This window comes from Perissodus microlepis, chromosome 6, assembly GCF_051167445.1.
Source record: "Perissodus microlepis isolate ML-2025 ecotype Zambia chromosome 6, ASM5116744v1, whole genome shotgun sequence".
In the NCBI taxonomy this organism is placed as follows: domain Eukaryota; kingdom Metazoa; phylum Chordata; class Actinopteri; order Cichliformes; family Cichlidae; genus Perissodus; species Perissodus microlepis.
In genome coordinates this window covers 37,311,503-37,454,002 of record NC_140466.1, presented here as the reverse complement: position 1 = coordinate 37,454,002, position 142,500 = coordinate 37,311,503, and the positions used below count along the sequence as shown (strand labels likewise).

The 142,500-nt window shown below is 42.3% G+C and overlaps 7 protein-coding genes across 10 annotated transcripts in view; 6 read left to right on the top strand and 1 right to left on the bottom strand.

Annotated features, from left to right (window-relative positions):
* The window catches only part of gpr179 (G protein-coupled receptor 179), a 28,953-nt gene extending 1,632 nt beyond the window's left edge, over window positions 1-27,321 (bottom strand). The window contains exons 1-11 of the mRNA XM_084932216.1: window positions 25,739-27,321; window positions 24,442-24,550; window positions 16,266-16,362; window positions 15,307-15,527; window positions 14,947-15,015; window positions 8,062-8,171; window positions 6,240-6,478; window positions 5,317-5,455; window positions 5,062-5,164; window positions 3,866-4,012; window positions 1-3,485 (exon numbers count right to left, since the gene is read on the bottom strand). The exon at window positions 1-3,485 is cut by the window's left edge and continues 1,632 nt beyond it. Of these exons, the coding sequence (XP_084788342.1) occupies window positions 66-3,485; window positions 3,866-4,012; window positions 5,062-5,164; window positions 5,317-5,455; window positions 6,240-6,478; window positions 8,062-8,171; window positions 14,947-15,015; window positions 15,307-15,527; window positions 16,266-16,362; window positions 24,442-24,550; window positions 25,739-26,655 (5,571 nt within the window). The 5' untranslated portion in view covers window positions 26,656-27,321 and the 3' untranslated portion in view covers window positions 1-65. The remainder of the gene's footprint in view (window positions 3,486-3,865; window positions 4,013-5,061; window positions 5,165-5,316; window positions 5,456-6,239; window positions 6,479-8,061; window positions 8,172-14,946; window positions 15,016-15,306; window positions 15,528-16,265; window positions 16,363-24,441; window positions 24,551-25,738) is intronic.
* Window positions 27,322-33,461: 6,140 nt separating this feature from the next.
* On the top strand, window positions 33,462-54,658 carry socs7 (suppressor of cytokine signaling 7). The gene is made up of 10 exons (XM_084932215.1): window positions 33,462-35,535; window positions 36,090-36,169; window positions 39,315-39,425; window positions 41,880-42,014; window positions 42,166-42,311; window positions 42,590-42,758; window positions 48,190-48,318; window positions 49,882-50,017; window positions 50,433-50,576; window positions 50,727-54,658. The coding sequence occupies exons 1-9, from the start codon at window positions 33,998-34,000 to the stop codon at window positions 50,551-50,553; spliced, it is 2,565 nt and encodes an 854-aa protein (XP_084788341.1). The 5' UTR covers window positions 33,462-33,997; the 3' UTR covers window positions 50,554-50,576; window positions 50,727-54,658.
* Window positions 54,659-58,454: 3,796 nt separating this feature from the next.
* On the top strand, window positions 58,455-71,639 carry sp2 (sp2 transcription factor). 3 transcript variants are annotated; one of them, XM_084932214.1, is made up of 9 exons: window positions 58,455-58,557; window positions 62,186-62,262; window positions 63,259-63,306; window positions 63,520-64,275; window positions 65,267-65,485; window positions 65,803-66,124; window positions 67,908-68,085; window positions 68,212-68,405; window positions 68,630-71,639. In XM_084932214.1, the coding sequence occupies exons 1-9, from the start codon at window positions 58,551-58,553 to the stop codon at window positions 68,728-68,730; spliced, it is 1,902 nt and encodes a 633-aa protein (XP_084788340.1). In that variant the 5' UTR covers window positions 58,455-58,550; the 3' UTR covers window positions 68,731-71,639. The 3 variants fall into 3 exon arrangements, with proteins under 3 accessions (XP_084788340.1, XP_084788339.1, XP_084788337.1); XM_084932213.1 differs by lacking the exon at window positions 63,259-63,306 and having other exon boundaries at window positions 58,459-58,557; window positions 65,803-66,100; XM_084932211.1 differs by lacking the exons at window positions 58,455-58,557; window positions 63,259-63,306 and adding an exon at window positions 58,571-60,097 and having other exon boundaries at window positions 65,803-66,100.
* Window positions 71,640-72,133: 494 nt separating this feature from the next.
* abcc10 (ATP-binding cassette, sub-family C (CFTR/MRP), member 10) lies at window positions 72,134-89,514 on the top strand. Its single transcript, XM_084932210.1, has 23 exons — window positions 72,134-72,425; window positions 73,280-73,379; window positions 73,560-73,773; window positions 74,104-75,475; window positions 75,586-75,813; window positions 77,910-78,066; window positions 78,397-78,542; window positions 78,757-78,836; window positions 79,134-79,305; window positions 79,443-79,541; window positions 79,857-80,046; window positions 81,141-81,218; window positions 81,427-81,615; window positions 81,932-82,070; window positions 82,458-82,650; window positions 83,404-83,747; window positions 83,956-84,125; window positions 84,217-84,377; window positions 84,860-85,113; window positions 85,274-85,419; window positions 85,936-86,033; window positions 86,498-86,610; window positions 86,744-89,514. Exons 3-23 carry the CDS (start codon window positions 73,598-73,600, stop codon window positions 86,877-86,879), a joined length of 4,641 nt encoding a protein of 1,546 aa, XP_084788336.1. The 5' UTR covers window positions 72,134-72,425; window positions 73,280-73,379; window positions 73,560-73,597; the 3' UTR covers window positions 86,880-89,514.
* A 368-nt stretch (window positions 89,515-89,882) lies between these two features.
* On the top strand, window positions 89,883-102,537 carry LOC146386152 (uncharacterized). Its single transcript, XM_084932209.1, has 6 exons — window positions 89,883-89,997; window positions 90,151-90,231; window positions 91,599-91,652; window positions 91,923-92,040; window positions 93,540-93,709; window positions 93,995-102,537. The coding sequence occupies exons 3-6, from the start codon at window positions 91,650-91,652 to the stop codon at window positions 102,080-102,082; spliced, it is 8,379 nt and encodes a 2,792-aa protein (XP_084788335.1). The 5' UTR covers window positions 89,883-89,997; window positions 90,151-90,231; window positions 91,599-91,649; the 3' UTR covers window positions 102,083-102,537.
* A 7,499-nt stretch (window positions 102,538-110,036) lies between these two features.
* Window positions 110,037-113,317, top strand: mrpl4 (mitochondrial ribosomal protein L4). The gene is made up of 9 exons (XM_084932206.1): window positions 110,037-110,232; window positions 110,481-110,562; window positions 110,742-110,913; window positions 111,010-111,061; window positions 111,476-111,593; window positions 111,826-111,932; window positions 112,500-112,609; window positions 112,724-112,797; window positions 113,050-113,317. Exons 1-9 carry the CDS (start codon window positions 110,185-110,187, stop codon window positions 113,193-113,195), a joined length of 909 nt encoding a protein of 302 aa, XP_084788332.1. The 5' UTR covers window positions 110,037-110,184; the 3' UTR covers window positions 113,196-113,317.
* Window positions 113,318-113,430: 113 nt separating this feature from the next.
* Window positions 113,431-116,955, top strand: LOC146386150 (uncharacterized). 2 transcript variants are annotated; one of them, XM_084932208.1, is made up of 4 exons: window positions 113,431-114,622; window positions 114,720-114,780; window positions 114,931-115,118; window positions 115,250-116,955. In XM_084932208.1, exons 2-4 carry the CDS (start codon window positions 114,730-114,732, stop codon window positions 115,437-115,439), a joined length of 429 nt encoding a protein of 142 aa, XP_084788334.1. In that variant the 5' UTR covers window positions 113,431-114,622; window positions 114,720-114,729; the 3' UTR covers window positions 115,440-116,955. The 2 variants fall into 2 exon arrangements, with proteins under 2 accessions (XP_084788334.1, XP_084788333.1); XM_084932207.1 differs by having other exon boundaries at window positions 113,431-114,780.
* Window positions 116,956-142,500: the final 25,545 nt, after the last annotated feature.

The following is a 142,500-nucleotide window of genomic DNA, read 5'->3' as shown; positions in this document are numbered from 1 at the left end:
TGCCTTTGCCAGCTGCAGGGAAGCTCTTCTATAGCTGAGCCTACAGTAGCTACAAAAGTATAAAGCTATAGGTCAGGTGGGAATACAAGAGCTTCAGCAGCACACTCGGCATCGTCCTCTTCGTCTTCCTCTGGAATATTCTCTGGCTCCCATGTAAAGATATCTGACGCATTGTCAGTGAATGAGCCAGATGTGCTCCTTAACATCTCCCAAGGGCACAGAGCATCTCGCCTGCCCAGGGCTAAGTTTGCTTTAGACTCATCTGTTTGCTCAGGGCTTGTGTCTGCTGGAGTTTCTTCGACACTAAGGCAGCTCTGACTTTCTATGACATCCTTGTCACTGTTGGGAATATCATTTTTGTCTTCACCTGCTCCAGTGATACTTGTCTTTTGGACGGTTTCATCAGTTTCCCACGGACAAACATTTGCCAGAGCACTATCTTGTTTTTGGAGAATTTTTGGTTCTTCTGTTTCCCATGGACAAACATTTTCTTTAGTGCTATCGTTCTTTTTGGCAGCCTTTGGTTCTTCTGTCTCCCATGGACAAACATCTGTCCGAGTGCTATCTTGTTTTTGGAGAATGTTTGGTTCTTCTGTCTCCCACGGACAAACATCTGTCCGAGTGCTATCTTGTTTTTGGAGAATGTTTGGTTCTTCTGTCTCCCACGGACAAACATCTGTCCGAGTGCTATCTTGTTTTTTAAGAACTTTTGGTTCTTCAGTCTCCCATGGACAAACATTTTCTTTAATGCTATCGTTCTTTTTGGCAACCATAGTGTCTTCAGTCTCCCACGGACAAACATTTGCCAGAGCACTACCTTGTATTTTCAGAACTTTTGATTCTTCAGTCTCCCATGGACAAACATTTTCTTTAATGCTATCGTTCTTTTTGGCAACCATAGTGTCTTCAGTCTCCCATGGACAAACATTTGCCAGAGCACTACCTTGTATTTTCAGAACTTTTGATTCTTCAGTCTCCCATGGACAAACATCTGCTTTTGTGCTGTCTTGCTTTTTCAGAACTTTGGGGGTGTCTGTTTTCAGTGGACAAACATTTTCCTGGGAAATGCCCTTCCTTTGTAGTTTATCAGATGCGTTTGATACTTCAGTTTTAACTGTCCCTGCTTCACCTGTTTCCCATGGACAAACATTTGCTCGAGCGGTGCTCTCTGATATTTTGGGGATCTCTGGCTTTCCTGATTCTGGTTCCTCTATTTCCCATGGACAAACCTCTGCTGGCTTTTTAAGTTCTTGAGACATTGTTTTGGTTGCTGCAGTTTTTTCAGGTAGTGCTGTTTCCCAGGGGCATACATTAACTATTGTGCTGTCTTTTCCATCAGTGTGTTCTGAAGTAGCTTTCAAAAGTGAGGTATCTATTTCTAAATCTTCTGGATTGTCTTGTTCACTTTCCCAGGGACAAATATGTACCTTTATTGTCATTTGTGGAGTTGATTCTGTATTTGTCTGCTCCGTGTTACTGCCTTCCCATGGGCAAATATTTTCCTTGATTGTCGGGGGATCAGGGAAATCCCATGGAGAACTTGCTGCTGCTGTGTTTATGTGTTTACCCCAGTTTGAGGCAGGTGATATTGCATGGTAATGTTGCTCATTACTTGATGCACCAGGATAGATTGCAGCTTTCATGACCTCTCGCTGAAGGGGCACTGTCAGTGTTCCCCTGTTTTCTAAAGGATTTAAATTTTCGTATACACCTTCAACCTTGTCCTGCATATCCCACGGACAAACATTAGCGTATTCATTAGTTTGTATTACTGAAGGCTGGGGAGACTCTGAAGTCTCCCAGGGACATATGTTTAATATGCCTTTTAAAGGCTGCTGTGCCTGTAAATCTTTAGAAAGGATAGTGTGAGAAACAACTGGAATATCCTGAGATTCCAAAGGACCCACTTCTCCATGACCACTTCCTCGTCTTCTCATGTTCGCTTGCTCTTGAGATTCCCAAGGACATAAGTTAGATCGTTCAGATACCTGTGATTCCCAAGGGCAGACATCTGCTTTGATGCTCTGCTGCTTCTTTGGTCCCTCTCCACTAGCGATATCCCATGAACATACATCTGTATGAGGAACATTACGGGTTGGAGTAATTCGATAACTACCTCTTCTGTGAGTTGAAGGGGTTCTGGAGCTGCTTATAGAACTTATACTACTACGTTTACTACTCTGCCTCGACAAAAGCACGTGTTCATATGTCCCATCTTTTTGCATATCTTCTGAATCACATGGATGGATAGAAGATTTTACAATTACAAGCCTTCGTGGGCTTCTGTCAGAGGAATCCCCAGAAGAGAGTCTGACTGCATTCTGCTTAACAAGACATGGTTTTCCATCTGCTGTTGTCATGCTTCTTTTCTGGAGTGACCTCTTTTCAATGCTAGGATGTCTTGATGTTCCTGACCTTGGTGTTGTTGAAGCACTTTCCTGACTTTTTTGCGAAATAGAATCTTCTCTATTTAAGCTTCCATCCTTGCTGGACCTGCTAGCTGCATCAATTGATCCCATCAATGTTTTCACAGTCAGCCACTTAGCGGCTGTAGTGGTGCGGAAAGAGAAAACACGCTGATCCTTTGCAACCTTTGGTCTTGGAGAACCAGGTGCACTTGTAGACACGGTAGACTTGGGGGACTCGGTTTCACCTTGTAGGCCTTTGTCCACAGAAGACTTCTTTTCTACAGGTGGCAAATGGTCCCAAGGACAGATAAGTGCAAGTGGAGATGCTGGACTTTTTTCCTCATCATCCCCAGAGTTTGCATATGTGACATGCTTCTGGTTCTTGTCATTTGACTGTTCTGGCTCCACCTCCCAAGGGCAGATTTCAGCCTTGTCAAATGACTCAGATTTGAGAGCACTCCTGGTCTGGTCACTTATAGAAAGGCTTGGCCTTGACCTCACTGTGTTGGCTCTGTTAACCTTGGGTATATTCTCCATAGAATGGCTGGTAGTTGAGGTTAGGCTCCAAGATTTATGAAGTCTGTTGTGATCAGGATGCAAGAGATTGGTATCAATCGTCAGATTCTGGGCACTGGCTGACTTACAGACCCCTGGTGGTATATCCAAGGAGTCTGTCTCAGATCGCTGTGAGGATCTCTTCACAGTATTGGCCCTTAATGTGGAGGTGTGCAAAGAGTCTCGTTCCCTGACATAGTGATGATCACTTTGCGACTTACGCATGGATGGTGATGGTGATAGAGATGCTGACTTCATTGAACTTCTGTAACTGATACTGACCGTCTCTGTAGACCTTCTAAAAGAGTCAGAATGATTCCCACTTCTACTGCGGAAGGATCCATCTTTCTCCTCACGGCTGCACTGGCGGCTCATCGTTTCTGGGATTTCAGCTATGCGTTTTATAAGGGATCTCCCCAGTGCACATCGAGAGCTTCGTTTTTTAGGTAGATGAGGGTTGTTTGCAGCCATCTTCTTTGTCTTGTGGACTTCTAACTGGGCATATAATTTCTTCAGTTCATCCTGATGCATATGAAGAAAGGAGGGAATTGATGAGATAGAGGGTGAAATGATTGACAAGAGGAAAAGACAAGGAGAGTCAGGACAGGTAAAGAGTTTTCAAGTATGAAGAACACAGTTTAGGTTAAAGCAAAGGATTGAAGGGTGGAGAAAGTTCATAGAAATATGTTCAGTCTACAGTTAACTGTATTTACTGTTACTTTATGATTTCATTTATAACATATTTACCATTTGTTTATTGAATCTACATGTAAACATAATTAAAATTAAAGGATAATTATTTTTTCTGTTTTAAATGTAGCCTTTGGAATTTCTTCCATATTATGTACATTATGCCCTACTGCAAAGTGATAACATCGTTCTGTGGGGACAACAGTGTTTACCCGAAAGTCATCAGGGTCCACACTGTGCTCACTCCATGCAGAGTGAAAACTGCTGTTGAGGTAGGAGCCAGAGCGCCGCAGGTCAACTTCATCTTCATACACCTCTGCTGCAATCTCCTGTCTCCCAGGTTTGGATACATAAAGGAACTGTGGAACACAAAGGAGAGAAGCACATGTGAGATAACTGGTTTTGACTCAACACAGTCCATAAGTAATAATTACACATACAGAAAGAAGTCTTGAACATTGTTTAACTAGAAGGACTGATTGGAAGGCTTTCCATTTCAGTTGAATTCTACTTCATTTATATAGCACCATATCATAACAACAGTCACCTCTGTGTGTTTTATATTGTAAGGTAAAGAACCTACAATGATAAAGAGGAAACCCCAACAATCAGACGAACTCCTATGAGTAAGCACTTGGCAACAGCGGTGAGTTCCACCAACATTTTATGATATCTAAGTAAACGTAGCATGTTAGCTTAATACATATTAGCATTTAGCATACATTAGCGTACTGGCTGGCTTTCAAGCAGAACTAGACCATGCTGAGTTAGCGGTTATCATTAGCATTATATAACGAGGTCTTATATTTAACATAAAGTGGAGTTACATGCTTAAAGTAGTTAAAGATAAAGCTAACAAGTTTGAGAATACTGTGAGATATCGTTTAGATTTTTACAGCAGGATGTCATCCAATCAGAAAATAAGTGGTTTGAGTCCCAGGTACTCTAAATGTTGAAATATCCATGGGCAAGATACTGAACACAGGGTTATCCCTGATGCATCCATGTGAGTGTGTATGTGACTGTTAGACAATATATTAATGTGTGTGATTGGGTGAATGAGGCTTGTAGTAAATTTTTTTTTTTTGCCAAGGGCAGTAGAAAAGCGCTAATCCATTTTCCATGACTTTTTTTTCTATTCTTACTAGTGCTGTCAGCGTAAATCTCGTTAAAATGACGTTAACGCGGCAAATCTCCGTTAGCGAGTTAACGCGGATCATGCACGGCGCTAACGTGTTAACCAGCTAACCGCGCTAACGCATTGACACAGTGCAGCCCCGCGCACAGGGCGGTCTGCGTTAACGAGGTTATAGTGTAACGTCATTTCAATGAGATTAACGCTGACAGCACTAATTCTTACTGTATAATTAGTCTACTCTGGCACTATGGACATAAAAATGTGGAATACCTTGGGAACAAAGAGCAGGGCGAGTGTCACAGTGATGGTGACATGGGTGTGTGTGAAGGAGAGCAGAAGCATCCAATCAGGATGAAGAGATGGAAAGGTAAATCTGTGGGAAGCAGAAAATATAGAATCATCCCATGTCAACGTGTGTTGGCTTTCTATTTCGTATGGTACACAGACATATTGTTAAGCATGTGATGGGCTTTACTGCCTTTCTTTTCAGACACATTGACCTTAGTGGTCTTGGTTACTGTTTACCGGAACAGGTGGAACAGAGAGGAGAGAAGCAGCTCATTGTGGATGGCGATGCCCATGTAACGAGGTTCATGGAAAGCTGAGGGTACTGGCCTTACAGCAGTCCACAGTGAACTCCCCCAGCACAGGAACAGAAGCTCAGCTGTAGCAGAAGACTTTATAATCACTTGGATGTTCAGGAATACACAGTACAAATGTTGAAACTGGTTTTACTTCACTCTAACAGTAGTTTTGTGGTGCTTTATGTTGTACGCTAAAGCTCTTAATACTGGTGACAACTTAAACACCTTTCTTGAATGCAATTCAAAGAAGTCTCATTTAAGCGTTTTCAACAGTGAATTTATTTTTTAAGATATATTCTGGTTTCTTATAATTTAATGGCCAGCTATTTACTGATGTATACTTTTTTATTTTTACCTAGAACTTAAGTTGTCAAGATAATCCCAGTGAATTGCTGACAAAGTGATCCTGTGTGCCCCACTGGATTTTATTGTACCAACGCTGCCTTCTACTTTGTTGTCTAATTTATTGCTTTAAGAAATAAGTATAAAAATGGACTTGTAATGAACTATAATAATAAAGGTGTAAACTTGCCCATAGGTGTGAATGTGAGTTTGAATGCTTGTCTGTCACTATGTGTTAGCCCTGTGATAGACTGGGTTAGGCTCTAGCCTGATTATGATGATGACACATCTAAAGTAGTATTTACTGAATTCTTAGACCTAAAATTAATCAGGTTATCTTTATTATGTCCTTATGCATAAGGACTTAGAGGTGAAAGAAATTTTACTTTCTTTTTACCATAACTGTTCGTAGATATAGACATAGGTACACTTTGAGATTTAATAGAATCACTGTAACAGCTACTGTATGTTTAATGATGCTGTTGATACTCTTAACAGGTTCTTTACATGTAGTTTACTTACCTACAGCCATCATGTAGTCCCAACGGTCAAGGTAACACATGTTGAAGCCCTGTCCATCAGGTGTGTTGGTTGTGATGAAGACTGGAATTTTTCTGTCACGATTCTGCATAACACCCACCGTCCATGCACACAGGAACCAGCTGACTGTCATCAGCATCACTCCCAGAATTCTCAGTAAATGGAGGCTGGACATGTAGGGCATTCTCTGGGCTGTGCGTGACAGGAACACCTTCAGTACTCTGGTCCAAAACAAGAGCAGTATTGGTCCTTAATGTGGAGTATTTGAGTACTAAAGACAAACTGGTGCAACTTGTAGTAAACAGTAAAGTCAGTGACTGAGTGTTGAATTTGATGTCACTTCAATATGAAGTTTCTTGAGAGATGTCTTTGCCTGGAGAGACTTTTGATATCAGTGGAATTAGGCTCAAAATAAGTAATGTAAGTTAGACAAAAATCCACAGAAGAATTTTTGCTCTCCACGATAATTGCAGATTTATACAAGCTGGGGAGATCTCTTGGAGCTATTTCTAAACAACTGCAGATTTCAAGATCATCAGTTCAAACAACTGTAGATAAGTACAAGTCATCCAGATGTGTCACCACTTTGCAAAGGTCTGGCAGAAGACCCGAAGGGTGACAGAAGAGATTGGTTAGGAAGTTTAGGAACAATCCAGGAATCACTGATTATCACAAATTATTCAATGTTACCTTAAATAAACAGGCAGATGGTGAAAACTTGGACATAATTGGGTGTTCCAATTGGTTTTGGAATGGATTAAGAAAGTAAGCTAACACATGAACTTCCCAAAGCTCTTTAAGCGTCAACCCTATTGAAAATTTAGGGACTATGCTTAAAACCCAGGTTTGTGACAGAACACCAACCAATTTAAATGAACTCTATCAATTTTGCCAAGAAGGGTGTTCAAATCTCCAGCCAAAGTTATTCCAGGAACTTGTTGATGGCTATCAAAAGATCCAGGATCGAGGTGCAACTTGAAACCTGCCAAGTGACGTTTAACCAAATATTAGTGTTAGCGTATACATTTAGCTTATACGTAGACTTTTGACCTTTGTGGATTTGAGAAAATCCACAATAAATCACTCAATGTTTATTTGAAAGGACAGAAATCAGAAACAAAGTCTTCCCATTTATGGTACACTCTGGGTGTACAAGTTAGCAAACTTTAGCTGATAAGTATACGCATATAAATTCAAGAGGAACATGCTCTTTTTCCCCCATAAAATTACACAGTCTTAAAGGCAAGTGGTTTAACTTAGTTTTGAAATGAATCATTTTATAGTCTCTTTATAATATAGCTTTGTTTGCTAAAAAGCAAAACAAAACAGACATCTATTGTCCTCCCAGTACTCCAAAAGCTCAATTAACTTTTCAATTTTAAATAATAAATAAAAATACTATGTTATGTGGAAACCATCGTATACAAGTTGCTCTTTGACCACAAATAGTGTCTGTATCAAAACATATAAAATATATGCCAATATGATCAATTTCATATTATTTGATATGAGATTTATATTTGTAGATAATCACTGAACCCAAATGTTATTTAATTATAACTTAATGCAGTTGTGGATTTATAAATAGGCCTAATTTCCTTCCAGCTCACTCAGAAAAAGATCATACAAAATATCTTCCAGTAAAATAAACTAAATATTTTACAGTAAAGTTCATGTATTTTTCAAGAAATTGAGCATTTATTCAAAGCCATTAACCACTGTGCTTTGATGTTTAAGGAGAAGGTATTAAACAGAAGCACTTAATTTTAACTACATTAAATGTTAGTATCGACTGCTAACCTACCTGTACATCTTAAGTGTGACTGTGCCATAGACAATGGAGAAACCAAGCATTCGCACCCAGCGGAGCAGGATGCACCTGAAGGTGCTTGGCCTGAAGTACATGATAAAGACCTGCAGAGACAGAGAAAGAAATGCTTAGTAAAAGAAAAACTGTCACGGACCCGGCTCTGGAGGACTCGGGGGTCCGTGAGCAGTTTTGACTGTTGTTGTTGTTGTTGTTGTTATTAGTATTATTATTATTATTTGGTGATGTGTGTGTTTTTCTGCACAATGCTGTGTTAGTCTGTGTCCCACTCGTATGTATAGGCAGGGTGTGGGTGTGTACGTGTGTATGTCTGCGGGTGTGGCTGGAGGATGGCGCACAGCCACCGGCAGGCCTGACGGGTGTGGCCCTGCGGGAGGACTGGCCACACCTGAAGTTCCTGCCACACCTGTTGGTGATCAGGCTCGTCGGGGGAGCTACTTAGGAGAGTGTTGGAGCTCCCACCGGCGCGGGATCATTGAGTTATCGTACCAAGTTAGTGTGTGTCAGCATATGTCAGTGCTGTTCGTATATACCCGCCGAGGGTTAGTGTTGACGGCTGCTTCTATGGTTTCCCTGCAGGAGGAAGAGTGGTCCAGAAAGGCAGCACGCACGGGGTGTGTGGAAACACAACAGCGGGGAGCACGAGCACGAGCACAGACGTCGGAGGGAAGCACGCACACGGGGTTCAAGGGAGCAACGGGGAGTTATTGTGTTTACAGCTTTTCACTGTAAATAAAGAGCACTGTTTGCATCGCAGAGTCTGCGTTTTGGGTCCTCCTTTCCCCACATCCCCACAGTCTGCCAGCCAGACCGTGACAAAAACTACAGCTATACACGACCAACCAACAGTTTCTATTGGTGTATAGATAGTTGGCCCAACCAGTTATTAGGTTTAGGGGGTGATCACTTTTTCACCATGTAGGTTTTGGATTTCTTTCCCCTTAATAATAAACGCCTTCATTTAGAAACTGCATTTTGTGTTTACTTGTCTTATTTTTGTCTAATATGCAATTTTGTTTGATAATCTAACAGATTTAAGTGTAACAAACTTATCAAAAAATAGAAGGAGGTAAACACACCACTGTATGTACATTACCAGTCAAAAGTTTGGACACACCTTCTCATTTAATGTATTTTCTTTATTTTTTTAATACTTTCTACATTGTAGATACAAACTGAAGACATTGGACATATGAAGCAAGATATATGGAATTATGTAGCAAAGAAAAAATTGATAAATAACTCTAAATATCTCTTATATTTAAGATTTGTGAAAGTAGCCACCCTTTGCTTTGCTGACAGCACTGCAAATCCCTGGCCTTCTCTCAGTGAGCTTCATGATGTCCTCACCTGAATAGGTTTTTACTTCACATGTGTGCCTTGTCAGGGTTCATTTGTGAAATTTCATGCCTTCTTAAAGGAGTTGGGACCATCAGTTGTGTTGTGCAAAAGTCAGGTTGGTACACAGCTGACAGCCCTATTTGACAACTGTTAGAATTCATATTATGGAAAGAACCAGTCAGCTAATTAAAGAGAAACAACAGTCCACGATTACTTTAAGAACTGAAGGTCAGTCAGTCCACAAAACTGCTAAAACTTTGAGTTCCCCAAACATGCTTCCAGACTGTGTAAGGGCTATTTGACCAACACAGAGAGTGATGGAGTGCTGCCCCAGATGGCCTGGCCTCCACAGTCACCTGACCTAAACCCATTCGAGATAGTTTGGGATGAGATGGACTTCAGAGTGAAAGCAAAAGGGCTAGCAAGTGCTCAGCATCTCTAGGAACTCCTTCAAGACTGTTGGGAAACCATTTCAGGTGCCGACCTCATGAAGCTCATTGATGGAATGCTAAGAGTGTGCAAAGCAGTAATCAAAGCAAAGGGTGGCTATTTTGATCTAATCAAATTTAAAACACGTTTTGAGTTGTTTCACACCTCACACTGTTTATTACATAATTCCATATGTGTTCATTCATAGTTTTGAAGTCTTCTATGATGTAAATAATCATGAAAATAAAGAAAAACCCTTCAATGACAATGTGTGTCCAAAGGTTTGACTGGTAGTGTATACACAGAGGTGGAAAGAGTACTAAAATATTTTACTCAAGTAAAAGTACTATTACTTTGCTGAAATTTTACTCAAGTACAAGTAAAATTACCTGTCTAAAAATTTACTCAAGTAAAAGTAAAAAGTAGCTCATTTAAAATTTACTCAGAGTAAAAGTTACATAGTTACTTTTTTGTCAGCAGGAGGACAGCCTCTTCTGAGTAGTGCAAAAAAGACAATGGGATAAATCTCAAAGTAGTTGTTTTTTAATTAAAAGAAAAACTTTACAAATTAAAGCGCAGTGGCAGTTAAACTGCAAGTCTATACATCAAAATGGATAATGGTCACCAAACCAACCAACCAAACTGTCAAAACCATATAATTCTTTTACATGTGAATGTGTTTTAAACTGTCAAATAAGAGAACAAGTACTGAATTGAGCTGTACGGCAGCTGCTATAAAAATGTGTTTTAATTTTTTAAACTTGGCCCTGCTCTGTTAATTTTGAGGAGCAATTCAATTCAATTCAATAAAACTTTATTGATCCTGAAGGTTGACCCCGAAGGAAATTGGGTTAAGGTTGCCGACCTTTGCCAGCGTCATCTTACCCTCCGACCATACATACATTACACAAACATCACATGGGGAAGAAGGTCAGAGAGGTATAACGATGGAAAATGCACCACGTGAGGAAAGATAAGGAGAAAAAAATAAGTCCCCCTAGACTGAGCTCCAACAGGGAGATCAGTTTGAGAACAGAAAAAAAACACCTCTGCACATAGCACATGTTATTCTTTTGCCTGCAGTGTGAACATATGTGGGTTAAGTAAGAAAGTAGCCGCTTCTGTCTTCTGTCTAATTTAACTAATTTTTTTTTTTAAATAAATTATTATTATTAACAAACAGGAAAAGTAAACACATTTTCTTTTGGCAATTTACCAATCAAGTAAAAATATTTTAAGTTGCGTGGACAACAACGTGCCCAATAACAGCTTATGTCTTAACTTAATGTGATTAACTTGAGCACAGCCTTTTTTGCTAAAATAAATGTACAAGTTGTATTTAACTTACCTCTACATGCTTGCGCAGGTTTGATGTGGAATTTTTATAAGCTGCTAACTCGGTCTCTCTGGGCAAACACAGCTTACACTGCATAATAAAGCTGTTGCCTTTCTTGCACTTGAAGCCGAAATGGTCCCTTAAATACGGCCAGGGGTTCACATCGGTTTCTTCGAGTTCAGGGTCAGCAGAATTCGATGGGGTTTCTTTTTTCGCTGGATCCGTAACACCGATGTCAGACCCAACGGTAATTTGTTCTACTACCCATCATTCCCTGCAGTATTTCCGAAGCGCAATGTTTGTTTGTTTTTTTGTTTGTTCTTTTAATTTACTCAGTAACGGGTGTGATTGAAAATGTAGCGAAGTACAATACTTTTTAAAAAAATATACTTAAGTAAAAGTAAAATTACCGACTTGGAAAATGACTTTAAAAAGTACAAATACACAAAAAAACTACTCAATTACAGTAACGCAAGTAAATGTAATTCGTTACTTTCCACCTTTGTGTATGCATACACACACCACAACTGTTTTTACTGATGCCTCTGCTGACCGTATAAGCGCACATCACGCCTGACTGTAATCCTGGAATTAAAACTCACTTTGCTGTGATGGTAGCATGAGCAAAACAGTGTCAGCCACTCAGGATAAGAGCATAATCTATATCTTGTGATAATGTAAATGCAAACATACATCACTGTGTTCAAACTGCTTATACAGAATAAACTGTTTAGAGTGACAACTTATAGAACAAAAGTCATGGCAGGAAGGCACGTTTAATCAGTATAAATGGCCAGCACACAAACACAGATTGGGGTCTCTGTTATAGATGGAGCTGCACAGCAGAAAGAAATAATGTGATTGGTCAACCCAAAGATATAGTGCAGTGAGTAAGCTGAGCAAAATAAAACAATCAATGACAGAATAAATGAATCAATCCAATAATCCAGTAACTCTAGTGATTATTTATTGGGAACCTGTGTTCTCCAGTGCAGATTTGCATCATGGGGCTCTAAACCAAGCTCTCCTCTGATCTGACATTGTCCTTATTAACTATATACTCAAAAAATGACTTTAAAGCTGAGGCTAAAAATGAGAACACAGATATCCTGATGTCTTCTAGATGCCAGTGATATCCAATAATAAAGCTCAAATCCTCCTCAATAAAACCAGTTCAGTTCATTAATATAAAAATAAAGCTGCTGTTCTTATAAAGCTGAACTAATGAGTGCAGAGGGACAACAGTTGTTGTTCTCTAAAAAGTAGTTACTAAGTACCCAAAAGGTACCTACTACTACAGGTGCTACTACACCGAGACACTCATATTGATCTTTTTTTTGTTGACATTAGAAAATCCTGCTACATTAACGGGTCATGGTGGATTTCAAAACCAGCTTGAGTATGTTGGTGGGATGGTCAACAACCTTCCTTCATGCAGGGGATTTATTTGTAGATGAAATGGCAACTTTACTTCAGTGACACCCCAGTGAGATGACAGACCGAACTCTGACCTTTCATCTGGGGCTTTCAGAACTACAGTCAGCTATGTGGGCTGCAGGTCACCTTTGAATTAAAAAAAAAACCCTCACACAACATGATCCCAAATATTTGCTCATTTCCAGTCTTGCTTCCACCTCTTACGTCACCACAGCAGGTTTTAGATCTTTAATTTCATAACTGAAATATATCCTGTATCCATGTTTGTATATTCTTGCCTTCCATGCTTTCATCTGCATCATCATTTTGTATAGTTCTACACAAAATGAACTGACACATGTATCTCTGCATTTACATTTCTTTTTCTTCTTTCAGCTGCTCCCTTTAAGGGTTGCAACCGCAGATCATCTGCCTCTATTACATTAAATCTACATTTACATTTACAAGTACTTATTCACGTAAATTGATATTTATGATATTTGCATTTATTACTGGCATTGTTATTATTATTTAGCTCTTAAATGGATACCAAATATACCTGCAGGCTGCTATCTGAATAAAGGTGAGATGACTTGACTATATTTTAGTTTGCCCATCATCGATAGGTTTGAATCGAGAGGGAGGGGCTTCTGTATTTGCAGAGTTTGCCCTTCTTATTGACATCACACAGAGCCAAGAGTCCTGAATCCTGAGCTTTTTGTTTGCATGGATTACTTGTAAGATGACTCTGTTTCATAGAAGCACCTACCACTGTAACAGCATATATAACATAATAGGTCCACTTAACTGTGTGCGCAAAACACTGCAATCCACTACTACACATCTTACTTTTGGATAGCAGATTCAATAAATCTTAAAAATAAATGTGTCCTATATATTATACTGTAAAAAAAAAATAGCTTTGAAGATCATCACTTAAATATTCTTCAAATGTTAAAGTCAGCATTTTGTTTTGTTTTTTAAGCTGCCCTGCCTACAGCTTTAACAAGCTGAATATGGTCTGCACCCACATTTACTTTGCCAAGAGGAGCTCTATAAACTCTCTATAGGCTCATCTTGATATCCAGTTTCTTTTTATTTTATCCTTTTTATTTTTTTTAAGAGTTTGCATGCTCTTCCTGTGTTTGTGTGGGCTCGCTTCCTCCCACAGTCCAAAGACATGCAGTTAGTGGGGTTAGGATAGCTGGTGAATCTAATTTGCCCATAGGTATGAATGTAAGTGTGAATAGTTGTCTGTCTCTTTGTATTAGCCCTGCGACTTTCCAGAATTGCCATGACCCCAGGAAGCAGCCAGCCAAAAGAAGCCGGTCACTCAGTCCAGAGCCAGCACCCGCAACTGCAAGAACCCTGGACCCCACACTTCAAGAATGCAGGGCAGCAATGCTACCCCACCATCTCACCACTCCTCAGCTAAAGCTTGGCCTCTTCCAAATCAAAGGCCAAGAAAAATCCTGTTTCAGAATTAGGATTGTCTCATGTCTCATGATCATCCATCTATCCATCCGTTGTGGGGACAGCAGCCTAAGCAGAGAAGCCCAGACCTCCCTCTTCCCGGCCTTCTCCTTCACCTTGTCCGGGGGAACCCCAAGGCAATCCCAGGCCAGCCAAGGGATATAATTTCTCCAGGGTGTCATGAGTCATCTCATCCTTGTCAGATGCTCGATCCACCTCAACTGGTTCCTTTCAATGTGGAGGAGCAGCGGCTCTACTCTGAGCCCCTCCCAGATGGCCGAACTATTCCTGTCTCTGTTGGAGAGGCCAGCCACCCTTCAGAGAAAGCTCATTTCCGCCGCTCGTATCCACACGTATTATATGATCATGTTTCTTTTTAAATCTACAATCTAATGCAACCACCAAATACAAAGCACCTTATGAAGTGAATAATTGCTCTATTATACTCTCAAAATTCACGCCCAGAATCCATTAACATGTTCACACACTCGACATTAAACTAAATCATCTGTAATGCGGAGCACAGGACCAGCTCTGCACACACTAAATCACTCTGTAGATCAAATTGACTGACACTTTCAGATAGATTAAAAGAAAAAAAAATCACATCCGGGTTATGTTAACGCCTCTTTAATTGGTAAAATGAATCTAAAGATTGATTGATAATCTATGACCGGAGCTGAGGGAGGTTATGAAATGTGCCGACGATGAACACGCCCTCGCATTTCTCATACACGCCCTCAACCCATTCACCCTCCGTACAAATCGTCCATTGTCACATAATCTAAGATATGGAGCTGTGCAGTGATCCGTGAAGAGCTCTAATCTGTGGGGCTCTCAGTCGGCTGGCTCGGTCAGAAACTCACCGGGAAGTAGAGGAGCAGGGAGCCGAACAAGATTGTCTCCAGCAGCAGCAGGCCAGAAGCCCGGATCCGCTGGGGGGTGGAGGAGGAAAGGAACAGCTATTATGAGAAGCTGTTGCAAACAGCACTACAGAATATAACACACATTAATGTAATGTGGATTATGCTACTACTACTGCTACATCTGCGGTTGATTTTATGATTAGGATTAATTATCAGACTAAAAGTTTCATACAATAAGATGATGAATAAAAACTGGATTGATTTTTTTAACATAGTGTATTTGGCTCAGCAGTCACCGTCAACCTTCCATCTAAACATGATCTATACGGTGGCCTTGCTAAGCCAAAAGATCTCACTCACCCGGTTGCGACGATGCCGGTAGGCCACCAGCATGCTGATGAAAATGAGGAGCATGAAGACCCCCTGGATGGCGAGCACACCAGACCTAAGAAGCCAGTCCTCCTGCACCCAGCATGGGGTACCGTCCTGGCAGCTCTTACAGCCCGGCCAGCAGGGGAGACAGATGGGCATGTTCGGGTAACACATACCATTGCTGTCACTCTCATTCACAGGGGCTCCATCTGCATCGCATACAGACACGCACATCTATTCAACCTACACAAAGCCATGGCAAAACCTCATATACATGCGACCTCCACAAGAAGCTTAAAACAGTATGTTAAAGGTTTGCATAGATTGGGTCTAAATTATTAATCTTAATTTTGAAATAATCTTTTTTAGTTTTGAATTTTGACTTTGAAAGATCTGGTTTAATAATTAGCACAATTCCTGTTGTTGTAGATGGTCCAAAACCAATGGGTGCTGTCATGGTGGCTGCATCTATGATTTAAACGGTCAGACTACTAAGAAAACCAGCCTAAAGAGACCTGGTAGCCTGCTGCCTTTGCAGATGCTTGAAAAGAGTTAATTTGTTAGCAGCAGTGGATAGTTGATTGTCGCCTGGGCACAGTTTTCACTTTACCATCACTTTCTTGTTCTTTGATGCAAAACAAACAAAAGTAATGTCCATATCTTTGCTTCTCAAAAGCAGAAAAAAAAGAAAAAGGACACATTTGACACATTTTTTTTTTTTTTTGTGTAATACAAGTCAGTGACAGTGTGGTCAATTTTTGACAGTGTGGTCAATCAACTATGACCCTCCGAAAAAAGAAAAACATATTTTTAGATTTGATTTTTGTAACCCCCCCCCCAATCTGGACATAAAACAATAGACAGAGCTGCTAGGTCAAAGTTAAGGCAGCAACCTCCAGGGAGTTTCACAGTTAAACCAACAGATTACTTAATATCTGTTGACTTACCTGAGTCCTGAGGCGATACGTCAGGGCTGTAGTATCCTTCTTTACAGCCACAGCAGTACTGACCCAATCGAAAGCCCCGGCCTGGAACGGGAATACACTGCAAGAAACACGGAGTGTTTGTTTTTCCTTTCTTTTGTTTTATATATATATATATATATATATATATATATATATATATATATATATATATAGCACCAGTTCCTCATCCCTCTTTGCTCATCGTTTCCGAGGATGTGGTCCCAGCTAGTGAAATTTGATTTAATTTTCACTCTGACAATGAATTGTGGCACACATTTTATATAGTATTGCTGAGCCATAATATGTGTTTTATAAAGAGAAAATAGACAAGGCGGTGGCATTAACATGCATCTAATAATCTCGGGACATAAACATGAAAGTAGATCATGTTTAGATGGGAAAACAAAAAGAGCTGGGAGCCAAAAAACAAAGCTAGACTAGACTATGTGTCTCAGTTTAAAATCATGTTGACCTGTGAGGATATGAAACAGCAGCACATTAAAAACAGGGTCACATTACTCTCTCTCACTCTATTTCCCTCTGATGCTAGCTTCAATTTAGCTTCAGCTGGGACAGAGAAACAAATGCACACACTCACACAAACACAGACACTCACACAAACACAGACACACACACACACACGGATGCCGCGTGTTAATCTAAGTTAAAAGCTAAATGGATACATAATGCCTCAACTGAGAGCATTATCCTTTTCTAGAGAAATCCTGTTCAACAGCAAATAGTCACACACGCACACACACACACGTACTGTTTATATATAAACTCACAGCTCCCTTATCAGATGCTAATGGCACAGGTTGAACATTAATGTGATGTGGATTATACACAGCACATCTCAAGCAGATATTTGTAGTAAATCAGTAGATTCACTCTGTAACGTTTAAGCTGAAACTTACCAGCTTTACAGCCTCTTGGCTTCCCCAGAGCCCCAGGTTTTCATCAGTGTTTATAGTAATATCCTGACATTTGACCTAACATAATATAAAGTATTACTGCATACAGTGGCTCTGATTAACTGCTGAACTGTCCTAAAAAGTTCTCTGCTGTTCTTAAAGTTTACATCACAAGTTTGCTTCAATAACTGTATTTGTTGTAGCAAAATTCAATGTTTGTGTGAATAGTTAGCATCATCTGTGTTTTAGTGTGGTACCTAATGGCTGATAAAAGGAGGGTTATTCTAGCATAAGAGCAAATCAAGTATAAATGACAAACGGTCAACTTTTGTTGTTTAACCTTTCAATCCTGTACTTAGGTCCTCTCTCCAGTAAAACCTTACATAAGTGCATATGCACAGCCCAAGTCAAATTATACACAGTAAACAATAAGTTGTGTTTTAATGATAACTCTATGCACAAATCAATTTAAAAACATCATACTGGTATTGCAAATGTTTTATTTAAAGTCAAATTTTCACCTACAACTAATTCATGATAGCCTGTGTAGGGGAACCATGTGGAAAAGCAATCCCCCCCCCAAAAAAAAGAGATGACAGAGAAGAAACGGGCTAGAATTTTAAAAAGGAATGACTGCACATTTTCAGGGAATCTCTCAAAGACCAAAATGACACCGTTGTACTGGATCACACACATTAAAAGCACCACAGATTGTAACGAAGGAAAAAGGAGAGACAGAAAGATGAGGACAGCTCGCTCAATGGTTCCATAAAAGAAGTGTCAACACAGACAACCTCTGTCCACTGTAAGCCGTGTTTGGAGGAGAGGGCTTCCCACTCCACCTGACCATTATTTATTATGAGGTTTGATATGGTGATAGATTACAAGCCAATAACAGAGCAGATATTGGACAACCAGGACAGAAGAAATGGATGACCCAGTACGAGCCAGGTAATGCAGGACGAGACAAAGGGTGCCATGTGGATTTGGGGATTTTTTTTAGAGTGCTCTGCTCTTGTGTTTCAGACCTCTGTGAGTGTAGTGCATAAAAGAGAAGTATGTCAGCGGGCTGGATTATTTCAATAATCCATCAGATCATCCTGCAGCCTGCCACCCTGAACAGCCATCTTTAAATAGATGGCTGAGATGAGAGGTAGAGGATGGGTCTGCAAAGACAGCCTGGCAGGGAAAAGAGAAACCAACGTTGGACGGGCGGGGTGCAGCAGGTAGAACAGTTTAAGAGGCCAAAACGAAGTAACGAGCACCACCACTCAGGGCTTAAACCTTTTGGAGATCACAAACGTTTTAGAGTGTGCATGCAAGATGTAACTAAAAAGAATATAAACAGACATGTTTTCCATATTAGCTTTAGAAAACTAGAAAAATAACCCCAGCATCTAAGAAGACAGCAGAGAAGCCCTATCTGCTGATGAAAAGCTACTCAGCAGATAAAAATGATCACTGCATCTAGTCTGCGCTCCAGTTTCAAAATGTTTCTATTCCATCGTAGCTGTATTGACTTCAAGATACTACAGATCTCTCTAATCTGTAGCTGTCTGTTAGCCCATTATATTTTGTCTTTGGTCCCACTTAAAACTACATGGCAAAAACACCTAGACCTTAAATTCAGTAATGAGAAGTGGGGCATTCTTTATCAGAACATCTTTGTTTCATTGTTTTGTTTATGTAAGATGTACCCCAACTCACCTTTAGATGTCTTTGTTATTGAACATGTACTGGAACAATCATCGATACTGGAATAAGAGCTGAGAGCTTAACATCACAACATTATTATGTGGAACTGCAACACTAGATCCTACTGTATATTGGAGAAGATACACAATAGTGTGTATATGTCTTGAGATATCCCTCATTTCTATATATTTTGCAAGGAAAATGGGAAATTGGTACGAGTTACATTAACATGCAAATGTTAATAGAAAGAAGGTGGTATGGCCGCCTTTATTCCATATTTGTACATTAGATGTCAAGGAGATGTAAGTAGAAGTGACTCAAACGCCAACCCCAAGTGAACGCCAGTGCATTTATTTACAATGACTCTTAAATACCAGTTCAGAAAGGTCAAAATAGTAGGAACAGTGCAGGCTCTTGAGGGTTTCCTCAAAATCCACACAGAATCCAATCCGCTGCCAAAGCCCACCTATCATGGTCCGTGGGAGCAGCTGTGGGGAGTTGTCATCAGGATGGTGCACTGGCTACTCTCTTGGGCGGAGCTGCCTGCCTCACACCTGAGCCTTAATTCACTGTTAACCACAAGGGACTATTTAAACCAGCGCAACTGGCTACTCATGTTGTTTAGTCTCCGTACCATCCTGTTCTGGATTCAAGGCTCACTTCCTTCGTTGCCATTTCCCTGGCCCTGCGTACTACCGTGGGTCCAATTGCGGTGTCTTAGAACAGCCTCTCCCATAAGCTGTTCCCACTTCCTCCGGCTACTGCATTACCCCTGTGTTTCCTCGTGTTTTTGCCCGACCCTCTCTGGAAATAAAGTATTGGATATAGTTCACAACCAGTGTATTGAGTCTGTTTCTGGGTCCCGTCTCCATGCGAATTTCAGTTCATGACTCCACCTCGCTTGACGGGAATTTATTTATTTTGCGGTTTGCAGATAGGAAAACTTGTCCAATGCCAACTTTATGGCCAGCAGCTCCCGGTCACTAACACTGAAGACACAACGAGAGAAGAAGGCACATGGATGCATCTTACCCAAATCTTGCTGCGAGAGAACAACTCCAGAATCTGAGATGTCCACTTCCACAATGAACTGTTCACTCAGATTGGGTTGTACAAGAACAACTGCTGTGGGTGAAGAGCTGCTTCATGTGCCTCGGAGAGGTGAGAGTAGTTAGCCTTGATCAGTCTACCACGGCCTTAACATTCACCAGGTCAGCCTTCATTTGCCCTCTCTCAACAGTGAAGCCCAAGAAAGACACAGTCAGCATGAGACACATTTTTCTCCCTTTACACAGACGCATTGGATGACCAGACAGACATGTTTCTCATGCTCCTGCAGGGGCTTTGGGAAAATCAGTATATCATCAAGGTACACAAACACAAAATGATTAATGAAGTCCCTTAGGACATTATTAACCAGGACCTGAAACACAGCTGGAGCATTTGTCAAACCAGATACTCAAAGTGGCCAGGGTGCATACTAAACACTATTTTCCACTCATGTCTTTTTCTCATTCTCACCAGATGAAAAGGGTTGGAAGACTACAGTTTTGTGATGATAGTGCCGCCTTGAAAGAGTCCAAATGCTGAGGTGAGCAAAGGTGCTCCGGGTAGGAGGTCTAAATTTTATCCCACTCTGTAATTAATAAAAGCTTTGAGTGACTAAATTTGGGAATTGATGGTGATTTTACCCAGAACCATGAGCCGGAGTAGGAAGGAGTTATCAGAAAGATGTCAGAATCTACACCATGCCAGACACAGCCTTTCGGCCGCACCAGAGAAGTTGCTGCAAAGGCGCTTTTGTTACCGCAATACAGACAGACACCAGCCACAAAACATTTTCTTCGCGTCTGTGGATACAGCTGGGCCTGACCAAGCTGAATCTGGCTGCTTCCTCTAGGTTGGATCGTTCTGTCAAGGAGACGTAAGTAGAAGAAGGATTCAAACGCAGGGCTCCAAGTGAACGTCAGCTCATTTCTTTACAGTGACTCTTAAACAACAGAAAGGTAGTGAACAGTAGTAACAGTCCAGTCTCCTCAAAGTCCTAACACTATCCAATCTTCTCCCAAATCCACACAAGAACCAGCTCACTACTTCACATCTTGAAAGGTAACCCTGGGCACAAAAACAGGAAGGTAAGAATCTATTTCGCAGGCAGGCAACCGCAACAGCAAGACTAGGAGACATGCTGCACTGTTTCTCTAGCCATGACCCAGTGAAGACTTCTTCTTATTCTTCTTCTTCGTGTTTAACGGCGGTTGGCAACCAACGTAAAGGAGCATTACCACCTCCTACTGTTCCGGAGTATGGGTCAGACAGTGAGTTTGCAAGCTGTATCCAAAAAAAAAAAAAAAAAAAAAAACCCACTACACTCTTTCATAAACACCTATAGCCTTCAGAAACCCCACCAGTTCCCTCACCCGTGCCCTACTACCCTCCAACACACTCTTCAGAGTAAATTCCCCAATTCCCCGCTCCTTCAACCTATTCTGCAGAACTGTCCTCTCCACATCATAACCCTTGCACCGCAGTATTACATGCTCTACCGACTCCACCTCCTCCTGGCACACTCCACAAAGCCCCGTCTCATGTTCTCCTATCATCTGTAGTGTTTTATTTAATGCACAATGTCCCAGTCTAAGCCTGGTAATGACCACCTCATCTCTCCTACTACCCCTATACAACCTACTCACTGCCACCTCCTTCTTAAGACGATACAATTGCCTGCCCGTACTCCCTGAATCCCACCGCTTCTGCCACTCCTGAACAACCTGCCTCCAAACAATACCTTTCGCTTCAGATCCACTGCTTGTAATTTCCAGCTCAGTCCTATCCCAGTGAAGACTGAGTCTCTGTTGCATCTTTATGAAGCAACCAAACAAGGTCATCAGGAGCCAGAAGGCAGGTAACCAGCCATGTCATGACACACACACAAAAGTTTTGACAAGAACACCATTGGCTGAAATACACACCCAAACCATGATAGAGCCTCCACTGTGTTTTACAGATGGCAGTAGACTCATGCTGTTAGACCTTTTCTCAGCCCTGCGTCCTGAGATCCTGTGTCAGGTCTTTGTTGGATTTTTTCCTAGGACACGACTTTCAGACACTGTTTATCTGCTGTAGATAGTTGCCACTTTTTTTTTTTTTCCTCCACTTGTTCAGTTTCCTCAAAGGACACACTGCACACCAAGTCACACCAAGACATGCCAGGTTTTCAGCTAATAATAACTAATTATTTTATGTCTGTTAGTTTTGCTTTCGCTCAGAAGGCGAGTCCCAAAATTAGACAAAACTCTCCAACAGCTGTCTGAAGTCAGAGCTTTAGCCGTGTGGTGTTGGAGAGAGAAAGGACCCAAAATGCAGGCAGTTGATGATAGTGCTAGTGATGTTTATTTACAAAGTGGCGTAGTGGCAAAACAGGCAATGAGGGATGACAAAACTAAAGAAACCTAAACTGGGAAAACTAAATAACAAACCTGAGACGCAGAGAGGGACACCGTGGAACATAGACAAACCAGCAACAGGCAGGAGAACACACAGGGCTTAAATACACACAGCAGTAATCAGGGGATGAGAGACAGGAGGGCAACACACCTGGGAGAAATCAGAGCTGACGGGACAGGGGAAACGTTAACTGAACACACTCACATGAGACAGAGACTTTCAGAATAAAACAGGAAACTCAGACACAGAGAACCAGACAAGACACTGAACTAAACAGACCGATTCACAAACAGACAGTGTGACACCATAGACCAGGGGTAGGCAACTCCAGGCCTCGAGTGCCGGTGTCCTGGAGGTTTTAGATGTGTCCATGATCCATCACAGCTGATTTAAAGGGCTAAATGACTCCTCAGCATTTCTTGAAGTTCTCCAGAGGCCTGGTAATGAACTAATCATTTGATTCAGGTGTGTTAACCCAGGGTGCGATCTAAAACCTGCAGGACACCGGCACTCGAGGCCTGGAGTTGCCTACCCCTGCCATAGACAGACAGAACACAGTGGGAACAGGGCAGGCACAGAACAGAAACCTAACAAATGGCAAATCATAACAGAATACATACTCAGAATAAACAAAAGCATAAAGAAACACAAAACACTGAGTCGGCAGACTCAGGACCATGACAACTTTTACATATGCCAACCTCAGTCTTCTAAACTTTAGTCATGTTTAAAAGCATACAACACAGGAAATAAGAATAAATAAAATGTATTTTTTTTATTTATTTATTTTACAATACAACCTCAGAAAAATTGTTCTTATCAGTCTTTATCGTTTTAAGTAATTGTTTGAGTAATTGTTACTCAAACATGCAGAAACAGCTGTCGGGAAGCGAAATAAAAGCTCTGCTGTAACCAAATCACTGAACAAATGTGAGATGTGGGAGGTGATTCGGAGATCAACACCAGGCTATGTCAGGACATATCTTCCCCTCTTTCAATTTCTAAATTTTCCCTTTCAAACACCAAGCTGTTTGCCTCACATTAAAAAGAAATCTCTAAAAAGAAATCAAGCAGTGGATGCACACGTGATCTTGATATCTTTTTTTTCAAAATTCAACCACATGAGGCAGTATAAAGGCTGAGAGGCTTCTTCTAATGCCCTGTTACTATTGTTGGTACTCTGGTGTAGTGCAGGTACTGTACAGTATGTACAATGTAGCATTACCTAGTTCCCCCTCTCACAGTCCTTTCTTTCTCCTTACTTTGAATGATCTAGTAAATATTTCAGGCTTCATCCTCAAAAGAGAAAGGAGACAATTAGCACGCGAAAGGATGTTTAAACCAATGAATATACGTATAATCTCAAAACTCCAGAAAAAAACCCCCGTCTGATCCCATGTGAGATTTAAAATATTTAAAAGAGTATGATTAATGATGAAACACTGACTACCCTACTATGGCAGTAGAAGTGGCAGACACTTTTAGATTCATGAACAATAAACAACACTTGTTCTTGCCTTGTGGTCCAGATGTTAAGATCATACTGGAATAATATTGCTTACAATGTGTAGTATAATAGGCAATGTGCTAAAATGTTCCTAATAAAAATACTCACATGCTGACTTAGAGATGTTCGAGAAAGTTTAACATTGTCACCATATATATTTATTGGCTAGCATGCTAGCAGTTCCTTTTAAGTCATAATGTACTGTAGGTTTGCAGGTACCATGGTTTTAAAAAGTATGTACAGCAATTACAGTTCTATCGAAAACAATCCAATCTATCCAATGTTCCTAATGTTCCCATATTAATGTCCTTGAAATTTAACCTTGACCAAAAAAATGAAAAAGGAATGACATCACCAAAGCCATGGAGTTTCATCCAGTTTTGCTCAGTTATCTGCCAGTCAGGTCATGTATATTGAGATAGATGCTAATAGTGCCAGATGAAATCTCAGGGATCGTCACAACAAAATCTTTAATACTGGTGCCATTTTTCATGGCAAATTGGTTGTGTGTACTAAAAGCAACAAAAACACAAAATCTTGACTTTCTGTCCCTATCTCAAAGATAGTTTCAGTCCCTGGTCTACACTGTGTTTACCTCCATGGTGGTGCGGTTGCACTGGTGAGTATCAGCAAACCAGCCTTCCCCTGTTGCACACTGGTCCAAGTCAATGTCCTGAATGTTGACATCCACACGGATCACACCTCTAAAGCCGAACACACAGACAGTGGGGGAGTGGGTCACAGATGTGTGACAAAACAAAGAAACAACAGTGGCTCCACATGAGGTCAGACTTAGAATAAGTCTCTTCTTTTTCCACAGACACCTTCATATCCCAAAGACCTCACCGTGCCATATTATTTCAATGGAGCACTTCCCTCGCAGACCGCAGGCTTACTTGTGGTTCCTAGACTTTCTAAAAGTAGAATTTAAGGCAGAGAAGATAACATGGCAAAGCTGTGGAACCAGCTTCCAGTTTCTCTGAGGAGACAGTCACTCTCTCCACTTTGAATATTAGGCTTTAAAGTTACTTCTTTTTTTTTTTTAGTAAAGTTTACAGTTAGGGTTGGTTCAGGTAACCCTGAGCCATGCCTTAATTATGCTGCAATAGCCTACGGCTGCTGGGGGACTTCCCATGATGTACCACTCTTGCATTCCCCTCTTTTTTACTCCCCATGTGTTTATATCCTGCTGTTACAGGTCAATAACTTTTGACTTCTCTCTAGTCTGTGTTTTGTCCTGTTGAACTGAATTAAATTGCTACTGCACATTTTGCCTGACCATGCAAGACATTCTATTTCAAATGTTATATTTAATTAAACTCTTCAAACACATTCAAACACGAGTGTTATTGTAAATTCATTTCAGAGTGCTAGCTTCTGTCATTTTCAGCGGGTAAAATGGACTTGGAGTTTTGTTTAAACTACTCTGCTCACAGTGACCAATCGATACAACAGGTATTTAAATGCAACAAGATCGTTAATGGTCTTATTAGGCATGATTTTACATAAAAAATTATGACTTAAATGTTTTTCTTTAATACCCTCACATTACTAAGAGTATTCAAAGGACTGAAAAAAGTGCTCCCAATGTGGATGCAAATTTCTCTGTTCATAATACAAAACGTATAATAGCATTTTATGACTGGAAGATGTCATTGGCACCACTGATTGACAGCTCATCACACAGATCAATGGATTCACATCATTACTAAGACGGTTACTAGGAAACTGAATGAACATTCCCAAACCAAACATTTTAAAGTGAACCAACCACATTTCTATAATTACTGACATCATCAGAGGTGTCACTTCTATGTGTGTGCCTGTATTTATGTGACTGTTATTGCTTGCTTTGTGCATGTTTGTTTGTTTGTATGTGTGCAGGCCGTAACCTGAATTCTGGTGTCAGGTCAGGCTTGAGACCAAAGAAGGAGGTGGAGAGTGTGAGCATCCAGCCAGGCACAAAGCGTTCATCCATACAGTCCAGAAAAGGAGCACTATCCCAGCGTACCCCACTGCGATTGGTCACATAGCTGTCACCCTGCCCCCACTTAGGTGTGTCCAAGGTATTGAGGTCATTGAGGAGCACTCGTTTGGACAGGGCTGTAATTGGCTGGCTGGACTCTGGGAATTTCAGTTTTCTGAACCAGCTGTCATCAGGAGCAGGGGCAGGTGGGTGCAGGCTCTCCCATGCCTTGGATAAGTCCTGGAGGATGATTGTCTGCACCTTAGCCATTGGGCTGCGAGTTGCATGGAGCACTACCTGCGGCACCTGGGCAGTTGGGTCAGCATCAAACGTAAACAGGGCCCGCCGGATGAGCACATCAGCTTCTAGAAGGGCACGGACCAGGGCATGGTACCACTCCATATCCTCTTGCACCGTGCTCTCATGCAGGTCACTAGCTTGGAAGATCATGTTAAGAAAGTTGGCAGTGTTGGCTAGTGCATCCATAGCTGGCCTGAGGGGGGCGGTGAAGCTGAGGGGCAGGGGTCCCATCTGCCCACGGGTGCTATACGCCCGTGAACAACGGCCCACTACCAGAGTCGAGGGGTCTCCGGTGTACAGAAATGTCTCTGCCGGTGACCAGTCATCCTCTATTTCTGTGGGAGCTTCTGAAGTGGAAAACCCCGACGGCTCTGCAGCAGTGGAGGAAGTGGAGGGGCTGGTGGAGTTTTCTGAAGTTCTTGTATTGTTTGTCAATGAGTCAGTGCTGTTGGTCGTCTCCACTGTGACGCCTGATGGGAAATCTGAAGCCACCTGCGCTCTGAGGACGGATGGCAGCAGGAGGAGAAGCCAGACGGGATCCATCCTGGACGCACGCTGATGAAGAAAAAAAGGGGGGGAAGTAACTGAAGGGGTCACTCAGCTGAAGCACGCTTTGCCCCTTTTGGATTTCCTTTGAAGTGATAACCCGTCACATGTTGTTTTGAACTTTTCATCTTCACATTTGGGAGGCACTGCAGCAGCAGGTATCCGGTAACAACGCTGCCACACGCTCTGCTGAGCTCTCACTCACACTCGGACCGCACAGCTCCATCTGTGCGCCGCACGGAACCAAGCACGCCTGAGCTCGTGTCAACACGAAGATGTAGTTGAACCTGCGAGTCCTCGGTGGTGGTGCAAGGATAAAAGTGACGAGGGGAGCAATCCTCGCATTTCTGTTTCCCGTAAGGTGTCTCTAGCGTGCCGTCGCGCTCAGTCTTCGTTTCTCGTGCTTTACAATCACCAGTGCAAAGAAAACGCAGTGTGCGCAGCAAGAAGGAGGAGAGAGGAAAAACCTCAAACTTGGGGCTCCCTGCGTCAGATGGGAGGAGGAGAGAAGGAGAGATGTTGTAGAGATGGAGGGAGGTTAAGAGAGAGAGCAGACTTCTCCCTTCTTCTTTTGCCTCCCGCTCTGCTATCTGTTGCTCCACAGAGCTTCCAGCCCGTCGGGTGGAAGCTCATGATGCTCGTCCCACCCCTCTCTACCGTCGTTCCCTCTCTCCTTGCCTCCCGCCTTCCGTCCTCCCCTTCCTTTCATTCAGCCCCGAACTCCCCCCTCCGTTTTGACAAACCCTCACCAGTGCTTAAAGGTGATGAGAGTGGTACATCTGTTGTGTGTGTGTGTGTGTGTGTGTGTGTGTGTGTGTGTGCGTGCGTGTTCACAAAGCAGAGGATGATGCATTCAGTCAGAGATGAGGGTTAAGCTCTGCTGCATTTGGACATCCATCAAAAATATCTCTACTGGCTGGATGGTTGGATGGATTAACCCCTCGTACACGAGAGAAAGACGAGCATTCTCTCTCACACACACAGTGGAGGCCACAGGATGTAAAGTGTTAACAACCTCCACACTTATACTTCAGTTTTTTGTTTCTAAGTTTTTGCAGCATGAGGGAGTTTATTCTCTGTTTAGGCGCATGAGTTCATTTGTTAGTTTTTGTGTGTGGTGGGGGAGCTCGCAAATACCATAACACTGGTGTAACAATCGTGTGTGTGCGTGCACACTGGTGAGTGAAAGATGTATGAGAAGCGTGATGAAAGAAAAGGCGACACAGATGTATGATGGGAGGAGTAATGCGGGCAAGAAGACTAGTTTTGGTGACTATGGCAACCAGTTTCTGAGAATCTCCTGCCCCAGCCCCCTCCTCAACTGTGAGCCACACACACACACACACACACACACACACACACACACACACACACACACACACACACACACACACACACACTCCCTCCTTGGGACTTCACTGCAGAACAGCGAAGGTGGTGCAGTCGAGCTTGAGGAACACAATAAGTCAGACTGTTCTCGTGCATCTATATAGAAAAACACGCAAACGACAAGTGCAGTGATGAAATGAAGCTTTAACACACCATGAGTCACATTCATACCTACCGTTTTTCTTCTAGCTTATCTACTTGGTAATGTTATTAATCATTTCATGCACGTTCAAGTGCGCAGCTAATAAGGCACTAGAAGTTGTCACATCTGAACTTTTTCTTCAGTCCAACAAATGTAATCTGTCTGAAAGCCATTAAAGACAATTTAAAACAATACACTGTGCACTGTGAAGAGTAACAAGGGAATCCCTGTTGATGATGGGACACACATGCACTGCATATTTTGATTTCGCAAGTTTTTTTTTTGTTGTTTTTTTTTGAAGAAGAAATTGATAAAACACTGGGGTGAACTCTCAGTCTTACCAGCTCAGATTGTTTTTCTTCTCAGCTGAACATTGCGTGATTATAACTGATATCTGAACACACTCCTACAATAACATAACGGTACAGATCCACTCTGGAATTCATGCAAATTTATGCCAGATTCAGCCTACACAATATTTGCGTTCAGTTATCAAATTATGCAGTCAAAACTTTTTGCTGTGACTTAGCCTAGAACTTGCTTTTAAGTCTATCCATCCCCCTCTTCATATATGAGGGTGTTCTAATATTGCACACAAAATAAAGTGACAGTGTTCACTCCTGAGGTCTTCAAGTTGTTCCAGTTTGATCCCATATCAAACATCAGTGCTGACTGATCTGGCACCACCCGAGGTGCTGCAGATAAGAGTTTGGGGTATTCAGGGGTTGAGTGGGTAATATAATAACTAAGATAACTAAGTAAATAAGTAAAGACAGTTTCATGTAAATATTATTTTAGAGGCTTGTTTATTAAAAGCAAATAAAAGAACTAAAAGAGCCGGAACATCTAGAAGGAACGCAATGCAAAATAGACCATAAATAATGATATAGAAGACTGTACTGAACGAGAGTAAATATAAGATGAAAGGATGTATAAGGAAAAACAATGTATAATGACCCCGGGCTTCATCACATCAATATTCAGCTCTGCAGAGCAGGTTGTTAGTTTGATTACTCCACATAAACATCAAATATGAGCAAACACTGCCTTCATCTCTGTGGCTTACATGTACACACACACACACACACACACACACACACACACACACACACACACACACACTGTAAGGATTAATGGGCCTTCATCCACTCTCCTAGCATTATCTGCACTCAGCAGCAGCGTCATCTATCACTACAGAATGACCTGCAGCGCCATCTGCCTGTCTCACAGCGTTAATACAACACTGCTAGTCAGTGTGGAGGTTTGCGTCTTTGGAGCGCTTTGTTCAGTGTTTTAAAGCTAAGCTACTGCTGTGTTCATACTACGCTTCATTTAAACAAAGATATATATTTCTACATATTTACTTTTGTCGCACCACTTCTCAATACAGTCCGCATCTTATCGTGTATGACATTTAGAACTGGAAAATGTCATTGGCATAGCTCATTGACAGCTCATAACACACAGATATGGGCTGGTACCAGTTACTAGGATGGTTATTAGGGCACTCACAAAATGAACATTTCCACACCAAACATTTTAAATTAAACCAATCAAATGTCTGTCGTTACTGACATAATCATCAGTTCCATGTTTGTACTTGTATTTATTTCTGTTACTGCATCAAGTGTGTTTGTTGTTGTGTGTGCAGGCTCTAACCTTAATTCTAGGGTCAGGTAATGGTTGAGGTGGAGACACAACAGCATGTTAGTTTGGTTTGTTGGCTAGCCTTTCTTAAAACGTCAGTTTGTCTCTGTGTGGGTTCTCTCCAAGTACTATGGCTTCTTAGTGACATTTTGTACAAACATTTGCGGTATCCTGCAGATGATTCATACCTGAGTAAAAAAAACCTAAATATTGTGCTTATAGTCACAATAATGGTGATCTCTCATAGAGCGTAAATAAAAGATGGCCACTAACACCATGACATCATGCTTTTGGTTAGTGAAATCATGTTGCAAATCCTCAGTCTGAGTACTTCAGGGATCTCAGTATTTTATAACCAGATTTGATGAGAAAGTTGCCTTTCTAAATGATTAATCCTACATATGACCAGACTGTATAAAATAAACATCATCATCACGACTTGAAACTATAAACCCAACAGGAACTTGTTTACTGAGATCATAGAGCAAGGGAGCCAAAAGATTGTTTTTACATGGATTTATATTCCATTCAGTTCTTATTTCGACTGCACCCTGCTCCCCATTAGTGAGATTCAGGTTTAAGTCACTTCCACATTGGCATCACAAGTGGAAACTGTGGCTATAGCCATCTTTGATATACAGTCTGTGGTCCAAAGTCTGAGCCCTTATATCATCAGCATGTTAGCACGGCCTTTGTGAGAAGGTTAGCTTGTAAGTATTCAAATCAAAAATGATAAAATGACTGCAGTCTTCAGCATTTACTGCAAAGTTTTCACATACTGAAAGTTAACAGAACAACAGCATAGCTCAGTTTTTTAAATGAAAAAGGAAGACTGACCACCGGATTAGTGAGTGGATCCAGCGGCTCTGTCATGCTGTGTTTGGGCATTTTGATTTGGGTCTATTTGTTCCCTTGAAGGAAACTGTATCTGTAACTGTAACTGTTCTGCTGTTCATCATTATTATAACTATTCTGAATTATTGGATTGTTTTTGTGAGTATTATGAACCATAGTGCAGTGTTTTAATATTAGATTAAAACCTTTGCAAACCTGTCTTCTAGAAATTATATTTATGTATTATTTACAATATCATTATTGTTTCCATGGAAATGCTTCAGCAGTAGCATAATCACTGGCTGGGTAACTTGGGTTTGATGGCAGATATACAAAATACACAACTATGACCAAGGTTCACATCCAGACCTCTGTCAGTGGCAGTACAGACACCAGAATCACACCGGTTAAGGTTAGGGAAGGTTCATGGTTTTGTTTAAACGAGTGTCAGAAGCCAAAACAGTTTCTGTAACAAACCGGACTGAGATATTTCCATGTAAAAGGTAAAGCAACCATGAAGGTAATGCTGTAAACATCGATAATTAGGTCCCCTCCTTTTTAAGATGTGTATCAATTATAATATCAGTTGTCCTTTAACCTGTTATGGACTTATGGCTTTTTGTTCTGTTATCTAACTGCTTCCTTAAATAACATGCCCTTGGTACTTTAACAGTGTTGTTTGGAGCTGGAATGGGACACTCAGCTTAGAAAGAAAGGTGTGTGGGTTTGGCCTGTTTGCTATTCTACTCCTTGTGGATGGCAGCTTAATTTGAAGGGGACATATGTCTCTAATAAATTTAGGAATCTCTGCATGTGTGTCTGTTCTTTACATATTTTCACAGCTGCTTTACACTGGGCAGGTGTTTCTGTTCTGGTTGAATTCCTGTGTTTTATTACTGTCTAATTTGGTTTTCTACTGCCTCACATGTATCAGTGGCACATGCAGGAAAGGCAAAGCCCTGTTTCACAGTGAGGTGTTGGGATGTTGTTTACTGTTCACTTAAAAAGGCAGTTATTATCATCTGTCGTTGTTTTCCATCCGCTTCTTCTTTTTCCGTTTTATTATTTGTATTTAACTTTTATTTTTAGCTCTAGTTTTCTCTTTTTTCCCCCTCGGAGATCATCCATTGCTGTTCTCTCTGTAATTCCCACCTAAACTTCACTAAGCCAAATTAGCACTAGGGTATATTTGGATAGTCTCCATGTACATACTGCTGGCTGTTAGACCTGCCATTATCAGTCAGCTGAGGAGCTGCCATGTGCTACAGCAGCTTACAGTCACCCTATTTCACTTGCTAATCAAATGTAATAGGGTGACCACACTGTCTGAATCTGTGGGATGAAGCCAACAATAAGACACACAACCTTATGTAAAAAGTGGCACTCTGTCAGAAGATTGAATAAACTTGCTCTTAAGTGGGTCTTCATCATCAGATATCTGGCACTGTGCCACATGGAACTCGTTCTCTTTCCAGCATCTCATTAGATAAGAGCTATAATATAGGTACTGGTGACAAGACTCCAGTAAGAATATGAACCTGGTTCTTATTTTATTGTTTCTGTTTAATGAATGCTCTTTTTAAACTCTCCTAGTTTGCCGACAGTAATTTGAAATCTTCTTTTGTATTTTGTTAGCTATATGTGAGTAAGGCTTACAAACCCTTCCTCGAAGCAGATACTGTGAAGTCCCAGTATCTGGATAATTACACTTTGTTTGTAACTCTAAAGTGTAGACTGTGTGCTTTAATAAGTAGTTTAGGAGTTACGTCTGTCATTTTAGAGACCCAAAGGTAATTGGACAAACTAACATAATTTTTTAATAAAATGACTGAATGACAATCTTTTGCAGTCAATAACTGAAAGAACTGGAGAACATGTGGATATCCCTAAACGCTGCGTTTCATCTTTGAGGTGAAATAACAACAACCTATGTTTACATTCTCCTGACAAGGACCTCTTGTGATCACTGCCAGGAGCGAAGACAAACGCGGTAAGACGCTTTGACCAAGTTTGACATGAAAGACTACTTTGTGTTCCAGCATAGGTCCAACACATGCTTAGTTTTACCTCTATTTTGGTCTGAACCAACTGCTGAGATAAATATAGGGAATCATTGTTCTTTGTTCTTTGAACCTGTTGTCCATGCCTGGCACATATCTGTCAGGGGTTCTTCCAGAAGGAGTGCCATGGGGCGGCACTGGTCCCCTAATGTCACCCACCTGGTGTACTGTTCATCTCAGCAAATATTGTTCTTTGTACATACTGTTTATTTTCAGTATATTATTGGTATTAGTTATTAATTTGCAGATTTCAAGATATAAATCATATGATGCTGTATTATTACATATAAAACTAGCATTAATGATTGAAATCATCTGCAGGTGCAACATTAAAATCATATATGCATTAATGAGTCAATAATTATGATCCAGTAATATGATTCTGATAAGGGATATTTTGCATAATGACTACTTTTAATTTTGGTACTTCAAGTCTATTTTGGCGCAAAAACTTTTGCACAGTTTGCTACTTCATAAATAAAAGGGTAATCCATCTTCATGAGAGCATAAGGAGCGTGAAATTGTTTCCTAGTGGTTCTGCATACATTTCCACACTGCTTTTTTTTTTTTTTTTAATTTTTATTAAATATTCTGATAACCTGTGAAAATCTACTAAAAGCAACTTTAATAGATTCGGGCTTACAACAACCTCTTTATGAAAATATTGAGGGCGTTTCTATTTGTCTTTGAATTCCATTTAAGAGCTGTACTAATGTCTAGGGGGGAAGGGGAAAAAAACATGTGTAGCCTGTAGGCTATTTGTATATTTCCCTCGTCCCCTTATGAAGACGGAAAACCAAAAATCAGTTGTTCAGATGTGAGGCTGGATAGGCCAACCCTGTGATATTAAGATGCTGTCGTCGAATTTATGGTTCTCATCATAAAGTGATATTATGGGCTGAGCGGAGGAGGAGCGGGTGGGGCCTGGCTCGGAACAGAGAGGCAGACTGTGGTCACTGACCGGAGACTCTGCTGGCTTTTATTCTACTGAAATCAGACCGCATGTCTGACCCAGGGGTCCGCCTGCTGCCCGGAGCAAACTGCACGCATTTCTTCAACATATTTAACGGACGCTGCGTTGGCGAAGGGGAGGAGGAGGATGAAAACATCGCCTGATATATTTTTTTAACGTTTTCGCTCATAGCCTATTTATGGGAGGCAGCAGCGGCTTGGTCCTTTCTTTATTATAGGAACGAGATCTATGCGGTTAGCTATGTGAAGAGCAGATCGCCTAGCAATTCTCGTTTCGTGATCCTGACGAACAATTATGAGCAACGCTCAAGATATGTCGCCCGATTTTGTGTTGATGCGCCTGGTTTCCGTGGCCGAGGATGACCGCTTGGACGCAGAAAACGGGAATCTGCCGCCGGGAGGAGTGGTGGCAGGGCTGGGGAAGGAGGTCCTGGCTCACAGCGGCGTCAAAGCGGGTTTGGATATAAGCCGAGATCCAACGGAGGGCCTCCAGCATCCCAGCAGCCACCTGAACAAAGCACAGCCGAGCACCGAGAGCACGGCTGCACCTGACTCTGGGGTAACGGAGAGCCGAGCCTCACTGTCCGCGCCTCCGCCGCCGCAGAGCTCCATGGAGGCCCAGGGGTTTGACTTCGCTCCCAGCCCCGGCCTACGGCCTCAGTTGCTAGTCTTCTCCAATATAATGCGGAACGGAGAGGGGATTTTGGAATTAGACCGTAGGAATCAGCCGAGGGATGCTCTGGATCAGAGCCCGGGATCTGGCTGCTCCAGCCCAGCGGTCAATAACAACACTCTGAGTGTCAGAGAGGTTCAGCAGCAGCAGCAGAACCTGCTAGACCGGACATGGGGAGCGCATTCGCCAGCCTCTGTGGAGATGCAGGGAGCGGCTGAGCTATGCCACCGGCATCGACTCATCGCCACTACGCCAGAGTGGCCCGTGTTGACTGAGAGATCTAACCCTCTCACCGTGATTGACTCTAAATGGGGATGCGCCACCAGGGACAGGGAAGGAGCCGTGTTTGAGCTGGCCCGGCGGTTCGGGGAGCTTGGGGTTGGCGCGGTACCCAAAATGCTGTTCAAAGCAGGCGAGCTCCCACACTGTTCGTGTCAGAGTGCACATAGGCCGGCAGGAGGGGGAGTAGAGCCCGGCGATGACCCAACAGAGACTAGCGACGCATTGTTGGTGCTGGAAGGGCTGGGGAACGGGGACGTTGACGGTTTGGACATGGACGAGTGTCCGGAGGATGAGGCAGATGATGAAAACGGACGCCGGGAGTTTTTACTCAACAGGAAAAGGGAAATAGTTCAGAAAATGTCCGGGGCTTTCTCCATCAGCAGTTTTCAAGTGGAACTGAGGAGGCAGGTGGAGGAGACGGCGACAGAAGCAGCGGCTGCGGCGCACATTGCCACGCAGGTGTGCAGCCTCCACGGGAACTTATCCGGCCGGCTCTCGCAGGTAAGCTGTGGGAATACAGAGGTTGTCACGCATGCTTCAGCCAAGTCATCGTCGACTACCCCGGCCCAGAGCTCGCCCTGGGCCACAAGCCCGAACCTGAGCCAGGCATCGACACCCAGAAGGCGGCCGGAGCGGTGCGCCAGTGCGCCCCGGACTCCCACGGGCAGGGCCACGGGCGGGGAAAAGATGCTCAAAGTTCCAGGGAAGTCAAAAAAGGGCTCGTTAAAGATCAGACTGAGCAAATTGTTCCGGACTAAAAGCTGCAGCGGCTCCAGTCACCTTTTGGACAAAAGGCCCTCAGTGACTTATTCAGTATCTTCTGCCGGGAGTCTGGTGGACATGGCGTGTGCAGCGGGTGCTGAGCAGGATGCAGACAGGTAAGAAATCATAAACAGATCTTCTGTCAGGGTCAGAACAAGTAAACATAGCAAGTTAAAAACATAAAAGCTGTTTTAATACATGTAGGTCAGAGACTTTTTAAAAAGTCTAACCTAACATAAGAAATAGGAAGTCCATTATTAAATTTCGGCCAGTGAAACATCCTAACCTTTTCTGTAAGCTGAACATTGATTTCCAGAGGCTTGAACTCTCTCATGTGCCAGATCTTTCTTTTAGAACTTTTTGGTGCTACATGTTATTAGATGCTGAGATTTTGTTCTAACCTTTCTGGCTTGTCACACTCTATTGTCTTCACAGCTAAGTCATTATTCACAGCAGCACACTGAAGGCAGGCTATGATTAAAAAACATAGCTTCAGAAGTCTTTAGTGCTGGAGCTAAGAGCATCAAACAGAAAATGCAAAAAAAGAGAGAGAGAGAGAGAGACTGCAGGACCCACACACTATTAAAGCTAAGCAGAGACTGCACTAATACTTCTTCTGCAATCTAATTCTCTTCTCATAATTCTTCTTCTTCTTCTTCTTCTTCTTCAGCCACAGCCAGCCCAGACTGACCAGGGCCCACAGTGCCTTTTCCCCAGCCTCCCTCTCTGCCTCTCTTTCAACTTTCACTGGTAAGGGTTGCTTTGGCTTTGGTTTTGTTTCTCTCACAACTTTGTGCTCAAAGAGGAAAACCCCTCTGATATCCATCACCCAAACCTTCTGATAAGCTTGTAAATAATCAACATAATAGTATAACTGTTAATTTGAGAAAGAAATGTATGAATTCTGAATGTACTAATTTTTCAAAAAAAAAAAGAAAAAAAGAAAAAAAAAAAGAAGCCACAACCACGTCAAAATATTCAGTTTATTGTCACATAAAAGCGACAAAACGGAGGAATGTTGTGTCAAGCTCCTGGCACATCCAACAATAACCTGAGCAGAGGTGTGATTTACCAGAGTCAGTGACAGTACACATGAGGAGCCTTTAAGATATTAAGTTTTATTTTTTTTCACCAGTTAAGTCGCAGCAGAAAAGACGAGCAGATATACTCTTTGCTGCAATAATTATCACAACTTCAGCTCCATTTGGCAAAACATTCATACTTTGAATCGAAGCACATGTTGTTTAAGCTGGTAATTAACCTTAAAATCTACTTTAGGCTTTGGGGCTGATAAAACTAAACAATAGATGTTTAAAGGGAACATATTATGCTAATTTCCAGCTCTATATTTTTATTCTTGGATGTTACTTGGGAGGTTTTACATAATTCGGAGTTCTAAACAATCCTTTTTCATCTTGCACTGAGTGTTGGTGCAACTCATAAGACAAGCTGTTTTAGCACCTACACCTTTAAGAACAATCTTGTTTTAAGCCACTTTTCTTCTGATTGGCTACTGCTCATTAGAAAGGAGTTTTAATTAGCAAGTGGGTGGGGCTTGAGTGAAAATGGTCTCTTTTGATCATTTAAATGGAAACAAAAAACAGTATAATACGATCAATATTGTTTTCAGTGACTAAGGACAGTTTACCTATTAAGATGAAATTTAAAAAAATTCAGCATAAATAACAAAATTACAACTTTTAAAAATTTTAAAACTTCTTCATGTCTGCCTTTACTATCTTTGACGTTAATTTGTAGTAACTAATTCACATAACCCCTTCTCTCTCTGTACATATCCGAAATTTTCACATTGAATCCCATCACAAAAATATATTCCTCCTCCAAAACACGGTCCTGTTTCTGAAAGATGAAATGATGTAATGTGACAGTCTGAAGATTAATTTAAAGCTGAGTCTGGAGTTTGTTTTAGAACTTTTTCGGGGAATATTTTTCTTAATAAAATCACACATACCTGTCAAACATATCCAGTCTGTCACCCAAAACACATAAGAAGAACAATCAATGGTGGAACACTTCCACATGTTAGTAAAAATGTTAGCTTGATGTCAAAGCCAGGCAGTCCAAGGATACACTGGAAGACACTTCCAGTCTCATTTCTATCCAAGAAGCTGATGCAAGAAGCCAAGATTAGCACAAAATATATAACACGAAAAGCCCTATAAAGTCTATGATTTCCATCCTATATGCGCAGTTAGCAAGTCATAAGAATGAAATTAGACAGTTTATATCTTTCTTTCACCCTTTTAAATTTTTTTGGACAAACATTGCAAGATAAGAGAAACAAGTAAGCACATTTCACTCCAAATGACAAACTTCTTTGAAATACTGATCCAAGCTCATTAATTCCCACTGCAGATGTAAAATGTTCACAAATGTAGTTTTATTTTATCGACTTGTAAATAAGTCCAAAAAACAGCTGGCCCTGCGTTTTTAAGCACAAGTTATTTAGACAGGAGTAAGTAGTGCACTTGTAGAAGTGCAGATTAAGCCACATATAATAATAATAATAATAATGATGTATTTACGGGTTGTACGGAAGCCCCAAACGCAATTTCATTGTTCTCTGACAATGACAATAAATACTTAAATAAATAAATAAATAAATAATGATGGATTGCATTTATATAGCGCTTTTCGGTGCCCTCAAAGCGCTTTACAATTCCACTATTCATTCACTCTCACATTCACACACTGGTGGAGGCAGCTACAGTTGTAGCCACAGCTGCCCTAGGTCAGACTGACAGAAGCGAGTGCTGTAGAAAGCATTTGGGGCAGTAGAATGTGAAACTGAGTCAACATGAACCTGATATAAAGTGTTTTTATGTTACGTGTTGAGATTAGATATTAAGTATGGCGAGTGTTTACAACTATAAATCATGAAGTAGATCCTATAACGCTGGATTGTATAGTGAGACCAAATGTTGTTAAAGTTACCTGTTATGTTCTTTTTTCCATGTTTCAGATAATGATGTAATTGTATATAAAAGTAATATCTGTGGCTACAAATCTCAGTCTTCAAAAAGATCTAATGCTCAGTTTCATTCAGTTTTTTTTCTACTTTTGGAGCTTTATGATGTCAGTGAGACCCCAACATGGTCATCTCACAATTTACTAAAACACTACATGCTAAAACTGCAACTGGTGCAGTAGATAAAAGCTGATTTAGCACAAAGGTAAAAAGGGAGAGAAGGTTTGTGGCTCATAAGGCAAAACTTGATTCAGCACCTATGGCGGCCTCTGACGTTCCATCTATGCAGTCTCCCACATTACTCACAGACTGAGAATTTTTGGAGTTTGTGAGCACAAGCTTCTCAACTTCCAATTAGACCAAAACATTAAAGCTGCACCCAGCATTGCTTCATGTTGCAGAGTTTGTGAGGATGATTCGTTTGAAATCTTGGGGACTTTCAAAACCCTGAAGCCGTGCCCATGGCTTGCTCATGTTTACCAGCCCAGCCTGTATGTGATGTTTCACAACCAAAAAGCGAGCTAAAGCAATGTTGGTGGCTGAGACTGGATGTGGGCAAGTCCAGCTTTTTCTGCTCTTGAGGGTTTGGCTCTTAACCCTTTGATTTTGTTTCTTTCCCTGCCAGCAACTATGCCCTACTGCAGGGTTTGACTTCGGTAAACATTGAATGTGCAGCATTTCAATTAGCTGAGATGGGATGTTCTCCTTTATTGTAGTGATTTAGGCTGATTAGCTGGGTGTAATTTTCCATAAACATCCTGCCTGGTGCAGCTTTAATGGCATGCTGCAGCACAGACAAAACAACACACAGTTACAGGTTCACAAAGCCCCTTTCACTGTCTTACCGTCTGCTCACTTTCCTCTTTCTCTCAATTTCTTCTTATCTTTTCTTCCTCCTGTGTTCAGGTGAGACCGTTTCTCTAGTGGATGTGGATATTTCACGGCGAGGGGCGAATACGCCACACCCACACCCACCTACTCCTCCACCCCCTCCTCGTCGAAGTCTCAGTCTCTTAGGTACTTTTCTCTACTTCCTGTCAGTTTCTGTTTCTCTTTCTCGTCTTCTTCCAATAGTAGCAGTTCACTTACAGTATCCATAAAGTATAAAGCCCATAAAAAAACAAACCTTTGTAAGCTTTTGGTTTCAGAGAGCTTCACTGCAGCTGGGCTATAGCTCAGATGGAATTGAAGCCCAGGCAGTTTCTTTTAATATTTCTGTCTTGCTTAGTAGTTTTGGTTACCGCCGGACATTTCTGGAAACTCAGACACAGACGAATTTTTATAATCTGCTGTAATCTGATTGTGGAAGCTTTTGAAAGGTCAACAGCAATCTACAGATTTAATTTGAAATCTGGATGCAGTGACTCAATCGATAGCAAAGAAGAGGGAAAAACATTTAGTCTTCCTGTTTGTCTATTTTTACTTCCACTGACTTTGTTTTTTGGTAATACAGTTTGTACTGACTGGTAGATGATGTTTTCTACTGCTGCGAGTTGAACTAAACAAAAACAACAACAACACATAAATAAGAGTATATATATATATATATATATATATATATATATATATATATATATATATATATATATATATCCTGCTCTTGCTCTTGACGAAGGCGGTCGCACTTTCCTCCTCTCCTCCTCTCCCTTAGCTTCCCTGCTTAGCCTCTTGTGTCCTTGTCTAGTCTCGTGTTTTTTGTATTACTTTTCCCTGGAACACTCTCTCAAAGTCTGTTCTCTAAAACCTAAAAGAGGAATTATGGATTTGATCAACTGGTCCCTAAATGCAATTGGCACCCATTTCTCAATGAGAAGTTTGGGCTTGGGTGAGCCTGAGTGCTGAAGATATCTACCTATTCGGAACCATGGTAACAGGGTTCTTGCTGATTGGAGCTGGCTTGGCCCTGACTTATCGAAGAATTAAGAAAGCGGAACTGGCTGTTCAAACCCCCACAAGGCCGCCCGCTGGGATTGAAACGATGGGAAGAGGTGTGAGTTTCTCAAAATGGGCTCATTAAGTGCAGCACGGATAAGATCTTGGTGAGGCTTACGGCTGCCGTGAATACTCAGAACAAGACCTCTGAGTGCAAACTGGATTACATCTGGAGGGGCTCGCTCGGAATAACATCTCTGAGCGCAAATTGGATTACATCTTGGGGAGGCTCACTGTGGTCGTGAGTTCTCAGAATCGGCTCTTTGAGCACAAGAATGACAACATCACAGAGGCAAGTTTGATAACATCATGGAGAAGCTCACGGCTCTCCAACGGGAGATTGAGTCGGATTACTCCTCACCCCCCACCCGACCCTGTGGCTTGTCACGTGTTCCATAATGTTGTGCTGTGGGCATTTATGTGCTTTTTTGTGCAGAGGAGTTTTTTTGTTTCCTGTTCTCATGCTGTCCTCCCAGGAGCCCAGTAGAGTAGAGGTCTCTTTTTTTCCTCTTGTACTTTCCCATTGTAGTGTATATTTCAGTGGTTTTTTTTTTGTAACGCTACCGATCTCCGACCTGTATCCTCATGTGATGTCTGTGTTGTGTGTGTAAGGTCGGGAGGGGGGTCCTATTTCACTGCAGGGCAACCTGCACGTGGCGAATAAAGCCTTGATTGATTGATTGATTGATATATTAGAATACAAATAAATAATGGAAAAGAATATACATTACACACACCAGAAGTAAATGGACATTTTATTAAATAATGCCTGCACTTATTTTTAATACCCTTTTTTGCATTTGTTTGCATATTAATTTATGTATTGAGAAATATTTATTTATACATTATGTTTTATTATTTCATGTCAATTTTCTGAACTTCAAATGTAGCGTTTTTATCAAAGGTTATCTTATTTTCAGACCCACATGTGTACTGGACTTAGGCACTTATTAGGCGTGATCGAGACTATTTAATTTTCTGTCAGCAACGATATGCGGGTCTTTTCTTGTGCTCTGTGAAGATGTTTTAAAAACCCTCAGAAATCCACAGCTTTTGTATTTTTTACAGCTTCAGTTTTAAACTTTACTTAGTAGTGCACTTATCCGGGGTTATTAATACACATTTAGTGCTGTATGGAACTGAGTGAAAACAAACTGCATGTGTGTGTATAGTAATGAAAGAACATGCCCCTCGGGGCGGCACTGTGGCTCATAGATTGATTTAATAGTTTTTAGACAACCTAGCAGGATGTGTTAGGTTTGATTACACTCATAGGATTTGGATACATGTGTGGTTGTTTTTGGTCTTTATGTGTAATACTTGTCAATTATAAAGGTGGTAAAGTTTCATTTCCGAGCTTGAGACTTTCTGTCGACGGTGCTGACAAAACCTCCTTCCTTCCTTCACCTTTCCTAACACCTTTTCTTTTTTCCTCTTCCTCACTCTTTCTTCTTCTCTTGGTCGTTCCTCTCTCCTTCCTCCCTACTGTCTTCATTTACCTCCTTTACCTTCCTCCCTTCCTTCCTGCGCTTCTTCCAGATGACATAGCCGGGCCCCAGCCTGGGCCTTTCCTAGTGAGCGTCATGGGCGCCTCTCTGCAGTCTCTTCCTCTGCCTCTCCCTCCTCCTCCTCCTCCTTCCCACACTACCATCCAGCACAGTCTCAGCCTCAATGGTAAGATCTGTCCCGAGGGATGATGGGAATTGTGGTCAGAGATTAGTGACTTCCCGCTCTCATTATAATCACCTAATGTGCGTCAGTTAGTAGTATAGACATGTTTATGTTAAAAATGCTTCATCTGGCACCTTTAACATCTCTCATATAGATGCTTTCCTACGGGCCCTTCCTCATTCCAACCCATCATCAGCTGATGCTCCACCCCCCATCAGACAGGCCCCACCCCCCATGCTGTGTGCCCTGCGGCGGTCGGAAGCCAGCAACTTCACCGCCAGTCTGAGAGAACTGGAGAAGGTAAGATGATATTGATGTATCTTCTCATTGTATGGTCAACTATACAAAGTGTAACTTCCTATAAATCCATAAAATGTACAAGGTCTTCTTCTGTTTTTTGGGATGGCTTTACAATCTGTTTATGTAGAGGTTATTTCCAAAGGTTATTGATCAGAGAAAAGAAAAGCATAACTAAGGATGCTTCTCTGTTTTTTTTTTTTTTTTTTTTTTTTGGGGGGGGGGGGGGGGGGGGGGGGTGTTCTTTGTTTTTTATTGGGGGGTGGGGGTTCAACCTGCAGTGCGGCTGGTACTGGGGTCCCATGAATTGGGAGGACGCGGAGATGAAGCTGAAGGGTAAACCAGACGGATCCTTCCTGGTTCGTGACAGCTCAGACCCTCGGTACATCCTGAGCCTCAGCTTCAGATCACAGGGAGTCACACACCACACTCGCATGGAGCACTACAGAGGTGAGAAACACACACACGCACACACACACACACACACACACACACACACACACACACACACACACACACACACACACACACACGTCTCAGTTGGGATTATTTATGAACTTAACAGAGGCAATTTTCTAGAGTAATCCACTGAACTAGAACTACAAACCAGCTTATTAGTCAATTTAAATGGACAAAGCGAGGCTGCAGTGCTGCGTATGTAGTCAGCTATATATTCACGGTTTCAATGATGCTTCAGGCGATAGAACAAACAGTTTTTTCAGTCTTATCTTAATTAATTAGAATCCACATTGTTTATTATAAACTGATCATTCTGCTGTATTTATCACATCTTCCCAGCTTGCAAGGTTAAGATAGATTTTGCTTTGACGATACTTGTACCAGTCCTTTTCTAAGATTATTAATGTGCATTGTTTCCATGTAGTATGGTGTTAGCTTTTCCTGTGAGGGAATCATTGCATTCAAAAATATTTCGGCGATGTCACTGGACAAAGATTTTCTGTGTATCTGATATGAAAGTGACATTAAGATATTCAGACTGATAGCTGGTGTCATGTGCCATGTGTTGTGTTTTAGTTTTTTGATGTCATTATCTTTCTAGTAAGACTTATTATTATTCAGTTATGGTTCTTATTTAGTTTTTATAGAGTTTATAGATTATGGGTAGCATTAGGATAGAGCTCAGAGGTCTGGGTAAGTTGTACTGGACTGAATTTACAGGCTTATTCTGTTAGAGAGTTTGCCCTCCTTCCTTTTCTGTCTGTGTGTTTGTTTTTTTGTGGACAGTCATAGTAGGTTCAGACTATGAGGTGTTCAGACTTTTAAGGTTTTGGAGGTAAAGATTTATCTTTGCATTCTGACCAATCTCATATTTGTCAGCATGAAATTGATAAAAGAAGAGTATCAAGTAATGTTGAAGTGCAAACACTTTACATCATTAAATCCAATAAAGGATCTAATCCTCATGGTGCTCCTCAGTTGGCAAATATTCCACATTGTATAAAATGTTTGGAAGCATGTGGACCGTAGTTATAGGGCTACAAAACCTTGTAGAAGATAAAGTATAAGTCTCGCAAGTTACAACTGTATTAAGAGGTTGATTCACAGTTATGTCAAGTTATTCTTATTCTTCTTATTCTTACAATAAATCTAAAATGAAAGATAGAGCTTCAAAAAACACACAAACACCCACTCACACAGTCCCATATGATGGTTATTCAACATCTCAGGCGTGTAATGTGGATATTTGTGAGCACATATTACCACAATGAGTCACGTAAGACCTTCATGCACACACGCAAGCTAAGTATGATACATAAATGTGCACATCAAACTGTACTCTATATTCCACTTTAGCCACTCTTCACTTAGTGCAAAGTGTATTTAGAAAGAGCTGCCAAACAAAAGCAGTTTTCATGCTATTCATACTCTGCAGGTGAGCATAGGCATAGAGAAGGATGCAACATGTTAATAAATGTTAATGTGTCAAAAATTTCATCATTAAAGATGAAGATGTTTATCTAGACTTTGATTTATTGCCACACTCTTGATTGCCAGACAGACACAGCAGGTTCCAAACAACACCTTATGCATTAGAGAGCCAAGTATAGCATACAAAGTGCACAAGTTATAGTGTTTGAGTATAAAAATGAGATGTGGAACCAAAGGCAAATAACAAAAAAGGTCAGACTGTTCACACAGATACATTTGTGGAATAAAAGCACAAAAAACGTAATGTTTGCCTCTGGAGAAAATACTTTGGCACGATTTTACTCAAGTTTGCACTTATAGAACTTTTTTGTGTAAAGTATCTTATGTAAAGCAACATAATAATAATAATAATAATAATAATAATAAATTTTATTTGAAAGCACCTTTCAGAACACTCAAGGACACTGTACACAGTAGAATAAAAAAAGCAGCATAAAAGCAAGCAGTTTACACAATCATAAAAGCATAAGACATAAAACAAATTTAAAATAGCAGAGTGGAGAGATTATGTGGGATAAGCTATTTTGAACAAGTGAGTTTTGAGTTGGGACTTAAAGAGAGAGAAGGAAGAGAAATTTTTAAATCAGGAGGTAGGGAATTCCAGAGGCGTGGAGCAGAGCAGCTGAAAGCCCTGCTCCCCATGGTGGCAAGACGAGGGGAGGGGATGGAGAGAGATAGGGAAGAAGAAGATCTAAGACATCGAGATGGGGCGGTGATCTGAACCAGATCAGAGAGATATGGAGGAGAGAGATGATGAATAGCCTTAAATGTGTACAAGAGTATTTTGAAATTGATACGATATTTGACCAGGAGTCAATGAAGCTGCTGCAAGACAGGAGTGATGTGGTGGATAGAAGGGGTCCTGGTGATGATACGGGCAGCAAAGTTCTGGACGCGTTGGAGCTTGTGGATGGATTTTTGAGTAAGACCAAAAAGAAGTGAATTACAATAATCAATCCGGGAAGTAACAAGGCTATGGACAAGAATGGCAGTGGCATGTGGGGTGAGAAAAGGACGGAGACGATTAATGTTGCACAATTGAAAATATGCAGACCGAGTGACATTATTAATGTTTGAATTGAAAGATAGAGTACTGTCGAGGATGACACCCAAGCTTTTCACAGAGGAAGAAACGAAGACCGGCAAGTTATTGATAGTAACAGAGAAACTGTTGGTTCTGGATAATGTTGATTTAGTGCCGACGAAGAGGAGCTCGGATTTATTACTGTTGAGTTTGAGAAAATTAGAAGAGAACCATGAATTTAGTTCAGCTAAGCAGAGGGTGAGGGAGGATGGGGGAAGAGCAGAATCAGGTTTAGTGGACAGATAAAGCTGATCGGCAGAACAGTGAAACTGGATATTGTATTTACGGAAAATGTGTCCAAGCGGAAGAAGGTAGATAATGAAAAGAAGGGGCACCAGGACAGATCCCTGGGGCACGCCAGTGGTCAGAGGAAAGGGCTGAGAAGTAAAGGATTTGAGTTGAATGAACTGAGTGCGATCAGACAGGTATGATTTAAACCAGGCTAGTGGAGTATGGGAGAGACTGATAGAGGCTAGCCTACTGAGAAGAATAGAGTGAGAAATAGTGTTGAAAGCAGCACTCAGATCGAGGAGAATAAGAATGGAAAGTAAACCGGAGTCAGCTGCCATAAGAAGATCATTGGCTGTTTCAGTGCTATGGGAGGGGTGAAAACCAGACTGGAATTGTTCATACAGATTATTATTAGTTAAATGTGAGTGGAGTTGTGTGGCAACTATTTTCTCAAGAATTTTTGAAAGGAATGGTAGATTGGAAATAGGTTGAAAATTCTCAAAATTATTGGGATCTAGACCAGTTTTTTTCAATATTGGGGTGATGGCAGCAATTTTGAGGGAAGCAGGAACAGTTCCAGTGGTAAGTGAAGAGTAGATGATAGCAGATATGAGGGGAAGCAAAGAAGGTAGACGTGCCTTAACCAAAACTGTAGGAATGGGGTCTAGCTGACAAGTAGAAGGCTTTGACTTACAGATGAGATGAAGTCAGTTTCATCATATCAGCAATTTTATTGGTCCCCGTGGGGGGATTTGTTTTGGATTCCAAACTGTAGTTTGCAATAAATTAACAGAGTAAAAACAGACTGTACCTGACTCAACCCAGCAGACAAAATCAGCAACATTAAAAAGGTTAATGTCTCTTTATACAAAACTCGGGAAGCACTGTATGCAAAAATCTGAGTTCGATAAAAGTGTCATTGTATGTTTGGCATTTTTTTAATGTAAAGGAGACAAACAAATCTTCATATTGCTGTTTTAAAGTCTATTAGCACCATTTCAGTAGATAAGCTACAGACCTACATACAGACTTACATACAGTAATATAGCAATCTGTCTACAGTAAACATATAGACAGATCTGAAAACATTATGTGTAAGCAGACAGGCCTGTACAGATCGAGCAAATTGAAACCAAAACGCATGAAGCATGAATAACTCACAGGGCGCCACATGCACACGCCTCACATGTGTGACAAACTAACAAGGTGACTTGTACAAAGATGAATGTGTGACTGGTCACATACTCCAGTACGCACGCTCCCATGCAGATGTTCATAACTGGGGCTGTACATTAATGAGTCACTATTACATGGCCACAGCATCATGGCTGAAAACACATTCATTATACAGATATGCAGCCTTCACTGACACAACATGTTCGCATCAGCACAATCTTGTTTGCATGAATGCATCATGACCCAGCATGAACTGAGGGCAGAAAGGCTTCAAGAGAAAGAACCACTGTGAAGTCAACAGGAAGTCGAATCACTCATAGCATTTGTCTGTTCACATATTGGCTGTTTGTAAATTATTTTTATTCAGTATTATGTAATTATGAACTGCTCTAAGGTAATTTCTACCTTAATATTTCTTTTTGTCACGTGTCTGCGGCGGCAGACCCTGTATTTATTTAAGAGGACTCAAACGCAAACGCTTGAGGCAGGAAATATGAGAAACAAAGGCAAAATAACACAGAGATAAACTAACCAAAAACCTAAACTGGGGAAAAACTAAACAAAGATCTAAACACAGAGAGCGTGGGAAAACTACACACCATGAACACGGCAAGGAGAGCAGACACGGGTAGACGAACAGACAAGGAACAAAGGAAGACAGGACTTAAATACACAGAAGGGCAATGAGGGAAGTGGAAACACCTGGAGAACACAGCTGATACAAATGAACATGACACCACAGGGGAAGCAAAACTAAACATACTGAACATGGAGCTCAAGACTATCTAGGGGTCAAATGACCCAGAACCATGACACTTTCTTTTTTTTTAACTTGCCAGCTGTATTACTCCGCAGCATGAGGCCTGCGTATCCCTGTGATCAGAGGCTCATATGCACAACAGTGTGACAGCTGTAATGTTTGCTAGCTGCATGCCCTTTTTTGGTAGTAGAAAGCAAACAACTTCTGCATGAAACTGTTTACAAAAAGGCTTCTGGATTTTCTGAGCAACTTTGTCATGATTTCTGCAATGTTGCTGAGTGTGTCAACTGTGCTTTTTGGCTCTTCGTGCTCCACAAAGCTCTACTAAACTGGGCACCTCACATCAAAGCCATCTAAAAGGATAAATAGTGCTTCAAGCCAGTAGAAATGTATGTGAAAGTGATTTAGTGGTGAACTTTACCTTTAAAGTTGCATTATTTCCAGGACCCAAAGGGCATGATTTACATCTTAAAGCTGCACAGGCTGATGAAAATTTCCTGTTGTGTAGCTTTGTTTTTTGTTCTCTTTAGTCTCTTTAGAACTATCCAGGAACAGTTTCATCTTTGACATGTTTGCTGCATTTATAAAAACGTTACTGATGTGGGTACGATTTATAGATATTGAAAAAGTACACATAATACAGTACATACAGGAAACTATTCCTCTTTTATTGCCTGCAGGGACGTTCAGTTTGTGGTGTCACCCGAAGTTTGAGGACCGCTGTCACTCTGTGGTGGAGTTCATCGAGCGAGCCATCATGCACTCCAAAAATGGGAAATTCCTCTACTTCCTCCGCTCCAGAGTCCCAGGTGAAACAACACAGGCTTTATATCAACACCCAGCTCCAACTGATCAAAAAAACATTTGAATTACCCCTTAGTGAGAAGTGCCTGAGAGACTGGGAGGAGAGGAGAGAATAGCTATATATGTACCATTTTTATGTCTACATTCAGGTTTTGCATCATGCTCATGTGAAGGTATCTGGTCATTTATGTCTTACAGTAAATTTGCACTAGTTTGTGTATACTACAGTGTAACTGTATGCCATTGTATCCTTTGCATCCACCTGTGCGATTTATACACATATCATTGAGCAGTGAGCAGATTTACCCCTGATGAGAATCATGCCGACACAGATGTGATGCATGTGGACCTCAGGCCAACCTATATCGCACAATTCACTGTAGTTTACTGCATCACACCTAAATGACAATAAGTAAGGTAGCATCTTCTGATTGGGAAATATATCTGTGCAAAATGTTATCAGACATAACTGAGTCAGATTGAAACGAATCCTTTACTGTTATATTTATATTAAACTAAATCTTGAGCTAGAAATACTCACCGAGCGCCAATTTCCTGTGGATTGCTCCTCTACTAGTCTAGCAAATACTTCATTTACACCTGTTTGAATAATCTTTGCTAAACATGACAGAATCAGGCTGCTTAAAGAGCCTGTAATCTATACATTCACATGCATCAAATGTGTGAGGAGTCTTGTAGTAACGGACCAGCTGCATCTGCTTCTACCATGGGCTTTAGGGAGCTTTATATTGAATTTCAGCTCATTGCTTCCCTGTACAGCTACAACTCTACTGTTTTATTTAATTCCTATTCCCACGATAATATAATTTTCAGCCAGGGCAAAAGCTCCAAAAATCTATTGCTTTTAGCAGCTAAAGAGACGGATACTTCCCTCAGGCGTCTGTAGAGACCAAAAATGGAGCTAAAAGAGCACGAATACTTGACTCACATGCAACAGGTTAGTTGAAAGGATCGCTCCACAGAAATGATTTTCATTTGTGAGTTGTGTCGAAGTGGTCTAAGGTTGAAGCGGTGGATGCCTATGCTGATAGAGAAGTGTATGTACAATTAATCCCTGTAAACCAGAAGTTCATACTTCACATTGCTCTAAGCACTGAGTTTCACACAGTTTTATCTACTTCTGTGTCTGCGTGATGCCAGTGAGATCAGATATCCTGTTTACTAAGAGAAGCTGACTTAAAGGGGAAGAGCCAAAGGAGAGTTGGATGAACTGATACACCATCCCAAAGCCATGAAAGTACACAATAAATAAGGATTAACTGTAAATAAAATGAAAATGCTGCTCTAGTAGATTCCAAGAATAAAAGTACGAAGCTGGAAACTAGCATCTCTTTTAAGAAAAGTCCTGCAAGTCTCAAAACAAATAAAACTATGTTTTTGTAAGAATTTTTGGCCATTAAGCTACAGGCCCAACAGTTGACAAGAGGACACAAAGTCGGTGAAGGACGCCTACATGTTAGTCACTGGGCCACCAGTGTGCCCAAAGAAAAATTGGGAAAGAGCAAATTAAAATGTTTCACTGAGTAAAATGTTTCTTTCTGTCCCAGGACTACCTCCCACTCCGGTTCAGCTGCTGTATCCTGTGTCTCGCTTCAGCAACGTGAAGTCACTTCAACATCTCTGTCGCTTTTGCATCCGACAAATAGTCCGCATCGACCACATCCAAGAGCTTCCACTGCCCAGGTACTCAGTTTCAACTGGGAAATATACTTGCTGAAATATACAGGAGTGGAAAGCCAGCATCCTGAATAATGCTGCTGTTTTCCAAGGTGTTGGAACGGTTTTAACAGACTCTTTATTGATGGGTTTTCACTTATAGATCTTACTGAGGTTTTAACCTAGCAACCTCCAACCACATAATTCAGGTAGAGAAAAGGGCGGTACATTTTGTTTTTCATAAAAACAGTATGTGTTAGCATAGTTTCATTGGTATCCAACCAAAAGCTGAGATATTTTGAAAAATCCTGGATTGGTTTTCATTTATTCTTTGTGCTGATGTTTAAAACTTTTGTGTCTTCTGTTTCTTTATCTCTACATTCAGTAATCCAGCTTTTGATTTTGATACTGATTTTTTGCCTGTATTTTCACCTCTTTCCAGACCGCTGATCTCCTACCTGAGTAAGTTTTATTACTATGACCCTGAGGAGGAGATGTACCTGTCAATCAAGAGCATCCGGAGGGTAGTGGGAGTAGGGCAGGAGGCCGAGTCGCAGACGTAGCAGCAGAGCTCTTCTCAGCTCGAGTGAGTTAGTTCATCAACAGCATGCTGTTGATTTCTAGAGTGGTAAATAGTACTGTTCTAATCCAACGATGTTTTGATCCTGTGACTGAGATGCTCAGGTGAAATCTTAATATAAAGCATTAATATACATAGTTTTACCCTCATCTCCAGGTTTTGCTGTGGAGGACTGTACTGTCTGTGCTGGTCTACCAGTCTTCCAGCATCGGCCAATCAGAGTCCCTGGAAATCTGTGTGTCCAATGTGACTGGGATGGATCCTCCTATGTGTGGATTTGGACTAATGAGAGGAATGATGTGTGCTTGCAGTTGAATCGTGGTGCATATGCAGTGGACTCAGTGACTTCTGAGGAGGGACTGTAGAGATACGCTCACCTGAAAACATGTCGACAGGCACAAAAACAGAGCCTGAATTATGAACTCAATTTCCTGAACCTGTTGAAATGGACTTTTAAAACACAATGCACTGGTCAATTTGTACAACTGTTGTTTGCTGCCATTTCCTTGTTTTTCCTTCCATTTTGTCAAAAAAAGGGATTTTGGATTAAAAGATATCCTCAGTACTGGTATACACACAGAGGCAGGGCCACAGAGGCCTGTCAAATCATTTGGTGTCTTCATCATCTGAAACTGAACCCCCAAAGTTGGACCCTATGAATCAGCTAAAAAAAGTTTTTTGCTTTTTTTTAAAATCCCGTGAGTAAATTTCTTCATTTTATTTAAACTCATCTAATGTTATATGACACAATTTGAGGAACTCCTCAAGTTGTATAAGTTGTATATGGAATATATTAAGAGTATTGACTGTGGCTTTCACTTGCAGCAACCAGCACTGGTTATTTTCACTATTATACATTAATCAGTGTGCCAGCTATTTTTTTAAAAGTGGCAATAGGCATTTTTCGCTATAACCCAACTTTCTAAACTGGACTCCTTGTTTTTAAAAAACAAACAAACACCCACTTCTATTGGGTAAATAGCTAGCCAACTGTTATTACTTTATGTGAACCTACTATGAGCTTTGAGTGCTAAAACCCATTGAGTTAATTCTGAGATACAAGCTGTTTTGCTTTAAGTCTTCTTTGTCTTTGGCCTCTCAACAATATAGGCACAATATGATTGTTCTACTGTCCGCAATTTCATCTGCGGTAGCTACCAGGAAACCAAAAGTGCTATCCTCATTTTGTTTGTGTTGGCAAGCCTATGGTCCCCAGAGATTTACCTGTTGGTAGTCAGAGCTGCTGAGTGTAAGTGTTGCTTATGAGCAACCATTTAGAAGGCAGTTGGTATGCTTATTCTATAGGCATTTCAATATATAGTCATCACTGGATGTTTTGTAGGGATTTTTTGTGACGTTTTGTGTCATATTGTTAAAAATATCTATTTAATTGAAGAAACTAATCTGGGTCCACATACTGGCCACCTTGTTAGGTACCCCTGTTTAACTGCCCATTAAGACAAATATCTAATCAGCCAATCACATAGCAGCAACTCGAATGAATTGAGGCATATAGACATGGTCATTACACCTGCTGAAGTTTAAACTGAGCATCAGAATGGGGGAAAAATGTGATTTCTTTGTTGGTGCCAGACAGGCTATCTCTCACACAACTATCTCTAGGTCTAGGTCTATCTCACAGCCCATTGTTTCTTCAGTGGGCTGGTTTCAGTCATTATGCAAATGTACTGTTTATAAGATTGGGGAAACCTGCAGTTAGCTGAGACTGAAGAAATCACTTGGACGAGTGACGAAACGTTTCTCCCACTGAAAACGTCCAGATGAACAGAATTAACTTTTGGGGAACTATCTCTAGGGTTCACAGAAAAAAAGGAAAGAGAAAATATCCAGTGAGCTGCTATTATCTGGGTAAAAATGTCTTTTTGATGCCAGAGGTTAGAGGAAATTGCCATTCTGCTTTAAAGTTGCTCCAATAGTCATATTTTACAATATAGGTATGCAGAGGGAAATTGCTCTGAATGCACAACACGCTGAACCTTGAGAAGCTGGGTGTCACTCCTGTCTAAAAACAGCAAACTGAGGCTACAATTTGCATTCGTCTATCAAAAATGGAAAGATTGGAAAAATGTTCCCTGGTCTGAATTTTTGCTGCAACAGTTGAATGACGAGGGTCAAAATGTGGTGTAAGCAGTATAAAAGAATAGATCCATCCCGTCTTGTAGTCACGGTTCAGCCTGGGGGAGGTGATGTAATAGTGTGAGATATGTTTCCTTAGCACACTTTGGGCCCCTTGGTATCAATGAGAATCTATTAAATTACATAGGCTACCTGATTATTGTTGCTGACCATGTCAATCCTTTTATGACCATGGTGTACCATGCACACCATATCAGAAAGCTCAGAGCATCTCAAACGGATTTTCTGAACGTGAAAATTAGTTGACTGCGCTCAAACGCCCTCCAATCCTTTTGGATTTGCAGCATAGATGTGAAGCTGACAAATATGCAGCAACTGTGTGATGTTATGGGCCAAAATCTCTGAGGAATGTTTGCCAGCACCTTCTTTAATCTGTGCCACGAAGAATTAAGACAGTTCTAGAGGCAAAAAAGGGTCCAACCTGGTACTAGCAATGTTTAGCTAAAAAGTGACTGCTATATGTATAAAGTTTTTCAGAAAACATTCAGAGTCAATTTATGCTTGGTGCGGAGGAAATGTTTTGCTTTTAGAGGTATGCAGTCTTAGGCTGTTCTCCTCTAATAGGTAAAAACAAAAAGCTTTTATATTGCCCACTAAATACTTGACAGATTTTTCAGAGTATAAAATATCACATAATAGTAAACACATTATTCCCTAAGCGCCCCCCCCAAAAACACAATAAAATGTCTTATGCCATAAAATTGGTTGATTTTGTTGCTGTAATTTAAATCACAGAGAAATGACCCCCACAGGTGCTGGCTTATAGCAGTTTCTGCTATGCTATGGGTTCTGTTGATTCATGTTTTTGCCTTGTCTTCTGCCAAGAATGCCTAAAACATATAGAGTTATTGTCTTTATTTTTGATTACTGAGCCACGATGTAAAGAGACAGCCATTACTACAGTTCATTAAGTAAATGAACGTAAAGGTTGTCACTGATTTCACATGCTCCTTACTTCTCCCAATGCATTGTATTCGGGTCTATTTAAACTCCTGTATTTGTTGCTTTTAAAAGACCCAGTTGACTTCACATTGGTGCTGTTCATGTTCAGACAGATATATACAGAAATAGTGAAATTACACCAAAGAGAAAATACGTCCTCGGAAAACTGGTTTACGATACTAACGGGTATTTGATGTGGGGGTTTTCCTGCTTTAGGGTAGATATTTTCAGTTACTGAAATGAAAGACTCATCTGAACTGAAATTATTGAATCTGGGAACATTTGATTATTGCCAAAATGCCCTGCCTCTCAGTGTGTATACCTCCTATAACTGCTCTCTACCTGTTTGTTTTATTTGTTGAAATGCCCAGGTGTATTTTCCTCATTCTGTTTCTCAGTACCGTGAAGCTGGCTACTGGCTTTTCCAGTAAAAAGGAAACAAAAAACCCTGGTGTGTGGCATTTTTTCCCCCAATTTGAGTATTTTCACTGAAAGCAGACTGAAAATATTTCAGCAAACATATTGATGGGATCTAACTTTAGCTCATTTTGAATTTTATTTTGGTTTATGGAAAACTAATTAACTAATTTAACTAAAACGAATTAATATCACTGGAAGATTTGGAAACAACAAGCCAATCTGCTGTTTGTATATTTTCCATATATTTTATTTAAAGTTAGCAATTGTTGGTCATTGTGCGAGACTGCGATACACAAACTAAAAGTAGGAAAAATTCAATCTTGGCATACTGAGATCTAACTAATATACTAATATTATTCTACAGACCTATCACTGCTTTGGCATAACTATGACATTAATGACAGATCGACAGTTTTGTCTTAACAGGGTTTATGGATAAATGTGCCTGCTCAGCAAAATCTGTTGTTTTTTTTTTCTTTTTGTAGAAAACCCTCCAAAAACTTTCACTTTAAATAAATCTGCTCCACTATAAAATTTGATGACATTATTTATAAAATAGGAAAACCTGCTATAAAGAAATTAGCTTAAGAGAACAACACATTATGCCATTACTCAATTCAATTTTATTTATACAGCACCAAATCACAACAACAGTCGCCTCAAGGCGCTTTATATTGTAAGGTAGACCCTACAACAATACATACAGAGAAAAACCCAACAATCATATGACCCCTTATGAGCAAACACTTTGGCGACAGTGGGAAGAAAAAAATCCCTTTTACAGGAAGAAACCTCCGGCAGAACCAGGCTCAGGGAGGGGCGGGGCCATCTGCTGCGACCGGTTGGGGTGAGAGAAGGAAGACAGGATAAAGACATGCTGGGGAAGTATGATTCTCAGCAGAGAGAGCTTTATAAACAGAGAGTGGGAAAGGTGACTGAAGACGAAATACTCAATGCATCATGGGAATCCCCCAGCAGCCTACACGTATTGCAGTATAACTAAGGGAGGATATAGGGTCACCTGATCCAGCCCTTTATAGCTATTATGCATACCCGTTTATGATGAGGTTCAGATTTTTATGCTTGAATTTGTTGTGCAGACTGTTTTATTATTATTATTAGTAATAATAATATTATTTGTTTTTGTTTTTAATGAATTACATGAAATGAATATACCAACATATAAAGCTCAAAATTCAATTTAAATTCAAATTAAATACCCTTAGTTCATGAATAATTAACAGTTGACAAATAAATTCTTAAAATATCAATATGAATGGTTAATTCATACATCTGGTTGTGTTGTGTGTGTTTCTGTGACCAGCAGACCACCTCATTATTGCAACATTGTTTTTTTAGTCATTTGAACATCAACCCTGAATAACAAAACTGCCTCAAAGTGACTAAAGCAAGCACAATATATAAAGTGTGTATGAATATAACTAAGTGAACTTAAATAGCTACTGTGATCTAAATTAAATAAAACATTTTAAATTAAGTAAGCAAGTATTGTTTACATTCTGTATATAACCCATTTGTTTATAAAATGTCAAAAAGGCTAAAAATCCGTCACAACATCACGTCCCTTGCTTCACAGCTTCTGGCTTTGAGTTCTTAACGTAGAGTGTGCCTCATTTTTTAATGTCAGCTATTCTCTTTGAAATGTTTAAGGCTGAAAACTCCTGCCACAGCTTTGGCTTGCTCATGAAGCCTGTTAACTGATAAAAGTGAGATGTCCCAGTTAAATTATGCAGCACTTTCTCTCTGAGGCTCTCCACAGAGGTGCCTGGGGAGAAGGTGAGAGACAGTATCTGCATCCTTCATCAAGCCAACTACAGCACACTTGAGGTGAAGAGGGAGAGAGTGCTTTAACTAAAAGCAGGACTCCGGTTTCCTAAGCTCTTAAAAAACTCGTGCAGCGATGCAGGGAGAGGACAGACTGGGAAGAAATGAAAGAGGTCTGTATGTGAATAAGGTCAAGGGTACTTTTTGGGAAAAGCCTATATGAAAAGGCATTACGTGCATTGTGGATGTGAATGGAGTCAATGGGTATGAGCCAATGAGAAAGAAGGCCAGCTCATAGTAGCCTACAAGCTGGCTGAAAGTGCTGGGGGCCAGCTCGGCTGATGCAGACGACAGATGGGCCTGACAGCCACCATGGGGACATTTTCTTAACAAGTTGAACATCCGACAGAAAAGGTATAAAATGCTCGCAGAGAGTGAATGGCATCATGACATGAGCCAAAAAGAAAAGTCCCTAATCTTTAGTATTCAGATCCCAAAGGAACCAGTCAGTGTTTGAACAAGCTAAAGGTAAGAATGCAAAAATGAAGGTTACACTTTCAGATTCTGTTTTGATGACACGGTTGTATTAGTCATAGGAAGAAAACAAGACATTTAAAACCATTAAATAATGTTTGGATGTCACAATGATCTCTGTCGTTGTGACAGAAAGCTCTGAAATTAGTTCAAAACAGTGTTAATGTGTCATGACTAATGACTCTCTCTCTCTCTCTACATATATATATATATATATTCCATTTTTACATTTATGTTAAACATATATATATATATATATATATATATATATATATATATATATATATATATATATATATATATATATATATATATATATATGTTTAACATAAATGTAAAAATGGAATTTGTTTTTACACATCATACACCAGATATTTTCTGAAATAAAATATTCAAGTAGAAGTAAAGAGGCTGGTCTATTTACACCTCTGGCATCCACATGCCAATAAGTTTCAGCTACAGTATTAAGAGCTTTATTTGCTTTATACAAAAAAAATGTTTTTGCCAGTAAAAATATAATTGGATTTCAACACTGTAAGCCAAATATGTGCTTGTTAAAAGTAAAACAGTAAAACTGTGTCGCTTAATGTTCACAATCACTCTACATTTCTGCCTCCCCTAATATATTCTACAACAATCCAGCTGGTTCCTCACTTACTGAAATATTTAGATAACACTCACCTGATGATGGCACTAGATCCAAAGACAATGCATCACAAAAGTTACAAAAATAATCTTAAGAAGAATCACTGCAGAAATCCTATATATCTGTGCATGCTCACAAAGACAACATGCAAATATACAGCATAATTTCATTTGAGTGAGTTGAGTCTTTTATCGAGCCAAGTATCAGAGATCAATCAAAGATTAAAGAGAGTAGGATTTTTTCTTCTTCTGTGTAGTAATAGACTCAAATCAACAAAACTGTGCAAAACAGAAATTGGATCAGAAAGAGTTGTAAATCAGCCACAGAGAGGGTCAGTTAATGTGATTATATTAGCACAAATCAATTGTGTCTATCAGAAGACAAAAACCAAAAGGACAGTAAAAAGGCACAAAGTCTACAAAGATTAAAACAAAGAACAACAAAAACAAAACATGAAGCGCTATGGTGAAGCAGACAAATCAAACTACTGAAAAAGATATGCAGGAATGAACACAAATACATCCAAAGAGGTCAAAAGCAAAAAGACAACAAAGAGAGTAATGTGCTTTTAATGTGTCAACAGGGCCATTGTCTCATAACCTGACAATCATTACAGTCTGCAGTCTATAGATTGGTGGACTAATGACTTGAATGCTGCATCCTCTATTGCATTAGCAGTTACCACACAAGCAGAGAGCTAAATGTCAAAGTGCTTCTCGGGGTAAAACTACAGCCTATTGTGAAGGCTGTGTTGAAAACAACAGGATAAGATAAAAGACATGTCATACATGTTTTAGCCAGGCATCTTTTTTGTGTGTTAAGTACATTTTTGCGTGAGTGGACCTTTAAACAAACAGTAATTAAGCCATTAACAGGGCAACATTGTCAAAAAAAACCAAAAACATAAATACATCTAAAATGTACAATATACAAAGCTGTGCAAAGTAGGCTGGTAGTGATATCCTGTACTGTACAGACAAATGTTGAACTATCAATGCAACATATGCTCACAGCTTTAAAATAAATGTATAATCCATTCACTGAGCGCAGTCTTTATCCCGCATAACGGTCCCGCTCCATATCGTGCCAAAGTTTAAACAGGTCAGGCACAAGTGACTTAAAGCTCATTGATCAGCGCGGCTGTCATTCTTAGTTTGACCGTACTGCCCCTTAAAGATCACATTGGCCGTCAGGGACGTCAGTGAAGCAGTGCTCCTACTGTAATAGGGCACTCGCTTGTTCCAGGTCAGTCCTGTTGGAACCGCCCCACTGATCACAATCTAGATATCCCATTGGCCAAACGGTCATCCATCGAGCCACGTACAGAAATCTGACGTCGGGATTGGCTCAGGTGGACTTCGGTCACAAAGACAGCTAAAGGTAGTTGGTCGGGGTAGACGTCAATTAACTCTCTATTGTCCGTGGATTGGTGCAACAGCGCGGGCGGATTCCTCCATGGGTTCGGTCTGCAAGGCTCGCGGAGAGCGAATGTCGTCATGAGCGGTGGGTAGGAATTAAAACATTGGTGTTTATATTGCATTCTACTTCGTAAAACATTATATTTGCGTTGAAGGGAAAGCACTAATCATGCTGTGGTACAAATAACTATGTTTTAGGGGTGTTCGTGCGGTTGTATGTACCAAAATAAGCAGTGCACTTCCGGCAAAGAGCTCCCTTTTTCTGTAACGTTATCAAAGAGAGTTTGACTTGCTAGCTACGCGTCAGCTAGCCAAAATGCTACTGGAAGCTATGTAGCTGGTCCTTTACTTGTTTCTGCCCCCAAATCGATTTGTCCATTTCCACCACATATGAAACCCCACAGCAATACACCGACATGTTTTCATGTTGCACCCATTCCCGTCGCGCCTCATTTATTTTTATCAAAGCAAACCAGCACATATATAAGCTAGTCGATAGACATTTGAGTCTGCCTCAGTTGAGTCAGTAGCACTAGCTAGCTTGGTGGCTAACGTTAGCTGCTGTTGCTCTGCAAGCCAACCTAACAGACTGTGTTGCATGGCGGCGCTATTTTGAGGCCGCACTTTTCCCCCCATTTGTGTTATTTGCAGGACTTAAAGTCACACTTGCATAACTGATGGGAAGTTCTGTTCTTTGTTGTTATCACCAATCCAAAAATGTGTCAGGGTGGAGAGATTAGTGGCTCGCTGAGCAGGCTGAGATATCCCCGAGTGAAAGTCTGTTGCTTTGGTAGTCATGTTCAAACGTTTCGATTAACAGCTGCATTTATAATGCTTTTACTAGATGAGGCAGGCAGCTCCAACAGAGGAACTCCTTCCTGTTTGTACAGCTGATCACCAGCCACGACACAGAGATGAGTTTATTGTGTGTCAGGCTTAAGTTTACTGTCGACAGATGAGCTGGCAGATACAGACGGCACAGTTTGTAGAAAAGAGGAATTTCTACTTCAGGCATTTCCTCATAACTAGCAAGTTATTGTCTGACGTCGGCATTGTATGGAATGCTTTTTTATGGAATATTATTACACTTGTGGTGTCAGGCACTGGAGTGTTGGTGACAGATCCAGTGCATTGGTTTTGGAGTGAGGCTGTCCTAGGTCAGGATGCCTAACTGGAATGAGATCAGGGTGCCTTGCATGTCTGTTTTTTTGTTCCTTAGAGTTTTTTATTTGTATTTTAGTGGCAGGGTGTGTTGTTCTGCAGGGTGATGTCAAAGGTGTGGCCTGTGTTCTTGGTGTGCAACAAAGTTAGTCAAAGTACCCACACGAGTACCAGGAACTAAAGTTTCACAGCAGAACCTTGAATTGTAACACATAATGTCATTGCTTTTAATGTTGTTAGTGATGGGTGTATTGCAACATCATTTTCCTCAATAAAAATGTAAGAGAAGTTCAATAAATGATCATTGTAATACTTGTGCATTTTTGTGTTTTACGTGTGTGGACAGAAATGCTGTGCAAAGGGTGAAGACAAGAAAGATCACTGAACTACATAAGTTCTTGAAGAAAGCTGCATTTGCACTCTTACAAAGAAACTAAGTTTTTTCTCTGCAAACTGTGCTGAAGGTACATGCTTTCAAAGACAGGCAACCACAAACCTGTTTCATAATTTATAACACCTGTTAGAGCAGGCAGAGAATAACTAAGCCCCAAACATTACAACTCCAAACAAGTGTTGGTGGCAATGTTATTGCAGTATCTGTGTTAATTTGCATATACAGACTTGTGCAATCATTTTTTTATCATGATGAGAAGACACAGCTCTAATTCATCTTACTTTGTTTTATACATTTATATAAAATATGACCATTGGCTTAAAAATCTGCATGTTGCAGATCTATGATGATGAATCACTTCTTTATCATCATCCTGTGTATTTGTCACAAATATTGGGACAGGCTGAAGAGTGATCTGTGGCTACCATGTGGTCATATATCTTATCTGCTGGTTGAGTTCAGGTGTTTTCCAGCTTAGATATGTCGCTCAACAGGGGTTAGGGTTAGGGGACAGTACTGGACTACTGTCCCAGTAGTGTTTATCGTTTTACATTTGTCATTAATAATTGTACATTATTGTTAATAGATGTTAAAAATGCCTGCAGGTATTTCTGTTCTATAAAATCCCAAATTAAAATATTTGAATCTTTCACAGATCCCTTGGCTTTTAAATTGCATATTTGTGTGTTGTTCTTGAATTTATATAAATTATTAAAAAGTGGAGGTGGTATCGTGTGCACTAGCTGTGTTGTAGTTCAAGCAGTAATGGATAGTGGAACAGCTTGTGTTGCTTTATCCACAGTTCCACAGCAGTTCTGTTTGACAATAACAGCATCGACCTATTTTGACCATTAGGCTGCTTTGCTTGGCTCTCAAGATTTATCCTGCTCTTAAACTGCTGCTGGGCAGCCTGCCCTAAATGTACTTATGCTAACTGTTGAAATGGAAATATAATATGCTCAATATATTTACTGTCTTTTTCTCGTATAATATTTTTGAGCGCAGTCCAATGTATTTTTTTGTCTGTTTTTTTTTTTGCTCAGAGTATTTGACATGTGGCCAGTAGATTGACATTTGCTGTTAGAACACACACAACCTCTGGCAGACAGAACTTGTTAAGTTTATGAAGTACAGGTATCACAGCTCTTTCTTGATTGACTAAATTTTGATCTGGTTAATGACCTAAGTTTATATTAGACTGGATCAAAAACAAGTCAAATAGGAAAAGATGTGCTGCAGTACCTAAAAGAACCGTGTGTATTTATCAAACAGATCAGTAGGTGTCTGCATCATTCCCCATGTACTGGAAAACTTTAAAGCTTTAGTTCCGTACACTGCTTTGCATTAGTGGTAACTGTTTTTCAGAGCAGGCTTTAGAGATCGTCTGCATTGTTTATGTTATTTATTTTTGCCAGTTAGCTCTTTGTGGTATATTCCATCACAGTCGAAATTTGTTATTCCTTTATAATTCTGTTATTGATGCAGTTTAATGTGTGTGAATATACAAAATCTCCACTAAGTTACCGAGAAAATTGAATAAATGACTTATTTAAATTTAAATTTAAGATGTGGAATAGATGTGGAGTAGATTCTGGGCAAAAATAGAGAAAACATAGAAACCTTTGAAGGAAAAGTATTTGTTTCCCATCTCTGTCACTGGTAAATGTGGCTGACTCATGCAAATTGCAATTATGGTGATTTAACAACAACAACAACAACATGATATATTGACTCTTGACAGATAGCTTCTAATGACTCTGCTAATAACATGCGTGAGTTGAATATTTTTAATATCGTCAACATATTGGAGGGAAAATATTTTCTCGAAACTTCAAAAAACAAACAAACAAACAAACAAACAAAAAAGCACAACTCTGTCATTCCTGAATCCTTTAAGAGATGTGAGTCATATAAATATCCCACATGTGTGGTGAAAATGAAAGTGTCAGCATGCAAATGAATGCGTTAATTAGCGCAGTTAATGGCATCATTTGTGTAATTGATGACATTTATTGATCATATAGCAGTGTAAGTGAGATACTGCATGGCTTGTCCTTCACAGAGCTCTTCTGTTTTGTTGTAATGTCCTGTGATACCCTTGAATAGCTTAACCATTGCTGCAGGCAGCCTGAAATCTCTCTGCTGTGTGTTTTTTCAGAACAACAGGACAGTATGGCTACCACTGTCGCTGTCAGTCCCAGCGAATACCTTCAGCCCTCCTCTGCTTCAACACAAGTGAGTAGCAGCCACAAGCCTCGGCTGTGCACGCATGTTGCACTGTTGCAATCTCTTCTCTTACTGTTGCTCTTAACATCTGTTGTGTTCATATTGCTGCCATATCTTTGTGCTAATATACACTGTGTGTTTACTTTTCTGTAGAATTCCTTTGATGTTTAGTGCATTGTAAGCATTGAGTGTTTTTTAACCCTCAATTGCAAAAGGCTGATGGAGTACTGTTGTTACCCTGCCTGGCAGGCAGTGTGGACACCTAAGTTTGTGAATGCGATAACTTGAGAACAAGGATATGTAGGAGCTTCAAAGTGAATACCATAGGTGCATCTACTAAAAATCTCAGTGGTTAAGTTTTCTGGAAATCTTGTGAATGCAATAACTCGAGAACAAGACCGCGTAGAATTTTGAAATTAACATACATACAAAAACGACGCTGTGTAAGTTAAGATGTCATGATAAGTTTATTGTCAAATTTAAAACTGCTTTGACTGGAAAAAACCCCCAGAGACATTTAAACAAATGATAAAGAACCAGTCAACTGTTCTAACTTACCTCTGGTATCTGGACCCTTACGCCCACTAATTATGGATTATGGCAGCTTTATCATTACTTTCTCAGATGAGGTTAGATCCAGATTCGGTGCTCTTGCACTAGTTTAGTTTGGAAATGGAAAACCGGCCCTCACTTCTCTATGTGCCAGGATAGAGCTGATGTGCTATATTTTTCTAACAAAAACAATATATTCTATAAATTCAGTCACTGTTTTCCTTCGATGTTGATCAATATCTGAGAGACACAACTGCACAATTGGGAATTTAAATACTAATGACATCACTTTGTGTCTTGCACCAGTAGTCACTAAACCTTTTTCACTTTTGTTGTATCAACTTTCCTAGTCCCAACTTAAACCCGTTTGTTGCCTCAAATACATAAAGCGGTCCAGTGTATATAAAGTGTGCTGAAGATGGCATTAATGTAGAATGCTTCCCTGTCCTGCAGCTTGATGATCACACATTTGGACCAAAGAGGGGCACAAAGGCATCGCAGGTGGAAACTCCTACACCTACTACACCTACTTGATCGCTACTGATTATGATTCTTAATGTGTAGTTGTAGGCCTACCTGTTGGTTTGTGTTAACTTGTTTTGTTTTAGCTTTTGATCTTACTACTACCTCATCCTATCGTTCCCTTAGTGTTGAATTCTTCTTGTTCAGGCTGATTTTAATGCAGGCTTGGACTATGTTTCTGTCTTCCCACAGGACACTCAGCCCTCTCCTTTGGCTCTGCTGGCTGCCACCTGCAGTAAAATCGGCCCTCCTGCTGCTCAGGCTCCTGTCACCTCTCCGCCAGCGCAGCCACAACCTCGCCGGCTCCTTCCTATAAAGCCAGCTCCAATAGCGCCAGCTCCACCGAAAAACCTTGGTTTCCTTTCAGCAAAGGGCAATGTGATCCAGCTACCTGCTGGCCTGGGCTCCACAGCTCCTGGCAGCCCCATCGTCCTTACTATCCAGCAGAGTCCTGGTTGTACCGGCACCTCGGCCACTCCTGGCATCCAGTATCAGGTGGTGCCGCAGATCCAGGGTGCACAAACCATTCAAGTGATGCCACAGGGAGGTCAGATCCAGCTCATACCTGGTACCAACCAGGCCATCATTACCACTCCCATGACCATGCCGGCTCCGGCTGCAGCCACTGCTCCTGTCACGCCACAGAAGACCGTAGCCATCAAGCCCTCCCTCAAGGTGCGGAAGCCAAACAATACAGCTACAAACGTTGTGCAGCTGCCCAGTGGACTTACAATTCCCCTCAACGTGGCTACAGGAGAAGTGGGTGGGACACAAATCATCACAGAGACAGCCGCAGCCCCTCCCACTCCTGGAAAGGCACGACGAGGGAGGAAAAAAAAGGCAGTACTGGCTGCTGAGCCTCCACCGCCGCCTCCAGCACAGGCTGCCTCTCCAACCCCAGAGCAGATGGAGACCATCCTAATAGAAGCTGGTGATAACATCATACAGGTACCCCTATTTGTTATTGTTTCTGGTACTGAAAAGCATAAACGAAGGCACGATTTATTTTTTTAAGTTAATCTTCAAACAGACTTAATGGTCCCCTTCTAAATATGTGTTCTCTTTGAACTGTCAGTGTTTTATTTAAAGTCTGTCAAATTATAACGTTACGCAGACACAAGTTTGACATGTAAGCCAGACTCGGCATCTACTCTCACTGCTCTTAGTCTAGCATTTACTGTATGTTAAGTAGAAGTCCCCAAATGCCATATATATTTAATTAATTATCAGTTATTTTATTTTTTAATTCTCTCTTTTTTGTTGAAAATCAGTGTAACTGATTCTGTTTTATCACAGAGTATACTTCTTAAGGTTTGTGCTCCTGTAATACAAGCCGGGCTTGAGCACTGGGACTTATTAATCTTAATAAAAATGTATGCATGCTAATGAATGTTTATAACCTGCTGTTCCTGTTATCATTTTTTGTGAAGAGTCAAAAAAGAAGAAAAAAAAAAAACAGGAAACTGTCAACTGTTTTACATCTTCAAAACCGTCTGCTTCCTAATTAGCCTCAGGACAGTTTCAGTTTTGGGCAGGCAGCTGTTTTATGGTACAGAGCTTGTTTTTTTTTGTTTTTTTTTTGTTTGTTTTTTTTAAATTTGTGATCTGTTCTTCTGCCACCAAATGGTTAAAACAAAAAGTATTTTTAGTGTTACAACCACTTTTTGTTTTTCACACTCAAAAGGTTCCCTGTGACATAAATATACTACCAAAGTGAGTAAATGTGTGTGCAGTTCAGATTGATAAAAGTCTATCCGCAGTTAAACAGAAACCACAATATTGTTATCGAGTTTGAAATTCTACTTTTAAACACTCAACCCAGTCTATAGCTAACTGTTAAATGAATGTTTAGCCTTTCAGTGTGGTCAAAACATTGAAGATGTTAGCTAAAGCCTACGTATGAGGATTACTGGTCAGCTTCTTCTCTCTATATTCACAGGCAGGGAACAATTTACTGATTGTGCAAAGTCCTGGGCAACCTGCTATGGTGCAACAGGTCCAGCTGGTCCAGCCCAAACCAGATTCTCAGGTGGTTCAGATCCCACAACAGGCTTTGAAGGTGGTACAGGCTGCCTCTGCTACGTTGCCACCCGTCCCGCAGAGACAGTCTGTCTCCTCGAATCTGCAGGTCACTCCAACAGAAACATCACCAACACAGGTATCCGTTCAGACTTATTGTTTCTTTAACTCTTAATATTTTTAGTCTGTTGTGTCAGGAAAGGCATCCAGTGTAAAATTCTGCTAAATCAATATCTAGAGCTACCTGCTGTGGTAACTCCTTGTAAATAAGGAAGCAGCTGAAAATAACTTCTTCTGTTTATTATGAATACCTCAGGAACGGTAGCAAAGGACCATGTGACATTCTTACAACTAAGCTAGCAACATGTCGAAAGTCATACATAAGATAATATAACAGTTTAACTAGGAATTAGTTTAACATTTTAAGTAAACTTAGTGATATTTTTTTTCCCCCAGATTCTCTTTAAAACAGCATCAGGTGAATGGCAATCGGTTCAGCTTCAGGACTCCATGACAACAACAACCCCTGCCACCACAGTTGCCCCTACCACCACTGTCACACCACCAGCTGGCTCCAAGAGAACACAAGCTACCGGAGGACGAAAGGAGCGGACCTTGGCAAAAATTGCCCCTGCAGGTGGAATGATACAATTGAACACATCGCAGCTCACCTCAGCAGCACAAGCAGTGCAGACCATCAGCATCAACGGGGTCCAAGTTCAGGGAGTTCCTGTTACCATCACCAATGCAGGCGGTGAGCTGATGCTAGATGCTTTGGGTTTGTTTGTTTTTTTTCTTCAAGCTTTCCACTGGCTGTTTATAGAGCCAATGCTATTGTCTAGTACTACTGATAAATACACTAGGGTGTTTATGCAGCGCATGCATGGTGTGCAGCACACTGGGGGGTGACCCCACCACCCTCATTTCCCATTTTGAGGAAATGCAGTGGTGGAAGAACTTGGATTGGAGTTGAAGTTTGAAGTAATTGTAATTTTTGTGTTAAACAAATAGAACACCATCTGCAGTTGTTGTTCTACTGGATACTCGCCTCTCTCTTAAGTTCTGTTGCTGCTTACCAGCAGCCCCTAGCCATTTCTGTTTTGTGCAAGAAGTGGACCAGTTTATAGACATGTGAAAAATAATATTTTCAACGAACTTCATACAGTCTTGTGAAAAAATGAAGTAAACCCTTTCCTGCTCGCATGGGAGTTAAGAAGGTAAGTAGCAGCCGAGTGCTGCTAATCAAATGTACTTGATTTTGGCAGATTGATGGTCTGGTGTGTGTTAACTCACTGCCACAATCTTCCCACAAACTTCCCTTCCCTTTAAATACGGCCCAGAGTCCGACTAATGCTCAGAGAAATTAGAAAAACACCCCAAAACCTTGCACTATGATAAAAGCTATGATATGAAACCATGATAAAAGTTCGGGGCAGTAGAATCAGAAAAGGACTGGACAAGTCTGACTTGTTTGGAAGGTTTGCCAGGAGAAAGTCTCTCCTCTCTAAAAAGAATATGACAACCTGGCTAAGAATTGCAACGTTGCATCTGAACAAACCTCAAGACTTGTGGAACAATGTCCTTTGGCCATAATTCATGTTGCACATTTGGTGAAAACCAAACACAGCACATCAGCACAGACACCTCATAAAAACTATCAAGCGTGGGAGCAGAGGCTTATTTTGCAACCACAGGATCTGGATGCCCTGCAGTCATTGAGTCAACCATGAGCAGTCAACCCAAGCACACCAGCAAATCTCCAACAAAATAGATGTAAAAGAAATGATTCAAAGTGTTCCAGAGGCTCCGTAAAAGTCCAGATCTCATCCTGATTAAAATGCTGTGGTCAGACTTTAAGAGAGCTTAGTGTAAATTCACGTCCACGAACCTCAATGAAGCGACCTTGTAAAGAAGCGTCGGTCAGACTCCTCCATAACAATGTGATAGGCTGATAGTTATACAGAAAACAATTACTTCATGTTATTGCTGCTAAAGATATTCATGGAGAATAGAAGCACTGCTCCTCCACATTGAAAAATGATTTGACCGTCTGATGAGGATCCTTTATCGATGCCTCTGAAGTGGGGTGTTTTGGGCATCTCCTACTGGAAAGAGGCCTCAGGTCAGACCCAGGTCTGGTGCTAAAGATAGCAGACCTGGGTCTGAGAGAGTTTATATCTGTTGGCTGACTTGGGGATGACTCTTTGTCGGTCCAGATGAAGAAGAGGTGGCTGGGGTGAGGGAAGTCTGCAGCCCCTCCAACCCAAACCCAGATAAGCAGTCAAACGGATGGATAAAATAACTTTATCAGTTGTCAGTTATTTATGTTAATAAAGAATAATGTTGACCTTTTCCTCAGTCAAAGAGCAAAAGCAGCTGAAAGTTTGCAATGTGTTTAAAAACTCTAAAACAAAAACAAAATTTTAATTTGCAACATATAGCTTTCGCATCTTAATTTATTGTTGATTAGAATTTCAGTTTACTGATGGCAGTAAACTGAATTATCCAGCTCCTGCAGAAGCCCTGCTGTTTGTCTTACAATGAGTCTCTGCGTTTGTTAGGCCAGCAGCACCTAACGGTGCAGACCATGCAGGGTGGAGGGCTCCAGCTGGCTGCAGCACAGGGCCAGCCTGCTATTCAGGTAGACCAGACCCTCACCCTGGAGTTGCCTGGCCAGCCAGGAGAAAAGAAACGACGCATGGCCTGCACTTGCCCCAACTGTAAAGATGCAGACAAGAGGTGAGTCTGTCAAAGGATGGGTTGGGATCAGTTCTACATTTTGGGAAGTTCATATTATACTTTTTAGCACTCAGACTATTAAAACTCTCATACTGATAAAGGGTTTGAATTTTGTTCACTGTTTAGACCCAGTGAGGTGGGAAAGAGGAAACACATCTGCCACGTCCCTGGCTGTGAAAAGACTTTTAGGAAAACATCTCTGCTCAGAGCTCATGTCCGGCTGCACACTGGCGAAAGACCCTTCGTCTGCAACTGGGTTTTCTGTGGGAAACGTTTCACGCGCAGTGACGAGCTGCAGAGGCACGCCAGGACGCACACAGGTGCTCTGGACACAAACAAACAAACAGAATCGTCAAATCACTCTGTATTAAACTTCACATGCTACAATACAGAGGCAAAATAGGCACACAGAGTTGCTAAATACACTTAAAAACTTAACAATCCAGACTTTTTACAAATTACGTTTTTAAAAACACCTATTGTTTCTTCATTATTGAAAGTGCATTAAAAATATTACTCAATTAATTTTTTTTCCCTCCCACAGGAGACAAGCGCTTTGAGTGCAGCCAGTGTCAGAAACGCTTCATGCGGAGCGACCACCTGACAAAGCATTACAAGACTCACATAAACACCAAGAACTTGTGAGCAGACGGTATACAGATACAAAAACTCAGAAACTAACTGTGTTACAGGAAGGATGGGCAGTGGAGATGAGACCAAGGGATTGTGCTTGTGACTTATCCCACAATGGGAAACTCTCCAGAATGAAATGCTTGATTCCCTGTCACTCTTCAAGGACACTGTGTGGCGTGGTGTACAAAGGAACCCTTCCTGGTGGACTTCAAACTTTCAGCAAATTTATTGACCATTTTTTAAACGTTTTTTTTCCCCATTTGGTCTGAACACGTGGACAGATTACTGTGACTGAATTTGTAAGGTAAAAATGCTTTAGATTTAAATGCTTAACTCTGCTAGATTATCTATGAACTTCTCTACTTCTCTGGTGGAAGAACATATACAGATTTTTCTTTATTTTTTACTTTTAGAAAACCCAACATCATCAGTTACAATTTCAGTCTCTTTTATGTTGTTTTTTTCTTCTACCACAAAAACCTTCATACTCTTTATTACAGAATATTAAGAAATTTCAGAAATTGAGGGTGAGTGCGCCCTGGTTACCAGTAGTGATCTAAATACAGCAATATGAAGCGATCTGCAAAGTTGGCTAATGTTGGGAATTATGTTGGGAAATTGATTGTTTAAATTTAAGGAATGGTAATTAATTAGAAAATATACTTGGAGGACCAAGAATTAGTCCTTGTGGAACACCAAAGTAAAGAGGATGGAGTTTTGAGCCACCTGAGTTTTGTAAACCATGAAACGGATAAAGGAAAAGCAGAATCTAACCTCTTTAAGCCACAAGGAGGAAGCTGTTGCTAAAGATGTGGAGGAAACATATTAAGTATCTTAAAATTCAACAATGAAAATTTACACACTGCTCATGGTGGCTCCAGGTGTTTCCTCTGTTGAGTTGAGACAGTTGGTGCTCTTTTATCATGAGTTGTGTGTAATAGATGAAATGTTTGAGACTGTACCATTGTTCTTTCCAAGTAGGTTTATCAGGAAAATGTCTGATAGTTATGTATTTATACTACCCAAAATTCTCTACCTTTACACAGGCACTGCAAGAAGTTTCAAATATCAGGAAAATTAAATAAAATTGTTAAAGGCTGGTGAGATGGCCCAGAAATGCATAGAAAGATTTTTGCTGATGAGCTAAGTTTTACTGAGTTTAGACGCTAAAGATTTAATTTGGTGAAATATTAGCAGTAAGAAGAGTTGATAACTCAAATGCAAAACATGCTCTTGCATCTGTGGTCCAAACTTTGTTTCTACATAGTTGGTTATTTACCATGCATAACAAGACAGGTGCACTCACTTCTAGGGCTGTGTATCAGATTGCCATTTATTTTTGTATAGCTCCTGAAGTTTAGCCATCCAGTCATTAATCACATTAGTTCCAAGTCAAACCAGTCTTAGTTTTAGATTGATTTTATTTGAGTTCTTAAATGGTTGCATGTTCATAGTTGACATTTAACTTTGACAAACTTAATGATTTCTGCTTCTTTTATTACCTGTTTTTAACCTGAATAGTTCAAAGTTTCATCGTGGCAGGAAACATGTTCATCATCCCAAACTAAAGAACCTAAAAATTTGGTACCTGCAACACTTTCTCCTAGTTTACTCATTTAAAAAACGAACAAAACTACACTTTAGTCTTTCTTTCATTGTTCAGATTTGATGAATTGTAGCCTATGCATTGCTGTATATAAGATCAGACTTTTAATTATTTGGCCTGACTTGACAATCATGTCACAAGATGCAAAAAAACAGGAAAAAAAATAAAGCTTTCTCAGGCCTTCTATGAGTTACACAATGTTTTCCAGCTATATGATGGCTTTAATTCTAAATTAACACTTAAGATGTTTTTGTGATGTACAGATGACCAGCATTAGCCCTGCTGCACAGTACTGATATAACTTTCTTTAATCTCATTTGCTTTACAGAAAATGTACATTTGCTCAGTGATTTTGATGTTATGAAGATAAGCTGACCATTTTCTAACAAGTCAGCAGTGAGTTTGAAGCCTAAAATTGCCGGGTAGTTATTTTAAGAAGTACATTAGGTCATTGCTTAACAAGGTTTTTTTGGTCAAATTATCCAGCAGAGCAGCTTCACAGTGTATCTACACTGAGGTTTGTTTCTGGTAGATGGTGCAGGCTTGCTACAGGTTATGCAAAGCAGAGGAATTTGACCAAAAAAAGCTCAAGTCCGATTTGTTTTCAAAGCACTTTGAACAAAGTGCTTTAAAAAGGTGACGTTGGGAGAGAGAGAGAGACAGAGGCTGCTCATATTTATGTTTGTATTTCATGTCTGAATATGTAAATAAAACGTGTCTGTCAGACACGGTAAATGTAGGATATTAAAAATTGGTAAGCTGCATAGTTTTGTGGTTGGCGTAGCCAGCCTTGAAGGAAGTGGACTTTGTACAGTGTTTTAAGGAAAAAAACATATATATGTGACATTGTATAGCTTCATTCCTGCTTTGTATAAGACTTCTAGATCTTTTTTCTATGAATTAAAGATGCCTTAGACAGCTGCACCCAGTATTTAAAGATGTTTTTTTTTTCTTTCTAATTCCAGGTAACAACATTTGTAAAATTTTGTTTTGTGTTTTTAACTTATGTTACATGCTAATGTCATGTGCACTGATTAAACTCCCAGGTTCCAAAATTTGTAAATTTAATGTTGATTGTAATTAAATATAATGTTTTTTCCCCTGAATTAAGTCATTTCTGTTGCTTGGTTTCTGTGAATGAAATGCTTCTTCTCCAAGCCTATATGTCATAAAGTGTTCTACAAACCTTTTTTTGTGTGTATATCAGGAGAACCAAGAGAACCAGCAATTAATTTTCTAAGTTGTATAAAGGTGCTGAAACATAGTTTGCTCCTTTTCTACCATCACCCCCCCTCAATAAAGAACTCATACCTTATCAATGCGTCACTCTTTTTAACTTTCATTTTGGGACTAATAATAGATTAATTATATTCATACTTAGTGTGATTATTGTTTGTCAGGAATAGAAGGATAATCGTGGTCTTTGTGTAAATAAATAACAACCAAGCACATATTTTTTTATGCCTGGTAGGCTGTAACAGCCTTATTTGGATAATTAAGCCTTAAAGAAGCATCATTACTGATTTTAGTGCCATAACAATTTTTTTAAAATAATTTTTAAAGAAATTCTATATCATAACATGAGAACACTCTACTAACACTCTACATTTAATGCCTTTGAATTCCGGGTTTGTTGTTGCTCCCATGAGTTTTTGAATTATTATTAATATTATTTTATTATTAGTCATCATCATCAGTTTTATTATTAGTAGTAGCAGTAATAGTAGAATTAGTATCAGCATTTATTTGTACTGGTTTTTTTTCATCGAGCATTTATTTTGAAAAGCTCTTTGTACTCGTCATCAGAAATCAACAGATCCATTTCCTGTTAGCTAGATGAAAGCCGGTAACATTTAAAGTCCTGTGGTCTAAATGCTCTTAAATTGGTTGTATGTCGACTTGTATTTATAGTTGGTCTAGCTCGCTAAAGTTTCTATTTACATAGTGCATCAAAAAACTTAATAGCGTAATATTCCGTTACCTAAGCTAGTTTGCTAGCCTAATTTGTTTACATTAGTGTGAGGGTGTTTCAGTCAGGAAGACCGGATAAATGTGCCTGTCTATCGTTCCATGTTTCTTTTTGCTTCGTCACTCCTTAAAGGTTAGTGCTGTGATTGTTGGAGCAACAACACCTAAAAAATTGCAACAAATTGTATGTTAACTTTTTTTAATCCAGAGTTGTTAACTTGCCCCTTAAACTTCTTGAAGGGCTCACACACAACAGAGACTGTACTATAACAACAGGTCTTTCACGAAAGGTTTATTTGGTAAACAATCTGGTAAACAAGAAAACACGAATGTTACAGAAAACATTAAAGCCTTACATTTTCTTTGCAGTTAGGTGCATAAATGAACCGCTAATGAGTCTAGATGATTCTGTCACAGGCATAAAATACATAGTTATCGAAAGAGTTTAGCTGCATTTTATATCCTTAATGTAACTGTTTACTTGGATTTGAACATTTCAGAATGAAATATGAAAAGTTCTTGATCAAGCTAAGGATGACCATAGCTTGTATTATAAAATAACACAAATTTCCATACCTTTTGACCTATTGTTTTTTAAAACGCGCAGCTACACAACCTTAAAAACGACGTCCCAGGTGTTCCCCTCCTCTTGTCCATACTCAGCCACTTCACTTACCCTGAAATAGATAAGAGGCAAAAAAAATGGATGGATGCCCCTTTTTTTCTTGCAATAAAATTAATCATACAGGACTATTACCTAAACTATAATCTGGTTATTTATTATACTGTTTTTATACTGCCATTTTTCAAACTTTGGCTTTGGGAAAATATGTTCACTTTCATTAGGCGTGCACAGATTACAAAATTCAGGGACATAGCTGTGTTTAAAATTTAGCTGATAGCTGCTGTTAGTACATTAGTTTTTGTTTATTTTGTAGTTTTATCACCTTTTCATTACTGAAATTATCTGTACTGTCTTCAACCCAGGGATTTATGAACAAATATGTGAATTATTGAACCTGGATCTCTGAAAAATGGACTGCAGAATTGACGGGACATAACAGATGATCAGTGGCCTCTGCCAATGGTAAAATGTTGTCTTATTTACTGATAGGAAGATGATGATAGTGCCAACAAATTGTTGTATTCCTCTTCTTTTTAAAAAAATAATGTTGGCTAGAATAATAACTACCCTGTGTGTTTTCTTTGAAACACCCTTGTTACCTTTTTTAAAAGTTGATAAATAATATTATTTTTTCCTCTACAGATAATTTTTAGAATGACAGCAGTCAAGTAGGAAGAAGGATGAATGACTTTGGGCCAACAGACCTGATTGCAGGCCTCTGTCATACCGATGAAGCGGATCCTCTTCCTCTGTGGCAGAATGAATGCATCAGCCCCTGTTTTAACCAGCTCATCCTTGGTGTCTTGCCCCATGCTGGGATGGCCATTTTCAGTGCCTGCTACCTCAGCATGTCAAGGTAGGTCATGCATTGATACCAGGTCCTTATCAGCAACACTTTTCCAATCTTACAATTTTATTAGCGGATAATGAAGTTGTAGTTACAAAAAAACATGCATATCATATCCTTGCAGTGGATTTTCTGATGAAGTATGTTTTACTTTAATGTAACAACAATTCTTTAAAAACAAGCAACCCCCCCATCTTTTTTGGAGTCTTCTCTGTGTTGTCCAGTTTTTGGCTAAATTCAAAACGCGCAGCTTAAACATTGAATGGGGCACCCTATAAAACTAATGCCGATGATTCTAAAAATTGTGTCTATATTTTCACATTTTTGTTTGCTTTCCAGATGCAGCCACCTCCAGACGTCTCCCCCGTGTGGCTGGACACTCAGGCTCGTGTCAGCTCTGCTGGCTGCCTTACTCTACACTGCAGATGTCATCCTGGTGAGTGTCCTCCAGCAGGGAGACATGTACCTGGACGTCCTAGCTGGCAGCTGTGGAATCCTGGCCTGGCTGGTCCACTTCAGTGTCATAACAGTGCTCCAGAGGACTGTTTTTAAGAGAACCAGAGGACCTACACTGCTGTTTCTCCTGGTGCTTCTGTTACTCCCCAACCTTGTCATCAACTTGATAATTTACTCTAACAACAAGGAATATTTAAACCCAGCTGAACCTCTTAAACTGGCCCGATTTGTTCTTGCCTCAGTACGGACGTTTCTTTTTCTCATTTACCTCCTGGCATTTGCTTTCCCCTGCATCAGTGATGCTGGGTACACTTTGTATATTAACGATGTTGATGGCTCTCCGCTCATCCCAGAGAACACCCAGCTGGAGACTGGGGAGATTGTGGCTGAGGATGGGAGTGACTGCCTATCTCGACTCTTCTACTTGTGGCTCACCCCTCTCCTCAGGCGAGGGCAGAGATGGGAACTGGACAGACCAGCCGATGTATATCACCTTCCCCAGAAACTTAGAACTAGTGTGATTTGTCGGTATTTTCACCAGTGCTGGGAAGCCTGCTGGCAAGGATCACCAGTCACTTACCAAGAGGATCAATGGCCCACACCAGTCAGCACAAACCTCCCGAGTGGCAGCTGGAGTTTACACAACCAGGACCAACCACTGGAGCTGGAAGGTGATGTAAGATTGCTGAAGGTGCTACACAAGGCGTTTGGGAAGTGGTATTACATCCTTGGTCTGCTGAAGGTGACAGTCAACATATTGAGCTTTGCAGGTCCACTGCTCCTCAGTAGTCTTGTGAATTTTATGGAGGAAAAAGGTGCCCCAGTCAGCAGGGGTGTCTGGTGTGCCTTGGGGCTCTTTGCTACCACCCTGCTGTGCTCTGTTCTACGAAACATCTTTGTCTTCGAGGTCTCCAAGGTGGCGCTGTCAGCACGAGCTGCTCTTGTGACGGCCATCTACAACAAAGCCCTGAGAGTCAGCAGCTGCAGCTTGGCTGGCTTTACTTTAGGAGAGGTGGTGAACTTAATGAGCACAGACACCGACCGTGTGGTTAACTTCTTCCAAAGCTTCCATGAGCTGTGGAGCCTGCCCTTTCAGTTAGCTGTCACCCTTTACTTGCTATATCTGCAGGTGGGTGTAGCTTTCCTTGGAGGACTGTCCGTAGCTTTGCTGCTGGTGCCATTCAACAAGTTCCTTGCTTCCTGCATCCTTAGCAACAATAAAAAGATGCTCATGTGGAAGGATAACCGTGTTAAGGTATGGCATGTTTAAGCTCTTATTATACTGAATTGATTTATATACTTTTATGAAGCTACCCAGGGAAAAAATCTTGTTGAGATTATTTTTAATTTTGAACTTATTTCCAGTTAATGACAGAGATCCTCTTCGGCATTCGCGTCATCAAGTTCTATAGCTGGGAGCCTCATTTCACACAAAAGGTGGCTGACTGTCGCAAAGAGGAGCTGTCCCACCTTAAGGCTGTCAAATACCTGGATGCATTGTGTGTGTATACCTGGGCTGCTCTACCTGTGGTCATCTCCATCCTGACCTTCGTCACGTATGTGCTGCTTGGACACCAGCTGACGGCAGCAAAGGTAAACTGGCTGCTGTGTTGATGCTGAGTGAGCTTTGTAGAGAATTAGGGAATGTAGGGTTACTGTATAAACATATTTAAAAAAATAACTCTGACAAGAGCAACACCTGAGATGCTGGAGTGGTGGGGGGGGGGGGCTGGGAGGAGAAGTTGGCCGTCCGATTGGGGTCTGGAATGTGGGGCCTCCCTGCTGCTGCCGAGTCGGGGCAGTCTGCTTCTCTCCACCCCAGGGAAAAGGGTAACACTACCTGGGTCTGGGTGCAGTTTCCCCCTCCGGGGGCAAGGGTACCAGGACCCGGGGCTTAGAGTACGCTTGGGGACTGTGATTGTGTGTACAGTGTCTCTCTATGTCTGTCTCCACGTTGGGTGAGTGTTGAGTAATTGCATATGAGAGCATGAGGGTGGGAATGGATGTTTGTATCTGTGTGTGCCTGTATGTCTGTGTCTATATGTCAGGTTGGGTATCAGACGCCACCTCTCTGGGGACATCTCAGGTCCTCCAAGGTATGGAGGCCTATCTCCCCCCACCACTTCCCCTGCCAGTGGCAGACGCCCTCAGACATCGGTGCGTTGGTGGTTCTTTGTGTCTGGGGATGGGCATCCGGATACCCACCGACTCACTCCTTGGTGGCTGCTTGTTGTGGCCTCTCGGCCTGGGGCTCGGTCACTCTGGCACAGCTGGCTGCCGGCGGAGCTCACGGGCACGTCACTGCAACCCCCCCGGCTTCTGCTCCGCGGCTGCTGAGTGACCCCTCATCTGGGGCTCTCCTCAGCTCTTTCTGGGATAGTGGCACAGCAGCCCCTCTGTTGGTCTTCCTTGGTCTCTTGTGTTCTGAGGGCCTCTGGATGTCTGGAGTCTTGATCTCCTCCATACCTGCTTCATGCCCTGGAGGACGGGGCTGTGGCTCCCCACACCCTCTAGCAGATCATTACATGAAGGAACCTTTTAAATACAAGCGCGTTCATGCTCACAGGTGTACACACGGGTGCTCACACACACAAACTACACCCTTTTTGGCTCCTACCTCAAAGCACACTGTGCGCTGTCGATCTTACGTGCTGCACAATAATGTTTAATATTTAGTATTTACTGTTATATTCCCATATATCATCGTGATGTTGTTTATTATGTTGCTCTTTTTTTTCTTTCTTCTGCTTGTTTTCTCTTTTTTTTTCTTAACAGGTGATCCAGGTGATTGATATATGTATATATGATATTGATATTTGTCTGCTTATTTTGTTGTTTTTTTGTTTTTTGCCCTTTATCCCCGTCCCTCTTCCTCGCTGTTTTTCTTTCCCTCTTTCTTTCTCCCCTTTCTTTTCCCCAGTCAAGTCTGTCCCGTATTTAACAAGTAAAAAAAAAAAAAGAAAAAGGAGTGCAGCAGCGGAAATGAAATGTCAGAGGGAGAGATGAGAAGGGAGGGTGTGTTTGATGACATGGTACATGCACAAGTACCACAGTTGGAATTGTCTGCTTGAACCAGCTCACTCCAATGCATCGAAGACCTTCAAACAAAATTTTTCCCCATCTTTTTTCTAATCAGTCATTACAATTGGACAACTTTAGAATAATAATTTGTATTATTTAAGTGCCATAAAAGGTTGAGGTAGATTTGCTGCACAGTGAGCAATAATGTTCAAATGACTAACAACTCATAGCAGTAATAGTTATTTTATTTCAATAGGCACAAGTAAAATCAAGTCAGTTTTATTTGCATATTAGACATTGAGCTTCAGGGGATTTATATCCTGCACAGAAAAGTGTTCAGCACGCTTCATGATCAGGATCAGGATTGGATTTGGACCATCAGAAAAATTCCCCAAAATGACAGTCAAGGACAATGGTGAAAAAAAAATTGCCACTGAGATAAATATATTAATTTATTAAATAATTCTCAGAATAGAAAAAAAATGTTTTGTACCTTTTTTGTACCTTTATTTCTGTATTCCTAGTAAAAAGGATATCAGTGGCTTTGAACTTAGAAATTCTTTAAGCTAGTTTTATGCTCTCATGTGAATGATTGTATAAATGCATATATAACTTGTGATAAGTTTTTAAGAGTGCATTCTTGTAAATGTGATTCTCATCCCATGCAGGTGTTTACCACACTTGCCCTTGTAGGAATGTTGATCATCCCACTCAATGCTTTCCCCTGGGTGCTCAATGGAGTCCTGGAAGCCAAAGTGTCTCTGGAACGAATCCAGCGCTTCTTTAAATTAACCAACCAGAACCTGCAGGCATACTATGCCCTGGGTAGGGTACTGCTTGATTTGCTACTTTGTTTGTGTGGAGGTGTATTTGATTTTGATGTGAAACAGGTCCTCATGCTTTTTTGTTCATTCAAGGAAAAAGCAGTTTTTATGAATGTTTAGAACAGCTTCTGCTCATTAAAGATGAGGTTATTTTCTGCTTTAATCAAGTATTTGTTCGAGTGATTGCATCAAATGCTATTTTTTCAAAGAGTAAAGTTCACAGAAACTAAAGAAAATGTTTTACCCAACTGTACATAGTTCATCAGCCAAACTTGCTTTTTTAAATCTATGAAATGTTTCTCTTGTGCTGAAATACCACATCTGTGCCCAGTGTCTCCAGAAGACAGCCAGACATCTGTCCTTTTGAGCCAGGGATCATTTTCATGGCAGGAACCCAGCAGTCCAAACGAAGAGGAAGAGTCTGGAGGAGCTAAAGGAAGCCTGCAGCTGCACAGTCTCAATTTAAACATAACCAAGGTACAAGCAACTATTGGGATTGTGCTTTAAAACAATCCCAATAGTTGGAAATTCATCGTCTCCCGTCAGTGATATAAGCTCAGTATTCAACACCCTAAAATTGTATATGAATATTTAAATTGCAAAAATGCATTGACACCAAAATGTTTTAACAGTAGGTGTTTGGAGCTGTCTTAGTACAGACATGAAATCTGCTATCTTCTGTCTGGCTCAGGGCTCTCTGGTGGTCGTGGTTGGGAAGGTCGGCTGTGGAAAGAGCTCCTTATTGGCTGCTCTGACTGGAGAGCTTAATAGGTACACAGCTTATGAAACTTTTATTGAAAATATTATCACTTATGACTTAATTTACATATGAAGAATGTTGTCGAGTCATCAATATTCCCTTTCCCAATATGAAAAGGTTTGCTTAGGTGATTAATAGGCAGTCAGGGGCTTTATGCTGCTCTAGATGATATTTTTCATCTTAGTTGGAACCAAAAAAGTCAATAAAATCAATAGTTAATCTGGTTTTAGTGTTTTTAAGTGCACTGACACAACCTGGGATTAATAATGTGTGACTAAGGTCTATCCATCTTCCACTTGTCTCTGCAGGCTGACTGGAGTGCTCTATGTTGCAGATAGGGAGGTTGGCTTTGGTTTGGCCTCACAGGAACCGTGGATCCAGCATGCATCAGTACGAGACAACATCTTGTTTGGCAGAGACTACGATGCTGCCTTCTACCAGGCTGTGATCAAGGCCTGCGCCCTCTCAGATGACCTCAATGTACGATTGTGACACTCTTATTGTTTACGTTTCTTCACACTGATTTCACTGTGCTTTGCATGGAGTTTCTGGGATTGTTTAAAATGTTAAATAAATTGGTTTTCAGGGCTTTGGTTGCTCTCTTTCTGCATCTGCAGGTTTTGCCAAATGGTGACAAGACTGAAGTGGGTGAGAACGGAGTGACTCTGAGTGGAGGACAGAAGGCCCGGCTGGCACTTGCTAGAGCTGTTTACATGGTGAGTCTTCAGCACAATCCAGCCATCTGCTTCACACTCTAAGAGGCACAGAGGAGGTTTTACAAAATAAATGAGTTAGGCTGCAGTAAACAAGGATAAATGATATTAGAATTATATTTTTCCTTCTGTTGCACAGATTGATAAAAACTGAAAGCTATCAGTTAAACGTTTAGAGCTTTTAATTTTGTTTGAGGGAACTGCATGTTAACAGATTCTTGTAATAAATAGTTACAAAGCCATAAAAAGCTGTTTATATGTAATATGCTTGTGTAATGTGATGTTGCCTCTCCTTCCTTTTTTCTGCTTCTCCTGCAGGACAAAGATATCTACCTCCTCGATGATCCACTGGCAGCAGTGGATGCAGATGTGGCTGAACACCTTATGAAGAAATGTATCATGGAGCTCCTCAGAGGGAAGACCAGAATCCTTTGCACACACCGCATAGAGTTTGTGGACAAAGCTGATGTGGTTGTCCTCATGGACAATGGAGCAATCATCAAAACAGGTAGAAACTGAAGTCTGCTTTAAATCTTGGTGACATTTGTATAAATGTAACTTCTAAATGATTTAAAGTCCTTTTAGTAACAAGTGTCACAGATCAGCAGCTTAAGTTATTTTGAAGTTTCCATCAAAATGGATGGGGAGAAAGTCATAACTCACAATTGTATTGATCAGTGGGTCATAGAAACTGCATGCAATAGAAGTGGCAGTCAAATACAAAAAATCCCAACAACTTTAGCATTTTTGCTCCAAAATACAGTTCAGAAAAGCATTTTTCATCTCACAGGTTATGCTTGTGCATGTGCATAGTTTCACAATATTACAGCTTTACCACTAACTGCTCATGCCAAATTAAAATTAATGTTCTATATGCACTTAGGCAAAATATAATTGAAAAAAAGTACACATCTCTACATCTGTAAAACAATAACAAGTAGAAAAAGATGCCTGCCTCCACATAGCTGAAGTGTACATTTATCCACAGAATAATGTGATTGGCTAATATGCTTTATACCTAAACTCTTGATTGGCTTTTGGGTAACGAGATGGGACAACCGCCATCTTTAGCATCTCAGACTTTGATTTTTATTTATAATTCTTAGAGTGCCATGTTGTCTTGTATAATGTGTCCATATGCCAAGTAAAAAAAATGAGCGGCTATTGTACAGATACAGGACATTTATTAAAAGGCGTCATGGCTTTTTGGTTTTGTCTAGTTGTTTATATTGAGCTCACTTTATTAGTTTAGCATTACATGCAAGAAGAGCACCAACTTGTAAGTGGCTCAGGGGGTTGGGAAGCGCATCTGTAACCGGAAGGTTGCCGGTTCGATCCCCGGGCTCTCTGTCCTGGTCGTTGTGTCCTTGGGCACGACACTTTACCCTACCGCCTACTGGTGTCGCCCAGCTTCTGTCAGTCTACCCCAGGGCAGCTGTGGCTACAACTGTAGCTGCCTCCACCAGTGTGTGAATGAATAGTGGCATAAAGCGCTTTGGGTGCCTTGAAAAGCGCTATATAAAATCCAATCCATTATTATTATTATTATAAGGTGGAACATCTGTGGAATAAAAGGCCTTTTTATTCCTCTGTGTTAAACAGGGACACCAGCAGAAGTCCTTCCTTTGGTGGAGGCAGTCCAGAAAAAGCAGAAGAACAGCCGCAACACAAAAGAGAAAGGTGTGTTCACCTCACATTATGACAAACAAAAACTCAGGTGTTAAAACAGTGGCGCATGTATAATCTCTTACAAGTCCAGAGTTCCCATTGTTGTCATCTTCTTCTTCAATAGCAATATCTCAACAAAATCTCAACAAATCCAAAATTCAGCTCTTCTTTCTGGGACTCTTATAATCCTTTTGGTTTGGCCCCTGTTGATTGTGAGCAGATGGCGTGGAGCAGGTTGAAGGGGAAATGAGTTCATTGCCTGAGCTACATGTGGATAATGATCCTAACCTCTCGGGGGCAGAGCAGAAACAGGTGGGCAGGCTGGCATGGAGAGTTTACCAGACCTACTGGGCCGCTGTGGGTGGAGTACTCGCCTCCTGCGTCTTAGTCTCTCTGCTCCTCATGCAAGGTTTGGAATGCTTTTTATGATCTTTGTACACTGGGGACGCTTAGCAAATTTTTCAGAAACATCACCTCCAAGATTTTCTCTCTGTGGTCAACATTTTTTCATCTTTTAAAGATGAGAATTATTTTTTAATTTTACTGCCAAAATTACAAAATAAGTCCAGGCGACCTGTATGATACTTGGGCGATATAGGATTATTGTTTAAAGCAGGCTTCAGGGTATTTTATCCCCAAAAGAAAAAATAATTACTGTCTTCTGGCTTTAAATTCATTTCTAATTTAATAAGAACTTTGTGTGTGTGTGTTTGTGTGTAAATCAGCATCTAAAAATGTGTCTGACTGGTGGCTGTCCTACTGGATCTCTGAGCTAAAACACAATGGTTCCACTGGGAATAATGATTCTTCGTTACCTGCCTTCAGCTCACCTCATCTGCTGCTTTTCTCACCTGGAAGGCTCATGTGAGTTGACCAATTGGCAACATTTTGAAAAAGACTCTGTGAATGGTAACACAACCAAGATGCCTTGTTATCATTGTTCCAGAATAAACTTTAAAACACAAAATTTGTAACCAATTTTAAAAGAGCACATGCTATAATAACATGCAGTTCAGCTGTGAGATAATGATGATTTATTTTAAAATATTCATTTATATATTATTTTTAAAAGGTACAGATGTAAAGACTTTGCCATTACATTTTCTATTATTATGTTAAACACAAAGTTTATCATTCATTTTGAATAATGAAAATAAAAACTGCTTTTAGTACTGTGATTTAAACTTTGACTTCTTCCTGTCTTACTTCAGTCTTTTGACTAAAATCAGATATTCACCTCTACCCATCCAGATCTTCAGTGCCCTCTGACTACACGTTTCTCTCTAACGACATCGATGCAGATGTTAAGTTTTACCTGACGGTCTACGGCTCCATTGCTGTGGCCAACACCGTGTTCACCGCGCTCCGTGCTTTCCTCTTTGCCTATGGAGTAATGTGTGCCGCTTCTGCCATCCACAACAGACTTCTGAATCAAGTCTTTAAGGTATGTCAGCAGTCAGCATAGCAGATTGAGTGCTTTTCAAAAATAGCTGAAGGTTGGAGAAACAGGGTGGTGACTGAAGGGTTAGCAGTGTGAGACATCAGACGAGCTGAGTAGATGTTCATTAACAGGAAGAGGTATGCCCACACTGCCTATGTTATCTACTTAATGCCAATCCTTCTGATGTGCTAGGTAGTATTAAATACATATATAATAAGGATTTTATTTTATTTATTTCTACTGTCTCCAAACCATACATCATAGCAGGTCTCACTATAATCTTGTAAACCTTCCCTTTCACTTTTCCTGCTATTCTTCTGTCACAAATCACCCTGCGTGCTCGTCTTCACCCACTCCACCCTGCTTACGCTGTCCTCTTCACCTCTCTTGAACACTCTCTGGCACTTTGATGCTTGACCTTAGATATTCAAACTCATCTCCCCTCACTGTCTCTTCCTCTTGCATGTTCACGTTTCCACCTGTCTTCCTCTCATTCACACACATATTTCTTTCTTCTACTGACTTTTATTTCTCTTTTCTCCAGTGTGTACCTCCACCTCTCCAGACTGTCTTCTACCTGTTCCCTTCTCTTACTACAGATCACAATTGCATCTGCAATTGTTATAGTTCACAAGATTCTTTAAAGAAAAATGCAAATGCATAATGAGAGAGGAAAACACTTTAAGTGTGAGTGACATGAGTAATTCCCACTTTGCAAAAAATATTAAAAAATGTCTTGTTTGCGTCTCCATCCAGACCACTATGGCGTTCTTCGATACCACTCCTTTGGGCCGAATTCTCAACCGTTTTTCCTCAGACTTGTACAGCGTGGACGACAGCCTGCCGTTTGTCTTGAACATCTTACTGGCCAACATTTTTGGCTTGCTCGGCATGCTGGTGGTGATAAGTTACGGCCTTCCCTGGGTCCTGGTGGCCCTGCTTCCCCTGGGTCTGCTGTACTACCGCACACAGCACTTCTATAGACACACATCTCGAGAGCTGAAGCGCCTCTGCAGCCTCACTCTGTCACCAATCTACTCGCATTTTTCAGAGACACTGACTGGACTGGGAACGATCCGGGCCAGTGGCAACTCTGCCAGGTGAGTGACACGGAAACAGAGTTTTCAGTGATTAGATAAATGTATGTGAAAATAAGTAATAGTTGTTAACTTTATCTTGCACATGACATAAAATTAATTTAAATTCTCTTGAACATAGGTGACAGGAAGTATTAATATTAATAAAATATATTAGGTATAGGGACTAAAGAAACAGCTAAACCGGAGGGACATTTTTCTGCTGTTTCAGGTTTGAGGAGGAGAACGCCAGGCGTTTGGAGCAGAACCAACGCTGTTTGTTTCTTAGCTACGCTGCAGGGCAGTGGCTGGACATCCGCCTGCAGCTGATTGGTATCGCTGTGGTGACAGGCCTTGGGGTGATAGCTGTTGTTCAGCACCAGCTTAATTCTGTTGATCCAGGTAAGATAGCAGAAGAATTTGCAGGTTGTGCGTGTTTAATGACCGTAGGAGCCAATAAGTAAGACTGTGTGTGTGCTGGTTTTCCTATCAGGTCTGGTGGGTTTGTCCCTGTCCTACGCTTTGTCTATCACACAGCTGCTATCTGGCCTCATATTCAGCTTCACGCAGACTGAAATGCAGCTGGTGAGCGTGGAACGAACAGAGGAATATTCCACTGGACTGCCCATTGAACCCCAGCATCAGAATACAAAGGTCGGGTGCACTGGATATTGATATTAACATAACAACAGTGGGTTACACTAAAGCTTTATCAGAGCTCCTGGCTTTACCTCACAGCTGTCTTCACAGAATGTATCTTACTTTTTAGTCCAAACCTGAAAGTCAGAGGAAAAGATCACAAGACACAATTTACATATATTAATAACATATGTAAACATTTGTACACCTATTTACATATTTAAATAAAGATGGATGTGGCATCTTTTTTTTTGTCAATTGAAACAAAAGCCAACACAAAGTACTTTAACATGTATATTTTTCTATTGCCCAGCAGGGGGCAGTCTCTCTGCTTTAAAAAAATATGGGTTGTTGTAAAGAAATCTATGGAAAACAGCCCTTCTTTTTTTATGATACCATAAATCAAGTGTCATTTCTAACGTGTTTATGGACTCAGTCACACGTTTTAAATTTTTTGGAGTACTATTGCATTTTACCCTCTCTGTTTCTGACCTCAGCTGTCCCCCTCATGGCCTGAGCACGGTTGTTTGGAGTTTCGGAATGTGGCTTTGACCTACAGGGATGGTCTTCCTAATGCCCTGGATGGAGTGAGCCTCATGGTGCGACCTGGAGAGAAAATAGGCATTGTGGGACGTACAGGATCTGGCAAGTCCACGATATTCTTGGCCCTGTTTCGGATGGTAGAGCTCAGCCAGGGTCAGATTCTCCTGGATCAGCTGGATATTACCACTGTAGGCCTAGTTCAACTCAGGTACATTTGAATTGAGTTGTTTATTGGTATTGGATAAGAGTTACATGAAAACTGTGATCTAACGCATTTTAGAAGATAAATTACTAACATAATGTACTTTATAATATAATAAAATCAGTGGGAGACAAGTTGACTTATGTGCTGTTGTTGCCCTCTGCAGGTCCAGGTTGGCCATTATTCCTCAGGACCCCTTCCTTTTCAGTGGCACAGTCAGAGAGAATCTGGACCCCTGTGGGCGACACTTGGAGCCGGAGCTGCTGGACGTCCTGGAGCAGTGCCACCTCAGCACTGTGGTCAGCAGAATGGGTGAGAGTTATTTACAAAAGTGTGCTTGACCCAGTGATTTAACCGAGAGCCGAAGAATTGCAGTGTTTTGTCTTTTTTGTTACAAAGGTGTGTCTGCTTGGCACCTTTGACGCCACCCTTTTCCATTCCTGTCTGCTCACATGACTGTCTGCTTCAGTTACAAAATGTTATTACCTACTTGCACTGGGAAAATGGTTCTTGAGTCAACACCCTGGATGATCGAAAGTATTTTTTTATACCACAGAATAAATCTAAGGATCCACTGACCAACGGCTGGCAAACATACTTTGATAATTGATGACTGTGTTTCAGAACCTAACATCATTATCTTTGAGTTCTCTTTCCTCCTCTGTTATCTTTGTATTAATCCTGTTTACTTTATGGGCCATTTATCATAAAAGCCTAAAATAAAGCTTCAAATTTGCATGAAATGGAGCTGCTACTACATGAAGATGTAGATGATGACAGATTCATGCTGCCTCTCATGCCTTTTGTGTATGTTTTTGTGAATGTCAGGTGGTCTGGATGCTGAGGTGGGAGAAAGAGGAAGATTCTTCTCTGCAGGACAGAAGCAGCTGCTGTGTTTGGCCAGAGCTCTGTTGACGCAAGCCAAGGTGAGTTTTGCAGCTTTACCATTACACTGTACCGACGACAAACGTTGTCTCCGACCACTGTCAGAGACAGTAAATTTCCTCTCGAGTGACTGACACTGATGGTGAGAGGGTGCAACAGAATTACAATAAAGGGTGAAAAATAGTCTGTGGCTTTCTCTGTGACATCAGTGACAGTATGAGGCTGTAAACAAAGAACAAACTGTACAGGTTTGATTAGCTCTAATTATGTGACACGCCTTCGCCTGTTCACAAGGAAGTAGGTTGTAAGAGACTGTGTGCAGGAGAAGGTATTTGCAAAAGCTTTGTGAATGTTATGCTTCTACATTACTGGAAAGAAGACTGACTAACCTTGTATTTCCAGACATTTATTTATTTATATTTACTGAGAACAAAATATTTTAGCGTGATTGCTCAAACAAATAAACCAAAACATTTTTCCAATAAATGTTTTTGTTGTCATTTAGATCCTGTGTATTGATGAAGCCACTGCCAGCGTGGATCATAAGACAGACAAACTCCTGCAGCAGACCATTAGAAAGAAGTTTCAGGACAAGACTGTGCTCACTATTGCCCACAGGTGACTGCATGTGTTCATGTCCTGCACTAAAACACATTTCAGAATGTTATTTTACAACTGTAGTCTAAAACTTCCTGCTTTTTATTTTCTGAATGAAACACCTTTTGTGTTTTGTGTGCCTGTCTCACATTAGGATCAACACCATCATGGACTGTGACCGTGTGCTAGTGATGCATGCTGGGAAGGTGGTGGAGTTTGACAGTCCCGTGTCTCTCTGCCAAGCCGATAACTCCATCTTTCACAGACTGGCGGGTGATCAGGGACAATGAGATGATCAGACACATTTACAGACAACTTGCTGTTTTGAGTTGATGCAGAGAAGAGTTGCAGACTTTGAGCAAAAACTCATTTGGAACAGACAGCTTGGACTCAAAAGCGAGGCGGTTTGGAAATGTGATTATTCTAATGCATAAACAGCATTCATTGAATTTATGCCATATTCTTGAATCAAGACAACTACACAGCCCTCCCCCAACTCTTCCTGTGGTCACCAAGGAGTTCACTGGCCACTTGAGAAACATAATGTCTCTAGCATGTTCTGGGTCTGCCCTTAAGTCTCCTCAATCAGGAAGTACCCAAGACCACCTCAACTGGCTCCTTTTGATGTGCTGAAGTAGCAGCTCCACTCCAATCCATCCTCACTATATCAGCTCAGCTCAGATATCCTTCTGCTGCTTGTATCTGCCATCTTTTTCAGACCACATCACCGGAGACAATTCATTAATCCATCTGTAAATCTTCCGCTCCTTTGTTCATTCACTTAACAACAAGACTTTGATTCTTTAAACTCTGTACTTGGGGCATCAGCTCATTCAGAACCCAGAGGTGGCACTCCATCATTTTTATAGCTGAGCACCATCGTTTCAAGTCTCGGATGTCCAACTTCGGTTTCAAAGTCAGCAGTCACAAAAATTAAAAAAACAAACAGTAACTTAAAACAAGGGGAATTAGTCAAATCCATTTGGTATTATAGCTGCTACTTTTTACACTTTGTTATTGTTATATTTGAATCCTAATTTAGACAGACAGCCAGAAATGCTCGTCACCATATGTAAATGACTCGTGTAAACTTGTCAGGAGTAATTTTGTGTTTATTCAGAACAACTGCCTGTGTTTGATGAAATAAGACATCATGTCTGCTTGCACTTATGTGAATTATGGACATAAATACCTGGCCCTAGATCTGGTCCTACCACAAGCCACTAAACATTGATGTGTTATAACAAAACACCATCTGTAGAAGAAATGTTGCAGTGGGATTACAGTAACAATCTGAGTAGAAAAAAATGTCTAAATATATGAAATTATGACTTTATAATCTTGTTTTGGATTCATTTGAAGCAAATGATATATGGAGCATTTTATGAATCATCTTTGAATGTATAAAGTGAGTTCAGTCAGTCTTTGAGTGCTTTAGTTAAAAAGAGAGACCTGAAAATAAGAAACATTCACAGTTCAACAATACAGAAATGTCTTATTTTTAGAATTTTATTTAAAAAAACATTTTATTGAATTTTTTTTTAAAATGCTCCAAGACCTGTAAGGGCTATGAGGAATTTTATTTGAATAGTACCTGATTCTGTATCTGCCAAGTTCAACATGAATATGGAAGGTAAAGTGCTTCATATTTTGTAGATTTAAATGAGAGTAGATGTATCAAAGTTTTGGGAATCCTCATCTGTGGAACTAACATGAAGTTGCTGCTTCTTCCTCTTGTCTGCAAGGAAACACATCCAAACTTTTTACTTTCTTTCAAAGATGATGATTATAAATGAATGTGACTGTGTTCTTATGGAAGCACTATTTCATAGAATTACACATTTTTCTAGTACCATTTACAATAAAAGCAGGAACAGTAATCATAGCAGTTGTCATAATTTGTGTTTTCTTAATTCTTATTGTGTGGAAAATACAGGTCACTTGAATGAGGTCACCATTGTATGAGACTTAATATAAAGTATATAAGTCTCATGAGATATATGTAAAACATTTATTGTAAGTTTTCTTCTGCACAGGGCTGTTGATGGTTTATTAGATCTACTCCACTGAAGAGAAAAGCTCTACCACAAAACAGTTGGTTTTAATTTATCCAACTCCTGTTTGTTCTGTTTTATCATTATATCCTGTTTTCTTTTTTTTACTCTTTTAATGTTAACCATCTGTACAAAGAAAACACAAAATCCAGTTTCTCAGTGTTTTTTTTTTTTATTATTATGAAGAAGCATGCAGGCTTTTTATGACCAGACGGAATCTTTTACTTTACTTCTCTGTCAATGATTTACTGTCATTCAACAGACTAACAAAAATGATTCAGGCTTGCTGCAGGCAGAGATCAAAGAACTCAGCCTGAGGTGTGTTTGCCTCTCTTTATATGTACTGTTTTTATTGTATTGTAAAGTCAGCAATCTGACTTTATTTTTTGACACATTTTATTTTTTTGGCATCAAAGTCAGACTTTTCAGACATATAACATTGATAAAATAACCACATGCTGATCATCATATTAGTATATCTGTATGTGTCATAAATTGATCCCCTTCATCTCATGAATTGTATTTTCAAGTGCATTTTACTTTAATGTAAGACCAAGACAAAGAGCAACTGACAACCTGAATAATAAAACATTTGTCAGTCAAACAATTAAGGGAGGATAGCATGAATCATTTAAATTGATGAAATAATAATGGAATGATCCTGGCAGCTTTAATGTGAGCTGTAAATCAAATTTAGATTCAAGTATTAATAAAAAAAAAGTTTATCTAAATGTTGTGATTGTGATGTTTGTATGCTTAGTTGCAGGTGAGTATATTTTGACAGGAGGAGTTTTGTTGTTTGTTTTTCTTGGCTTGTCAACAGCTGTAATGTAAAAATTTGTTGGTAATAAAAATGCTATTGATTATTAAACATGTATGTTGAGTTCATTCACCAGATTTGCCTGAGAACAATTAAAAACACTGTACAGTCAGAGCCCATATGGAGCTGCAGCTGTGCCCTTTCAGGTAGGATTATATAATTCTGTGAATGCAACAGAGCTCTCTTCCAGATTGAATCAGACAACAGTCTTTGTCCCCAACAAGTGACTAATCGGAGTGACTCACACGGTGAACGCCTGCCGCTCCCTTGGCTCAGGTCAGAATTTTTCTTACCACACTTATCAAGTTGTCAGGGGGAGTGTTTGTTTTTTTATTTTGTGTTTTGGTCCCTTAAAATCGGGAATCAACCGTAATGCTAGCTTTAACATGCGTGCATACTCTATCTGTTTGCTTCTAGGAAGAAATGTGCGGCTGTGTGACAGACACGTGGGTCAGACACTGAAGTTTTACTCTTGTCTGTTGTCGTGTGTATTTGTGTTTATATGGAGCGAGCCAGAGGCATGTGGTAGTCAAGGTGTGTGAAAGTTTCATGAGGGCGTATGATGCAAAAACGCATGTTTGTGTCTGTTGACAGTTAATGGCTCTTTAAAGTGGAACCTGTTTGGCTGCTTCAGGTTGAGTATATGTCCACCTGACTGCTCTGTATATCCTCATTCTCACCCTTTAGTGGAAATAGCATGGACTGGTGACTCTGTGGGGAAACTTTACGACACGACTCTAACAGCATTGCAGGCACATGCATGCTGAGGTAAGCTCAGTTTCTTAAATTTACTTTTCACTAGCAGGTTTCATGCGTCGTGGTGGTAGTGGGTTGCATTTCAGCTTTTCACCTGGCACCATTTCACCATATAACATTCAGTCTGTCTTCAGGTTTATTTTGTAGCTAAACAAGCATCTTTTTTTCTTTTGAAAGGCATTACTTTTCTTTATGACATTAGTAAATCTTTCAATAAACCTCTCAAGAAAAAAAACCCTCACAAAATGGTTTTTTTTTTTTTTTTTGAAAGAACGTGTCTGGTCATCATTGTTCTGCATCTTGATGTTTTCACTTTTTTATAATTAGAAATTATACGTTATCTGAGGATTGCTAAATATTAGCACTGTAGTTCATTCTTCTGTTTGGGACTCAACAAAGGCATGTGCACTTTGGCTTACTTGTAAAATGTTTAATATGTAACTGAATAGTATATCAGTGGCGTCCTTTAATCAAATGCCATTTGAAGTTGTGTATGATACCTGCTAAATGCTGAAAGTTTCGTCTTTTCATGCTAGCGAAGGATAAAATTCTCATGAGGAGATGTTTGATTGGAGTTGTTTACATGTCTAATTGTTACCTTTTTGCTAATTTGTTTTTTTCAATTTAAACATCATACAAACATAAATTATGTATATTATTGTACCTTAATATGATTTCACTTAAAGTGAAAAATAAAAAGAGTCTATTGCCAACTATCATGTTGTTTTAACATTTTATGTATTTTAACAGTCCTGAGATAATTATTGACATGTCCATGTAATACCTGTTGCCTGATCACTCTTTATGTTGTTGCTGTTCAGCAATAGTACACTGAGGTTGCGGAGACATTTGTGTGGACATTTATTTCACATTTTCTATTAATGTGTGGAATTATAAAAACCCATAGATCATACTGTGTTGGATTCACAGGAGGCCTTTCTGTGTTCTTGTGTCATTGTGTTAGGAAGCAGTGGGTGTGGCTGCTTGGGCTTTGTGTGCTTGCAAAAAGAAAACAGTCTTGAAAAACCTGTTCTAGGTTTTCCTTAATGATGAGCTAACAGTTTCAAAGCCATAGTTTGAATACCTGAAAGATGCATCTGCTGACCTGGGTGCCACTTCTCTAAGCACATACAGTGCAGTACAGTATGTACAAAAATGGATACAGTCTTCCTCAAAGCCTTAAGATTTTTTACATTTAGTATGTATAGTAAAAATCTTTTAGAGGGGCTGAATTCATTCCATTTTAATGTTGTAGCTGACTGGTTTAATGCTCTACTTTACTTTAAGGAAAATACATGAACAGTTTGCCATTTGTTTTACTTGCTCCCATAATCTGTTATTCAAAGTCTGTTAACTGTATATTATTTGTTCTTTTACAGGCTTAGTCAACCTGGATTTCTCAGTGCAATAGTGAGAAAACCACAAGAGTCATGGTATGAAACGTTTACATATTGTTTTAATTCTTCCTAAAATGCTCATATATACAGAATTGAATAGTTTTGTTTTAAATTGTCTACTTTAGAGGAGTAACAGATGGAAATTAGCCTTTGGCTATAATCTGGCATGTTTACATTCATGTAAATTTTTTTTTTTTTTTTTTTTTTACATTTATGTTCATTAACATGCACTGTCCTAAATAAATAAATAAAAAAAATAAAAAAATTCTTCTGTTCAGTTTACAAAAATGTTGCTTTTACTTGCAGTCTTCACATCGCAGGGGAAGAAGCCTCTCTGAAGCCCTGACCTTGGAGCAGTTAGAGGAGGGAGGGGTGGTCATTTCCAGTATCAACAATGTCTCATCCGGCAAAGGACTAAAGGAAGGTATGAATCTTGACATGCTATTAAAACTTCTCTTCATATTGTTTTTGACTTTTTGAAAACAAGAAATAAAATAGTTGTTCCTAAATAGAACACACCTTAAATCCAAGGAAACTATTGTACATTTAAGTGCTGTGTTACCACTATATATTAAATCGTTATAGGAGGCCTGATCTTCCAGGTCAGGGGTCGGCAACATGCGGCTCTTTAGTATTTATACTGCGGCTCCACGTGGTTTGGACAGAAATTATAAGTATTTAACTGAAATGTATTTTATTTGTGTTCGTTCTTTTTTAACTTGTAGTTCTAAATTGGAAGATTATTGTGATCTTAAAAATAAAATTATATGCTATTATTTTTTATTGCTCAAAATAAGCGTCACACTCGCGTAAACCATACCAGCAGGAATACCGTGCGTTTATGGAGACTTTCAACCCCAGGCAGGCCAATTATGGATCTTTGGATCCACATACGTATGTGAGCAGCTATTCTCCACCATGAACTATGGTAAAAACAAACACCGCTCACGCCTCAAAGAGGACAGCTTACAGTCCTGCGTAAAGATGAAGTGACTTCGTACAGCCCCGATTTGCAGACGCTGTGCGCAGACGGTCTGGACCTGAAGTCCCATTGTAAACATACAACGGCAGACCCGACGATGTTTGCATGTACATGCTTTTTGCTTTATTGACCACTTTTCACACATGGTTGCTGTAGCCAAACAGCCAGCTGTAGCTTTCCAGCTCACAGCCCGACACATACCAACACAACAGCAGAGAGAGCACAGACTTTAAACAGGCAAGGCTTGATTGTGGAAGCCGCTCAGGTGCGTCCACCTCCCCTGCAGCGGCACTGCAGACTACGCCCTGCCACACACATTAACCACGTAAAATAAATATTTATGCAGATATTTTGCAAATATTTATTTTTCATTTTTGAGGCAGTTAAGTGATTTTTTTCCAATTATTTTTAAAATTCAGGTCAAGGCTCCGGTACAGGCTGCGAAATCCCAAAGGTGATATAAGGATGACGGCTCACTACAGTTTTTGTTTAGTATATGAATAATTTAACTTCAGCTTTTTAATTCATTTAAAATAGACCTTCAACTAGGTGTCTTTCCTTTTTGTTATATTTTTTAAAAGTTCAAAATGTGTTCATTACATAAATAAAATGTAATTTTCTCTGTAGCACTTCATGGATTTCATGAGCAACACACTTTAGGTGTTTATACAAAGCATGAAGGTAAAAAACAATAACAGTGTTATCTTCATTTTAGATGTCAAAAAGTATTTGCGGCTCCCAGTGTTTTCTTTTCTTTGGAAACTGGGTCCAAATGGCTCTTTGGGTGTTAAAGGTTGCTGACCGCTGTTCTAGGTCAAGATCAGGCCAGGTTTAAAGTACTAAAACTGCCCTTGAAGGATATACAGTATTATTTGCACACAGTCAAGCATGTTCTCGAACAAGGTATTTTTTTGTGCAAGAACTTTATTTGTCTTTTTCAGGGGATGAAATTCTGGGGGCAACAATCAATTTTGATCAACTGTCCAAAGAAGAGGTGTTAAAAGTACTGAAGCTGATGGAGCCATTTGATGATAAAGTTCAAGTCCTCACTCGAAGCAACCGGAGCAAGAGCCTTGACAATCTGGACCAGTGTACCAAGGGTCCTGAGGCTGTAGGTTAAATGCAGATAATATCAATTAAAAATAAAGGATTAATAATTATATTAGTTTCAGTATGTTTATGCAACAGTGGAACACAGTTCACAATTGTTTAAATTTTCTGATGCAGATACATTTAATGCTGGATGCAAAAAAACAAAACAAGAGATTTTGGTACTCAAATTAAATAGTGATGATGATGATGATGATGATGACAATTGATAATTAATAATTATCTCCCATCTGTTACAACACATAATATAGTTGCATTCCAATCACCAACTTCTCACTGTTTCTAGATGCTGACGGAGTCCTACAGCAAACTGTACAACACCAAAATCAAGAAGTTTTTGATGGATGATGTACCCTGTGTTGAAGGGGGCTACGTGAATGGGGAGTTTACTGCCAAACCACCTGTACAAAGCTCATCCAAGGTCAACCAAAGAAATGACATGGGGCTGCCTCGCCTTGGAGTTGACTTTGGACTTCTGAAATCCAAGACTTTAATCACAGATGCTAATGCTGATTCACACTCTTATGAGGGAAGCTTAACAGATGGCAGCAATCTGAATCTTCCACCGCTAGGTCTTGGCTTGAATGGGACTAATCTAAGTGAAGCTCAGGTTCCAAGATTCAGAATCGGTGCCAGATGTCCAGATCTAGACTTACCAGAAGATCCAAATGTCAGCACTACATCTTGTATGCAATTGCAAAATACTGACCACGCATCATTTGACAATGCAATGCGAAATCTTGAAAATCCTCAAATTGGACTTGAAGTTCCAGAAGTAGATGTAGGCCTAAAAGGTTCAAACATTACTACCCCTGAAATGGGGATAGACCTTGATGGCAGAAGTTTCTGTGGTCCATCTGTTAATTCCAGCGTTCCCAAAGTGGCCATTGAAGGAAGAAACCAGGAATTCAAAATGCCTACATTTAAACTGCCAGATCTGGGCCTCTCAGGATCTTCTTTTAGTGGTCCAGAATGTGATGTTAAGCATGAAGACACACTAGGGAAACTCAGTCTAAAGTATTCCAAGAGACTGAAAAACCCAGATCTAAATTTAGATGATTCTTCCAGTTATGTAAAATCACCCAAGCTTAGGCTGTCTGGGATATCACCTGATTCAGAGCAAGGAATGTTGGGTATTAATGTATCAAAACCAGATATCAGTGGGACAGACACTGACATACCTTTAGGTGAAATCAAGATGTCACACAAGAAACCAAGGATTTCTCTTAAATCTCCTGATTTAGATTTGGACGCTCAATCTGGCATGCTCAAAAGTGACGCTGATGTTAAAACACCTGACCTAAGATTGAAAACATCAAAACTAAAAGGTGGCATGTCTGCACCTGATGCAAACATTCCCAAAGCTGACTTTAAGGGTGAAAATTGGGCCACTGATGCTCCATCAGTTAGTATTAAAGGTCCATCTGGAAAATACAAGGTTCCAACGTTTAGAATGCCCAAATTTGACTTACCAGTCATTCAGGTTCCTGGTTTGAATGGAGACTTGGATGGACCCGATGGACAGCTTTCAGGTACACTGCCTATAGGGCCAAATTTAAAACTAAATGCACCTGACATAAATGTGCCAAATGTTGACCTCAAAGCACAAAAACTAAAAATTAATGCACCAAAAGCCAACTTAGACTTTCCATCAGGCGATCTCAAAATGCCAGAACTTCATGGTCCAGATTGGGATGTTAATGCTCCTTCTGGGAAATTAAAAATGCCTAAATTTAATCTGTCAGGGACACTGCCTAAAGGACCAAATTTGGACCTAAACACAGATCTGAAGTCACCAGATCTCAATCTAAAAGCTCCAAAGATAAAGGGTGGAATTGATGCCCCTGATTTGGACTTACCAGAAATGGATCTGAAAGCTCCCAAATTAGATATGAACACTCCAGATTTCAACATTGGCTCACCAAAAGGGAAGCTGAAATTCCCCAAAATGAAAATGCCTAAATTCAACCTTCCAAGCCTTAAAAGTCCTGGAATTGATGGCAACTTGGATGGTCCAGATGTGGACATAAATGCACCCAATGTCAACCTCAAAACTCCCAAAGCGGATCTTGATCTAGATATTTCTGGTCCATCTGGCAAGTTTAAAAAGCCAAACCTGCATCTGCCTGATTTGGGGCTTTCTGGTCCAAAGTTAGAAGGCCCTAACTTGGACCTTAAAACACCTGACCTAGATATCTCTGGTCCCAACCTCAGCGGTGGAATAAATGCACCTGACATAAACATGCCAAACATTGACCTCAAAGCCTCAAAGCTGAAAATGGATAAACCAAATGCCAACTTGGACTTGCCATCAGGTAAAGTTAAAATGCCAAAAGTTGATGGTCCAGATTGGGATGTTAATGCTCCTTCTGGGAAATTAAAAATGCCTAAATTTAATCTGTCAGGGACACTGCCTAAAGGACCAAATTTGGACCTAAACACAGATCTGAAGTCACCAGATCTCAATCTAAAAGCTCCAAAGATAAAGGGTGGAATTGATGCACCTGATTTGGACTTACCAGACGTGGATCTTAAAGCTCCCAAATTAGATATGAACACTCCAGATGTCAACATTGGCTCACCAAAAGGGAAGCTGAAATTCCCCAAAATGAAAATGCCTAAATTCAACCTTCCAAGCCTTAAAGGTCCTGAAATTGATGGCAACTTGGATGGTCCAAACATAAATACACCCGATGTCAACCTCAAAGGTCTGAAAGGTGATCTTGATCTAGATATTTCTGGTCCATCTAGTAAGTTTGAAAAGCCAAACCTGAATCTGCCTGATTTAGGTCTTTCCGGTCCAAAGTTAGAAGGCCCTAATTTGGACCTTAAAACACCTGACCTAGATATCTCTGGTCCCAATTTCAGTGGTGGAATAAATGCACCTGACATAAACATGCCAAACATTGACCTCAAAGCCCCAAAGCTGAAAGTGGATAAACCAAATGCCAACTTGGACTTGCCATCAGGTAAAGTTAAAATGCCAAAACTTCATGGTCCAGATTGGGATGTTAATGCTCCTTCTGGGAAATTAAAAATGCCTAAATTTAATCTGTCAGGGACACTGCCTAAAGGACCAAATTTGGACCTAAACACAGATCTGAAGTCACCAGATCTCAATCTAAAGGCTCCAAAGATAAAGGGTGGAATTGATGCACCGGATATGGACTTACCAGGCATGGATCTTAAAGCTCCCAAATTAGATATGAACACTCCAGATGTCAACATTGGCTCACAAAAAGGGAAGCTGAAATTCCCTAAAATCAAAATGCCTAAATTCAAACTTCCAAGCCTTAAAGGTCCTGAAATTGATGGCAACTTGGATGGTCCAGATGTGGACATAAATGCACCCAATGTCAACCTCAAAGCTCCCAAAGCAGATCTTGATCTAGATATTTCTGGTCCATCTGGCAAGTTTAAAAAGCCAAACCTGAATCTGCCTGATTTAGGTCTTTCTGGTCCAAAGTTAGAAGGCCCTAACTTGGACCTTAAAACACCTGACCTAGATATCTCTGGTCCCAATTTCAGTGGTGGAATAAATGCACCTGACATAAACATGCCAAACATTGACCTCAAAGCCCCAAAGCTGAAAATGGATAAACCAAATGCCAACTGGGACTTGCCATCAGGTAAAGTTAAAATGCCAAAACTTGATGGTCCAGATTGGGATGTTAATGCTCCTTCTGGGAAATTAAAAATGCCTAAATTTAATCTGTCAGGGACACTGCCTAAAGGACCAAATTTGGACCTAAACACAGATCTGAAGTCACCAGATCTCAATCTAAAAGCTCCAAAGATAAAGGGTGGAATTGATGCACCTGATATGGACGTATCAGACATGGATCTTAAAGCTCCCAAATTAGATATGAACACTCCAGATGTCAACATTGGCTCACCAAAAGGGAAGCTGAAATTCCCCAAAATGAAAATGCCTAAATTCAACCTTCCAAGCCTTAAAGGTCCTGAAATTGATGGCAACTTGGATGGTCCACACATAAATACACCCAATGTCAACCTCAAAGCTGCCAAAGCGGATCTTGATCTAGATATTTCTGGTCCATCTGGCAAGTTTAAAAAGCCAAACCTGCATCTGCCTGATTTGGGGCTTTCTGGTCCAAAGTTAGAAGGCCCTAACTTGGACCTTAAAACACCTGACCTAGATATCTCTGGTCCCAATTTCAGTGGTGGAATAAATGCACCTGACATAAACATGCCAAACATTGACCTCCAAGCCCCAAAGCTGAAAATGGATAAACCAAATGCCAACTGGGACTTGCCATCAGGTAAAGTTAAAATGCCAGAACTTCATGGTCCAGATTGGGATGTTAATGCTCCTTCTGGGAAATTAAAAATGCCTAAATTTAATCTGTCAGGGACACTGCCTAAAGGACCAAATTTGGACCTAAATACAGATCTGAAGTCACCAGATCTCAATCTAAAAGCTCCAAAGATAAAGGGTGGAATTGATGCACCTGATATGGACTTACCAGACATGGATCTTAAAGCTCCCAAATTAGATATGAACACTCCAGATGTCAACATTGGCTCACCAAAAGGGAAGCTGAAATTCCCCAAAATGAAAATGCCTAAATTCAACCTTCCAAGCCTTAAAAGTCCTGAAATTGATGGCAACTTGGATGGTCCAAACATAAATACACCCAATGTCAACCTCAAAGGTCCCAAAGCAGATCTTGATCTAGACGTTTCTGGTCCATCTGGTAAGTTTAAAAAGCCAAACCTGAATCTGCCTGATTTAGGTCTTTCTGGTCCAAAGTTAGAAGGCCCTAACTTGGACCTTAAAACACCTGACCTAGATATCTCTGGTCCCAATTTCAGTGGTGGAATAAATGCACCTGACATAAACATGCCAAACATTGACCTCAAAGCCCCAAAGCTGAAAATGGATAAACCAAATGCCAACTGGGACTTGCCATCAGGTAAAGTTAAAATGCCAAAAGTTGATGGTCCAGATTGGGATGTTAATGCTCCTTCTGGGAAATTAAAAATGCCTAAATTTAATCTGTCAGGGACACTGCCTAAAGGACCAAATTTGGACCTAAACACAGATCTGAAGTCACCAGATCTCAATCTAAAAGCTCCAAAGATAAAGGGTGGAATTGATGCACCTGATATGGACTTACCAGACATGGATCTTAAAGCTCCCAAATTAGATATGAACACTCCAGATGTCAACATTGGCTCCCCAAAAGGGAAGCTGAAATTCCCCAAAATGAAAATGCCTAAATTCAACCTTCCAAGCCTTAAAAGTCCTGAAATTGATGGCAACTTGGATGGTCCAAACATAAATACACCCAATGTCAACCTCAAAGGTCCTAAAGCGGATCTTGATCTAGATATTTCTGGTCCATCTGGCAAGGTTAAAAAGCCAAACTTGAATCTGCCTGATTTGGGGCTTTCTGGTCCAAAGTTAGAAGGCCATTACTTGGACCTTAAAACACCTGACCTAGATATCTCTGGTCCCAATTTCAGTGGTGGAATAAATGCACCTGAAATAAACATGCCAAACATTGACCTCAAAGCCCCAAAGCTGAAAATGGATAAACCAAATGCCAACTTGGACTTGCCATCAGGTAAAGTTAAAATGCCAGAACTTCATGGTCCAGATTGGGATGTTAATGCTCCTTCTGGGAAATTAAAAATGCCTAAATTTAATCTGTCAGGGACACTGCCTAAAGGACCAAATTTGGACCTAAACACAGATCTGAAGTCACCAGATCTCAATCTAAAAGCTCCAAAGATAAAGGGTGGAATTGATGCACCTGATATGGACTTACCAGAAATGGATCTTAAAGCTCCCAAATTAGATATGAACACTCCAGATGTCAACATTGGCTCACCAAAAGGGAAGCTGAAATTCCCCAAAATGAAAATGCCTAAATTCAACCTTCCAAGCCTTAAAGGTCCTGAAATTGATGGCAACTTGGATGGTCCAAACATAAATACACCCAATGTCAACCTCAAAGGTCCTAAAGCAGATCTTGATCTAGATATTTCTGGTCCATCTGGTAAGTTTAAAAAGCCAAACCTGAATCTGCCTGATTTGGGGCTTTCCGGTCCAAAGTTAGAAGGCCCTAACTTGGACCTTAAAACACCTGACCTAGATATCTCTGGTCCCAATTTCAGTGGTGGAATAAATGCACCTGACATAAACATGCCAAACATTGACCTCAAAGCCCCAAAGCTGAAAATGGATAAACCAAATGCCAACTGGGACTTGCCATCGGCTAAAGTTAAAACGCCAAAAGTTGATGGTCCAGATTGGGATGTTAATGCTCCTTCTGGGAAATTAAAAATGCCTAAATTTAATCTGTCAGGGACACTGCCTAAAGGGCCAAATTTGGACCTAAACACAGATCTGAAGTCACCAGATCTCAATCTAAAAGCTCCAAAGATAAAGGGTGGAATTGATACCCCTGATTTGGACTTACCAGACATGGATCTTAAAGCTCCCAAATTAGATATGAACACTCCAGATATCAACACTGGCACACCAAAAGGGAAGTTGAAAATGCCAAAACTGAAAATGTCTAAGAGTAATCTACCAAATCTTAAAGGACCTGAGTTTGATGGCACTTTTGACGGCTCCAACATTGACCTTAGGGCACCAAATGCCAATTTCAAAGGTTCCAAAACTGGCTTAGAAATGCCTGATGTTGATTTTGGTAGCCCATCAGGAAAGTTAAAATCTCCAAATTTAAAATTACCTGATGTGGGATTTTCTCGACCGAAATTAGATGGGCCAGACTTTGAACAAAATTTGAAAGTCAAAGGTCCAAAAGTGAAAGGTGGACTTGATGCACCTAATCTACCTTCATCAAATATAGACTTTAAAGGTTCTAAAAATGGCTTTGAATTCCCTGATGTTGACTTTGGTAGCCCTTCAGGCAAATTTAAAACACCACATTTGAAAATGTTTGATTTGGGATTTTCTGCACCAAAAACAGATCTCCCAAAGGTTGACCTCAACTCACCAGATGTCAGAGCTAAAGTACCAAAAGGCCCAAATTTGAAATTAAATTCAAATCTAAAAACTCCAGATCTGAATCTCAAAGCTCCAAAGATGAAAGGTGGACTTGATGTGACTAAGGTAGACTTACCAAACATGGATCTCAAAGCTCCCAAATTGGAAATGGACACTGCAGATGTTGACATTGGTTTGCCTGAGGCAACTTTAGATGTTACTGGTGCAAAAGGAAAATTTAAAATCCCAAGTTTAAATACACCAGATCTCAGTATCTCTGGACCACAGGCAAAAACACCACATATGAGACTTTCTGGACCTGGCGTTAGTATGTCAGATTTCAATTTACCTGATGCCAATTTCAAGAGTCCCAAGCTCAATACAAAACACCCTGATGTAGGGATTAATGGTAACATGGGACAACCTGGGATGGACTTTAATGGCCCTCAGTTAAGAGGCATAAGAGGTCCAGATGTTGACACAAATATTCCCTTAGGAAACATCCATGGCCCTCATGCTGATCTTGATTTAGACAGAAAATTAAAACAACCATATTTCAAGCCGCCTCAGTTTAGAAGCCCATATTTACATCAAGCATCTGATATTGACTTTGGTGGAGCTTTGAGACCAACAAATCTTGATATTAATCCTCCAAATGCAAAACTGAATATGAAACAACCCCAGATGAAGGGACATATATCAAGCCCAAGGGTTAGTGCTCCAAACATGAACATCAACATGCCCAAAGTTGCAATGCACCCTCCACAGCAGCATCTGAGATCTCCAGGTCTTAGTATTGATGATCCTTCATTGTATTTTCAAACATCTTCACATAAACATCACACACAAGATATGTCAAATCTGACCATGAAACTTCCTGACCTGGACATAGATGGTGATATCAGACTTCGTAATACTGATAGAAGGTCCCATAGAACCAAAGTAAGATCCAGCTTCCCTGGAATGGATGGCGTTTTCAACCAACATATTGATTTAAATCATTCAGATCTCAATATTGACGACTTTACAGGAAAACATCATGTGCTTAGAGCTAGAGGTTCCAACCTTAATCTCCAGGCTCCACACAGCCATGGACACGCAATCTCCCCGTCTGGAGTTAACACTGGCATGAGGGACCCCAGAAGAATCCCATCTGGCCATATCAAACACAATACACGTTTGCCACAATTTTCTCCAGATTCAAGAATGAGAGCATCTAACACTTCAGATGGATACTATGTGACTGTTTTTCCCAATCAAGCACAAAAGATGCCAAATCGTAAATATAACACACTTGGAGGGCTTGACTTTCATCCAGGAAACTTGGACCTTGAAGTTCCCAATGAACATGACCTAAGAGGGTCAACGTTCTTTTTCTCCAACCTTGTATAGCTTTCAAAGGACTTGTATTTCCATTTTTAGTGTGCTTTTTGTACTGTAGTTATATGTTTTATGTGTGTGTGTGTGTGTGTGTGTATATATCGTGGCTTTGCAATGATGTTACCTAGATTACAGTGCAGCATTATTGCACTTATTTTATTAAATGTAGTAGAACTGCTTTTTGTATCATAAATGTTTTTATATTTTTTAACAGTTATTATTTACATTTTCTCTAACTATTATATTAAAGGAATAAAGGAAATATGTGGACTTGTGGGGTCCTATAGGGTACTTTTACAAGATTAAATGAATACATTTTCTTTAGATACTGTATTTTTAAATACTATCAGTTGAATTGTACAGTATTCAAAGTTGTGTATATATATTATCATTCTGGTTCTTGTGGATGTTCATTGTGTCTATTATACATGTGTATATACTGGAGTTTATTAAAAACCTTTCTTATTTCAACCAAATTTTTGCTTCCAATATTTTAGAGTAATTATGGAATTGTTTAAAACACTGTTTAAGATTATTCTTTCATATTAAAGAATTCATGTTGTTACAATACTGTACAAAACAAGAATGGTGAACAGTATCTTAAAATCATATCCTTAGTGGCAAAAGGTCTTACAGAGTGAATTGGTTCAAACCAATGATCAGGTAGAGGAGTACAGGAGTCTGGTGAGGAAATTTGTCACATGGAGTCACACAAACCACCTGCAACTCAACACCTCAAAGACCAAGGAACTGGTTATGGACTTCGGGAGGTCCAGACCAGGTCCACCCAGTTCAGATAGAGGGAGAGGAGGTGGAGGTGGTCAACACATACAAGTACCTCGGGCCGTGGGTGGACAACAAATTGGACTGGTCATGCAACACGCAGCACCTGTATAAAAAAGGCCAAAGCAGACTGTACTTCCTCAGGAGACTGAGGCCTTTTAACATCTGCAGGAAGCTCCTGAGGATGTTTTACTAGTCGGTAGTTGCAGGAGTACTTTTCTATGCTGTGGTGAGCAGCACAGCAGAGAAGGACTCATCCAGGCTGGAAAAACTAATCAGGAAGGCTGGCTCTGTGGTCGGCATGAAGCTGGACACTCTGGTGACAGTGGCAGAGAAAAGGACACTAAAGAAACTGCTGGACATTATGGACAATGCTGGGCATCCTCTGCACACTGTCGTAAATAATCAGAGGAGCCTATTCAGCAACAGGTTGCTTCTCCCAAAGTCAAGAACCAACAGACTTAAAAACTTCTTTGTCCCACACGCCATCAAACTGTTTAACTCCTCACTGGAGGGGAGAGGGAGGGGAGACAGGAGGACAAAGGAGGGCGGGAACAGCTAAGCTGTAGTGCTTTTTTTCACTGTGAAATTTTCGCAATATTTTTTCTTATATTAGACTGTGCAATAATCACTGTGCAATAGACTCACTCAAATGTGCAATCCTATTTATCCATATTATATATTTTGTATTTATATATGTGTATATGTGTATATATGGTATATTTCTGCTTATATCCGTACTCTCATTCCCCTTTATTGTATCTATAACATGCAACTTCTGTCGGTGCTGTGCTGCTGGAAACTGAATTTCCCGGAGGAGCCCACCCAAGGGATTAATAAAGTTTAATCTAATCTATCTCTAATCTAAACTGGTAATATGCATGCACAGTGTGTGTGCCCATTATATTGAAGAATAATGTTATTCTTCAATACACTGAAAGTCAGAATTTGTTATAAGCAAAGTTGCTCATAACAAATTTGGACATTCGAGTTTCTTAGAACTGTACAAACAGTTTTTCCATGTTAGCACATCTTCCAATAAATCACTGTCCCCGTAAAGTAGTATTTTCCTAGCAGGAGCAGTACTTTGCACAGTACTGTAGCTGCAGCACTGATATATAGGCAGCAATTCAAGGTTACTCAAGTGTGAAAAACATCTTTGTCTGTCAGACCTAAAGCCACAACTGAATCAGAGGTTTCTAAGAATTAACAGCTTGCACGATCAATGGCACAACTCAAGCTGAAAGAACAACTTAATAGTGTTCGTAGTGAGCAAGGCTCAGTTTCAATCGTGAAGAGAAAACTTCGACCTGTGTTGCGAAGTCAGTTTCACCCCGGTTCTTTTTATTCCTCGGGCATCCAGAGACGGCACCGGAACTCAGTAGTCATTTTCACAAAACCTTTAGTCATCTTTATTCATCTTCATTTAAGCATGCATCTTCTAGAAGGGGAGATGTGCCAGGCCGGTGTCCCTCTGCAGATCTTCCACTCCTTTGTTTGTTACAGTCAGCTTTATAGAAGTGACCCCATCATAAAACCCTCATGGTGTGCTGCAAACTCTGTGTTTGTGTGTATGCACGAGCACGTGAGTGCCTGTGTGTGCGCATACCCTTATGTCTATGTAAGTGCACGTAAGTGAATGTGTGCGCGTACCTGTGTGTATGTGTGAGTGAGTGTGCATGTGGATGTGTGAGTGTAACAGTTTAAGCACTGTGTGTGTGTGTCTCTGCGTACGTGACTTCCTGACGGTCATAAAAGTAATCTCACCCAAGCTACACCAAATTCCTCTACACAACATAGAAAACAGAGTTAACATATTACAAACACTGAGACCCCCACTCTGCATCCACTGGGCCATTGGCCTCTTGTTGTCTTACATTTACAGATAATCATGTGGAGAGTCTCCTGCAAACCTACTTCCAAGTTATGGCAATTATGAACTTTTATTAAAGGTACAAGCATCAGCATCAACAACCCCAACTGTAGCTCCCTGTCTCCTTTTATGACAGCAGACCCCCAGTGTCAATAAATTCCTTTCCCTCTAAACAATTACACACACTCTCAGGCCACAGCTAACCCAAACTGAAACACAGACCAATCCTTCCTTATTCCTCTGATCTAAACAAATTTAACACATCATATTATAATAATTATTTTCTTGTACTCACACCTGCAGCTTTTTAACAGATTAATTGATGGCAAAATGTATTATTTCTGTTCCTCCTTTAAAACAATATTACATGCATTGATGTCTTTGCAGCACTGTGTCTATGGACCTCTAATATGCCAGTTTAATTAAACAGTTCTTAAAAAGCTCAGGGTTTTAAGTGTTATATGTAACAAATCTCTTCTGTAAAACTCACACAGTTTGTTTGTCATATTTTCTCTCTCAGGTCTGAATGTCCACAGCATGCTGAAACATGAAGCCATCGTCCTCACTTTGGAAACGGTTAAGTTTCTGGCACGATGAGCGTTACACACCTCTCTACCCATTTAAACTAACCTACTCTGACTTTCCTTAAAATAAATGACCTGTAATGTACTAACTGACTTAAGTGAGTCACATTTTCTTTGTTTTTATTTTTTGTAACAAGAAAGTCATTAATAAATAACTTGAATGATAAAAAATTGAAAAGTTTAATAAAAGTATGTAAAAACAGCATGCAGAGTGTAATCATTAGCTGAATTTGTATGGAATGAGACCACTGGCCAAATCATTCCTGCTCTTCTAGCGAAGCGTTGAATATTCATGTTTGCTGCTACCAAAAGCCTCTTATGAAAGACTTCCTGAATCTTATTGACTGTTTTAATCTTGTTCACCCATGAGTGTGGACATACTTTGGATCTAGTTTTATCTTGTGGTCTGCAGCTATGTGACATTCAAATTTGCAAGCTCAACTTTTCTAATCACATGCCTGTTATAATCCAAATTTCGGCACCATGTCCTCCAGTTAAACCTCTTTTGCCTGTGCGTGATTTCCACATCATCACTCCTGCTACTGCTTGACATTTCTCTGCTGTTTATCAGAATATTGGTGCCCCTTCCTTGGACAATTACTTCCTTAAGCCACGTGCTGATCATCTGCTCACTTTGTTCAATGCTGCTTGTTCAAATGTGCTTGATTTGTTACGCCTTTAAAAAAAACTTAGTGTGCTAGACCTAAAACTGATCCCTGGTTAAACCATGTCACTCTGAAAGAAAATGGAAAAAAGATAAATTCCAGATTTCCTTTGATATGTTAAGGGAAGCCCTGTAAAAAAAAAAAAAGAAAGTATTTGTCAGATATCATCTCTAATAACAGCTACGGGCCCCGTGTCTTATTCAAGACCTCTAATTTTGCAATCAACCCTCCACCCACCACACACTTACCAGGGTCTCCAGCCACCTGTTGTGTGTTTGATCACTTTGAGCCTGTTTCTCTGTGTACTCTGGCTGAAATAGTCTCCCATCTTAAGCCTCCTGTGTTTCACCTTAACATTATCCCCTCTCGCCTTTTCACAAAGAAGTCTTTGACATTATTGGACCTAATGTTTTAACCATTATTAATACCTCTTTTCTAATGGGAACCATCCCAGCTAATCTTACGCATGCCGTAGTGCATCCATTTCTCAAAAAAACCCCAAAACAAATATTGATACAACACTTCTCTCAAATTTTAGACTAATCACTAAACTCCCCTTCATGTCCAAAATCCTGAAAAAATTGTCTTCCCTCAGCTCCAGGTTTTTCTGGAAATTAATGACATCTCAGAAACATTTCCACCTGGTTTCAAAGCGCTACATAGCACTGAAACTGTGCTTTTAAAAGTTTTTAAATATCTTTTATTAATTTCTGACTCTGGTAATGCTGCCATTTTAGTGCTTTTAGATCTGAGTGCGGCATTTGAGTCAGTGGATCATGTGATTCTCTTATCAAGACTGGAGAGTGTGTGGGTATTAAAATAACAGCACTTGAATGGTTTAGATCTTATTTAACTGATAGAAAATTTTCTGTCAGTTTTGGTGGCTCTTCATCCACATCCACCCCCTTCCATGTGGGGTCCCTCAAGGATCTATCCTGGGCCTTGTACTTTTTTCCCTTTACATGCTCCCATTAGGCTCTATTTTCAGAAAATATGGAATCTCATTCCACTGTTATGCCAATAATTCTCAAATCTACTTTCCTCTTAAAAAGGATTCTATAGACTCTATAAAAGTTTTACTAGACTGCCTTGATGACATTAAACCATGGTTTACATTAAATGTTTTGAATCTAAATGAGATTGTACTATTTGGACCCTCTGACCCTCGTTTATTTTTAAGGGTGACCTTGGCCCTCTGGAAAAATCCAGAATTCCCTTTGCAAAAAATCTGGGAGTGTTCTTTGATGGCAGTTTTTCATTTGAGAAACAAATAAATTCTACTGTAAAAGCAAGCTTCTTCCAGCTCAGGGCCCTTGCAAAAACTAAGAATATTTTGCCATTTGCTGAGTTTGAGAAAGTGATCCATGCATTTATTTCATCCAGGCTTGACTACTGTAATAGTCTTTATTTTGGTATCAGCTAGGCTCTGCTCTCTCGTCTTCAGCTTGTTCAGATGCTGCAGCCCGACTCTTGACAGGGACACATAAACATGGCCATATTTCCCCAGTCTTGGCTCATTTAAACTGGCTTCCAGTACATTATAGAATTAATTTTAAGATGTTATGGTCTCTAAATGGATTAGCTCCGTCATACCTCTCTGATCTTTTAACTAAAAATTTAGTCACCTGAAATGGTTGCCATGGTGCCTTGTTCACAAGGTCAGTTTTGGAAGAGATGGACAGCAGAATGAAGGCAAAAGGGCAAACAAGTGCTCAGCATCTCTGGGAACTCCTTCAAGACTGTTGGAAAACCATTTCAGGTGACGACCTCATGAAGCTCATCGAGAGAATGCCAAGAGTGCGGAAAGCAGTAATCAAAGCAAAGGGTGGCTATTTTGAAGACTCTATAATATAAATATGTTTTTCGTTTACTACATAGTTCCATGTGTTCATTCATAGTTTTGATTCTTTCATTGAGAATCTACAATGTAAATAATCATGAAAATAGAGACAAACCATTTGGTAGGACAAATGACTAATGGAAAAAAAATATCTGGGAAAAGACTTACTCATTTATTTTTCAACAGCACAATGACCCCAAACACACTTCCAGGCTGGAAGTGTGTTTAAGGACTATTTGACCAAGAAGGAGAGTGATGGAGTGCTGCGTCAGATGGCCTGGCCTCCACAGTTACCTGACCTAAACCCAGTTGAGATAGTTTGACTGTGTCAATACCGAAGGACAAATGACTAATGGAAAAAAAATCTGGAGAAATACTTACTGGTGGAGGCTCGTATGCAAGCCATTCCTGAAAAAATACATACAGTCATAAGTTCTTCCAACAAACATTGCTGCCCAGTACAATGAAAAACAGGAAGTTTATAACTCAGATGATTCTATTACTTAGAAACTGACTGTCTCATCCCACAACAATGAAAACAAAGATGGCTGAACATCTATGCGAGGAGTGCCAACATTGAAGTTATATTTTCTAACTTTATCTCCTACTTTGCACAGTATGTAGGGTCTGTTGGATCTTTACCTTACAATAAAAAGCTCCTGCTATTGTGATTTTTCTCCTGTTATTGTGTAAACTGAACTGCTTGCCAAGCTGGATCAACTCTAACCAGTCGCACAGCATAATTAAGCACGAATCCTGGTAAACCTACTTTGTCATGATTTCAAGAAACCTATTTTGTTTTGGAACAAGTGGAATGTTATCTTGAAAGCAGAGTCGACAGAATACTTCTCTACTGCCAAAAAAACAAAAACAGAAAGAAAGAAAGTCAAGGTGTCAGTGAGTACAATTTCCTTCACCATCAAAAGGCACTCAGAACCTGGGGCAAACTCTGACAGGAAGAGGTCTGGCAGACCCAAAGCCACAACTGAATCAGAGGTTTCTGAGAATTAACAGCTTCCATGGCTCACAGGAAAACTCAAGCTCAACCACAGCTTAATAGTGGTCATAGTAAACAAGTCTCAGTTTCAAGGATGCTTCCACAGTGTGTGGCATCAACTTTCAACCGTGGAGGTCGAAGTGGGCGCCAGTTTAGCTCAGTGTGTTGAGCGGGCGACCACATGCCATGCATCTGACAGCAGCTGGCCCGGTTTTGAATCTGACCCGTGGACCTTTGCTGCATGTCTTCTCTCTTTCCTTGCTTCCCTATTCTTTCTTCACTGTGTCTATCAAATAAAGCTGAAAAAGGCCAAAAAGAAAAAAAAGAAGAAAAAAAACAGGAGGAGGAAGTGTGATGGTTTGTAGCTGTTTTGCTGCATCCAGGGTTAGTGACTTATACAGAGTGAGAGGCCCCATGAACCAAAACCACTACCACAGCATTCTGCTGAGCCATGCAATACCCTTTGGTATGGGCCTGCCTAGTTGGTCAGGGGTTCATCCTACAGCTAGATAATGACCCAAAATACAAGTCCAAGCTATTCCAGAACTACACCAGGAAAAAAGAACAAGATGGTAAGCTTGAAACCATGAAGTGGCCAGCACAGTCTCCAGAGCTAAACCCCATCAAGCTAGTTTAGGATGAACTGGACCGAAGAGTGAAAGCAAAGCAACCTACAGGTGCCACACATTTATGGGAACTTCTGCAACAGATATGGGAAGAACTCTCTCAAGAATATTTCATTTCTATTGTTGAAAGAATGCAACGGGTGTGTTCAGCTGTTATTTTTGCCAAAGGTGGCTACTTTGATGAGTCAAAAGTTTATAATACATTTGCTATATAAATTGATTCCATGATTTCTTTCTTTTTTTTGTAACTCTAATTGTTTATTTGTACTATGCTTTCATTTCAGAGTGCTATGAGACACTGAACTGCATCATTTTCAATTAGCTGAAAAAAAAAGGGGTGTTCTAAAACTTTTTAGTGTATCTATATATATAAAATTAAAAAAGACAGAAGTATTGTCTTTTTAAATTATTTTCTTGTTTGTTTTGTCTGGAGATGTTGATCGATTATCAGTTATTGTCTAACGTTTTTCTTTGTTTTGAAGTTGGATGGTGAAAAAAAAGCTTTTTTGTCACTTTAACCACGTCCAACCAATGACTGTAGAAAACAGTCTACAGTCATTGCGTCCAACCAATAGATGGTGCCACTTTACTTGAGTGATGTCATCAAGACGCGCCACAAGCACGCCACACGGAAAAGCGTCCTCGACCTTTGATGCAGCCTGTCATCCCCCTTATCATGTTGTTTTCAAATTATTTAAGAGCAGTTTAACAGTGTAAGCTTGTAGAACAAACAAAAAATAGCCGAAATGCTTCGATTTTCCTTCATATTTCGTGGCAGAGGAGTCGCTAAAAGGGTGAGTGACGAAAAACATACCTCAACCGCGCTCTGTATCCTCAAATCACCCAAAGGCAGATAACAGCGTTCTGTCCAAATGGTAGCAATAATAATCTGGAGCCATTTTTGCTGTTATTTAATTTCTTTAGATATAGAAAAAAGCGTCTGTAGTGCAGCATTATATCTGAGTATGTGTGTATAAGATTAATATAATACCCGTTTGTCTTTGTTTTTAGTGTTTTTTGTTTTTCTCTCCCTCTCACTCAGTTCGCTTCCTCGTTCTCTAATGAGAGCGCTCTGCCTCCAAACTTACTGCTGCCCACCAACCTCGTGGATCCTGACAGATTAAGTATGAAGCTTGTGTACTTGATAGATAAATGTAATGTTTGAAAATGGATTTTAAATCAGATTTATTCAGTGTTATTGTTTGTCCTCCAAAAGCCAAATATTGTGATTTTCCTGATAACACTGATGGGTGGGATACATGAAAATCTTCCTCACTGACTGCTGCTTTATACCCTCCTGCAGAGCGTCCACCACCTCCTGCAGACTCCTCTCTGCCTCCTCTCAGGAAGTGTGATGCTGCAGTTCCTGCTCACTTGACCCCTGTGCAGACCTGGGTGGAGTCTCTGGAGAGACAGGACAGCGAGCCATTGGGTGTGGCTCAACTTCACCCTGATGTGTTTGCAGTTCCTCCGAGGTAACCAAGCTACTATTGACAGTCTTTCCATTCAATTCTACACATTTCACAGCACCTACTGAAATGTGCAAGTTAATCTTTGTTGTCATTCCTCAGGCTTGATATTCTACACAGTGTTGAAACATGGCAGAGAAATTACAAAAGGATTGTAAGTTACTTTTTAAAAATGTCAATTGCATTTGAGTTTTTTGTAATATATATCACATAATCAAGCACTTTAAGCTTAGGAACATTTTATTCATCAGGTGTTGCTACATTGAGCTAAGATTATGCTATTACATTTAAATTTAATTTGATACTTTTACAGTTCACATCCGTGGAGAGTAGACAACAGTAAAATTAGAACTTCTTCTGATTGGCTGTTGCTTGCAAAGAAGTGTTTTGAACAGCAGGCAGGAGAAACTTCAGCTCAGATTGAGCTCTGTGTTTGAAATGACCACATTAGGAATACGTAACAGTGCATATATGACAGAGGAAGATGATCAAATGCAGAAAAGTTTGAGCTTTATTACGGCTGATAAAGAAAATGATAAGTAGACTAATGGCTGTCTTCACATCTCAGAGTCACGCCCACACTAAAGTCAGGTCAGAGGTCAGCGGTGGAGGCAGGAAACCCTGGAAACAGAAAGGAAGTGGACGAGCTCGGCATGGAAGCATCCGATCACCCATATGGAGAGGAGGTGCCTCTTTTTGATCTTATTGTAAAACTTCTGTTTTCATTTTTTCCGTGTCTGCTGTTTTCCCTCCTTTCTTCCAAATATAACTGAAAATGAAGATCTGTTTCATAGTCCAGCATGTGCTCGTCTCTGTGTCATGACTCCCAGAAACATGATCACCCTTCATTGGGGTTGATCTGGAAGGATTCCCATGCTGGAGGCCAGTATGGTCTGACTGGTTCTGTGTTTCATTCAGGTGGAGTGTCTCATGGACCCAGAGGTCCCACCAGTTACTACTACATGTTACCCATGAAAGTTCGAGTGCAAGGACTCAAAGTGGCACTGAGCTCCAAGATGGCTCAGGTAAGAGAAACCCCTTTGTTTCATGTGAAGAGCAAATACAGCTGCTAGTGATGTTAGAGGCTCATAACATCTGTAATAAGAGTTGTAAAAACATGCAGTGACGGTGTCCACAAGCAGCTGTTTTTGTCACCCACTTATCTCAAGTGCTGTTGTTATGAAGTCACAGAGGTGATAACCCGTAGAGTTATCTCACACGTGTGAATACAGAAGCCGCACCCACCTATTGTTCAGACCCTTTGTTTGCAGTGGTTAGCCACTCAGAAGAAAGTTTGCTTAAAGAGGGGAGGAGATAAATCCACTTGTTTTAAATGGAGAATTTCTTCACCCTTTATGTTCTCATATCATTTCTTGAGAGTATTTGGTTTGTAGCAGATCGGTGACACTGACAAACTTGTAAGTGTTCAAAAGAAAGAAAGAAAATCCTTTCTTTATCTGTGACACTATAATTAGAGCACATAACAAATGTGAGAATAGGATACATGATGACTTTAACTACATTATTACGTATCCGTAATATTTCTTGACAGCTGAATACTTTCCCCCCTTTTGAACTGCTTGCTGACACAGGATGATCTTCACATTGTGGACTCCCTGAACATCCCCACACCAGACTCTCAGTACCTGCTTGACCTCATCAGACACAGACACTGGGGAGAGTCTGTGTTAATAGTGGATGTGTGAGTATCTTTAGCAGCACTTCTGTACAAATGATCAACTTTCAAATATGTTTGAATCTCCACCACTGGACGCCCACTGTTGCTCAGTGCTCACGTTTTTGTTGTTGCTTTCAGAGGTGAAGACTTTTCTGAAAACATCCTTCAGGCCACGGCAAACTTGAAGACAGTGAACGTCATTCCAGCAATCGGTGAGTTCACACTGAGCGATTTTTGTCTCTCTCTTAACTCAGTTTTAACAGATTAATTGATGGTAAAATGTATTATTTCTGTTCATGCTTTCAAACAATATTTCATGCATTGAAGTCTTTGCAGCACTGTGTCTTTGGACCTCTAACATGCCAGTTTAATTAAATAGTTCTTAAAACGCTCAGGGTTTTAAATGTTATATGTAATAAAATCTGTTATATAAAACTCACAGTTTGTCATATTTTCTCTCTCAGGTCTGAATGTCCACAGCATGCTGAAACATGAAGCCATCGTCCTCACTTTGGAAACTGTTAAGTTTCTGGAGGATAAGCTGCTCTGGCATGATGAGCGTTACACGCCTCTCTACCCGTTTAAACTACCCTACTCTGACTTTCCTTAAAACAGATTACCTGTAATGTATTAACATAAGTCACATTATCTTTGTTTTTATTGTTTGTAACAAGAGAGTCATAACTCGAATAATAAAAAATACAAAAGTTGAATAAAAGTATGTAAAAACAACATGTAGAGTGTAATCATTAGCTGAATTTGTATAGAAGGAGACCACTGGCCAAATCATTCCTGATCTTCCAGCGAAGCGCTGACCGTTTCTTCTCTGTTGGCACAATGTGGGCGTTAGGCACGTAAACTCTCTGAGGTTTGGGCTGCAAAGACGAGGGATAAACTGTTTAACCGCTAAAGCTGATCAGGTTTGGAATGTTTTGAGACATGAACTGTGATCTATGCCAGTGGTTCTCAAACTTTTCACTATGAGTACCACCTCATAAAATATATGGCTCTTTAAGTACCACCCTTATGACCAACATTAAAGTACAGTAGTATAGGCCAGCGTTCCCCGTTCTTTTTTGTGCCACAGACCAGTTTAATGTCAGACAATATTTTCACGGGCCGGCCTTTAAGGTGTCGCGGTTAATACAACAAAATAAAATGATATGACCAAGACAAAAACTGTGGTTATTTTGTAAATATAATAATAAACGCGAATTTGCTGTGTAATTGTGTAACTTTATTAGCAACATCCTCCTGAAATGCACCAACAACACAGAGTAACATCCTCCTCTCTGCCCCTTAATGCTCACTGGTCGCTATGGTAATGCGTAAATAGTTCTTTCAAAATAAGACACACAACTACAACACCGGCAAAGACCCAGGGAAACAGAGTTAATGATAAAAACCCTGAAAACCATACATTTCACTCTCGAGCCTCAACTCTCGGGCCCAGTACCAAACGACTCACGGACCAGTACCGGTCCGTGGCCCAGGCGTTGGGGACCGCTGGTATATGCCTATTTAACACCATATACAGTTGACACAAGACAATTTTATTTCTTATATGAATGTTATTTTTTTAACTTTCATAAACAGGATGTGACAAGTGATAATAATAACAACTGTACTGCATTAAACCACATTCCCCTATAAACAGCTGCCCATTGTGTTCTTGGAAAATATTTGCAGAATGTGTAAAGATCCAAAGGTAAGATCCAACCACAGAGGGTTAAGACTTTAAAGGACGGACATAAAACAATTAACTCTTGTTTCAGACAAAATCTGAAATAAAGAGCTGCAGGTCATTGCACTGGGGGCATTGCATATTTTTATTTCTTACAAATTAATTCACACTACCAGTCAAAAGTTTGGACACACCGTCTTTGTTTTTTTTTATTTATGATATGGTATACCATTATATACACAGTGTTTTATTTTGATCTTTGTTTCCACAGGAGCAGGAACATTAAAAGCAGCTGGAGTAACTGCTGCTGTTCTCCTGCCTGTCATATTCTTCTCTGTCTTCCTGTGGATTCAGTGAGCAGATCTGTTACATTATTGTTTGTGAGATAAACTTTGATTTTAACAGTTTATGAATGCCATTATTTTGTTCAACATCAATTGTCCCAACCAGAAAAAAGAGGATGTCCAAGGAATCTGCTGAATCTGAAGACAGAGCCAACAACAGAGAACAGGTGAAAACAGTCACATCAGTGTTGCACAAATAACCAACATTTTGGTTTTACACTTCCTGTTAGACTCACAAATCACTTCTTTGCTGTTGTTCTTTAACTGAAATACATTTGATCACATTTGTAGCTGAGATTTTCTTTTTTCATATACAGTGTTTACCTGATCAGAGACAGCCAGAGGAGCAGGATGATCTTCAGTATACCAGCATCCACTTCTCCAATAACCAGGCAGATCCTCTCTACTCCAACATCAGAGCAGCTCAGCCTCACAGACACATGCAGGAACAGGAAGTTACTGAGTACACTGCTGTTAGATTTAACAGAGGCAGTGCAGCCAAGAGGTGAGACAGACTGTCCTCTCATGTCTAAGAAACAAACTCACTGCTTTTACTGTTCTTTTTCACCATTAATGGAAATGATTTCAGTTGATGCTATATCCTCCAAATCATGAAATGTTCTTCTCTGTTTTCAGACACAGAAGTCAGGAAAAAGGAGAGTCAGGCCTGGCGCCTGTGGCCCGGCTGGGCCCCTTCCGGGGGGTGGGGGGCGCTCTGGCCTCTGGGCATGGGGCTTGGTCCTCTCTGGCACAGCTGGCTGCCGGCAGAGCCCACAGGCACATCACTGCAACCCCCTCTGGCTTCTGCTCCGTGGCTGCTGGGTGACCCCTCATCTGGGGCTCTCCTCAGCTCTTCTCAGGAGGGTGGCACGGTTGCCCCTTTGGTCGTCCTCCCTGGGTTCTCGTACTCTGGGCCCTCTGGATGTCTGGGGCCTAGATCTCCTTCTATACCTGCTTCATGCCCTGGGGGACGGGGCTATTGCTCCCCACACTCCCTAGCAGATCGTTACATGGAGAAACTTTTTGAATACAAGCGCGCTGATCCACACAGGTGTACAAACGGGTGTTCACAGACACAAGCTACACCTTTCTTGGCTGCTACCTTTAGTATCTACTGTTATCTACTGTTAGCTAGTTTATTGTGTGATGGTGTTGTATTTATTATGTTGCTCTTTTTTGTTTGTTTTCTGTTCTTTTCTTCTGTCGACAGGTGATTCAGGTGTTTTTTTTTCTTCCCCCGTTTCTCACTATCTCTTCTCTCCTCTGTTTTTCTTTCTCTCCCTCTCTTTCTTTCATTCTCACTGTCCTCTCCCCCAGTCATGTCTGTCCCATCTGTAACAACTGAAAATAACATAAATACATAATTATAATAAAGGTCAATCAAATGGACCAATATAGCAAGGCCATGATGGTAAAGTAAATCCGCTAGGCATCTTTCTTGGCCTTCAGACAACAATTCTGATGGCTAAAGATCCAAACGGGATCCCCCTTAATTTTTTAAGAGACAAGCAGCTATCCAGAGCTACCAGGATGTAGGAATCCAATAAAGTCTTTTCACAACAGACATGTCAAAGTGGATCAGCTTCCTCACTTTGTTCAATGATTTCACTCATCTAAATCAGACCATGGATCACACTTTGCTAAATGTACCAGTTTCCATGAACTGCAGTAGCTGCTTCAAATAAACACCCAGATTCCTCGACCGTTCTCTAGTTACAGCTGTCATGGTCCAAAGAAGACAACATTTAAAAGTGCATCAGCTTCCTCACTTTGTTCAGTGATTTCACTGAACATGAACTTTCTAACATTTTGGTTTTAACCAAATAAACAGCCAGATTCCTCAGCTGTTCTTACAGCCGTCGTGGTCTGCTGTGTGGCAGGTAGAGTGTGGACCCAGATGCAGGACACAGAAGGCAGAAATAAACTCATAAAGTTCACCAAATGTTTACAGATGTCAAGAAGTCACAAGCAAAGAGAGACCACACCATGACACATGTTTAAACAAGGAATGTTTATTCATCAAAACTACTTATTAATCAAATAGACATGTTCAAAGCACAACAGTGGTAGAACGATATCACACAGCACCGTCACATGATATTAAACAGAAACTGGCAACAGCCTCTGTAGAGTGAGCGATCATGATGAAGCAGTTTATTTTAAGTTGTGATTCAACCTGCTCTTCATATTTCAGGCCACAAGATGTCACCAAAGACAACTGTGGTGAAAAGTTTCAAGTAATCAAACCTTTTTCAAAGCTTTATTTGGCCATCAGCAGTGTTGGTCAAGTTTCTTAAAATTCTACTTCATCCCAAAATGCATCAATGATGTCACAGAGACCAAGAGAGTAACAAGAGAGTCATAACTCGAATAATAAAAAATACAAAAGTTGAATAAAAGTATGTAAAAACAACATGTAGAGTGTAATCATTAGCTGAATTTGTATAGAAGGAGACCACTGGCCAAATCATTCCTGATCTTCCAGCGAAGCGCTGACCGTTTCTTCTCTGTTGGCACGATGTACGCGTTAGGCACGTAAACTCTCTGAGGTTTGGGCTGCAAAGACGAGGGGTAAACTGTTTAACCACTAAAGCTGATCAGGTTTGGAATGTTTTGAGACATGAACTGTGATCTATGTCAGTGGTTCTCAAACTTTTCACTATGAGTACCACCTCATAAAATATATGGCTCTTTAAGTACCACCCTTATGACCAACATTAAAGTACAGTAGTATAGGCCAGCGTTCCCCGTTCTTTTTTGTGCCACGGACCAGTTTAATGTCAGACAATATTTTCACGGGCCGGCCTTTAAGGTGTCGCGGTTAATACAACAAAATAAAATGATATGACCAAGACAAAAACTGTGTTTATTTTGTAAATATAATAATAAACGCGAATTTGCTGTGTAATTGTGTAACTTTATTGGCAACATCCTCCTGAAATGCACCAACAACATTGAGAGTAACATCCTCCTCTCTGCCCCTTAATGCTCACTGGTCGCTATGGTAATGCATAAATAGTTCTTTCAAAATAAGACACACAACTACAACACCGGCAAAGACCCAGGGAAACAGAGTTAATGATAAAAACCCTGAAAACCATACATTTCACTCCCGAGCCTCAACTCTTGGGCCCAGTACCAAATGACTCACGGACCAGTACCGGTCCGTGGCCCAGGCGTTGGGGACCGCTGGTATATGCCTATTTAACACCATATACAGTTGACACAAGACAATTTTATTTCTTATATGAATGTTATTTTTTTTAACTTTCATAAACAGGATGTGACAAGTGATAATAATAACAACTGTACTGCATTAAACCACATTCCCCTATAAACAGCTGCCCGTTGTGTTCTTGGAAAATATTTGCAGAATGTGTAAAGATCCAAAGGTAAGATCCAACCACAGAGGGTTAAGACTTTAAAGGACGGACATAAAACAATTAACTCTTGTTTCAGACAAAATCTGAAATAAAGAGCTGCAGGTCATTGCACTGGGGGCATTGCATATTTTTATTTCTTACAAACCATCACAGACTACAAGCACACTCTGCAGACCATGGTGAGCATCAGCCACCAGCACAGGCCCTGCTGTGTTGTAGATGGCCTCACCCACCAGCACAGGCTCTGGTGTGTTGTAGATGGACTCAGCCACCAGCACAGGCCCTGGTGTGTTGTAGACAGCCTCAGCCACCAGCACAGGCCCTGGTGTGTTGTAGATAGCCTCAGCCAGCAGCAGAGGGCCTGGTATGGCTCAACTGGTTTTTGCTAGCAGCACAAGCCCTAGTGTGTTGTAGATGGCCTTAGCCAGCAGCACAGGCCCTGGTGTGTTTTAGACAGCGTCAGCCACCAACACAGTCCCTGGTGTGTTGTAGTTGGCCTTAGCCACCAGCACAGGCCCTGGTGTGTTGTAGTTGGTCTCATCCAGAAGCACAGGCTCTGGTGAGTTGTAGTTGGCATATGCCAGGAGTAGAGGGACTGGTGTGGCTCAATTGGTTTCTGCTAGCAGCACAAGCCCTGGTGTGGTGTACATGGCCTCAGCCACCAGCCCAGACCCTGGTGTGTTGTAGTTGGCGTATACCAGGAGCAGAGGGCTTGGTGTGGCTCAATTAGTATTTGCGAGCAGTACAAGCCCGTGTGTGTTTTAGACAGCCTCAGCCGGCAGCACAGGCCTTGGTGTGTTGTAGATAGCCTCAGCCACCAGTACAGGCCCTGGTGTGCTGTAGACAGCCTCAGCAGGAAGCACAGAACCTGGTGTGTTGTAGTTGGCCTCAGTCAGAAGCAAAGGCCACGGTATGTTGTAGATGGCCTCAGCCACCAGCCCAGGGCCTGGTGTGTTGTAGGTGGCCTATGCCAGGAGCAGAGGGCCAGGTGTGGCTCAATTAGTTTTTGCTAGCAGCACAAGCCCTGGTGTGGTGGAGATGGCAACAGCAGGCAGCACAGGCTATGGTGTGATGTAGATGGCCTTAGCCACCAGCACACCAGGTTCTGGTGTGTTGTAGATGGACTCAGACACCAGCACAGGCAATGGTGTGTTGTAGATGGCCTCACCACGCAGCACAGGCCCTGGTGTGTTGTAGATGGCCTCAACATGCAGCACAGGCCCTGGTGTGGTGTAGATGGCCTCAACCAGCAGCACAGGCCCTTGTGTGTTGTAGATAGCCTCATCAAGCAGCACAGGCCGTGTTTTGTTGTAGTTGGCCTCAGCCAGGAGCAGAGGGCATGGTGTGGCTCAATTGGTTTTTGCTAGCAGCACAAGCCCTAGTGTGTTGTAGATGGCCTTGGCCAACAGCACAGGCCCTCTTGTGGTGTAGTTGGCCTCAGCCAGCAGCACAGGCCCTGGTGTATTGTAGTTGGCCTCAGCCAGAAGCAAAGGCCCTTGTGTGTTGTAGTTGGCCTATGCCAGGAGCAGAGGGCCAGGTGTTACTCAATTAGTTTTTGCTAGCAGCACAAGCCCTTGTGTGGTGGAGATGGCAAACGCAGGCAGCAGAGGCCCTGGTGTGTTTTAGATGGCCTCAGCCACCAGCACAGGCCCTGGTGTGTAATAGATGGCCTCAGCCACCAGCACAGTCCCCGGTGTGGTGCGGATAGCCTCACCCGGAAGCACAAGCCATTGCTGAAAACAGCCAAAAAGAATGTCGTTAATGTGCCCTCATTAATGGGCAGCTGCTTTGGGTCGTTCAACACCCTCCTCTGGATCAAAAGCAGTTCAATGACATGAAAAGGAAAAGCTTACAGCACCTGGTATTCCCAGAAAGTCTCCTATCCAAGTACTAACCAAGCCCGCTTAGCTTCCGAGATCAGACGAGATTAGAGATTAGAGATTAGATGAAACTTTATTAATCCCTCGGGTGGGTTCCTCCGGGAAATTCAGTTTCCAGTAGCAAAGCACCGAAAGAAGTTGCATGTTACAGATACATTAAGGGGAATGAGAGTAAGGATATAAGCATAAATACACCATATATACACATATACACATATATAGATACAGAATATACAATATGGATAAATAGGATTGCTCATTTGAGTGAGTATATTGCACAGTGATTATTGCACAGTCGAATATAAGAAAAAAAGACAAAACAAAAAACAAATATTGCAAATATTGCACAGTGTAGAAAAGCACCTACAGCTCAGTTGTTCCCGCCCTCCCTTGTCCCCCTGTTTCTCCTCCCTCTCCCCTCCAGTGAGGAGTTAAACAGTTTGATAGCGTGTGGGACAAAGGAGTTTTTAAGTCTGTTGGTTTTTGACTTTGGGAGAAGCAACCTGTCGCTGAATAGGCTCCTCTGATTGTTTACGACCGTGTGCAGAGGATGCCCGGCATTGTTCATAATGTCCATCAGTTTCTTTAAGGTCCTCTTCTCTGCCACTGTCACCAGAGTGTCCAGCTTCATGCCGACCACAGAGCCCGCCTTCCTGATTAGTTTCTCCAGCCCGGATGAGTCCTTCTTTGCTGTGCTGCTCCCCCAGCACACCACGCCATAGAAAAGTACTCCTGTGACCACTGACTGGTAAAACATCCTCAGGAGCTTCCTGCAGATGTTGAAAGACCTCAGCCTCCTGAGGAAGTACAGTCAGCTTTGGCCTTTTTCATACAGGTGCTGCGTGTTGCATGACCAGTCCAGTTTGTTGTCCACCCACAGCCCGAGGTACTTGTATGTGTTGACCACCTCCACCTCCCTCTATCTGAACTGGCAGTGGACCTGGTCTGGACCTCCCGAAATCCACAGCCAGTTCCTTGGTCTTTGAAGTGTTGAGTTGCAGGTGGTTTGTGTGACTCCATGTGACAAAGTTCCTCACCAGGCTCCTGTACTCCTCTTCCTGGTCATCCCAGATACACCCCATGATGGCCGTGTCGTCTGCAAACTTCTGAATATGGCATAATTCAGAGTTATAGCAGAAGTCAGAGGTGTACAGGGTGAAGAGAAGAGGGGACAGCACAGTTCCCTGTGGTGCTCCAGTGCTGCTGACCACAGTGTCCGACGTGATGTCCTTCAGCCTGACGTACTGTGGTCTGTCAGTGAGGTAGTCGGAGAACCAAGCGACCAGGCAGGGGTCCACCTGCATCCTGTTTAGTTTCTCCTGGAGCAGACAGGGCCGGATTGTATTGAAGGCACTGGAAAAGTCAAGAAACAGGATCCTTACCGTGCCTTTTCCCTTGTCCAGGTGTGAGTGGGCTCTGTGTAGGAGGTACAGGATGGCATCCTCCACACCGACATCTGCCTTGTAGGCGAACTGTAGTGGGTCCTGGGCATGTTGTACCCTTGGTCGGAGGAGGTTGAGGAAGAGCCGCTCTAGAGTCTTCATAAGATGTGACGTCAGTGCCACCTGTCGGAAGTCATTCAACTCATTGGGCCGGTTCTTTTTGGGGACCGGGACGATGCAGGATGTCTTCCATAGGGCGGGCACTCTCCCCAGTCGCAGGCTGAGATTGAAGACTCGTTGTAGCGGCTCCCCAAGTTCAGCAGCACACGCCTTTAGCATCCTAGGACACACCTTGTCTGGGCCTGCTGCCTTTCTGGGGCGAAGCTTCCTCAGTTGTCTCCTGACCTGATCCACTGTGACACTGGGAGATGATTGGAAAGGGGGGAGAGAGGCTGTCGTGGTGTTTAGAGAGGGGTTGGAGAAGGAGGAGGGGGGGGGATGTCATAGTGTCAGGGAGGGGGGGGGAAGCGAGGTAGGTAGGAGAGTAGGGAGAGGGCTCTGTAGTAAAGGTGAAGGTGAGGGTGAGGGTGGGGGGGTTGTGGGCTGGTCAAACCTGTTGAAGAAATTGTTGAGTTCGTTTGCCTTCTCCACAGTCCCCCCCCCACTGTGCTGTTCTTGGTGTTGTGGCCTGTGATGGTTTTCACACCATTCCAGACCTCCCTCATATTGTTCCTCTCCAACTTCTGCTCCACCTTCCTCCTGTAGGTGTCCTTTGCTTCCTTCAAGCAGCGTTTCACATCCCGCTGTGCTGCTTTCATGTCCTCCTTCACTTTGCTCCTGAAAGCCTTCTTCTTCATGTTGAGGACAGCTTTGACTTCCTGTGTTACCCACGGTTTGTTATTATGATAACACCGTACTGTCTTAGCAGGGGCAACCGTGTCCACACAAAAGTTGAGGTAGTCCGTCAGACAGTGTGTCGCCCCCTCTATGTCCTCACCATGTGGGCTCAGGAGCACATCCCAGTCTGTGGTGTCATAACAGTCCCTCGGAGCATCCTCCTTTTCTGGGGTCCATCTCCTAATGGAGCGTGTTGTGACAGGCTGCCTTTGGACGAGGGGTGTGTATTGTGGCTGTAGGTAAACCAGGTTGTGGTCTGACTTCCCTAGTGGGGGGAGGGGGGTGGCTCTGTATGCATCTCTCACATTAGCATACAGTAGGTCAATTGTCCTGTTGCTCCGTGTGGGACAATTCACAAACTGGTGAAAAGCAGCCAGAGTAGAATCAAGTGTGGCATGGTTAAAGTCTCCAGATATAATAATGAAAGCCTCAGGGTGTTGTGTCTGCAGTCTTGCTGTAACTGTGTGTATTTTCTCACAGGCAGCTGTTGTGTCGGCCCTCGGAGGGATGTAAACACACACACAGATCACATGACTAAACTCCCAAGGTAGATAATATGGCCGCAAGCTAACGGCTAGCAGCTCCAGGTCCGAACGGTCCGGAGCTCCGGCGTGCTCAGGGTGGTATGGTTGTAAGCTGCTGGCCAAAGCACAAAAAGTCAATTTATGGAATCAAGTGGTGAAGCGGCCAGCACGTGAAGTTACAAACACAACCCTCCAACTTAACTACAGCGTTAACGCTAACTGCATGCTTGCCTAATACCCTAACCCAAGGACTCAATTTAGCAATTATCCAGCAGCAAAGGCCCTGGTGTAATGTAGATGACCTATGCCAAGAGTAGAGGGCCTTGTGTGGCTCAATTGGTTTTTGCTAGCAGCACAAGCCCTGGTGTGGTGTAGATGGCCTTAGCCAGCAGCACGGGTCCCCTTGTTGTGTAGATGGCCTCAGCCACCAGCACAGGCCCTGGTGTGTTGTAGACAGCCTCAGCCGGCAGCACAGACCCTGGTGTGTTTTAGATGGCCTCACCCACCAGCACAGGCCCTGGTGTGTTGTAGACAGCCTCAGCCAGCAGCACAGGCCCTGGTGTGTTGTACATAGCCTCAACCAACAGCACAGGCCCTGCTGTGTTGTAGATGGCCTCAGCCACCAGCAAAGGCCCTGGTGTGTTGTAGTTGGTCTCATCCAGAAGCAATGGCTCTGGTGAGTTGTAGTTGGCATATGACAGGAGTAGAGGGACTGGTGTGGCTCAACTGGTTTCTGCCAGCAGCACAGGCCCTGGTGTGGTGTAGATGGCCTCTACCAGAAGGAAATGCGGCGGTGGTGAAGTAGTTGGCCTATGCCAGGAGCAGAATTCCTGGTGTGGCTCAATTGGTTTTTGCTAGCAGCACAAGACCTGGTGTGGTGTAGATGGCCTAAGCCAGCAGCACAGGCCTTGGTGTGTTTTAGATGGCCTCAGCCACCAGCACAGGCCCTGGTGTGTTGTAGATGGCCTCAGCATGCAGCACAGGCCCTGGTGTATCGCAGATCGCCTCAGCATGCAGCACAGGCCCTGGTTTGGTGTAGATGGCCTTAGCCACCAGCACAGGCCTGGTGTGTTGTAGATGGCCTCAGCCACCAGCACAGGCCCTGCTGTGTTGTAGATGGCCTCAGCCAATAGCACCGGCCCCGGTGTGGTGCGGATGGCCTCACCCGGAAGCACAAGCCATTGCTGAAAATAGCCAAAAGGAATGTCGTTAATGTGCCCTCATTAATTGGCAGCTGCTTTGGGTCTTTCAACACCCTCCTTCTCAAAAGCAGTTCAATGACATGAAAAGGAAAAGCTTACAGCACCTGGTATTCCCAGGAATCCTCCCATCCAAATACTAACCAAACCCAAACCTGCTTAGTTTCCGAGAACAGAGGAGATCAGGTGTGCTGAGGCTATCTACAATACATCAGGCCCTGTGCTGCTGGCTGAGGCTGTCTACAACACATCAGGGCCTGTGCTGCTGGCTAAGGCCATCTACACCACACCAGGGCTTGTGCTGCTACAAAAACCAAATGAGCCACACAAGGCCCTCTACTCTTGGCATAGGTCATCTACATTACACCAGGGCCTTTGCTGCTGGTTAAATGCTAAATTGAGTCCTTGGGTTAGGGTATTAGGCAAGAATGCAGTTAGCGTCAACACTGTAGTTAAGTTGGAGGGTTGTGTTCGTAACTTCACGTGCTGGTCGCTTCACCACTTGATTCCATAAATTGACACTTTGTGCTGTTTCCAGCAGCTTACAGCCTTACCATTCATTCAATTAAAATCCTTCACTTCTCAGCCTTCTCCTCTATCTACTGGGGTGCCCCAGGGATCTGTCCTCGGGCCCCTCCTTTTCATCATTTACCTTCTTCCACTCGGACATATTTTTCGTAAATATAACATTCAGTTCCACTGCTATGCCGATGACACCCAGCTTTACCTCTCTACCAAACCTGATTCTACTCTTCCTCCACCCTCCCTCGCCCTCTGCTTAGCTGAACTCAATTCCTGGTTCTCCTCCAACTTCCTTAAACTCAACAGCAATAAATCAGAACTTCTCCTGGTCGGCACTAAACGATTGCTATCCAGAATTAACAATTTCTCTCTCACTATCAATAATTCGCTGGTCCCTATCTCTCCCTCTGTGAAAAGCTTGGGTGTCATTCTTGATAGCACATTATCCTTTAATTCACATATCAATAATGTCACACATGCAGCATATTTTCAACTCCGTAATATCAATCGCCCGCGCCCTTTCCTCACTCCTCATGCCACTGCCATTCTCATCCATAATCTCGTTATCTCTCGAATTGATTACTGTAACTCACTATTATTTGGCCTTACACAAAAATCCATTAACAAGCTCCAACGTGTCCAGAATTCTGCTGCCCGTATTATTACTAGGACTTCCTCTACCCACCACATCTCCCCAATCCTGAAGCAGCTACACTGGCTCCCGGTTAAATTTCACATCCATTTTAAAATAATCCTTTATACATTTAAGGCTATTCATTCTCTCTCTCCACCATACCTCTCCGATTTAGTACAGATGAACTTCCCATCCCGGTGCCTCAGATCTTCATCTTCTCTTTCTCTCTCTGTTCCTTCCGTTCATCTGATTACAATGGGGGGCAGGGCTTTTAGTTGCTCTGCCCCTCGACTTTGGAATTCCTTACCCCCTGACCTCAAAAATATTAGTTCATTCCCTCTTTTTAAGTCCACCCTCAAAACTCATCTGTTTAAAATTGCTTATGTTGTGTATATTTCCAGTTTTTGTGTTTTTATCTGTTGTACAGTGTCCTTGGGTGCTTTGAAAGGCGCTATTTTTAAATAAAAAATGTATTATTAATACAACCCTGAGCACACCTGATCTCGTTTGATCTCAGAAGCTAAGCAGGGTTGGGCTTTGTTAGTACTTGCATGGGAGACTTCCTGGGAATACCAGGTGCTGTAAGTTTCTCCTTTTCATGTAATTGAACTGCTATTGATCCAGAGATGGAGGGTGTTGAAAGACCCAAAGCAGCTGCCAATTAATGAGGGCACATTAACGACATTCCTTTTGGCTGTTTTTCAGCAATGGCTTGTGCTTCCGGGTGAGGCCATCCGCACCACACCGGAACCTGTGCTTTTGGCTAAGGCCATCTACAGCACACCAGGGTCTGTGCTGCTGGCTGATGCCATCTACATCACACCAGGGCTTGTGCTTCTTGCTAAGGCCATCTACATTACACCATGGCCTGTACTGCTGTTTGTAGAGGCCATCTACATTACACCAGGGCCTTTGCTGCTGCTTGAGGCAATCTTCACAACATCAGGGCCTGTGCCTCTTGCCTAGGCCATCTACATTACACCAGGGCCTGTGCTGCTGGCTGAGGCCATCTACATCACACTAGGGCCTGTGCTGCTTGTTGAGGCCATCTTAATTGCACCAGGTCCTGTGTTGATGACTAATACCATCAACATCACAGAAGGCCCTTTGCTGCTAGCTAAGGCCATCTACATCACACCAGGGCCTGAGCTTCTGTTGTTAGAGGCCATCTACAGCACACCAGGGCCTGTGCTGCTGGCTGATGCCATCTACATCACACCAGGGCCTGTGCTGCTAGCTAAGGCCATCTTCATTACACCATGTCCTGTGCTGCTGAATGAGACTATCTACATTACACGAAGGCCTGTGCTGCTTGCTTTGGCCATCTACATCACACCAGGGAATGAGCTCCTGTTGGTAGAGGCAATCTACAGCACACCAGGGCCTGTGCTGCTGTCTTAGGCCATCAACATGACAGCAGGACCTGTGCTTTCTAGCTAAGGCCATCTACATCACACCTGGGCCCGAGCTTCTGTTGGTAGAGGACATCTACATTACACCATGGCCTGTCCTGCTGACTGATGCCATGTACATCACATTAGGGCCTGTGCTGCTGGTTGATGCCATCTTAATTACACCAGGGCCTGTGTTGATGACTGATACCATGAACAGCACACAAGGGCCTGTGCTACTAGCTAAGGCAATCAACATTGCAACAGGGCTTGTGCTGCTGTCTTAGGCCATCAACATCACAGCAGGGCCTGAGCTTCTGTTGGTAGAGGCCAGTTACAGCACACCAGCGCATGTGCTGTTGGCTCAGGCGATCTACAGCACACCAGGGCCTGTGCTGCTGTTGGTAGAGGCCATCAACAGGACACCAGGGCCTGTGCTGCTGGCTGATGCCATTTCCAGCATACCAGGTCCTGTGCTGCTGACGGAGGCCATCTACATTGCACCATGAGGCCATCTACATTACACCAGGGCCTGTGCTGATGGTTGAGGTCAGCTACATATACACCAGGGCCTGTGCTGCTGGCTGATGACATCCAAAGCACACCAAGGCCTGTGCTGCTGGCTGATGACATACAAAGAACACCAGGGCCTGATCTGTTAGCTGATGCCATCTACATTACACCATGGCTTGTGCTGCATGTTGAGACCATCTACAGCACACCAGGGCCTGTTCCGCTTGCTGAGGCCATCTACAGTACACAAGGGACTGAGCTGCTGTTGGTAGAGGCCATCTACAGTACAAAAGGGCCTGTGCTGCTGACTGAGAAATTCTACACAACATCAGGGCCTGAGCTTCTGGCTTAGGCCATCTACATTACACCATGGCCTGTGCTGCTGCCATCTACATCACACTAGGGCCTGTGCTACTAGCTAAGGCAATCAACATTGCAACAGGGCTTGTGCTGCTGTCTTAGGCCATCAACAGCACACCAGGGCCTGTGCTACTAGCTAAGGCAATCAACATTGCAACAGGGCTTGTGCTGCTGTCTTAGGCCATCAACATAACAGCAGGGCCTGTGCTGCTAGCTCAGGCCATCTACATAACACCAGGGCCTGAGCTTCTGTTGGTAGAGGCTTTTTACAGCACACCAGCGCATGTGCTGCTGGCTGAGGCCATCTACAGAACACAAGGGACAGAGCTGCTGTTGGTAGAGGCCATCAACCGTACACCAGGGCCTGTGCTGCTGTTGGTAGAGGCCATCTACAGCACACCAGGCCTGTGCTGCAGGCTCAGGCGATCTACAGCACACCAGGGCCTGTGCTGCTGTTGGTAGAGGCCATCAACAGGACACCAGGGCCTGTGCTGCTGGCTGATGCCATTTCCAGCATACCAGGTCCTGTGCTGCTGACGGAGGCCATCTACATTGCACCATGAGGCCATCTACATTACACCAGGGCCTGTGCTGATGGTTGAGGTCAGCTACATATACACCAGGGCCTGTGCTGCTGGCTGATGACATCCAAAGCACACCAAGGCCTGTGCTGCTGGCTGATGACATATAAAGAACACCAGGGCCTGATCTGTTAGCTGATGCCATCTACATTACACCATGGCTTGTGCTGCATGTTGAGACCATCTACAGCACACCAGGACCTGTTCCGCTTGCTGAGGCCATCTACAGTACAAAAGGGCCTGTGCTGCTGACTGAGAAATTCTACACAACATCAGGGCCTGAGCTTCTGGCTTAGGCCATCTACATTACACCATGGCCTGTGCTGCTGCCATCTACATCACACTAGGGCCTGTGCTACTAGCTAAGGCAATCAACATTGCAACAGGGCTTGTGCTGCTGTCTTAGGCCATCAACAGCACACCAGGGCCTGTGCTACTAGCTAAGGCAATCAACATTGCAACAGGGCTTGTGCTGCTGTCTTAGGCCATCAACATAACAGCAGGGCCTGTGCTGCTAGCTAAGGCCATCTACATAACACCAGGGCCTGAGCTTCTGTTGGTAGAGGCTTTTTACAGCACACCAGCGCATGTGCTGCTGGCTGAGGCCATCTACAGAACACAAGGGACAGAGCTGCTGTTGGTAGAGGCCATCAACCGTACACCAGGGCCTGTGCTGCTGTTGGTAGAGGCCATCTACAGCACACCAGGCCTGTGCTGCAGACTGAGGCTATCTACATTACACCAGGGCCTGTGCTGATGGCTGAGGCCAGCTACATTACAGCAGGTCCTATGCTGCTGGCTGATGACATCGAAAGCACACCAGTTCCCGATCTGTTAGCTGATGCCATCTACGTCACACCAGGGCCTGTGCTGCTAGCTAAGGTCATCTACATTGCAATAGGTCCTGTGCTGCTGACTGAGGCTATCTACATTACACCAGGGCCTGTGCTGCTCGCTGATGACATCCAAAGCACACCAAGGCCTGTGCTGCTGGCTGATGACATCCAAAGAACACCAGGGCCTGATCTGTTAGCTGATGCCATCTACATTACACCATGGCCTGTGCTGCATGTTGAGACCATCTACAGCACACCAGGGCCTGTGCTGATGGCTGAGGCCAGTAATATTACAGCAGGTCCTGTGCTGCTGGCTGAGGCTATCTATATTACACCAGGGCATGTGCTGATGCTGGTAGAGGCCATCTACAGCAAACCAGGGCCTGTGCTGCTTGCTTAGGCCATCTACATTGCACCAGGGCCTTTTCTTCTGTCTTAGGCCATCAACATTGCAACAGGGCCTGTGCTGCTGTCTTAAGCCATCAACGTTACACGATGGCCTGAGATGCTAGCTGAGGCCATCTACATTACACCATGGCCTGTGCTGCTCTTTGTAGAGGCCATCTACATTACACCAGGGCCTTTGCTGCTGCTTGAGGCAATCTTCACAACATCAGGGCCTGTGCCCCTTGCCTAGGCCATCTACATTACAGCAGGTCCTGTGCTGCTGGCTGAGGCCATCTACATCACACTAGGGCCTGTGCTGCTTGTTGAGGCCATCTTAATTGCACCAGGTCCTGTGTTGATGACTGATACCATCAACATCACAGAAGGCCCTTTGCTGCTGGCTGAGGCCATCTACAGAACACAAGGGACAGAGCTGCTGTTGGTAGAGGCCATCAACCGTACACCAGGGCCTGTGCTGCTGTTGGTAGAGGCCATCTACAGCACACCAGGCCTGTGCTGCAGGCTCAGGCGATCTACAGCACACCAGGGCCTGTGCTGCTGTTGGTAGAGGCCATCAACAGGACACCAGGGCCTGTGCTGCTGGCTGATGCCATTTCCAGCATACCAGGTCCTGTGCTGCTGACGGAGGCCATCTACATTGCACCATGAGGCCATCTACATTACACCAGGGCCTGTGCTGATGGTTGAGGTCAGCTACATATACACCAGGGCCTGTGCTGCTGGCTGATGACATCCAAAGCACACCAAGGCCTGTGCTGCTGGCTGATGACATATAAAGAACACCAGGGCCTGATCTGTTAGCTGATGCCATCTACATTACACCATGGCTTGTGCTGCATGTTGAGACCATCTACAGCACACCAGGGCCTGTTCCGCTTGCTGAGGCCATCTACAGTACAAAAGGGCCTGTGCTGCTGACTGAGAAATTCTACACAACATCAGGGCCTGAGCTTCTGGCTTAGGCCATCTACATTACACCATGGCCTGTGCTGCTGCCATCTACATCACACTAGGGCCTGTGCTACTAGCTAAGGCAATCAACATTGCAACAGGGCTTGTGCTGCTGTCTTAGGCCATCAACATAACAGCAGGGCCTGTGCTGCTAGCTAAGGCCATCTACATAACACCAGGGCCTGAGCTTCTGTTGGTAGAGGCTTTTTACAGCACACCAGCGCATGTGCTGCTGGCTGAGGCCATCTACAGAACACAAGGGACAGAGCTGCTGTTGGTAGAGGCCATCAACCGTACACCAGGGCCTGTGCTGCTGTTGGTAGAGGCCATCTACAGCACACCAGGCCTGTGCTGCAGACTGAGGCTATCTACATTACACCAGGGCCTGTGCTGATGGCTGAGGCCAGCTACATTACAGCAGGTCCTATGCTGCTGGCTGATGACATCGAAAGCACACCAGTTCCCGATCTGTTAGCTGATGCCATCTACGTCACACCAGGGCCTGTGCTGCTAGCTAAGGTCATCTACATTGCAATAGGTCCTGTGCTGCTGACTGAGGCTATCTACATAACACCAGGGCCTGAGCTTCTGTTGGTAGAGGCTTTTTACAGCACACCAGCGCATGTGCTGCTGGCTGAGGCCATCTACAGAACACAAGGGACAGAGCTGCTGTTGGTAGAGGCCATCAACCGTACACCAGGGCCTGTGCTGCTGTTGGTAGAGGCCATCTACAGCACACCAGGCCTGTGCTGCAGACTGAGGCTATCTACATTACACCAGGGCCTGTGCTGATGGCTGAGGCCAGCTACATTACAGCAGGTCCTATGCTGCTGGCTGATGACATCGAAAGCACACCAGTTCCCGATCTGTTAGCTGATGCCATCTACGTCACACCAGGGCCTGTGCTGCTAGCTAAGGTCATCTACATTGCAATAGGTCCTGTGCTGCTGACTGAGGCTATCTACATTACACCAGGGCCTGTGCTGCTCGCTGATGACATCCAAAGCACACCAAGGCCTGTGCTGCTGGCTGATGACATCCAAAGAACACCAGGGCCTGATCTGTTAGCTGATGCCATCTACATTACACCATGGCCTGTGCTGCATGTTGAGACCATCTACAGCACACCAGGGCCTGTGCTGATGGCTGAGGCCAGTAATATTACAGCAGGTCCTGTGCTGCTGGCTGAGGCTATCTATATTACACCAGGGCATGTGCTGATGCTGGTAGAGGCCATCTACAGCAAACCAGGGCCTGTGCTGCTTGCTTAGGCCATCTACATTGCACCAGGGCCTTTTCTTCTGTCTTAGGCCATCAACATTGCAACAGGGCCTGTGCTGCTGTCTTAAGCCATCAACGTTACACGATGGCCTGAGATGCTAGCTGAGGCCATCTACATTACACCATGGCCTGTGCTGCTCTTTGTAGAGGCCATCTACATTACACCAGGGCCTTTGCTGCTGCTTGAGGCAATCTTCACAACATCAGGGCCTGTGCCCCTTGCCTAGGCCATCTACATTACAGCAGGTCCTGTGCTGCTGGCTGAGGCCATCTACATCACACTAGGGCCTGTGCTGCTTGTTGAGGCCATCTTAATTGCACCAGGTCCTGTGTTGATGACTGATACCATCAACATCACAGAAGGCCCTTTGCTGCTGGCTGAGGCCATCTACAGAACACAAGGGACAGAGCTGCTGTTGGTAGAGGCCATCAACCGTACACCAGGGCCTGTGCTGCTGTTGGTAGAGGCCATCTACAGCACACCAGGCCTGTGCTGCAGGCTCAGGCGATCTACAGCACACCAGGGCCTGTGCTGCTGTTGGTAGAGGCCATCAACAGGACACCAGGGCCTGTGCTGCTGGCTGATGCCATTTCCAGCATACCAGGTCCTGTGCTGCTGACGGAGGCCATCTACATTGCACCATGAGGCCATCTACATTACACCAGGGCCTGTGCTGATGGTTGAGGTCAGCTACATATACACCAGGGCCTGTGCTGCTGGCTGATGACATCCAAAGCACACCAAGGCCTGTGCTGCTGGCTGATGACATATAAAGAACACCAGGGCCTGATCTGTTAGCTGATGCCATCTACATTACACCATGGCTTGTGCTGCATGTTGAGACCATCTACAGCACACCAGGGCCTGTTCCGCTTGCTGAGGCCATCTACAGTACAAAAGGGCCTGTGCTGCTGACTGAGAAATTCTACACAACATCAGGGCCTGAGCTTCTGGCTTAGGCCATCTACATTACACCATGGCCTGTGCTGCTGCCATCTACATCACACTAGGGCCTGTGCTACTAGCTAAGGCAATCAACATTGCAACAGGGCTTGTGCTGCTGTCTTAGGCCATCAACATAACAGCAGGGCCTGTGCTGCTAGCTAAGGCCATCTACATAACACCAGGGCCTGAGCTTCTGTTGGTAGAGGCTTTTTACAGCACACCAGCGCATGTGCTGCTGGCTGAGGCCATCTACAGAACACAAGGGACAGAGCTGCTGTTGGTAGAGGCCATCAACCGTACACCAGGGCCTGTGCTGCTGTTGGTAGAGGCCATCTACAGCACACCAGGCCTGTGCTGCAGACTGAGGCTATCTACATTACACCAGGGCCTGTGCTGATGGCTGAGGCCAGCTACATTACAGCAGGTCCTATGCTGCTGGCTGATGACATCGAAAGCACACCAGTTCCCGATCTGTTAGCTGATGCCATCTACGTCACACCAGGGCCTGTGCTGCTAGCTAAGGTCATCTACATTGCAATAGGTCCTGTGCTGCTGACTGAGGCTATCTACATTACACCAGGGCCTGTGCTGCTCGCTGATGACATCCAAAGCACACCAAGGCCTGTGCTGCTGGCTGATGACATCCAAAGAACACCAGGGCCTGATCTGTTAGCTGATGCCATCTACATTACACCATGGCCTGTGCTGCATGTTGAGACCATCTACAGCACACCAGGGCCTGTGCTGATGGCTGAGGCCAGTAATATTACAGCAGGTCCTGTGCTGCTGGCTGAGGCTATCTATATTACACCAGGGCATGTGCTGATGCTGGTAGAGGCCATCTACAGCAAACCAGGGCCTGTGCTGCTTGCTTAGGCCATCTACATTGCACCAGGGCCTTTTCTTCTGTCTTAGGCCATCAACATTGCAACAGGGCCTGTGCTGCTGTCTTAAGCCATCAACGTTACACGATGGCCTGAGATGCTAGCTGAGGCCATCTACATTACACCATGGCCTGTGCTGCTCTTTGTAGAGGCCATCTACATTACACCAGGGCCTTTGCTGCTGCTTGAGGCAATCTTCACAACATCAGGGCCTGTGCCCCTTGCCTAGGCCATCTACATTACAGCAGGTCCTGTGCTGCTGGCTGAGGCCATCTACATCACACTAGGGCCTGTGCTGCTTGTTGAGGCCATCTTAATTGCACCAGGTCCTGTGTTGATGACTGATACCATCAACATCACAGAAGGCCCTTTGCTGCTAGCTAAGGCCATCTACATCACACCAGGGCCTGAGCTTCTTTTGGTAGAGGCCATCTACAGTACACAAGGCAATGAGCTGCTGTTGGTAGAGGCCATCTACAGCACACCAGGTATGTGCTGCTGGCTGATGCCATCTAAATCACATCAGGGCCTGTCCTGCTAGTTAAGGCCATCTACATTGCACTAGGTCCTGTGCTGCAGGCTTAGGCTATCTACATTACACCAGGGCCTGTGCTGATGGCTGAGGCCAGCTACATTGCAATAGGTCCTGTGCTGCTGACTGAGGCTATCTACATTACACCAGGGCCTGTGCTGGTGGCTGAGGTCAGCTACATTACAGCAGGTCCTGTGCTGCTGGCTGAGGCTATATATATTACACCATGGCCTGTGCTGATGGCTGAGGGCAGGTACATTACAGCAGGTCCTGTGCTGCTTGCTTAGGCCATCTACATTGCACCAGGGCCTTTTCTTCTGTCTTAGGCCATCAACATTGCAACAGGGCCTGTGCTGCTGTCTTAAGCCATCAACGTTACACGATGGCCTGAGATGCTAGCTGAGGCCATCTACATTACACCATGGCCTGTGCTGCTCTTTGTAGAGGCCATCTACATTACACCAGGGCCTTTGCTGCTGCTTGAGGCAATCTTCACAACATCAGGGCCTGTGCCCCTTGCCTAGGCCATCTACATTACAGCAGGTCCTGTGCTGCTGGCTGAGGCCATCTACATCACACTAGGGCCTGTGCTGCTTGTTGAGGCCATCTTAATTGCACCAGGTCCTGTGTTGATGACTGATACCATCAACATCACAGAAGGCCCTTTGCTGCTAGCTAAGGCCATCTACATCACACCAGGGCCTGAGCTTCTGTTGTTAGAGGCCATCTACAGCACACCAGGGCCTGTGCTGCTGGCTGATGCCATCTACATCACACCAGGGCCTGTGCTGCTAGCTAAGGCCATCTTCATTACACCATGTCCTGTGCTGCTGAATGAGACTATCTACATTACACGAAGGCCTGTGCTGCTTGCTTTGGCCATCTACATCACACCAGGGAATGAGCTCCTGTTGGTAGAGGCAATCTACAGCACACCAGGGCCTGTGCTGCTGTCTTAGGCCATCAACATGACAGCAGGACCTGTGCTTTCTAGCTAAGGCCATCTACATCACACCTGGGCCCGAGCTTCTGTTGGTAGAGGACATCTACATTACACCATGGCCTGTCCTGCTGACTGATGCCATGTACATCACATTAGGGCCTGTGCTGCTGGTTGATGCCATCTTAATTGCACCAGGGCCTGTGTTGATGACTGATACCATGAACAGCACACAAGGGCCTGTGCTACTAGCTAAGGCAATCAACATTGCAACAGGGCTTGTGCTGCTGTCTTAGGCCATCAACATCACAGCAGGGCCTGAGCTTCTGTTGGTAGAGGCCAGTTACAGCACACCAGCGCATGTGCTGTTGGCTCAGGCGATCTACAGCACACCAGGGCCTGTGCTGCTGTTGGTAGAGGCCATCAACAGGACACCAGGGCCTGTGCTGCTGGCTGATGCCATTTCCAGCATACCAGGTCCTGTGCTGCTGACGGAGGCCATCTACATTGCACCATGAGGCCATCTACATTACACCAGGGCCTGTGCTGATGGTTGAGGTCAGCTACATATACACCAGGGCCTGTGCTGCTGGCTGATGACATCCAAAGCACACCAAGGCCTGTGCTGCTGGCTGATGACATACAAAGAACACCAGGGCCTGATCTGTTAGCTGATGCCATCTACATTACACCATGGCTTGTGCTGCATGTTGAGACCATCTACAGCACACCAGGGCCTGTTCCGCTTGCTGAGGCCATCTACAGTACACAAGGGACTGAGCTGCTGTTGGTAGAGGCCATCTACAGTACAAAAGGGCCTGTGCTGCTGACTGAGAAATTCTACACAACATCAGGGCCTGAGCTTCTGGCTTAGGCCATCTACATTACACCATGGCCTGTGCTGCTGCCATCTACATCACACTAGGGCCTGTGCTACTAGCTAAGGCAATCAACATTGCAACAGGGCTTGTGCTGCTGTCTTAGGCCATCAACAGCACACCAGGGCCTGTGCTACTAGCTAAGGCAATCAACATTGCAACAGGGCTTGTGCTGCTGTCTTAGGCCATCAACATAACAGCAGGGCCTGTGCTGCTAGCTAAGGCCATCTACATAACACCAGGGCCTGAGCTTCTGTTGGTAGAGGCTTTTTACAGCACACCAGCGCATGTGCTGCTGGCTGAGGCCATCTACAGAACACAAGGGACAGAGCTGCTGTTGGTAGAGGCCATCAACCGTACACCAGGGCCTGTGCTGCTGTTGGTAGAGGCCATCTACAGCACACCAGGCCTGTGCTGCAGACTGAGGCTATCTACATTACACCAGGGCCTGTGCTGATGGCTGAGGCCAGCTACATTACAGCAGGTCCTATGCTGCTGGCTGATGACATCGAAAGCACACCAGTTCCCGATCTGTTAGCTGATGCCATCTACGTCACACCAGGGCCTGTGCTGCTAGCTAAGGTCATCTACATTGCAATAGGTCCTGTGCTGCTGACTGAGGCTATCTACATTACACCAGGGCCTGTGCTGCTCGCTGATGACATCCAAAGCACACCAAGGCCTGTGCTGCTGGCTGATGACATCCAAAGAACACCAGGGCCTGATCTGTTAGCTGATGCCATCTACATTACACCATGGCCTGTGCTGCATGTTGAGACCATCTACAGCACACCAGGGCCTGTGCTGATGGCTGAGGCCAGTAATATTACAGCAGGTCCTGTGCTGCTGGCTGAGGCTATCTATATTACACCAGGGCATGTGCTGATGCTGGTAGAGGCCATCTACAGCAAACCAGGGCCTGTGCTGCTTGCTTAGGCCATCTACATTGCACCAGGGCCTTTTCTTCTGTCTTAGGCCATCAACATTGCAACAGGGCCTGTGCTGCTGTCTTAAGCCATCAACGTTACACGATGGCCTGAGATGCTAGCTGAGGCCATCTACATTACACCATGGCCTGTGCTGCTCTTTGTAGAGGCCATCTACATTACACCAGGGCCTTTGCTGCTGCTTGAGGCAATCTTCACAACATCAGGGCCTGTGCCCCTTGCCTAGGCCATCTACATTACAGCAGGTCCTGTGCTGCTGGCTGAGGCCATCTACATCACACTAGGGCCTGTGCTGCTTGTTGAGGCCATCTTAATTGCACCAGGTCCTGTGTTGATGACTGATACCATCAACATCACAGAAGGCCCTTTGCTGCTGGCTGAGGCCATCTACAGAACACAAGGGACAGAGCTGCTGTTGGTAGAGGCCATCAACCGTACACCAGGGCCTGTGCTGCTGTTGGTAGAGGCCATCTACAGCACACCAGGCCTGTGCTGCAGGCTCAGGCGATCTACAGCACACCAGGGCCTGTGCTGCTGTTGGTAGAGGCCATCAACAGGACACCAGGGCCTGTGCTGCTGGCTGATGCCATTTCCAGCATACCAGGTCCTGTGCTGCTGACGGAGGCCATCTACATTGCACCATGAGGCCATCTACATTACACCAGGGCCTGTGCTGATGGTTGAGGTCAGCTACATATACACCAGGGCCTGTGCTGCTGGCTGATGACATCCAAAGCACACCAAGGCCTGTGCTGCTGGCTGATGACATATAAAGAACACCAGGGCCTGATCTGTTAGCTGATGCCATCTACATTACACCATGGCTTGTGCTGCATGTTGAGACCATCTACAGCACACCAGGGCCTGTTCCGCTTGCTGAGGCCATCTACAGTACAAAAGGGCCTGTGCTGCTGACTGAGAAATTCTACACAACATCAGGGCCTGAGCTTCTGGCTTAGGCCATCTACATTACACCATGGCCTGTGCTGCTGCCATCTACATCACACTAGGGCCTGTGCTACTAGCTAAGGCAATCAACATTGCAACAGGGCTTGTGCTGCTGTCTTAGGCCATCAACATAACAGCAGGGCCTGTGCTGCTAGCTAAGGCCATCTACATAACACCAGGGCCTGAGCTTCTGTTGGTAGAGGCTTTTTACAGCACACCAGCGCATGTGCTGCTGGCTGAGGCCATCTACAGAACACAAGGGACAGAGCTGCTGTTGGTAGAGGCCATCAACCGTACACCAGGGCCTGTGCTGCTGTTGGTAGAGGCCATCTACAGCACACCAGGCCTGTGCTGCAGACTGAGGCTATCTACATTACACCAGGGCCTGTGCTGATGGCTGAGGCCAGCTACATTACAGCAGGTCCTATGCTGCTGGCTGATGACATCGAAAGCACACCAGTTCCCGATCTGTTAGCTGATGCCATCTACGTCACACCAGGGCCTGTGCTGCTAGCTAAGGTCATCTACATTGCAATAGGTCCTGTGCTGCTGACTGAGGCTATCTACATTACACCAGGGCCTGTGCTGCTCGCTGATGACATCCAAAGCACACCAAGGCCTGTGCTGCTGGCTGATGACATCCAAAGAACACCAGGGCCTGATCTGTTAGCTGATGCCATCTACATTACACCATGGCCTGTGCTGCATGTTGAGACCATCTACAGCACACCAGGGCCTGTGCTGATGGCTGAGGCCAGTAATATTACAGCAGGTCCTGTGCTGCTGGCTGAGGCTATCTATATTACACCAGGGCATGTGCTGATGCTGGTAGAGGCCATCTACAGCAAACCAGGGCCTGTGCTGCTTGCTTAGGCCATCTACATTGCACCAGGGCCTTTTCTTCTGTCTTAGGCCATCAACATTGCAACAGGGCCTGTGCTGCTGTCTTAAGCCATCAACGTTACACGATGGCCTGAGATGCTAGCTGAGGCCATCTACATTACACCATGGCCTGTGCTGCTCTTTGTAGAGGCCATCTACATTACACCAGGGCCTTTGCTGCTGCTTGAGGCAATCTTCACAACATCAGGGCCTGTGCCCCTTGCCTAGGCCATCTACATTACAGCAGGTCCTGTGCTGCTGGCTGAGGCCATCTACATCACACTAGGGCCTGTGCTGCTTGTTGAGGCCATCTTAATTGCACCAGGTCCTGTGTTGATGACTGATACCATCAACATCACAGAAGGCCCTTTGCTGCTAGCTAAGGCCATCTACATCACACCAGGGCCTGAGCTTCTTTTGGTAGAGGCCATCTACAGTACACAAGGCAATGAGCTGCTGTTGGTAGAGGCCATCTACAGCACACCAGGTATGTGCTGCTGGCTGATGCCATCTAAATCACATCAGGGCCTGTCCTGCTAGTTAAGGCCATCTACATTGCACTAGGTCCTGTGCTGCAGGCTTAGGCTATCTACATTACACCAGGGCCTGTGCTGATGGCTGAGGCCAGCTACATTGCAATAGGTCCTGTGCTGCTGACTGAGGCTATCTACATTACACCAGGGCCTGTGCTGGTGGCTGAGGTCAGCTACATTACAGCAGGTCCTGTGCTGCTGGCTGAGGCTATATATATTACACCATGGCCTGTGCTGATGGCTGAGGGCAGGTACATTACAGCAGGTCCTGTGCTGCTTGCTTAGGCCATCTACATTGCACCAGGGCCTTTTCTTCTGTCTTAGGCCATCAACATTGCAACAGGGCCTGTGCTGCTGTCTTAAGCCAACAACGTTACACGATGGCCTGAGATGCTAGCTGAGGCCATCTACATTACACCATGGCCTGTGCTGCTCTTTGTAGAGGCCATCTACATTACACCAGGGCCTTTGCTGCTGCTTGAGGCAATCTTCACAACATCAGGGCCTGTGCCCCTTGCCTAGGCCATCTACATTACAGCAGGTCCTGTGCTGCTGGCTGAGGCCATCTACATCACACTAGGGCCTGTGCTGCTTGTTGAGGCCATCTTAATTGCACCAGGTCCTGTGTTGATGACTGATACCATCAACATCACAGAAGGCCCTTTGCTGCTAGCTAAGGCCATCTACATCACACCAGGGCCTGAGCTTCTTTTGGTAGAGGCCATCTACAGTACACAAGGCAATGAGCTGCTGTTGGTAGAGGCCATCTACAGCACACCAGGTATGTGCTGCTGGCTGATGCCATCTAAATCACATCAGGGCCTGTCCTGCTAGTTAAGGCCATCTACATTGCACTAGGTCCTGTGCTGCAGGCTTAGGCTATCTACATTACACCAGGGCCTGTGCTGATGGCTGAGGCCAGCTACATTGCAATAGGTCCTGTGCTGCTGACTGAGGCTATCTACATTACAGCAGGTCCTGTGCTGCTGGCTGAGGCTATATATATTACACCAGGGCCTGTGCTGATGGCTGAGGGCAGGTACATTACAGCAGGTCCTGTGCTGCTTGCTTAGGCCATCTTAATTGCACCAGGGCCTGTGTTGATGACTGATACCCTCAACAGCACACCAGGTCGTGTGCTACTAAGGCTTTCAACATTGCAACAGGGCTTGTGCTTTTGTCTTAGGCCATCAACATCACAGCAGGGCCTGTGCTGCTAGCTAAGGCCATCTACATCACATCAGGGCCTGAGCTTCTTTTGGTAGAGGTCATCTACCATACACCAGGGCCTTTGCTGCTTTTGGTAGAGGCCATCTACAGCACACCAAGGCCAGTGCTGCTGGCTGATGATATCCAAAGAACACCAGGGCGTGATCTGTTAGCTGATGCCATCTACATTACACCATGGCCTGTGCTCCAGGCTGAGGCCATCTACAGCACACCAGGGCCTGTTCCGCTTGCTGAGGCCATCTACAGTACACAAGGGACTAAGCTGCTGTTGGTAGAGGCCATCTACAGTACACCAGGGCCTGTGCTGCTGTTGGTAGAGGCCATCTACAGTACAAAAGGGCCTGTGCTGCTGACTGAGAAATTCTACACAACATCAGGGCCTGAGCTTCTGGCTTAGGCCATCTACATTACACCATGGCCTGTGCTGCTGGTTAAGGCCATCTTAATTGCACCAGGAACTGAGTTGATTACTCATACCATCAACAGCACACCAGGGCCTGTGCTACTAGCTAAGGCAATCAACATTGCAACAGGGCTTGTGCTGCTGTCTTAGGCCATCAACATAACAGCAGGGCCTGAGCTTCTGTTGGTAGAGGCTTTTTACAGCACACCAGCGCATGTGCTGCTGGCTGAGGCCATCTACAGAACACAAGGGACAGAGCTGCTGTTGGTAGAGGCCATCTACCGTACACCAGGGCCTGTGCTGCTGTTGGTAGAGGCAATCTAAAGCATGCAAGGGCCTGTGCATCTGGCTAATACCATCTATATTACCCCAGGGCCTGTACTGCTGGCTAAGGCCATCTACAACACACCAGGGCAAGTGCTGCTGGCTAAGGCTATCTACAGCACACGAGGATCTGTGCTGCTGGCTGAGGCCATCTACATCACACCTGGGCCTGAGCTTCTGTTGGTAGAGGCCATTTACAGCACACCAACGCATGTGCTGTTGGCTGAGGCCATCTACAGTACACAAGGGACTGAGCTGCTGTTGGTAGAGGCCATCTACAGTACACCAGGGCCTGTGTTGATGGCTGATGGAAGCTACATTACACCAGGGCCTGTGCTGCTGGTTGATGACATCAAAAGCAAACCAGGGCCTGTGCTGCAGGCAGATGACATCCAAAGCACACCAGGGCCTGATCTGTTAGCTGATGCCATCTACAGTACACCATGGCCTGTGCTGCAGGCTGAATCCATCTACAGCACACCAGGGCCTGTGCTGCTGGCTGAGGCCATCTACAGTACACAAGGGACTGAGCTGCTGTTGGTAGAGGCCATCTGCAGCACAGTAGGGCCTGTGTTGCTGGCTTATGCCATGTACATCAAGAATAAAGTTACATTGAAACCAAGCACACCATTGTTTTTCTTGTGACATTACCAATAAGTTTGATGTGTCACATGGCCCTCTTCCAATTGAAGAAGTAAAAGTTGTATCCAAGATGGCCGACTTCTAAATGGCCATCATGGTCACCACCCATCTTAAGGAGTTTGCCCCCTCACATATACTAATGTGCCATAAACAGGACTTTAATATCACCAACCATTCCCATTTTATTATGGTGTATCCATATAAATGGCCCACCCTGTATATTGAGTGCACTGTACATACCTAAGACCAATATATTCCTTTCAATAGTAACCTCTCTTCAGCAATAAATGCTGGTGTGTTTTATTTTTTCCATTTTTGTGTGTGCTGTGAGAATTATTAGAGGTTTCAATTGTTTTTCTTTCACTTGCTCTTTCTGATTCTTAAAAGCATGTCTGATAAAATACTCCTAGGAAAGTGTATTTTGAGGGATTCTAAGTGTGTGAATGTTGTGAGTACTGGGTTTGAATGATTCTGTGGAAGTCGTACTAAATAATAAATAAGTAATAATCACACTACACGGGTTCATAGCAGAGTGTGTGAAGCGAGGAAGTCTGAGAGAAAAGTTTGTGTGGGACGACGAAGTTTAGGGAAGGATGCAAAATGCTGAGGAAACTATTGTGTGGATGATGCTACAAAACTGACCTAAAGAATGGTGATATGTGTGGAAAAACAAACAACAAAAACTGTTAATTGTCCTGAGGTCTGAAAGAGATCTGCTAAGTACGCTGAAGACTGTGATGTGAATGCTTGCAAAATCAAAGAACTTAGTATATTTAAAAGTGTGTGTGCGTGAAATAAGGGTGCATTGTTTTTAGATCAAGACTTAGCAGAATTACAGAGGGTTTATAGACTGTAAATGCAAAAAATAAGAGATTGATTAGCCTGAAGAAACAGGAAGGAGAGAAACAGAAAATATGAGTCTGTGTGGCTGTGTGTGTGACAGGAAGTAGTGTGTGTGACAGGAAACTTGCATACCCATAAAAGGAAACTGGCTGATGTGTGTAGTGTGAGACCAGGAAGAGAGACTTAGAAGGATTGTCTTAAGAAAAAGTAATA

What these genes read in the sequence shown, in the direction of transcription:
- mrpl4 (XM_084932206.1), top strand. Translation starts at nt 110,185, where the DNA reads ATGCTTCGATTTTCCTTCATATTTCGTGGCAGAGGAGTCGCTAAAAGG. An exon ending in CGTGGATCCTGACAGATTAA is followed by an intron (nt 110,563 to 110,741) that starts GTATGAAGCTTG and finishes ACCCTCCTGCAG; the next exon opens with AGCGTCCACCACCTCCTGCA. An exon ending in GTGTTTGCAGTTCCTCCGAG is followed by an intron (nt 110,914 to 111,009) that starts GTAACCAAGCTA and finishes GTCATTCCTCAG; the next exon opens with GCTTGATATTCTACACAGTG.
- LOC146386152 (XM_084932209.1), top strand. An exon ending in CGGCAAAGGACTAAAGGAAG is followed by an intron (nt 92,041 to 93,539) that starts GTATGAATCTTG and finishes TGTCTTTTTCAG; the next exon opens with GGGATGAAATTCTGGGGGCA. An exon ending in GTACCAAGGGTCCTGAGGCT is followed by an intron (nt 93,710 to 93,994) that starts GTAGGTTAAATG and finishes CACTGTTTCTAG; the next exon opens with ATGCTGACGGAGTCCTACAG.
- sp2 (XM_084932214.1), top strand. An exon ending in CAGAAACATCACCAACACAG is followed by an intron (nt 65,486 to 65,802) that starts GTATCCGTTCAG and finishes TTTTTCCCCCAG; the next exon opens with ATTCTCTTTAAAACAGCATC. An exon ending in GCACGCCAGGACGCACACAG is followed by an intron (nt 68,406 to 68,629) that starts GTGCTCTGGACA and finishes TCCCTCCCACAG; the next exon opens with GAGACAAGCGCTTTGAGTGC.
- abcc10 (XM_084932210.1), top strand. Translation starts at nt 73,598, where the DNA reads ATGAATGACTTTGGGCCAACAGACCTGATTGCAGGCCTCTGTCATACC. An exon ending in TTCTGAATCAAGTCTTTAAG is followed by an intron (nt 82,651 to 83,403) that starts GTATGTCAGCAG and finishes GTCTCCATCCAG; the next exon opens with ACCACTATGGCGTTCTTCGA. An exon ending in CTCTGTTGACGCAAGCCAAG is followed by an intron (nt 86,034 to 86,497) that starts GTGAGTTTTGCA and finishes GTTGTCATTTAG; the next exon opens with ATCCTGTGTATTGATGAAGC.
- socs7 (XM_084932215.1), top strand. Translation starts at nt 33,998, where the DNA reads ATGAGCAACGCTCAAGATATGTCGCCCGATTTTGTGTTGATGCGCCTG. An exon ending in GCTGAGCAGGATGCAGACAG is followed by an intron (nt 35,536 to 36,089) that starts GTAAGAAATCAT and finishes CTTCTTCTTCAG; the next exon opens with CCACAGCCAGCCCAGACTGA. An exon ending in CAAGAGCTTCCACTGCCCAG is followed by an intron (nt 50,018 to 50,432) that starts GTACTCAGTTTC and finishes ACCTCTTTCCAG; the next exon opens with ACCGCTGATCTCCTACCTGA.
- LOC146386150 (XM_084932207.1), top strand. Translation starts at nt 114,682, where the DNA reads ATGCCATTATTTTGTTCAACATCAATTGTCCCAACCAGAAAAAAGAGG. An exon ending in GAGCCAACAACAGAGAACAG is followed by an intron (nt 114,781 to 114,930) that starts GTGAAAACAGTC and finishes TTTCATATACAG; the next exon opens with TGTTTACCTGATCAGAGACA. An exon ending in AGAGGCAGTGCAGCCAAGAG is followed by an intron (nt 115,119 to 115,249) that starts GTGAGACAGACT and finishes CTCTGTTTTCAG; the next exon opens with ACACAGAAGTCAGGAAAAAG.